Genomic DNA, 144,179 nt, shown 5'->3' on the forward strand with positions numbered 1-144,179 from the left:
AGAACCAGGAATTTCACCCAGGTATCCCAAGTAACTGCAGGAATTCAAAAACATGTCCATCACTTCTGCCTCCCAGGATCCTGGTTTATCAAGAGCTAGAGTCAGAAACCAGAGCCAGGGGTTGAACTCAAATACTATAATACAGAATGCAGGTGTCTAAACCAGCTAAAAGCCCACTTCCTTAAATTCAGTACTATCAGCTTTTTTCACTTTTTGATTTCTACATTTCTTATCATTTAGTTTCATTAAATTCAACCATCATGTCCTTTAAAGGCCATCCTACTCAGCTTATGCTGCTTTATATATCTTATACACTATGTTATGAGCTCTTCCAAATCTTAACATTTTAACTTCCTAATTTTAACTCTTTTTAAATTATTTTATTTTTTCCTTCTGTTTTCTCAATCTCATTCTTTATGATATTGCTGATATTTTAGTTTCTCCTCCAGGAGCTACTTCATTCGTTTCTTTGTCTTGTACATTGTAGACTGGCTAGGATATTCAGCCAGAATTATACACTGTGAAAAACAAGGAGAGACTGCTGCCATGGGGAGCTGGAGAGGTTTTCACAACTGGTCGTTCAAGCCTCCCAGTATGGTTCCTTCTAGGACTCTGCTGAGGTGTTCATCTTTATAACTTTGCAATACTGCTTTCTCCATACAAGAGAACATGGTGACAATACTGGAACGAGGATGCTTCTGAATATTTCACATTTCTCTTACCCAGTCCTTATATAAAAAACATTTTGTTTTAAAACTTGGGGAGCTCAGTATTGTAATCTCTTGAAAATTCAGGTCACAGCAAGTGCCATATTTTGGCAATTAATTGAATGAACTTTGAGCTGAAGAGACTGGTTCAAATCACAGCTTGACAACCTCTAGACGGTTGCATGATCTCACAGAGTAGCCTTTGGCCATCTCAGTCTCTATTTTCTCATAATTACAATGGAGCATAACATTACCTGTTAATGGTTTGAGTAGCATTTGCCTCCCCAAACTCTTGCAAAGATTATATTTATAATGAAAGGTTAATGTTGCTTATATAAGCATGGTAACTATGATCTAATTTGCGAGTTTGACCCTGTGGAAGATCTTTTTGGCATTATGGGTCCTCAGAAGTAGTTCCCACAGAATGTTGGTTATGTAAGTCTAGTGCGCTTCCTATCTGTCTGTACTTCCTGACTTGAGATGTAATTGTCTCTCTGCTACCCTCCATTCTCACCACTAATGGAGTCACTCTCTCTTAGCCTGTGATTCTGCAAAATCATAAGCTAGTAAGTAAACTATAATAAATCTTCAACCTCTCCAAAGAGTTCCTCCCAGGTGGAAAGCTAACTAATACATGATCTGTATCATAAATTTGTAGTGAGGATTTAGGAAGTTGACATACATAAGTTGCTGCCTATCTAGTCGAGGAAACTTCCTAAGAGGGATCAAGGCAAGCACTCTGGAAGCGAGATGCACTTCTGTATCTTCTCTTCGAGAGCTCAACTAAAGAAAGAATAGCTAAGTGTAATGATGATGTTTAGATACTTAGAAATGTGTAGCATGTTAAAGCTACATTCGTGATCAGTTTTTGTCACGCAGAGAAACCCTGGCTGTGCCTTTGTCGTTTTGATGACTTCAGACTCAGTTAATGGCTCTCTATCACTATCTTACCATTCATTGCTCTTCTGTCATTTTAGCAACTATGTTAACATGACACGTTGACTGCAAAAATTAAATTCAATTGTTTACCTTTCCCTGTATCCATATTCTTTATGATGCAACTCTTCAGCTTCTATGAAGCGAAGTCTGTTTCTAAATCCCTTCCAAACTGGAGCCTCCTGGGGCCTCTGCCCTTTCCAGTTATCCCAGCCATCATTTGATTAAACTGAGTTGGAAGCCAGATGACTGGGCACCACATGCAAGAGAGATAAGCAGCCCAAGCTGAGGTCAGTCAAGACCACAGCCAACAGCTAGCTCAGCAGCTGAGTGCACTCACACAAGCAAACTCAGCTCAAAACTGGCCCAGGTCAGTAAATCACCCAATCAATGCAGATATCCTTGAGCAATACTCATTGAGAAAAGGATCAAGGAAAAACATGAACAGTGCACCACAGGAGCCATCGGGAGAGAGGGTTTCGTGAAAATAAGAGTTGAAGTTTTTGCTGATTTCATACAAAAAATTATGTAGAACACATGCTAGAAAAGCCTACTCTAATTTAAAGAGACTGTTTCACTAGGTACATTTAAGATCAATAGGTTTTGGTATTGGTAAAAGCAATCAAATCAGAATGAATTTTGTAAATAATTTATATTCATTAAATTTTCAAACAAATGTTTTCATATACCACATAGAAGTATATATTATCTATGTGGGTCTTGAAAATGTTCATGAAAGTGCATATTATTTAATTCCACATTTTTTCAATAACTTTTTAAAGCAAATTCATGTATGCATGCATACTTGTATAACCTTACATAAGTTTGAAAAGAACTGTTCATTATGCTTCTCACCTACCCTTGGACAGGAACTGGCAGACTAATAGTGTAACAACCTCATTGGCACTTGATCGCCAAAAGGTAGGAATCTTTTCTTACTCTGAAACACACACTGTGTGTAAAATATTTCTGTGGTTTCAGAAGCAGAATTTTGTTAAAAGTGATAAGGAAATTGATTTATATTTTAAAATAATCAAACATGTTCAAAAATGAAATAAGCTACTTCAAGGAAATGATCCGCCCATCACTGGAAGTGTTACAGAGGAAATGTATCATGTTTTTTGGAAGAATTTCCTAAATTTGGAAAAGTAAGCATTGATTAATATCTGAAATTCCTTCTCTTTTTAGAATACTTTGATCTTTTATCTTCACTGAAAAGATACTTGATATGTGTTTTGAACTTCTCATGATAAACCTGTTTTTTCATATCCTGAGAAGCTGTTATAAAACCTTATCTGGTACAATAAGTACATGATGGAATTGGTGGAAAAGACAAAAAAATATCAAGGATTCAGGGGGTTGAACTCACAGTCATTACACTGTCACCAACTAGCACCCTTCGGTAATCACCTCAATTATTCTTTTCCCAAATAGATTAAAAAGCACTCCTTTTAACAGCAGTGGAAGTTACTGTTTACATTATCACATATTATGAAGTGATACGTGTCATTGCAAAGCTCTTCCCCAGTGTTTAAAGGAGTCTTTAAATGGTTCATGAAGAATACATATTAAGAGAAAGCTATGTACGCGATCCCAGAATTACTTTGCAGAATTATTTTAAACTGTGTTTTCCATGACCTTTTGAAGTATGCATGTACAGGCTCTGCAAAGTCTTAGTAGCTTCTGTGGCCCAAGGATATCTGGGTTAGAATAAACTAAGCAGATAGGATTTACTGGCTTCCATCTTTCAGAGACAATGACTTTCCAGGAGGAAAAATAATAAAGAAGAGGAAGGAGGAGGAGAAGGAGAAGAAGGTGGCTTCCTAACTTGATCCAAGATTCATTTTTACATGGAACTCCTTATAAAGCTCATCTTGTAGGAAGTTACATTAATGTACTTCTATGTCAGTGTCTTCTGATCAATGTACTTCAACCCCATTAACTACTTATATGGGAAAGACTACCTATACTATGATAGACATAATTGCAAAACTTCAGAATACTCTTGATTTTACTTGACCTCCAGCATAACATTTAGGTGGTCTTTTTGTGATGCAATAATTACATCTGTAGCCAATTCAAATTTCTTTATGCCCACTACCTTGTTGGTAGTAAACAACAAAGTTAACATGCATTCTTACTTTTGCTGTTCAATTTGGATGTCCTCCTCCTGAGCACTCGATGACTTGGTTACAAAATAAAGTTTGAGCCACACACATTCTATCAACTGGCAGATCATCAAAGCACAGCTTCCTGAAGTCATATGAGTGATCACAACAGTGACCCACTCCAGCCTTGATGGATTCTGCCTCATGTCACCCACACAAAGTTTCGAGAATCAGCAATAACAGCCATACTGATCAGGGTATTTCATTGTTTTCAAATAACATAATCTTATATAAGTATTCTCATGTTCCCTTTGATTCCACTTGAGTTTTACTGTTGGGAAACACAAAACTGGTAGGGGCAGTCTGGTTCCCAGCCTCATCCTGCTTCGTCCTGTCATCTTGAGGTTGACGTCAGTTGGTCTTCCTCTTTAGGTTCCTATGCAGTCCAGTTCATAGACCAGTATGAACCTAAGGCAGGAATTTCCCATGCTCCACCAAACTAAACCCTCAAATCAGCATGACTGCTAGATTGACTTAGATGTAAAACTATGATAATTGGCATTCTTTAAAAGCTCAAGTCCAATTTTGTTTCTATTTTTTACAGCTAGACAACTATTAACAATCACAGAACCAGGAGCATGATAGGTACTCTATAAATATTTATGGAATTAATTAAAAAGTTAACAATGGAAGAAATCTTTAAATCCTATTTCATTTACCTCCTTCATTTTCATTCTCCTTTAAAAACTGTCACCATGGAACTAATAATATAGCTTAAAACTTAATCCTCTGTTTGCAATGCTGGAGGTGCTTAAGCACCCAGCTGCTCTACTTCTGATCCTGCTCCCTGCTATTGTGCCTGAGAAGTCAGTGGGAGACAGCCCAGGTGCTTAGGCCCCTTCGCTCATGTGAGAAACCAGGAAGAAGCTCCTGGCTTCAGCCTGGCCTGACTCCAGTCAATGCAGCTATTTGGGGACTGAGCCAGAAGATGGAATATGTCTCTCCTTCTCAGGCTCTCCCACTCTCTCTATAACTCTTCCATTCAAATAACTAAAAACTAAATTTTAAAAGAAAAACTGTCATTTTACTTTACTCACGGTTTAATGTTGAAGGTTCTAATATTTATCCCAATGTTATCTGCTTGCGTGCCCCAGTTATGACAACCCAAATTCCCTTCCACTTATTTAGGTGAGAATGAAGTCACTGATGTCAGGAAGTAACAACATGTAATCATTGGTTTTAGAAGTAATTAAAAATATTATATCCAAAAAGAAATGTTTAAAGATATGCAATTTTTTTGGCAAAAATAATTTGCCCGAAAAGACATGCCTAGGTAACAAAAAACAGTAAAAAGAAAGCAAAATTAAATAATAAAATGTAAGTATGTGACTCAAGCAGTTTTAGTTCATCAAAAGAAAGAACATGTAGGTTATTCAGATCTTAAATATTATCTACCAAGAATAAAGAGCTGAGCAAACTGTCATCAAATAAAAATGCTGTAGCATCAAACTGATGCTGATGGACTGAAACCTAGAGTGTGGTCTCAAACACTTGAGCATCCTGGCCCCTGGAATGTTATTCTCCATGATGAGGGAAAAAATCCTTTGTTCTTTAAATGATGTCAGTATAAACTGAAAGAGCCAAGACCTCAAGACCAATCCCACTCTTCCTTTGATTCCATTTGCACTTGTATCCGTATCCTAACTAAGTCTCCCAAGTATTTTGATTCTTGGAAATATACAGTGGCCTTACTTATTACACCCAACTCTTCTTCCCATTGGAAAGACATGGGAAGAAAGAACAGATCTGTGAATTTAACATATACGAGCTTGATTAGAAAAAGTTAGTCAAAAATCAACATTACCTTTGGAGTTGCTGACAAAATCACTTTTGTTGACTTTGAAATCTAAATAGACCCTGCGATGTGATCCGGAGAATGACCTTGTGAAGCTACCACCACCGGTGTTTGCAGACAAAACCTTACCACCTGCTCATCAAAGGCATTCGGTATGAGCTGACAAGAGAGAATTTCTCCTGAGGACAGAAGTATCAGGCTCCATTGACAATTCCTAGATATGTCCACAGAATTGAATTTGCTTGCTGGGGTTAGAAAATAGAACCTTTTTTAAGATTTATTTTATTTTTATCGGAAAGGCACATATACAAGAAGAAGGAGAGACAAAGAGGAAGATCTTCCACGCAATGATTCACTTCCCAAGTGGCTGCAGCAGCCAGAGCTAAGCTGATCCAAAGCCAGGAGCCTGGAGCCTCTTCTGGGTCTCCCAAGTGGGTGCAGGGTCCCAGAGCATTGGGCCATCCTCCACTGCTTTCACAGGCCACAAGTAGGGAGCTGGATGGGAAGCGGGGCTGACAGGATTAGAACCGGGGCCCATATGGGATCTTGGCATGTGCAAGGCGAGGACTTTAGCCACTAGGCCACCACACCAGAAGAAAGTAGAACTATTTTTTTTTATTCATTAATGATGTAAATTTTTGCTGATGGTATGTTGGAGCTTTGAATTGATCGGGATGATACTCTGCTGGCTCTGTCTTCAGACCAGAGAGGGTATACCTAAGAAGCTGTTGAACTTGACTGGACAATAAGATGCTGGACTCTATGCTTGGTATATGCTTGCAATGAGGGAATCTCAACTGAACTTGAACTGTGGTTATGCAACAAGGTGGAGGAATCCACCATGGGGGGAGGGTTTGAGGAGGGGTGGGGAGAATCCCAGTACCTATGAAACTGTGTCACATAATACAATGTAATTAATGAAAGTAGAATTTTTAAGAGAAGACAAACCCAGGCTCAAACGCATGCAGCTGAACTGCTGCACATCATTCAGTGGGCAGCATCTGGTGGCAGAATCAGCTTTTGCACAGACAGGTGCATCGCTTTCTTGGTATAATGGATTGTGAGCTTAAAAATGTCAATAACTCTTACTACAGATGATGACTAATCACCCAAAAGTGAATTCTACAGGGTCTTATGTTTTGGTTTGGCTTTTTTCTTTGTTGGTCGGTTTGCAATACCTGACATTGTCTATGATTTGGGATGTGTAGAGAAGAGTTCAAAGTGAGTTAAAAGTAAATGAAAAATAAAAATACATGGCTTAACTCTTTCTTTTAGGTATAAGGACAGCCCTCAGTGTATTTTCTTTAGAAAATTTTGAATTTTAAGCAGTTTCTCTTCTCTCTAAAGTGTATGCTTTTTTGGAAATTACATATATCTTTTTTTTTTACTTTTTTTCTTTTATATATATATTCATTTATTCATTAATTACATTGTATTACATGACACAATTTCATAGGTACTGGGATTCCCCCCACCCCCTTCACCCCAAACCCTTCCCCCATCATGAATTCCTTCACCTTGATGCATAACCACAGCTCAAGTTCCGTTGAGATTCCCTAATTAAAAGTTCACACCATACAGAGTCCAGCATCCCACTTGTCCAGTTCAAGTTCGACGGCCTCTTAGGGAGGCCCTCTCTACATATATCTTTTGTCAGCTTTGTGACCCTGAAATGTATCCCCTGAGGACCTAGAAGCCATCTTTCCAGTATGCGAACAAAGGAGATTGCACTCTTTTAATTTCTGTGGTGAACTGGAGCCTGATTTTAGTGGGGTCCTTGTTCCATGCTGCAAAGCTACCTCCTGCCATGAAGATATAAGTTATCTTGTTCCCAAGAAAGAATCCGAAACTTTGGGAGTGGGAGTATCTGCCTGAGTTACTCTTCCAGGAAATGTGATGCAATATCAGTTTTGAGAACCACAGGTTTTAATCCTTATTCTAGTATCTCACAATGGAATTCAACATAAAAGTAATAAATCATCAAGTCACTCTAAGTAAGCGATAATACCTTTTCAGAATCTATTATTTTGGGCCTTTAATTGAAGCTCAGTGTTATGGAACATCATCAAAATGATATGTTTTCCTTCATATGCCACTTCTAAATAGACTGTTACAGTGAGATCTTACTAAATGCAGCTTGTTTTTGGACATCTTAATCTTTGAAATATAGTGGCATTTTCCAGACTGTACACCTAAAGAGGGTCCCCCCCTCTGACAAATAACTAAGGTGTCTACTTACCTCTACATTTGTGGTGAAAATACTCAATTTGCTAGATAGACCTGACATGATAGTGACAAAAAAGATCCTGAGTTGGATCTCTGTAGCAGGCTTGCCTCAGAATGCACACAGCCCCAAGCTCTACATGCTTATGTGACAGAGAGGCCCCCGTGAGAGTGCAGCAGGACAATGGGCTCAGGCAGGTACTGATATTCTTGGACTGGGTCACTGCCTGGCATCTGGGGAGCTGGCTTGAAAAACAGTGTTGAGACACCCAAGGTTATGCATACATTTCTCTTATCAAGACAAAGAGAGCTGGGTGATTTCTGGACAGACTCTCTCTCTTGATCACTGAGAGTTTTAAGATAGAATATGTAATCATATGGTGGCTTCCAGCATCAGGATTGAATGAAAGCTCACAGAGAGCTGCAACTTGCAGCAATATTTCACAAGCATGCCTGTCATGGAAGCTGCTCTCTCCTAATTTCTTACGTAAATCACAGTGATCTTTAACGCAGTAATGGCTTTCACACACCACTCTTTGAACTATTTCCTTTTGAAAGTAAAAACAAAGTAAAACAAAAAAATAATCAGTGTTTACCTATGGTTGCGCCAGTATGTTTTGAATTAAGACTGCAAAACCAACCATTTTCTCTAATAGCTTAACATAACTGTTTCCCTAAATCTGGGGTTTATATTTTGAATAGGTTTGAAAATCACATTTTGCTAAAACACAATTAGCCATGTATTTGGTGAAGGAAATGTGGAAAAGTAAGATTTACACCAGACCAACTAGCCACAGGTGGCAAACTGCTGCCACTCCCACCCCAGCGATGTGCCGGCCAGGGGGACCACAGGGAGCTCATGGGGGCCTGTGAATGCAGGCTTGAGGTGTGGGAGGGCTAAAGGAATAGCAGCAATGGGCATGTGGAGACTTGGCAGCTTGCATCTAGGCAGGTAGAGTGAACATGGGGATTTCCCACGTGCTTGGTCCTGGGCGAGAGGAAGTAAGGGGAGAGCCCCAGGTCAGCACACTGCCCTGGATTGCTGGTGTACCAGGCCTGGAGAACTTCAATGGACCTGGATCTTGGGTATGCGAAGGGCTAAGGCACTAGGCCAGCACATATTGCAAGAGCTTGGGACTCTGGTGTGTGGGAAGAGCTTCAGATCAGCACACCACAAGCTGGGTTTCTGAAGTCTGGGATGGAGAACCCATACACTCCTGGGCACAAGGATTGGGGATTGAATAGAGAAAGGAGCAAGGGGATATGGGGTAGGGAGGACCACCATGGGAGTATATGGTATGTGAGGAATGACTCCTGAGGGACTCCCAATGACTAGCCCACTGTACTTGTAGGTAAGTGAGGGGACTGGAATCTGAAGGTTTGGAGGAGAGAGACCAGAAGACCTTAATGGGTCAGACTGATGCACCAGCTCACATGGGAGACCTGAGCTGGATTCGTTAGCATGGAACATGACTGACGACCACATGCCAGCCCACGTGAAAGCTAGGGCTTGGGGTCTGTTTGGCAAGGCTAGATCACAACACCTGACAGTGAGTGTCAGAACAGGAAATGGGTCACATTAGGCTAAGCCATGACACTAACCAGCACACAAGATAACCAGGTTTGGGAGTAGATTCTGTGGGGGGATATGTGGGCCCAACCTTGTGAAAATACAAATCCCACTGGTCAGCTTAAGAGTTGGAGTGGTGATGGACAGAGCTAGGCATGACCATGGAACCCATCTACACTCACAGGTACTGGGGCTGGAAACTGACTGGTCAGGTCCAGGCTGCAGTACCTGCTTGGGCACCCTTAAACAGGGTGTGAGGTGGGCCGGGCCACAACATCCACCAGCTCATAAAAAGGTCAGCATGCAGGGGTAGGCTAAGCCGAGTGAGGTCCTTGCACCCACTGGCATGTGTGAAATTTGGTCTGGGAGTGGACCAAGTACGGGAACTTTAGAACCTCCCCTGGTGGGCCACAGCTCCCACTGGTGAGCATATAGTCCAGGCCTAATGTCAGGCAGCCTGGGCAAGGTAGCTCCATCAGCTGTCAAGTGGGTGTGTTGGTTTCAGAAGGGGGCAGACAGATCAGGGCTGAGCAAACTTTAGCCTACTAGAGAGTGTAGAAACCAGTCTGGAGTGCAGGTTATGCCAGACTAGGCTATCACACCTACTGGCTAACATGAGCCAGGGATGGAAGCAGACTGAGCATGTTCCAGAAGCCACCAGCCAGAGTTGGGACTGGGGGCAGGAAGGGTCAGGCCAGGTTGCAGAATCCAAAGGCAAAGACCAAGAAAGGGCTATGCCAAGCTGGGTCAGAGCAACCACTAGCATGCATGTGATCTGTGGCTGGGATTAAGCCTGGTTGAGGAACTAAGGGGATGCCTTAGTGGGGTTGAAATTCCCTCTTGTGAGAACTAGGACCATAGTGGGATCTGCTATCTGGTCTGGACATGGCTGCAGTGTTCCTCAACACAAGTGTGGAATGAATCTGGGATGCACCAGACTGGACTAGACTCCAGAACCCATTGGTGCCCATGAAAACCACGGTGGATGCAGGGCAGGCTAGGCTAGGTCTCTGTCCCTGCTGAGCCAGTGTGAGCTGTGTCTAGGTGTGGATGAGTCTTGGCTGGGCTGTGCGACCCAACAGCAAGAACCAGAAAGGGTGAGGGCCAGTCAGGAAAGGCCACTCTTTCTGCAAGGACAGGAGATGCACTAAGTAGAGTTGGCCCATGGACCCACTGGTGTGGAGAGATTCTGATAGAAGAGCTTGGGGAATTCCTCTGTCAGGACACAGTCCCTGCAGGTGAGCGCAAGTACCATGATTGGGAGCAGCCCAGACCAGGCCAGGGAAAGGTACCCACTGGCATACATTTGGCACAGGTCGGGGGCAAACCAGGATGGGTCAATTCATGTCACCTGCTGGCAAATCTGAGAATTAGAATGGGGTGTGGGCCATGCCAGGTCACACTGCAATACCAGCCAGTCCTCATTAAAGCCTGGATTGGGGGCTGCCTAAGCTGGGCTAGGCTATAGCAGGCTCAAAAATCCTGCATCAGGAAATACACAATATGAGAGTCCCACTGAGCTGGAACTGAGGGTGGGCAGGGGTGGGTCAGGCTACAGCACCCACTAACAAATGCCAATGTGAAGTGGGCCATGCCAGACTGGGTCACAGTACCCAAATAGCACACGTGAGACCCAGGGGTTGGGGGAGAGGGCAAATCCTGTGGACAGGCTGCAGTGTCAGGGGGCGACCCTCTGCTGGACCACCACTCCCACTGCTGAGTATGAGAGTTGGGATGGGGGCAGACCAGGCTGGGCAAGGCTACAACACCTGTTGGCCTCATGTGAGCTGGATCAGGGGAACGCCAGGCTGGGCAGACTGTTCCTACTGGTGCAAGCATCAGCCAGAGTAGGTGTGAGTGGGTTGGGCTTTGCCACAGCATCAGGTAGCAGATGCCAACAAGGGGGGGGGGGATTCTGTCAAGCTAAACAGGAGAATAACCTGGACAGTGCAAGATCTGGGAGTGGGAGTGGGCCCAGTAGGGAAACAGTGGGCACCTCCCTATTGGGTTGCCACTTTCACTGGTAAGCATGAGAACCAGGACTGGGGCAGGCATGACTAGAAAGAGACTGACACCTGTCAGCATGTGTATGGACTGGATAATGAGGCTGGTTGGGTTGAACTAGGTTTCAATGCCCTTTGACATGTATGAAAGCTGAATGGGATGTGGGACAAACTGGACCAGTCTGCTGTACATACTGGCAAGCACTGGAAACCAGGGCAGGGTTGGGTCTGGTGGGGGTTATTGCACATCGCTCTGACTAGGCTGAAGTGCTCACTGGTTTGTGTGATGGGCAGGATTGAGCTGTACTGCAGCACCCCTTGGTTTATGTAAAAGACAGGGCTAGAAACAACTGACCCTCAGTTGCAACCACCAGCATGTGCGTAAGTTGATTTGGGCAATGAACAGTACCAGATCCTGTATTGGCAAGCACATACAAGAATCTCGTCTGGAATTACTTCAGATGAAGTTTCTTTGGGGATTTCCCCCCAACTGAATTGCTGGACTCAGAACTCTAACCATGGAGGAAATTGCAGGTTCCATGGTCTGACCATGGAGTGCAAATATCAGAGCTGGGCCCACTCAGTGCCTCAGACAGAGCAGTGGACAGCTTATCCAGGTACACATGCAGAATATGGCAGTACATTGGAGTCTGCAGAGGACACCTGGTATCACAACAGAGGACAGAGGACAGAACAAATTGATCAACTCCCCCAGGCAAGCGTTGACAGTGAATATCTGGGCAACAGAGATTCTAAGCTAGACTATGTCAGCCAGTGGATTCGGGAGAAATTTCATCGTGATTGGAGCGGGGGGGATCAACAGCAATTCAGAACTATTGAACTATCAAAACCTCTTGAGCAGGACCCTCAGAGCATGCCCCACATCGGAGACTCTGAGATGGTTGGGATGCTGGGTGTGGCTTCACCCCTTATCTTTTTTCATCCCCCAGATACAGGAAGGAAAAAAGAGAATGAGGAAAGAAAGGTCCCACCTACTTTCCTCTAGCTCTTAATCCTTCACACCCAAATCATCTATGTAAAAATCATCAAAAATAGGATTTTTTAAAAAAATTTTAATATTTGTACTATACTTTCTGTATTGCAAATTCATTTGTGGGCTTAAATGACATGTTTTATAATCACAAGGCAAGACATGTTTTATCTAACCAGAAAGAGAACTGTACATGCAATTTGTACATAGAAGTTTGATGAGTATATATGTGTATTGGGGTTTTCCTAGCATATTGTTTTCTAATTTTAGAAGTAAAGACAAAGAGTAAAAGCAGGTACAGATAGAAACATCTCCTATCCACACGTTCTCACTCCTTCCTGCCAGTGGCCAGGACTGACCCAGGCTGAGGCTGGAGCTGGCGACCCAGGCCGGGTTTTCTACGTGAGTGACAGAAAACCATTATTGAACCACGACCCCTGCTTCCCAGCATCTTCACAGCAAGTGGCTGTGACCAGGAGCCACAGCCAGATCAAACCAAGCATTCTGATACAGGACTCGGGAGTATGACCGAAAATCTTCATTGCTAGACTCACACCTGCTTCGGGTTATTTTAATGAAACATACTCTTTACAGAAACAGAACAGGTATGAGATGTAAGTGCAGAAATATTAATACAGATTCATAAGTCATGGGCTCAATAAAAACACCACCAGCCATAAGCACAGTGAAGTACCTCCACAAAGACACACTGAAGTGAATCAAATGGAATTTTCAGAGCTGAAGGAAAATTCAGAGTTCTTGGGCCTTGAAAATAAGATTCCAGGAGCTGATGCCTTGGCAGAATAGGCTACGTCTTCCCCTGCAGTGCTGACCTTTGATATAGTCTCCGGTTAGTGTCCTGGCTGCTATAACCTTGGAAAGCAAGCCCCTGATCCCCCTGCACACATGTCTTCTGCTTCCTGACTTCAGATCAGCTAAGCTCTGGGCATTGCAGCCATTTGGGGTGTGACCCGGCAAATGGGAGATCTCTCTGTATATGTCTCTTTGTAACTCTGTCTTTCCATTAAAAAATAATTAAATATTAAAAAAATTAAAAAGAAGATTCCAATAGGAAGGCACCAGTTACGTTGCAGGCTTACACTTTGGTAGGCTCACTGGCTACCATCTTAACTCATCAGTCTTAGTCCCATTTATTCTAACAGTTGTATCAGATTTGCCAATGGTTAGCCTGAATTTTACATTTAACTCCATCCTTGCTGCCTGTGTGATAGACAAATCATTTGAACCTTCTGATATCCAACACTCGGACCTAACAAATATACTTTATAGTACAAGCATTATTGGTCTTAGTAGGCCAGTTTGAGGATCAGAGAGGGAACAGTTACAGGTCTGCTTTGTAAACTCTTAACAGCCTGAATCTGCTCAACCAAAGGAGACTCAGTTGTCCTCATTTATTATTCTCCTTGGGAACAGAAAGATATTACATGGTCCTACTGAGCCCATATAAGAAAAGAGATAATTTCTACCTCAATCTCTGCTCTCCAACTCCATCTCCAGCCCTATGAATGTATGGAAGCCATTGATCAGTTGCCCTAGTTCATGATATGATAACCCATGGATAACTGATCCTTTGGTCAGAGGTTTGATAGGCCATCAGCTAGCTCACAGTACATACATGACAGGAGCCACTGCCCGTGAAGAGCAACATGCCTGGCTGGGACTCGGGATAGTGTTTAGAACTTCTTGGTGAACCACACATTAGCAGATTGTACATGCCACATAAGCACCTCAGTTTATGTTAAGGGGCAAATTGCAGAGTTTCATGAATCACAATCTAAAGACAATGACTTACACAGAGTATGATGTGTCTTGTGATTCAGATAAAAATTATATTTGTTGTCCGCTGCTTGAAATTACCAAGAGCATGCATAAGCATTTTACAAATGTGTGTTGTCAGTAACAATGCCTTGCTTTTTCTGATATTTGTTATCACTTATTATAAGGTTTGAAGGAAGGAAAGAAAGAAAGAAAGAAAGAAAGAAAGAAAGAAAGAAAGAAAGAAAGAAAGAAAGAAAGAAAGAAAGAAAGAAAGAAAGAAAGAAAAGGGAGGGAGGGAAGAAGGAATTTATCTCATGGCTATAGAATTCCAACAGGACTTCCTAACCCACAGCAGTTTCCCAATAAATCTTTGTACACTGTATTGATTCTTAAAATCACTGGAACTGCCAACTCAGGATGTCTTCTTGAATATTCATAAAGAAACCTGTATCATTTGAAACATATTAGAAGATAAAGAGCAAAATTACGGTTTTGTTTTTTGATTTTGGATTTTTTTAATGCCAACTTTTAACCTCAAGGCATTTGGAAACTTTGAAAAGCTAACAGAGTTTTAATGCCTACATTGTGAGATAAGAAAACAAATCAATAAAATTACATAATTCATCGAAAGTCACACAGCAGTTAATGAATGACACATAGGAGGTAAACTTGAAATATTCTGGTTAGACAGTAGTTTCCAACTGAATCTGCTTCCGTAATTTTAGATGCTTGGATGCAGACACATTTTTCCCAAAGAGCTTTAAGAGCTCATTTTCCAAGCATTGTAATTCTTTTCAAAACGAGTCTTGGCTAGGTGTTAAATCCACATCTTTCCTTCTCTTGCAAAGAACCCTTTGAATGTGCGTAGTCTATGCATAATCTCTATACTCTTCTGAGTTATAAGGAATTAAAATTTGGACTGCAGAATATTTTCAAATCAATCATAGGCCCATAGAAGGTGTCTGGTCTTTCTGTTTCAGTTTAAGCTGGGAACACAAAAGCCTGGGCCACCAAGAGACTTGGCCTACATTCACAGGGGATGCACCACAAAACAGGGTCTGCAACTCAATTCTGCCCACTCCTTGATCTGTGCTTTCCATGAACAGCTGTGCCTGAGGACTTCTCAGCAGCAAAGACAATTTTAAGAATTTGTCAAAGGGACAGGGTTGTAACTCAATAGGTTAATGCCTGCCAGCACTGGTTAATGCCAGTCCATGTCCCAGCTACTCCACTAATCATCCAGCTCCCTACTTGTGCCCTGGGAAAGCAGCAGAAGACAGCTCAAGTCCTTAGGCCCCTGCACACCCATAGGAGACTCAAATGAAGTTCCTGGCTTTGAAGTAAGCTCCAGTCGTTGAGGCACTATCACATGTTATTTTAGGACTGTAACTAAAACATTCTATGAAGAACTTTGAGGAAAACTTAGGTTCATCTTTTGTTGGGATTACTTCAATCACATAATGATATTGTTTTGGTATGATATTTTGAAATTAAAATGACTTTTGCACAAGTTGATATTTGATGATTTCTTCAGAATAGTCATAGAAACATTGTTTCTTTTGCTCCAAAACAATTTCTAAATTGATGCAGTTTCGTCATATCAACTATTTTCTATTGTCTTATTACATACTGGCTATTTAAAAAGCTTTCATACACTTCTAAAGGCACACTAAAGATGGCTAATACCCCAACTTGTTTGTTTTTAAATGCCACACCATAGGCTTAATGGCAGATATTAAATGAATCATGTCAGAAGGACTGACCAGGTGTACTACTTTAAATTTCTTACTCATCGCTAAGCCCCTAAGGACAAAGCATACAAATTTTGAACATCATTGCATTGTTTAAAAACTCTTATAATAGCTGTCAATGTTTAACAATTAAGAGTTTTCTAATTCTCTTTAAATGGATGGACCTAGTCACCCAAGCCTGCATTCTCATGTGGCAACATGCTGGCACTGAACAGCAACTACCAGTGTGAGACCCCACGATGCCTCTCTTATTGGCACACTTCCCATCTAGCCACTTGTTTTCCTCATTGGCTGGTACCTATCTTTATTCAGGTGTACAACCTGTTCCAAAGAGTCATGAAAACATATCCCATTTCTAAGACTTTATACAAAATGCTATTACTCTAATAGAAAGTCCTCTTGCTTGTCAGTGAATTCCTTGAATACAAATTGATCTTCCATGAATCTGCTGAGAAGGGGCGATAGGTCAAGCTTGTCGTCATTTTCTGAGACGATGATGCATTTTCCTGGGAACAGCACTGGCTGTTCACAACACCGAGTGATCCTACTGGATGGCACAGCCTGTTTAGAGCAGATACAGTTCATAAGCTGACTCTGTTAAACAAGGAGTGGAGCAGTGATTTTTGATGAGTCATTCCTATTTTATTGTTATTAGTAGAAAACCAGAGAAAAACTTGTCATTGTATATGGCTCTATTATGAAAAGGAGAAGAACTGGAAAGGTTATTTTTAATGATTTAGGATAAGAAAACTTCTATTCTTGGTTTTTTCAAATGTACCAAGGTTTATTAAAACCTTTGAAAGAATATAAGAAGAGAGAGATCATATTATTGTTTTCATGTTCAGTCTAATAAAATGCAATTTTTTGCCTTTCTAATGTTGTTCTTATTTTAGAATCCTCATTTAGGAGGCATTTTATCTCTGAAACACACCACAATGGAATCATTTACTATTTCTGCCATAAATTACTATTTCACTTGCGTTTCTATTTATAAGCATAAATAATTAGTAATGATTGGGTGCCTGTGTGTAAGGCAGTCTCTACATTTAAGGAACTCAAAATGTAGCCACCAGATCAGATAATTAAATAAGGACCACTAGGATGCATTATAATAGAAGTTGTAAAATGCTTAGTAAGAAAGAGAGATTAGGTATGTAGATCTCAAGTGAGTTTGGACTAGATGCTCACAGTTTTTGTTACCCTAGCAGCTTGGCAGATCTTGAGCTGGCCCAGGCTTGAGGCTTGGGAATTTTCTCCATACACAGCAGCCATGCTATGGGTGGATCTTGAGCAGGTCTGGGCTTCAGTCTCAAGGTTTTGGCTCCACCCACCGCAGCCATGCTGTGGGCATATCTCAAGCAAGTCTGGGCTGAAGGCTCACAATTTTTGCTCCCCTGGTTGGATGGATGCAGCAGGGGGAATGTGGGCTGGGTGACCCAGGTGCCACTGGTGCCGGCTGGAGCCCTTGGACCACCCAGTGGTGTGTTCTGGAGACGTGAGGGTGTAGGGTTACCAGGAGTCTGGGGGATGGCACAGGTGGTGGCACGCAGAAGCTGAGAGTTCATGTCCAGGTGAGGAATGACTTCTGAGGAATTTCCATGTACAAGCCCACTGTACTCGAAGGGCTAGATCATGGAACCCACCAGCAAATATCAAAACCGGCAACAGGTACCGTGAGGCTGGGCCATGAACCCAACTAACACATAGGTGAATCAGGCCTGGGGGTAGATTCTGTGGGGGAGTATGTGGGCTCACTGATGTGGAACAGCAATCTCTGTTGGCATGCCCAAGATCTGTGACTGGGAATAGGCCTAGCTGGGGAGTTAAGTTGATGCCCTGGATGGGTTGGAATTCCCACTGGTAAGTGCAAGAGCCGAAATGGAGGCATTGGGCTGAGTTGGACATGGCTGCAATCTCCCTCTGCACAAATGTGAACTGGGTCTGAGGAACACCAGGCTGGGATAGACTCTAGCACGCACTGGTATTATGAGAGTCAGGGTGAGTGTAGAACAGGCTGGGCTAGGTCTTGGCTCCCACTGAACCACATGAGAACTGTGTCTGGGCATGGAGCAGATGTGGCTAGACGGCAACACCCAACAGAAAGAACCAGAAAGAGTATGGGCCAATTGGGTACAGACACCATTCCTGCCAGAAAAAGAGGTGGAAAAGGCCAACCTGGGCCAAGATCTGCCAAATGGAGGAGACTGGATAGAGGAGCTTGAAGAGCTCCTTTGTCAGGTTGCAGTCCCTGCAGGTAAGTGCAAGAACCAAGGCAAGGAGCAGCCCTAACTAGGCCAGGTTATAGTACCTGCTGGCATACATGCAGATCAGATCGGGGGTAGACCAGGCTGGGCTAGTTCACAACATCCCTTGGCAGATCTGATGACCAGGACAAGGTACAGGAGGGGCCTAGTTTGGTTGCAAAACCAGCCAGTTCACACTGGAGCCAGGACAGAGGGCTGACTGGGCAAAGCTAGGCTTCAGCACCAACCAGCATAAGCTGGAACTGGGGACAGGTTGGATTGAACCAGGCTGAAGCACCCAGTGGTGGATGCTGAAGTGAGATGAACCATGCCAGTCTGGGGGTGGGTTTTAGATCCATGAGCCCCAGGTCACCATGGGCCGGCCTCCGATATGTGTGCTGGATCCATCAGCCCCAGGAGTGGGGACCCAGTGGAGTCCAGGTCACCTCACCCAGGTTCTTGGGCCTGCCTGCACAGTGGGTTCCAGATCCATGGGTCATGGGGCCAGAGGGACTGGCAGGAACTGGGTCAACTGAACCCATCTGCATGATGGGGGCTGGGTCTGTGAGACCCAGGGATGGGGAATCTGGTGGAACCTGAGTTACATGGCCCAGGTCCTAGGGCCCACCTGCAAGGTCTGCGCGAAACCTGGCACTGGGAGTGTTTCTGATGGAGGAGCCTGGGCAACTCCTCTGGCAGGACACAGTCCCTGCAGGTCAGCGCAAGAGGCACAATAGGAAACAGCCCAGAACAGGCTACGGAAATTATCCCACTGGTATACACATGGCATGGATTGGGGGCAGACCAGGCTGAACCTGTTCACATCACCCGCTGGTGAGTCCGAGCACCAGAACAGAGTGTGGGTCGAGCCAGGTTCGGTTGCAACACATACTAGTACACAATAAGGAATGCCAAGGTGAGATGAGCCATACCAGATGTGGTTGCAGCGCCCAACCAGCACATGTGATAATCAGGAGAAAGAGGCAAAGCTGACGGGAATGTGGGCTCCCCTACTGGACAACTACTTCCATTGGAAAGCATGAGTCGGGATGGGGGCAGATCAGAATAGGCAGGGCTGTTACACCTGTGGGCCTCATGTGAGCTAGATAAGGGAAGGGCCACGGTGGGCTGACTGTTCCAACTGGTGCAAGCAAAAACCAGAGTGGGTGAGGGTTGGTTGGGCTAGCCGCAGTACTAGCTGGCAGAGGCTGGCATTTGGAGCTAATTCTGTCAAGTCAAATGCCAGAACTACCTGGAGAGTGCATAATCTGGGAGTGAGTGTGGCCTAGAAGGGAAATAGTGGGCACCTCCTTCGGGGCTACCACTCTCATTGAACAGCACAAACACCAGGACAGGGGCAGGGGTGGCTGTACAGAAGGGCACCTGCTAGTAGGTGTGTGGGCTGGATAGTAGGTTGGTTGGGTTGAGCTGGGCTTCAATGCCCATCAACATGTGCGAGAGCTAAACAGGATGTGGGACAGACCTGACAAGCCTGCGGTGCGTACTGGCAAGCATGGGAACCAGGGTTGCGGGCAGAACTGGTGGGGGTTATGGGGATTCGCCCCAACCAGGCTGCAGCTCCGACCGGTTTGCGTGAGGACCGAGTATGAAGTGGGCAGGATCAAACTGGACTACAACACCTGTTGGTTCACGAGGAAGACAGGGCTGGAAACAGAACGAACCCAGCAATCCCAACGACCAGCATGAGCATAAGCTGATTGGTGTGACGGATGGTGTCGGACTCTGTACTAGCAAACCCGCGCAAGAATCAGGCCTGGGATCATCTCAGATGAAGTTTCTTTGGAGATCCCTCCAACTGAACTGCTGATCTTAGAACCCCAACCATGAAGAGACTGTCAGCCAGTGGATTCTGAATAGGATTCATTGCGATTGGAACTGAGAGATTGGCAGCAATCCAGAACTGATGAACTATCAAAACTGTATGAGCAGGACCCTCAGAGCGCGCCTCCCGTTGGAGATCTGGGATGGGTGGGAGGTTGGGTGGGGTTTTCCCTTTGTTTTTTTTCCCTGACCCCAGATACAGGGTAAAATGATATTGATGTAGAAACAATGGTATTACCCACTTTCACCCAGTAGCCCTTGACACTTTGTTCCCTAATCAACTAAATAAGATTATTAAAAATTAATTTGAAAAAAAGAACTAAAAAAAAAACAGAACAAGAAAAATGCTTAAAGAAGTGCTTTTGAAAAAGAAAACATCAAAAAAAGAAAAAGCAACACTTTGAGAATATAGAAAAGAGAAGCCCCTATGCACTGTTGATGAGTAAGTAAATTAGTATGGCCATAGGAACACAGAATGGAACTTTCTTAAGAAACTAGAAATAGAACTGCCATATGATTCAGAAATCTCGTTACAGGGTATACATTCAAAAGAAAATAAGTTATTATATCAAAGAGATAACTGAACCACCATATTTATAACAGTGTGTGTATTAGCCAAGATAGAGAATCAACCATGCTGCCCATCATCAGATAAATAAACAAAATGTAGAAAATATACACAATGGAATAGTAGCCAAAGAAGAAAGAAATCTTGTCATTTGTAGCAAAAAGAACAAAATTTGAGGGTATTATACTAACTGAACTAAATCAGATTTGAAATGACAAATACACATGGTCTCCTTGTGAAATATAGAATAGTGATTACCGGAGATTAGGAAGAATACAGATGTTAGAAGGAAATTGTGCAGTGAGTACCACAGAACAGTTAAATAAAAGAAATAAGTACCTAGTATTACACAGCATAAGAGGGTAATTACAGTTCACAATAACTCATTATTATATATGTATATTTCTTGAGTAGAAGAGGAGTGCTCTAAGGATAAAGTAATAAAGGAATGACAGGGAAAAATCAATTATCCTGATTTGACAGGTGCACAATGTATATATGTATGTATTTAAATGTTTCACAGTGTACCCCATAAATATGTATAGTTATTATTAATCAAAATTTTCAATGTTTTCGGGTCCGGAATGATAGTTCAACTGGTTAAACCCCACCCAGTGCCCTGACTGCTCCACTTCCCTTCCAGCTCCCTCCTTGTGGTCTGGGAAGGCAGAAGAAGATGACCCAAAGCCTTGCGACCCTGCACCCATGTGGGAGACCTGGTAGAAGCTCCTCCTAACTCCTGGTTTAAGATCAGCTCAGCTCGAGCTGTTGAGGCCAGTTGGTGAGGGAACCAGCAGTTGGAAGATCTTTGTTTCTCCTTCTCTGTAAATCTGCCTTTCCAATAAAAATAAAGAAGTCTTTTTAAAATATGTGATTTTTTAAAAGTGTAATAAATAAAATATTTTTAATTGAGATGCTTAGAATGCATACTTTGTACACACAAGGCACTTTTAAAACTCTGGGGCTGGTGTGTTAATCCAAGTATGTGGGACCCTGCCACCCATGTGGGAAACCCAGATGACGTGCTTGGCTCCTGGCTTCAGCCTGGGCAAGCCCTGGCTAGTGTAGCCATCTGGGGAGTGGAGCAAGCAGCTGGAAGATCTCCCTCTCTCTGTAACTATGACTTTTGAACAAATAACTTTTTTTCAAAAAAGAATTAAAATCAATACTAAATATGCGAAGTTTATTATATTGTACAAAAAAGAGACAGTTCATTGAGATAATTACTGATGACAAAGTTATCAAAAATTAGTATTAATAAAGTAGCCAACCAAATTAACTGAGACAAAAGTAATTAAGAAAACTGAGAAGGGAAATTAAAAAAAAAACCAACAAGTAAGCACAAGAACTTTGTACCAAAGAAGATCATGAATTTAAATAATCATTTTTCAGAGCTGATTAAACACATGAGAGAAAGGAAACCTAATTACATAGCTGATGTTTTAATTATCAAAATATATATATAAAGAACTATATGCTTCCCGATGAGAACATGCTGATGGAGGGGATTTTTCTTAGAGAAATTTGGATACTATGAAAGCTAATTTTAAAAAATCAGTGTAGTTAATCCTCATTACTTATGGTGGATGCGGCACAGTGCCTCGGGGGCAATACAGAGTCCTCACAAGCCTCTGGTCACAGCATTTTACCAGTCCATCAGGACACACTTTGTTTTAGGTACGTCTCATTAACATCGAACTCCTGGCCAACAGCACTGCAGTTCCTGCATGAGTAAAGTGTGTCTAACACAGATATTTTCTCTGACGGCACCCCGCAGCCTTCCTGTGCTTAGGAACACTAGAGGGTGCTTCATCACTAGGCTTTGCAGACATTTAAACAGGAAAAGCACTAACAAATAAAGTAGTGTCACTAAGCAGACAGTGATAGAAGACATCTTTGCCACGCAGGAGATGAAGCAGGAGATCTTGGCCCTGCTGGCCCTCAGCTGGGACGGCTCAGAGTCAGCAGCTCAAATGTTGCACAATTCTGAGCATGCTGTCTGCAGTGGCCATGACGGAGCTCTGAGTGCTGCTTTAGAGCTACAAATATATCTGGGAAAGTACCTAAACTGATAAGTAACAGAATCTATGATCAGAGAGGATCCACAGGGGAAAGGCTGAAATTGACCCGTAGCCAAAAAACAGAGAGAGAGAGAGAGAGAGAGAATGGAAAAGCTATTACATTAGTTGGTGTAATAATCCCGGTTCAGTTTCACGGAAAAGCCCATACTTTCACACACACACAGTCTCAGTACTATTTAAGTTATTTCAAAGCATTCAAAAGAAAAAAAGTCGAGGCCCAGCGGTGTGGCCTAGTGGCTAAAGTCCTCGCCTTGAACGCCTGGGATTCCATATGGCCTCCGGTTCTAATCCCAGAAGCTCCACTTCCCATCCAGCTCCCTGCTTGTGACCTGGGAAAGCAGTCGAAGACGGTCCAAAGCTTTGGGACCCTGCACCTGAGTGGGAGACCCGGAAGAGGTTCCTGGTTCCCGGCTTCGGATCGGCGTGCATCGGTCCGTTGTGGCTCACTTGGGGAGTGAATCATCGGATGGAAGATCTTCCTCTCTGTCTCTCCTCTGTATATCTCACTTTGTAATAATAAATAAATCTTAAAAAAAAGAAAAAGAAAAAAAGTCGAACCATTTTTGAGATGTTAGTGTAAATGAACATCGAAACTTGGCAATCAAGTATATGCTAAGTACTAGAATAAGAGTAGTCCCAAAGTTACTGCTTTGACACAGGCATGATTTTTATATTAAGGAACTTCTAAAATTTTTGTTTTGGTTTAATCAGGATGGATTCCATCAAACCCCAACATTCATTTTTTTTCTCCCTCAAATTCACCTAGTGGAAAAGCAAGTAAGATTACAGCAGCCAGCATTCATTCCAAAGATGCAGGGTAGTATTCCTGCCATGGTAGTTGAATCGTCTGCTGTAAAATTAAGCAATTCAAGGACAACTTTTCACGTGTCTGTCTCCAGGATAGAATCGGAAGTGCCAGCTGCCACCTGCCCAGGATGATAGAGCTGAAGGAGGCACTGACCCCCCTCACAGGACAATTGTGATGCCTGGCAAGGAAAAGCTATGTTCTGACCCCCAACTCAGTCCCAGCCAAAGGGGGATGTGAGGACTTAGCATTCCAGGGATTCTGACCAGTATTCTAGTCTCTGATTTCTGTCTTAGTTGCTACTGTGACCTGCAGCTATTCACCTGTCGTGTAATGGAACTAAGATGATTGGAGTCAGGGGTCATGAGGCTTTCCATGAAATTGTGCTACAGTTTTCTTGGTTTCTGTTTATTCAAACATAATGAAGATCATTCAATTTCCAAATGCATATAATGAATAGCAGCTTGACTTGTGAGTCACTGAAGCTCATGAAATTTTTTAATAATTGCCTTTTCTCCCCTCCCTGGATGTTAACCAATTCACATTTGTGGTGGGGCCAGTGAGCTCTGAGCTGTCCCCACCCCTACACCCCTTGAAACTACTTCTTCATCCTTGATTTCTTTCCCTGCTCACCAGGTTGATGTGCCCTTATGGTGCAGATCACAGCTCTAGGACTTGTGCAAGGCTCAAAAATGAATGGATGTCGTCCCAATTTGGAGGCACTTCTGAGATCACCTCTAAAAGCTTAAAGAATAAAGAAATGAAGTGAAATTAAAGAGCAGGATGGAGGGAAGGAGAAAAGGAGCAAAGGAGTTCCTTTCAGTTGGGAAAAGAGAAGGAGGACACCATTGTAATAACATGAAGTAAGTAGTCATTTCTTTATCAGACTGTTATCTTTACAAGTATTTGTTATCTTTATAAACTTTTTAATGGCCAAAGTAACTGTTAAGAACAGAGAGGGTCTTACCCCGCCAAGTGTACATGCTACTATATTTCCATCTCAACAGATTTCATGCAAATTTTCAACATCCATCGTGAGTTTGGTAATTTCAGAAAAGTTAGCTTTAGGCTGTTTATTAGCCAGCAGAATCAATTCCCTAAGATGAAAAAAAATCAGTGTATTTTAAGCAGAATTTTGAATTCAATGCTTTCTAAAATTAGTTCTAGTTCACTGCACAATGAAAACTTAGGAACGCATCTGCAAATGCAGGGTGAAGAGCATGGGTTACAAATTCATCCTTTTTTTTTTTCCTCTAAAGCTGATACCCAGCGCTTTAAAAAGACCCAAGTCACAAAAGGAACAGTTCATGATCATTTGCAGTGTTTAAATTATTACTTAACAGAGTTGAACTGCTTAGATAGGCCATGAAATGGAAATTGACTAATGTTGGGAACGTATCTGGCCTGACTTTCCTCAGTAAACCTCTTCATCATAAAGACCGAATTTATCAGAGCGTGAGTCTTTCTTGTTCTGTCAACAATTGAGCTACACCCCTGAACTTTTCTGTAAATAGAGACAACAGCCCTGCCATATAAGCAGAACAGAGCTTCCATGCAACCTGATACTGTCTTAAACTGGGACAGAAGAAAATCATGTATCCAAGATCAGCTTGGAAAGAAGTACAGGTTGAGTCCGGAGAGGGGCAGGCTGGGTGACTGCAAATTCTCCTGCCTCCCTGCCTCTGGAAGCTCCACTCTTCATTTTTATATACAATGGTGGAGCCAAAGCCACTCTTTAGGAGAGAGGAGTGCATTTTGTCCTCCTGCCTTTTAGCATCTTAAAGTATGCTGAACTGGTAGATTGATTATTTCAGGTGGAAATCCCTCAAGGAACCAGAACTTCAGAATAGGTCAGAACAACCTGTAGAATCACCATGGGCCTGTCTCTTGCTACACACAGCAAATCACAAAGGCCTCACCTTCATGTAGCCTTGGTTATCAGAAATAGTCAGAGCCACAAGGACTCTAAACAAACAAGCTCTGTGAGGTAACCCTGACTTTCTGCTTCCTTCCACCTATCTTAGTGACATTCCTAGAATTTATTATCCCTGTCCACAGACCCATTTGTCCTGTCATTCCTTCACAATTTTTTGGTTCTTTGTCTAAAAAAACATAAAAGTATCATGGTTTGGTCACATTTTTTTCCTTTGTTTTCTTTTCTTTCTTTCTTTTGTTGTTGTTCATTTGTTTTGTTTTGTTTTGTTTTGTTTTGTTTTGTTTTGTTTTGTTGTTTGGACTTTCCTACCAAGATTTCAATGTATATATAAATTTAGTTAAAGTTTTATGTTTTTCACTTGTTAATCAGGCCTTGTACCACTTAGGTTACTAGACTGAGCAAAACAGCTCATAAAAGAAATAAGGGGGAATGGGCGGTGATGTGGCATAGTGGGTAAAGCAGCCACCTGCATTGCAAATATCCCATGTGGGCATTGGTTCAAGTCCAGGTTGTTCTACCTCCTATCTAGATCCTTAATGATCTGCTTGGGTAATTAGTGGAAGATGGCTCAAGTGCTTGTCCCCTGCCACCCATGTGAGAGATCTGGCAGGAACTCCTAGTTCCTGGCTTTGGATAGGCCTGACTCCAGTTGTGGTAGTCACTCGGGAAGTGATCCCCAGCAGGTGGAAGATATCTCTCTCTCTGTCCCTCTCCTTCCATAATTCTGCCTTTCAAATAAACAAATAAACCTTTTTTTAAAGAGAAGAAGGGAGTTTGAGAGGGAGGGCAGTTGAAAGAATGCAGGAAAGTTTGTAGTGACTGTAACCGAAAATCCTGAGAGTTCTGCCTGCAACAGGGCCTGGAGGATTTGAGCACGTGGCAGAAACTGAGATACAAAATAACGGAAGAGATTGAAAATTGTGCAATTCTATCTCCAGCTCTCTGTGCCCTGCTGGGCTTTTGTTTGTTGGTTTGGCTTGTCTTTTAATTTTATTTATTTATATAAAAGGAACTAATTTTATGTATTTCATGTATTCAGTTTTAGGAACATAATGATACTCCCCATCCCTCCATTCTTCTTCCCACCCTTTCTCCTCCTTGCTTACTTGTAGTTTTTGCAATAACATAACTTTTAATTTACTTTTAATCGCAAGCTTAGCCTTCCAGGAAATAAAGAAGTCTGCAAACACTCAGTAGAAAAACCACATAGGCAAAGGCTACAAACGATACACAATTACACTCATATATATGACTTTTTTTTTACTATTCTATGTATCAAATACCATAACCAGAAATTTCACTATGCATACTGGCCAACTGCTGCACTCATCTTGTTGCAAAAGATAGTATTTTACTCATTGTTATGGCTGAGCAGCATTCCATCATGTAAATACACTACATTTTCTTTATCCAGTCATCAGCTGACAGACATTTGGGTTGATGTCATACCTTTGCTATTGTGAATTGAGCTTCCATGAACCCTGTGGTGCGTCAAGGAACATCTGTGCTTCTAGCCAGGTTAGGTTGGCAAACGTGGTTAAATGAGGGGTAAGTGACTTGTAAATGTATTTAGTCAAAAGGGGTAACCCGACAGCAGCAAAATACACAAAAGCCTGAACAGCAAACTTCCATTACTTTTGTTACTGTGTGATTGAATGTAATCCCGATTTCACATAGATGATGATGTCTCACAGAAACATCTTTAACAAAATATTTTCTGACAGGTTCTAACTGAAACTCAGAACACCAATTCATCAAAGAAACATAGTAGTCACTGAAAAAGCTAATTTCATCATTAGTAAAGAAGTGGAGACAAGTGAGTTATGTCCTTCCTCAGCTTTAGGAAGTCTCCAACTGAATCACTTCAAGAGATGCCAAAATGCAAAACAGCATCTGGCCTTCCAGAAATCACTTGTCTGACATCAAGCAGTTCAAGCATAAGACCTGTAATCCCTATGCTAGTCCCGTCCCTGTATAAGCACATTAAATGAGTGTGTCTGAATTTCTTTCTAGTCTGACAGTTCAAGTCCAAAATCTGAACCCTAATCACCAGCATGTGCCTAGGTCCAGCCCGAAGTCTCTGTTCCACTCCCACTGTCTGAGCCCGCTGTGAAAACATGACCAGGATTGCATCCCTTCAGAGCTGAAACTGTGGTTCTCTTGATTCTGGTTCTAAAGCCCACCCTTTGAACAGCACCAGCTCTCTGCAGATAAGGGTTCCTATTTCAATTTCCAACTGAGAAATCAACTAGAAAACCAAAATACGCTCTTGGCTAAGCTTTTGTTACAGCGCTTTCCACTCTGGTAGGAGCTACAGAATCAGTTTTTTAATTGGAAGACTCGTTGCCCTCTAACCTACAATTATTGCTTACAGTTAGGCTTCCACTGACACAATTTATCTCCACACTTATCAGAAATACTCCCTTTATCCCTGTTAACAGTGTGCTTCCAATACTCTCAGTTTATTTTGCTTGTCCTAATCGATGCCCACTCAATATTGTTTGCTACTGGTCTGCCTAATCCAATCCTTATGAAGGAGATGCCTTCTTTTTAAGCGCTAGCTGACTTTCTTGCCTGTTGATTCAAGAAAATGTAATTGTGATTCTTAAGGAGAAAACAAAAACCACGTAGCTCAACTTTTCACTTTAATTTCTTGTGATAAAGTACCATGTTCTCAGAGGCTTCTACTGGGGAAAAAAGCTGCGACTTCAGAATTAGAACCAACACTTATTTTCTGAGAGCCTACCAAAGAGGAATGGTTCCCTGTCCTTCACCAACACTCGGTTCTCTTTCTCTGTCTTACATATTTGCTCGGCATTTGGAATTTGGACTAGATCGTCGTAACCTGCATCACCTTTTTTATAGGACAGGAAGCATATGCCTGAAAATACTTGTCTGTCAAGCATTCCTTGTTTGTTACAAATGTATTCAAAGAAAGCAATCATCTGTAGGAGGAGCTGATAGTTAAAGGGAACACATAGCTGATCCAACATTTCCTAATTTTAAAAATGAAGGAATTAGTATAAAGAAAGACAGTAATGCCATTATATTCTTAAATAGCAGAATGCTGGCCTTGTGGCTGTTGCTGAAGAACTACACTATTGTAAAAACATGGAGCAAAACCATGGTGGTGGGCGTAGAAGAGAGGAGAGGAGAGGGAAGTGGAGAAGGAATCCCTATCCCTACAAAACCCTATCACAGAAAACAACAAAATTATATTTAGAGAAATGAATGAGCTTCTAAATACTATGTTTTCTATAAAACACTGCATATGCCTATTGATACATGAGAATTCCAAAGCTATTATGGTCAAATATAGCTGAGAAAAATGAAATTCATTTCTTTTAAAATAAAATGAGAATGAATTATTTCCATTTAAAAGAACAAAGAAAACAGACAAGAGATTGCATAATGTTAAACTGTCAAGCCAGTAGTCCCTTAGTGCAGCTCATATGAGCAAGAGTCTTTCAGGGTTCTAAGTCCAGATTTCTGCATTCTAGACATTTACCTGTTCAAATTTATCATATCTCCTTTCCTAAGCAACTGCTTCATTTTTATGCAGTTAAGAGCTACTGAAATAAACTACTATAAGATAGAGTCCTGGGCAGGATTTTTTTTTCCTACTTTGTGAAGTTTTATTTATTGATTGATTGATTGATTGATTGATGTAAAGTAAAGAAATTTCACATATTTCACAACAATTTAGCAACGTGGTGATGCTTCCCATTTTTTTTAAGACTTATTTTAATTACAAAGTCAGATATACTGAGAGGAGGAGAGATAGAGAGGAAGTGGAGCTACCAGGATTAGAACCAGCGGCCATATGGGATCAAGGCGAGGACCTTAGCCACTAGGCCAGGCTGCCGAGCCCGGTACTTCCTGTTTTTTAATGAGAACTGTCCACCAAGAAATAGATGGTGATTTGTTTCCTCACTTCCTAATTGTTTTCAGTTTGGTTTCCGTGGGAACTGATTTTAAGAATTGAACTCTGAGGCAATGTGTACTCATTGTCAAGTTTCCAAGTGGAAATGTAATAATTTGGTTAGCTTTCAAATACCTCTTATGGCAGTAAATATGTGGAATGCTATAAATCTCCAGTGATGTTTGTTCTCAGATTTGGGAAGGCCAGATAAAGGTCATCTTTTGAAACGGAAATGACTGGGAGTCATTAGAACTAAGTGAGATCTGCCACCCGCTGAATTACTTTCCTTAACCTGTGTTTCTAATGAGACTGATGATTTTCCTATTCAAAGTCTAGTAAAATGTAGGCTTTTAGCCTCAAGAAAGTAAAGTTTTAAAAATTCAGAAGTTAAAAATGAGTTTTATATATTAGAAAGTATAAAGCGTAAGAATAAGGAATCCAAAATATTCACCTTGTAATATTAGGTTGATGTTGACAAGAACTTTTGTGGAACATGCTAATCATAAGACAGATATATTTTGTAAAGAAATAATAAAAGTTCCAAGACTTTAAACCGACAGAAAAGGAACCTAAGCTAATATTCACTTCCATCTCCTTTTTAAATTGTGTAAGAAATTTTTTAAATTACTGGTTCAATTTCCCAAGATTCTTTCTCTGAGGATGCCAGCAGACAAAGTATGCTAGTGACAGAGACAAAGCAATCGATGTCAGGTAACAAATCGGTATCTTGGGTTGTAATTCGCTCTCTCTAGAGTGCGTTTCTCCGCCTGGTCTCTCAGAAATGAACGGATGAGTGTAGGTTTATAAACTCGCAGAGCTGAAATCTCGGCTTGTGACTCATCGGCAATATAAACCTTTGCCTGAGTATGCCCCAGTCTCTTTCATGGCAACACCTTGTGGCTGCAGTCTTGTTTCTAAGAGAAAAGGTGGCTGCAGACGAGTCACGCACCGGCTGATGAGCACATTCTGACAGTCATCCATGGGACTTCAGGCCTCTGCAGTTCGCTGCAAGACCCAGCAACTCGCTAGCTAAGAGCCAAATTCTTCATATGTTGCTTGCTGAACAAATTGAGCAACAATAATGATGGTGCAGAAATTTTTTTTGTCTGAGTGTTAAAGACCGCTATAAACCCTTTTCCTCCATCATTCTTCGTTATATCATTGTCCTGTTTCCCCCAGAGGTAATGAACATGTTTTCATAAGTAAAAAGATTTTTGGTAAAACTATCATGTCTCTTAAGTTCTCCTGAAGATAAGTCTGGCTATTCGTATGCTACATGGCCTAAATAAAATAAGATAAAACCCTGGGATCCACATCCATTCTAAGTTTCTAGATCTATTTTTTTTTGTCATAGTAAACTGGAATACTCTGTTAGATTATATCTTCACTTACACGATCAAGCATTTTTTACAGATTTATTTATATTTATTATAAAGGCAGAACAGCTTTATGGAGAAAAGGAGAAACAGCAAGAACTTCCACCTGCTGTTTCACTCCCTAAGTAGCAAAAACATCTGAGCTAACTGATCAGAAACCAAGAGCTAGGAGTTCTTCTATGCTTCCCCTGTGAATGTAGAGTCCCATGGCTTTGGGTCACTCTTTACTGCTTCCCAGACCACAAGCAAGTTGCTGGATGGGAAGTAGAGCAGCTGGGATACGAATCGGCATCCATAGAGGATCCCAGTGCTTGCAAGATAAGGATTTAGTCATTCAGCCATCACACTGTGCCCATCAAGCATTTTCTAAACTTATTTATTTTATTACTTGAGATACAGAAAGAGACACACAGACAGATGGAAAAAGATTCGTCATCTTCCAGTTTACTCTGCAAATGCCAGGAGTAGCCTGGGCTAGCCCAGACCAAAGCCAGGAGTTGGCAACCAGGAATTCAATCCACATGTTCCACACAGGTAGCAGCGATCCAGCGACTGAGTCACCACCTGCTGCACTCCAAGATGCATATTAGCAGGAAGCTGGAGTCAAAATCAGATCCAGGACTTACACCTGGCATGCCAATAGAGGTTACAAGCCTCCCAAGTAGCATCTGAACTGTTATTTCAAAAATCCACCGTTTCCCCTGATACACAAATTGCATTTTGTGAATGACTTATTTACGTTCAAGTATGTTGTGTAGCTGAAATATGTCATTGATATACAAATAAATTGTGTGTGCTTGTGTTGGCATTTCTGAATTAAACAATATTTTGATGACTTGACTATTGGTATAAGAAGTTACCAACACATCCAAAATCAGAGCTTAGCACTGGGAACAAAAATACAAACATGAGCCTTGCAAGGTTTCATTTGAAAAGACAGAGTCTCAAGGATTGTGGATTAATTAACCACCTTAATCTTCCTATCCTGATTACCATACTACATACTTTATCTTCTTTCTTGAAAACAATGCCTTCTTTCTTATACTCTTCTAAAGAGATCAGCAACTATCCACTAATTAAAGAAAATGTACTTATTCACTTCATTAAAACAAGTAAGAGTTTGGAAACAGGTATTGCGATTTCAATTTCTACCTAAGGCATCTAATGCAACCTTGGGGAAATAACTTTTGTTTCAGGGTTCATTTTTCTTCATCTCCATAAGTTCCACTCCAATCGATTGTTGTAAGAATTAAACAAAATTGCACCTGTGAAGCCCTGAGCGTAGTGATTGGCACATAACACTTATAGGTCATGAAAAATGGAGCTCATGATATCATTTATGCTATTTTTCTTAGTTTTGCTCTAAGATGGCTCACCCAATTCCAATTCTTTTTAGAGAGAATAAAGCTAAAGTGAGATATTCCAGTATGCACCATCCCCTATATTAACTCTTGTTCTGTATCCATGCCAATTCACTTCACACAGTAATCTAGCAATTGATTGTGATGCCTGGTGAGAAAGAGAAGGTTGTCCATACACATTTCAGTATCCATCACGTCTTAGCTACATTGTCCTTAAACACAGGGTATGTAAGTAATGATTGTAGGTAGGACTTCCTACCTGCATCTAGTAAACTCTGAAGAGTCTGACATAAATGCAGCTAAAGAAAATGAGAAAATATATAGATTTTACAGTCTTTGGGAAGAACTCCATAGACTGAGAGGAATCTCAGGATTTTTTTAACATTCTCTTCAAGCAGTTACTACTAACAATTAACCTTTTCTGGTGGGTTTTTTAAATCAGGCTACTCTTTTCCTGACGAAACTGAGGAAATTGATGACGATCAAGAAATGGAATTGATGAATTATATTCATTAACAAATACTGGATTTTTAAATAAGTGATGCCAATCTACTTATTCTCTAAAGGTTACAACGTGCAGGTTCTCTAATAAGTAATGAATAAACTCCTTTAATAAATACTTATATGCAACATCTCATTTCCTGGAAATGCTTGCTGAAATGTACAAAGTTCTAAAGTATCAAGAGAGTTCAAATCAAACAAATGATCCCAGCTTAGGTTCCAATGTTGAGCACATTTCTGTGTTCCTAGGGAGAGTGAAAAACTGAGCACAAGCCTTCTAAAAAATATAAAAATGAGAATGGGAACTAATTTATTGAGCGTTTACTCTGATTCTTGTATTTTTTAAGACTTTCCTATAAGTAACAATACACATACTATCATTTATTGAGTGGGGAATTCAGATTTAGGGCCATGGAATTTGCATGTAGGCTGACAGACAAAAATTTAGGTCTATCTGTTTTCCAAGCTCACATCACCCAAGAACTAGTGGTGAGAGCTGAGGTTGAGGCTGACATTGTGCTGCCATGGGTTAAGCCAACTACTACACTGCTACAGCCCAAACGAGTGGTGGTTGAGTTCTGGGTGCTCCACTTTCAAATCAGTTCCTTGCTAATAATAATACATCAGAAAGCTGTGGAAGATGCCTCAAATACCCTTGCCAACCATGTGGAAGAGCTGGATGGATTCTGGGCTCCAGGCTTTAGCCTAGCCCATCTCTAGCAAGCTTTTTTAAACAAAAAAGCTTAAGATACATGTAGAAATCCAAAGTGCTATAAGCTAGAGCATTTTATCTATTCCTGTCCTTGGTTTCTTCATTTATAAAGCGAATGCCTGGATCAGGTCATCTTTAAGATCTATACTTGGGATATGCTACCTGCATGTCATCAACGCCAGCTTCCTATGCAAAAATTATATATATAATATAATAAGAGAGAAAGATATCGTTGCCTGAAAAACAACCAAAAAATCTGCTCATCTATTTGGGACACATCAGTTTATGACCAACAATATCAATGGTTCTGTGTGACAATAAGCCAAGATTAGCAAAGGGAAGACTACCTTCAATCGAAGTGTGTCGTCCATTTTTGAGTCCTAATACTCCGTTTCTCTGCTGTGGTGTATAATAAAGATGGTCCCTTGATTCTTTTCCCTAAGTTTCCTGGAACTACATAAAAAAGAAAGATCTATTCTATGGGTAGGTCCCGACTTCCTAAAAACGACACCAAAAGCATTAGCAATCAACAGCAGAATAAACAAATGGGACCTCATCAAACTAAGAAGCTTCTGTACAGCGAAGGAAACAATCAACAAAGTAAAAAAGCAACCCACAGAATGGGAGAAGATATTCGCGCACGACATAGGTGACAGAGGGCTAATTTCCAGAATATACAAAGAACTACAAAACAACCAAAACACCAAAACAAACAAGCCACTCAAGAAATGGGCACGGGAAATGGGCAAACACTTCACAAAGGAACAAACCCAAATGGCAAATAAACATATGAAAAAATGCTCAAGTTCCCTGGCAATAAGGGAAATCCAAATTAAAACATCAATGAGGTACCACCTAACGCCAGTAAGACTGGCCCACGTGAATAAAAGCACCAACAACACTTGTTGGCGAGGTTTTGGGGAAAAGGGAACCCTACTCCACTGCTGGTGGGGCTGCAGGTTGGTACAGCCTCTATGGAAATCAGTATGGAGAACATTCAAACAACTCAAAATCAACATACCATATGATCCAGCAATAGCACTCCTAGGAATATACCCAAAACACCTGTTTTATGAGAAGCCAACATGCACCCCTATGCTCATAGCAGCACAATCAGTAATTGCAAAAACATAGAAGCAACCAAAATGCCCATCAGCAGAAGACTGGATAAGAAAGCTATGGTTCATCTACTCCATGGAATATTACTCAGCTATTAAAAAAAACAAAATGCAGTTCTTTGTGGCCAAATGGGCCAAACTGGAAACCATAATGCTAAGGGAAATGAGCCAATCCCAAAAAGTCAGATACACATGTTTGCGTTAATTTAAGAGGATATAATGTTATGTAAAACATGTTATTTTATGTATATTATGTTATATGTTGTGTATAAACTAAAACTGAAATGTCAATGAGGTGATCACAGAAGATGGTTAACAAATTGCAATTGTTTTTAACATACTGGTTACTCAATACTATAACTATTAGTTACACAACAAAGTTAATTGTTGCTGAGGGTATGTTGGCGCCTTTAATTGATCAGATTGATAATCTGATGGTTCTGCCCTCGGACCGGACAGGGTCTCCCCAGGAAGCTGAGGAACTAGATTGGACTATAAGATGTTGGACTCTATGTTTAGTTTATGCTTGCAAAGAGGAACTCTCAACTGTACTTGATCAGCGGATATGCAACAAGGTGGAACATTCCACATGGGGGGAGGGCGGGGGGAGGAGTGGGGTGATTCCCAGTTCCAAAGAAACTGCATCACATAATACAATGTAATCAATGAATAAAAAAATAAAATATTAAAAAAAAAGAAAGATCTATTAAACTAAGTTCAGTCCAATCCTGTGGCAAATCCTTCAACGAATGCTGCCCACATACCTGGTGTCTGCTACTTCAGACGTAACTAATGGATCACTGCTTCTCCTTCAGTCCCAGCTCAGACTCATTCGGAACTTTATGCTATAGCACAGCCAATATCAATGGACAGGATAGAAATTGACACTGAAGGAAAAAATGCTAAATGACAGCTAAATTAATTCCTCCTTTCAAAACAAATACCCTGAATGAACTTTTCATTGGAACTCTGTTCTTATAGGCAACTGCAGTTAGTGATAGAATATTGAGGGGTTGGGGGTTCTGGGAAGAGGGAAGATGTTAAGGCTCTTATTTAGTGACTGATAGTGGAATTTCAGATCACAGGGATGATTTAATCACAGGAAGGAAAAATGATGCTATTCAGTGAATACTATAGAAATTGCTCTTTTGAAAAAGTTTATTGAATGAATTGGAAGTCAGAGATAGAGATAAATGTATCTTCTATATGCTAGTTTACTACCTAGTCACAAAACATGAACAAATAAAACACCCATGTGCGTGACAGATAACCAACTGCCTAAGCCTTCATTGCTGCTTTCCAGGGTATGTGTTAGCAAAAACCTTAGAACAGAGTCAGAATCTGCACCCAAAAACTCAGATGTGGGATGCAGGTGCCTCCAGAAGATTTTTAACCAATGTTCAAAATGCCTGCCCCTTCAAAATTAATTCTTTAGACTGGTATTTAATATCCAAAGCAAACATAAACAAGTACAAGAAAGGGTGATGGCATTTAATAAATAATATTTTCAAAGCAAGCTAAGTCAATTCTTGCTCAAGGGACCTTAGGAAGACCCGGGCTGAATCCCTGGACCCCACTGACAGCCTAGGCAGTTGTTGTTCATATACAATCAGACCTGGCACTTGCCAGGACTCTGAGACATACCACCTTCACAAGCAGCCGCAACGTTAGACCATACCCCCTGCTTGGAACTCAAGTGTGTGTTAATCATTGCTACACGTTCTCCTTGAGTGAAGCTTGGTGTTCTCTCGCTCCAAATCCTCTCTTCTCCACGAAAATACATCTTTGCAATAGACCATTCCTGTCTCTCGTTTCTGACATTTCACTGACTCCCTGATACACTTAGTGCATTCTCTAACAAGGCAGTACAGAGAACGGCATGTGGCAGAGGGTCTTCCATGACAACAATCTTCCTGGTTGAAGTAGATTAAAGATTTCCAGGTAAGCACAATATTCCAGGTAACAACAGTACAACCCATTTTTAGGAATGAAACTGAAAAATAGCTGATTGTGCTTTTTTTTTTTTTTTTTTTTTTTTTTTTTGCTTCTGCGTGCCAAATTTCTTCCCTATTACAAAAACTTTCTCCTTTGCAATCCTCATTGGTAAATGAGAGTGTTTAGGCCAGGAGAAGGGGTGGGGAAGGTCAGAGGACAAAATGACTTCATAAATTAAACATTACCATCTGCTAGCCAATGTATTGGGTAACCTATAGTAATTTAACTCATTTCTCTAAGTCTTTGAGTGATTATTATCCCATCCAATACACAAAAGTGGAGACAAGAGAGTATAAAGAACCAGATTGGAGATCAACAGAGATTTAGTAGTAACAGACATTTAAAATGTCCTCTCCTTTCTCAATTGCCTTATCAACTTAGAGTGAGTGCCTGTGCAAGGTGCACTCATCGTAGGAGTTCTATAACATCATATCCCAATGCTCATTTGTTGATTTCCTCCCATCTGAGGGAGACAGAAGAACCATGTTTAACTGGCTCACATCTGTGACCACAAAGACTGGCACGCAGTAGAATTTTAATAAATAGTTATGGAATAATGAATAAGAACTCCAAGTGCTGTGGTTTGGCCGTAGGGTTGGGGCAAAAAGAGCCCCCTGCAGCATGGCTGCTGTGGGGGGTGCCCAAGCCAGGCTGGACCCCAGTGCTTGGGACTGAGGCCATGGTCACTGCTGCCATGCGGTGACCGAGTTGTAGGCATTCCCAGGACCAAGAGATTTTTTTCCCTCAGGGTAAGTACACCATGAAGGAATCTCAGGAATGGGAATAGACCCCTGGTTCCACCCTGCCACAACCATCTTATGGCAGGAAGAGCCAGGGCAGTGTTCAGCCATGGGTTGAAGCAATAAAGCAAATCAAGGCTGATATATCAGAAATTAAGAACACAGTAGAGCAAATTAAAAATACAGTGGAGAGTCTCCAAAATAGAATGAAGCAAGCAGAAGAAAGAATCTCAGAATTGGAAGATATTTCCTGTCATCAGGGAGAAACAAACAAAAAGCTGGAAGCAGAGCTGGATCAGGCCAAAAAAAGTATTCAAGAATTGAAAGACACTATTAAGAGGCCAAATAGAAGAGTTATGGGAGTCCCAGAAGGTGCAGAAAGAGAAGCTGAGTTTGCAAATGTATTTAATGAAATAATAAAGGAAAATTTCCCTAATCTAGAGAAAGAATTGGGAAACAACATCCGGGAAGGGCACAGAACTCCCAACAGGCTTGATCAAAAGCAATCTTCACCACGACACATGATCATCAAGCTCTCTTCAACTGAACATAAGGAAAAGATCCTTAAATGTGCACATGAAAAAAACCGACTGACATATAAAGGAATGCCAATTAAGCTCACAGGAGATCTCTCACAGGAAACTCTACAGGCAAAAGAGAATGGAGTGACATATTTCAGACTCTAATAGAAAAAAATTGTCGGCCCAAGATAACATCCAGCAAAGCTTTCTTTTGTCTTTGAAAAGGAAATAAAATTCTTCCACAGTAAAGAAAAGTTAAAAGAATATGCCTCTTCCAAACCTGCCCTACAAATGATACCTCAAGATGTTCTCTTGACAGAGAATAGGAATAGCACCCAACAAAACCAAAGGTAAATGAGAAGAACATCCCAGTAAAACGACAACAGAAGACTAAATCAATGAACAACCCATTCCTAAAATGACAAACCAAATTACCACCCATACATGTTAACCCTGAAAATAATTGGCTTAAGCTTAATCAAACATCATAGATTGGTAGACCGAATTAAAAACCAAACCCATCTATTTGCTGTCTGGAAGAGACACATTTCACCAACAAAAATCAGCAGAAGCTATAGCTCATGGATTTTGATGTTTTTGTTTTTGTTAGTTTCATCTCCTCAAAAAACAGCTTCTTGTGATTAAATTATTCAATGACTCATAGGTCATACAGTAGCATCATTTTCTTCAAGAAGGTTCTTATTTTCTTTTTCATTTCTTTAGCGACACATTAATCTATCAGTAGCATGTTATTTAACTTCATGGTGTTGTTAATTTCTTTTTTCTTCCTGTTATTTATCTTCTGTTGTGGCTTTTCATTTAAGGGGATGTATAATAGCTATGCAACGGAGACTGTCATATCTGGAAAATGTTGTTTAACTTCATGGCATTGTAAATTTCTATTTTTCTTCCTATTGTTGATTTTGTATTGTGACTATTCATTTAAGGGGATGTACAGTAACTGTGAAATGGAGACTAACATATCCAGATGTGAGGATACAATATAGAATGCATTTCTACTTCCAGACAAAGATGGACTTACAATGAAATTGTTTACTATATCTTGATAATAGGATGCTGGACTCTGCTGTTGTCCATGCCAGCAATGATGGACATATGACTGTGTATGAAGAACTATATTTTAGTAATGACATAGAAGAACTAGGTGGGGGGAAACTGGGGAGGGGTTAAGGGAAATCCCAGGAGCCTATGGAACTGTGTCATAAAATGATAGATAATAATAATTCTAAAAATCATTCTGTTGGATAATAAAAAAGATTATTAAAAAAAAGAATTCCAAGCACTGTGCTTATTAAACACCATTCCCAAAGACCTCTGTGAATTTCCTCAGTTACTGCCTATTAAATGTTCATTATCTTCAATCTTAGACACTGAAGCACTAAAATCCCAAAGTGTGGGTAACAGTCCAGCTAATCAGGCCTCCATGATCAGACTTCATTTCCTTTTGCCGTAACCTCCAAGCCTCTATTTTCTGACCTAACAGCAGTTGTAGTAGGGGTGAGAGAGTACCACAGTTGCTGCTGTCTTGGACATGTCTCCCTTTCTCTGAATGGTAGATTCTATAAGGCAAATAACATGATCACACCTAGGAGGTAGTGTGGACAGTGCTTATGAATATTGCTCTGCAATGAAAGGATCCAAATTCAAATGGTTTCTTTGTCACTTGCTAGCCTTACAATATTAAATAGATGAATGTATGCCACTTAATCTCAGGTTCCATATCTGTAAAACAGTAATAAAAATAGTACCAACTCATAGAGTTGTTAGGATCAAATGAGATAATGCATGAAATGTAGAACAATGTCTCTTGCATTGATAACAACAAAAATAAATTAGCAGCAGTAACAGTAGTAATAGGTGTAATATAAATGGTGCCTGCCCACAACTCCTCGTTTCTTTCCAGTAATGAATTCAAGTGCAGGATCTAGAAACACACAGCTTTGAATCCAAGTTCAAATTCCTCAGAGCAGGGCTGACTTTGCCAGCAAGGAAAAAAAAAAGTTGCTGGAATGAATAAACAATGACTGCTTAATTTTGTGATTGGTTGATAAATGACATCAATATGGGAAATAACCATAATTTTGTGTTTATTGCTTGCTGCAATAACACAATTTCAGATGAAGGTTACAGATGAATCTTTGTACATTGTTCTTCAGGAAATGAAGTTTACCAGAGGACATACAGAAAGTTTGCTGGAAGGGAAAAAAAACATTATTTTATATATCCAAAGAATTAGAAATATGGGAGAGTATTAAGCCCACTGATTAAAATATCACGGCCCACATCACTGTACCGGGTGTGAGCCCTGATTCTACCCCCTACTGATGGAAACCCTGGCAGGCAGAAGCAATGGCTATATACTGAGTCTCTAGGAGATCAAGATGGATTCCCAGTCTCTACTTCTCCAACCTTAGCCTAGCTCCAGCCATTGCAGGCCTTTGGGGAGTGGCAAAGAGCTCACTCTCTCTCTCTCCCTCTTTCTGTCTCTCGGCCTCTGAAATAAATAAATAAATAAATAGGCAAATGCTACAGCAAATCCCTTGGTTTGCATGTCAATCCTATTTCGGTAATGTTACTTTTAAAAATTGGGTCTCTTGAGAAAAGCTTTTGCAACAGGGTTACTACTAGCTCATCCCTGAAGATCATACCCCACTTGTTCCTATCAACAGTTGGAGATTTGATTGCCTCTCTATTCTGGTCCAGAGTTCGCAATGAAAGAGCAAAAAGACGGAATAAGTAGCCTTAGGCTCCTTAGAATACCGAACAGGAAGAGATGTTCCGGTTAGTCTACTTGCAACCCTCTTGCCCGTAACCAGGGTGTCTGGTGGCACCAGAGAAACATTACAATGAGGGAGGAAGCAGAGACAGACAATGACACGTGAAAGAGAAAAAGCCAGGAAGGCCAAACCAGCTGAAAATGTATTTGACATTTGGATGAGAGAGAAGAGATTACCTTGAACAATTTATAACTGTTTCTCAAGCAGCCTGTCTTCAACTGCCAATTTTTGGACGCTGAGAAAGAGAGAAGGAAATAAACATTAGTAGAAACAAAAGCTTAAGACCTTGTTATTTAAATTTAGAAAAGCACATTCCCTGCAATTTTGGGGGGCGGGGGCGGGGAGGCAGACTTAAATCACTTCTATATTGTACCCGGGTAAAATGAATGTTCTTTCTTCGACTAAATCTAAAAATGAACTCCCAGGGTCTTGTAAGAACTAACAATAAATTCATCCACCCATTACTTAGCCTTAAAGTATACACTCACTTAGGTGAATGCTTGGTGTTGAACAATAATTTTTAATTAAATATTAAATGCTTTTTTACAACAAGGAAAATCAAGGGTTTTCCATCAGCAGGCAAGGTGAGGTTAGGCTACACCTCTGAGTGAGTGTGGGTTGTGAGAATGGGAATAGGAAATAGAGTGGGAAGGAAACTGGAAAACAAGGAACAGCAACTGTCACACAGGATTCCACTGGGACCACTACCAAGGATGCTCCCACCTGCTGTGGCATTTCTCACCTCCTCAACTCTACTATGCTTGTCTTCCACTCTCTGGGATACTTTCAACCCTGGGATAGGTTAGGACAGACAAGATTTAGGAGGGTGGAATATTCACCCCAGAGAGACTTGGCTTTCTGCTCCTCTTGCTTCCCCTTTTCTTTGAAGTTAGCAGTGATTTCCATTACAGGCCACATTGAATCTGTTTTGTGAAAATGATGGTGTAATTCACAAGAACTATCATCATCCTCTCAGATGCTGAGCTTCAACTCACATTACATGACCCAGACAGCTGGAATTGGAAACTAGGTTTTCTCCATAGCTTTTCATACTCCATTGCCATCATCCAGGGTGCCCAGAGACTGTGCCAGGAAGCTGTCTGCCAATGACCATGGAGCAACTATGGCCATTGCAGAGAGGAAGCAGGGTCTTACCAGCAACTCTGATTAGTTTGTTTTCCCAGGAATATCAGAAAAATTGTAGTAGGAAAATTGTACTACCTCTTGGTTAAAACAGGCTTCGGGTGCCTTAGCTTTGCAGCAACTCTCCAGTGTGTCAGTGAAATTAATGAATAAAGACTGCACCTCCTGATTGGCGAGTTCAGGCTTCAGCTTCACTAAGTTGACAAGAAACCTATGACCCAAAAGATATCACATTGAATTAATTAGTGGTTTTTGAGGCCGCCCAAGCCGCTAAAATCTTGGCCTTACCTTCAAGTGGGTGATGCAAGAATTGCCCAGCCATTTCCTAACTGGAGAGCAACTTCCTCACAGTTCCCGCCCAGACAAGGAGTGGTCAGGGAATGTTTAAAATCCCAAGGCCCTTCTAAAAACCTTTGCTATCTCTCCCTCTCTCCCTTCAAGAAGCACCCTGCTTCCCAGCTCTCTCTCTGGAGGTGCTTTGCCCTTCTCTTATTTCTATGTTCACCTGGTCACTTCACAAATGAAAGTTTTCTCTCTGCAATAAATTCCCAGCTTTTTGTTCTATACTAAGCTGGGCAAAGAGGCCACCCAGCTTCTCTGGTAACAATTTTAGTCTAAATCTCTTCTTTAAAATGCTTATTACAGAATCACATGTCTTAGGGGAGGGGATCTCAATATGGAAGAGTATAAAGAATTACAATCTCGGTTCAAGCACAATGGCCTCGTGGTTAAATCCTCACCTTGAATGCACCAGGAACTCATATGGGCACCAGTTCATGTCCCGGCTGTTCCACTTACCATCCAGCTCCCTGCCTATAGCTTGGGAAAGTGATTGAGGATGGCCCAAAGCCTTGGGATCCTGCACCCACATAGAAAACCAGAAAGAAGTTCCTGGCGCCTAGCTTCAGATCGACTCAACTCTGGCCATTGTGGCCACTTAGGGAGTGAACCAATGGAGAAAGATCTTTTTCTCTGTCTCTGTTTTTCTCTAAATCTGCCTTTCCCATAAAAATAAATAAATAAAATCTTTTTTAAAAAAGAATTAAAATCTCCCAGTTTTTGAGAGATCTGAAGTTTTCCTGTTGATACCAATAGAATTGATTGCATGGAATATTCTTTGGAAGGCTAGGTAATCACAAATACATTGATATAAATGTATGCAAGGTGGACTATGTCAACCAATGGATTCTGGAGAGGTTTCATTGTGTTTAGAGTGGCAAGATCAGCACAATACAGAACTGTTGAACTATTGAAATCTCATGAGCAGGACCCTCAGAGCATGCCCCACGTTGGGGAAACTGGGGTGGTATCCATCCCAGGGTGCAGAGGCATTTGGGAGGCTGTGTGTGGCTTCTTTCCTTGTCTCTCCTTGCCCCAGATGTAGGAAGGAAAAACAGAGAATGTGGAAGTAGTGATCTCAACCACTTTCTGTAGTACTTGACCCTATTCACTCTAATCAACTACGTAAAGACATCAAAAATAAAAATAATTATTTTTAAAGATGTAGGAAAGGAGCCCAGCACAGTAGCCTCGTGGCTACAGTCCTCGCCTTGCATATACCAGGATCCCGTATGGGCACTGGTTTGTGTCTTCTCTGCTCCACTTCCCATCCTGCTCCCTGCTTGTGGCCTGGGAAGACAGTCAAGGATGTCTTAAAGCCTTAGGACCTGCACCCAGGTAGAAGACCTAGGGAAGCTCCTGGCTCCTGGTATTGGATCAGCTCAGCTCTGGCTGTTGCAGCCACTTGAGGAGTAAAGCAGCAGATGGAGGATCTTTCTGTCTCTCCTTCTCTCTGTAAATCTTACTTTCCAATAAAAATAAATAAATCTTTTTTAAAAATGTATGCGAGGGGATTTCAAAAGACAGTGGAAATGGAGTCCAGGGTATGAGTTTATAACAAAATTTTTATCATATGTAGGAAAATGAATGTTATGAAAAAATTATGCACATTTTTTTAAATTGCACCAAAATAGACTCATACTTGGGTTCTACTTTTCCATGAACTTTCTGAAGTACCTTGGTATGAGGTCTTACTTATTATGCACATTATCACCACATAGGTATCCACATTTGCTCTTTCTAGAAAATTTATGTGCAAAGCAACCATAGTCTCTTTTTCAGTAGCTGAAAGCTATTTCCACTACTCTTGATACAGACTGCCTGAATGCAAACAACCACTCATTTCTTGGTATTTAAAGCAAAACCTGAGATAACAAAGGCAATATTTCTGTGCCTCTAGACCTATCCTTTCTTTCAAACATTTAGTAAGATTCCCAGGGTGACTATCCATGCCATTGTCCCAAGAAACTCCAACTCATCACCACTCCTCGTCTGAGGCTACACAGGCCGCCCCACTCATTTCCTAAACACAGCCTTCTATACACTCCACGTCCCCTGCAAAGGAAAATTCGGTGGGTTTTTACTTCCAGTCAGTGGTGGTGAGTAACCACTGGCGCTTCTCTGTTTAGGAGAGAGTGGACAGTTTTAGAGAAGGAGTAGGACTATGTCTCTAAAGCCACAAGCATTGCCATGAACCTTCTCACTAAGACATGACGGGGTGTGTCTCGGGCTGAAGAAAGAGGCAACTGAGAGCGTGTTCTACCTGTCCTTCTTTCTCTGGAGCTCTTCATCCTGAGTCTGACACCAGTCTGCACGAAAGGCAAACACATCTTGCACAATCGGTGGAGGCACATACGTTGGGTCAGCTTCCAGACCCTCCAAGCAGGGCCTTCGGAAGGCAAAGCTGGTCTGACAGCAGCGGCCCACAGCAGGGTTGATGGTTCGATTTTCATTTACACCACACAGGTCTCCGAGAACTAAGTCCATCTGTGCCAGTCAGAGGTGGAACTCAGATGCGATTTCAAAAATTTGAATCGAATTTTAAAAAATATTATTAAAATATTATTAAAATATTATTAAAATATTATTGAAAAATATTATTCAGAGCAATAGCTACACTTTTCTAAGACCATTGTTAATCTGACTCAGAAAAAATGCATGAAGTCCTAACGCTACACTACATAAAAGAAGAAAGAGAGACTGGAATCCTAAATGACGCTATGACAAAATGCAAACCAAAACAATTTAAATGCCTGTAGATAAATTTATTGGCAACATGCACAGAAACTTTTAGTTGTAAGCATAGAAGCAGTCAAGTGAAAAAAAAAAAATGGCCTAACACCGCAGTCCTTGGTTTGACTTCCTTTCAGGGATGTCCTGAAAACACACATGGAACATCTTTTTAGGATAGAAGCAGAAATTAAAGAAACTATCCCTCTTGATGTTAGGGGGAGAATTTGTAACATCACTGAAAATTAAGAGGCTTCTCTTCTCATTCTAAAACAGTTACCTTAACAAAGCATATCTACCATAAATAAAAAACAATAAAATCAAAGAAAGACCCTCAAGTATTGCAGACATTCACTTTTGCTCTAGGGTTGAATTTTAAATAGACTGACATTCTTGGTTAGATGATGTTGAAAATAATGAAGAGAAGAAGGCAGATAGAGACTAAACCAGTGGGTGAGGAGCCAAGCTCACCGAATTATCAACACAGGCAAACTCTTCACTTAGTGTGCAACAGGTGGTCAAAGCCGTCACCGTCTCCTTGCCCAGAGAAATCAGTTCTTCAGTGGGGAGCTGGGGCGCGCTCTTGGTGAGTTTGATAAGGTAGCTGAAAGAAAATGTGTCTGATTCTGAGTGAAAGTGGATGCCCATTGGCTCTGAAGCCCACGCCCTCCAAGACTAGGTAATCAGTTTAAGTGCAAGGTGAACCTCAGCTCTCATAAAGTACACCATTCCCCCACATCCTGTCTCCTATGTCTCTGTATGTTCCCTTCTTCTCCAAGTTCATGGTCACTACGGAAGCTCTAGGACTCGCCACCCTGCCTTATTAGGAGCCTGTTGTCAGCAAAACTTCGACTGGTATGTAAAGCTCTGCTTGAAATCCTTTGTGTCTTTGGTAAATATTTTAAAGGGAAATTGAATAGATACACAGGGACAAAGATAAAGGAAACTAAGATCTTGAATGGATTGTTTAAATTCTCAGCTGTCAGATGGCAGAAATACTGAAAAACATTTTTTTAATTGCATTTTATTCTGATTCTAGGCTGTTCGGTTTTAACGGTCATGTTAGCATAATTAAGAGAATCTGAGAAAACTGTATAATTCATGAGGCCTGCAAGGACACTAGAAAAATAACCACTAAAAGGTTAAATAAATGCAGTTGTTTCTATAAACTCAGTAAAGATTAGGCATAAATCCTGGGGTGAAAATGTTATCTTGAGGAAACTGTGATAACCTCAAGTTTGCTCCATCACTCTTCCAAATGGGGCACAGTCCAGGTTTCTGGGTTAGGGGTGAGCAAGTCAAGGTCACATGGAAACTAAAGCAGTAGATCATCTGTTTGTCCAGATTCGTGCACTTCTTCCATCACTCTCCTCATTTCTAATGGAAGATTAATGCGACCATTCAACATACATTCTTGACTTTTGTGTTTTTATTCCTTCCCAGGGTTCAGGAACTTCCGTCCCTGAATGATTGGGCTGGTGTTTCTATACTTTGAGGGGTTCTGTACTTGTCCTGATCACAAATGTTAACCCACTTGTGCCAATAACCTACTAATACGCCAAGCCATCCTTCCCCAAATTCTGGAAACGTTTACATTCTTGTTGTACCATCTTGAGGCTTTTTTCAGTTGTCTCATTAAATTTGTCTTCCTGAAATAAGAACAAAGACAGATCAAAGTGCTTATCAAAAATGTAATCATAAACTTTAAGTCACCTTGTCAAGTAGCTTTTATCTACTTATTTAGTATTTCCAAACTTTAATTACTATACATTACTTACTAAGCTAGGGGTACCTTTTATATGTGTGTGAAATAATTTGAATTTCTTCCATTATAGATAAGCAGTCTTGCTAAAATTTGAAATACAAGTTTTTCATAATCATCTTGTGCATCTTTTGGAGCTTTCCACTTACAAAGTATGATTTAAATATTTTACTGATAAAAATCCCATTTGATTATCCCTTTCAAGTGATCAAAGCATTTGTTATATCCATTTGTAAGTAAAAGAAACCGGCTTTATAAAATGTAGTGACTTGTGCAGAATGGATCATCTCGTAAGTACTGCTATAGAACTTTTAAAATCTTGTTTATTTTCATTCTATGTTTTTTTCAGTCATTTAAATCTGGAGTATAAAATCTACAGTCATTTTCTTCCAATATTTGACAAACTCTCATATGATTATAAAATTGGACTTGTGGGGGCAGATGAAATAGCCTCCTGGGACATATGCGTCCCATTCTGAAGGGTCAGTTTAACTCTATGCTGTGTTGTTTCTCATTCAACTTTCAACAAGAGCTCCTAGGAAGGCAGCCAATGATAACCTAAGTAATTGGGCTGCAGCCTCCTGAAGAGAGGCTCTCTCATGCGAGAACCAGGTGAAGTGCTGGGTTTTGGCTTCAGCCTGGCCCATCAGCCTGGCTGCTGTGCCTTTTGGGGAAGTAAAGCAACATACAGATTTCTCTATCTCTCTCTTGTCATTTCAGATAAATTAATATTTTAAAACTTTCTATGCTAGGAATCAAAAGGCTCAAGGAGCTGGTCCTCTCTCACGTCTGCAGAAGCAACACATGTCAGACTTCAGGCTTCCTGGGAAAGTAAGTACACATCCCTGTGTTTCTAGTTTTACCACACACACACACACACACACGTGTGTGTGTATGCACGAAAAAGATTAAAGAAACATTACCAATATGTTAACAGTAGGAAAATTGAGTGTGGAATATATGGGAACTCTTCCTACTACTTCATTTATTTTACAAAAGGAAATACTTATTTTAGCAATTAATTTTAGCAATTTCTTTGTAACTTTTGGTTACAGTGTTTGATTGCAACTTGTGGTTTGTAATTTTGGTGGGTTGGTGATCAATAATCATTTGTTACTTTTAAAAAATCCAGTTACGGTGCAATCAAATACAGAATACATGCAAAAAATACAAACATCAGTGGCTTACTAGGAAGTTTCTGAGCCAAAACTTATGGGTCTAAATGTTATTCAAAAGCCAGATGAATAATTTTAGTCTTCATAATAATCATCATTAAATAAATCTAAACTCAAAAGAGATCAATTGCATTTCTACCCCCTACATTGGAGTAAAACTTTGACATCAATTTTTTTTGTTACGTATTCTGTTGTCTTTTTTAATTCTGTTAACTTAACAATGAAACCTACCACATTGTGATAACAACTCGGAGGGTGTTCTGTGTTGCAACAATTTTCTATGACATCCTCGTATACTTCAGCAATTCTCAAAAGCTCCAGAATAGACAAGTGTGGATGTCTCCTTGCATATTCATAAAGAAACCTAAAATGTATATAATATTTTGTAGATTAAACATTGAAACAAATCCCATTGCCTTTTAATCTAGTCAGATCTTCTAAATTAACCTGCAAGCACATGTCAAGTTCCTCCTGTGGTTTGGTCTCAGAGCCACTTAGAAAACCTTTCAACTAAAAGATTCACAAAAATCTTCCTCCATGTGATGTGGACTAAGACATTTTTATATAATAAGACAAAATTATTAGAATTGCTTAGGTGGACTTAACACAGAGAACATCAGAAATAATTTAATGTTGCATCTATACTTTAGAAGATTCACACTGAAGGGGCAGCATTGTGGAGCAGAGGATAATGGCACCACCTGTGACACTGGCATCCCATGTGGGCGCTCTTCTGAACGCTGCACTTTCTGCCCACCTCCTTGCCCATGGCCTGGGAAGAGCAATGGAAGATGGCCCAAGCTGTTAAGCTCCTGCCAGCCATTTGGGAGACCCCAATAAAACCCCTGACTCCTGGCTCCTGGTGTTAGCCTGGCACAGATTTCTGGCCATTGCAACCAACCGAGGAGTGAATCAGCAGGTGCAAGACCTCTCTCTCTCTCTTTCTCCATGACTGTGTTTGTGTAATTTTGATTTTAAAAATAAACAAGTAAATCTTTATAGAAACTAGAGAAAGGAAACTCACAATGAGCATAATTATGTTGGAAAGTGGCTAACTTAGGCCTTTGTCCTCAGTCCCTGCAGCTCAGTGGGAGGCAAGGAGCAGTTTTGCCCATTTCTCCATTCTGTCACTTGCTGTACATTAAAGTAGTCACACCTTCAGCTCTAATTCATGGGCAATGGTTTCCACCAACTCAGCCAGAGGCTCCAAGAATATAGATGGGTATAGTTTGAGGACAAAGTGGGAAAGTAAAGGGATGAAGTTTAACTAGACCCTGGAGCAAGTTTTGGGCCCAAGATACAGAGTTATGCCTCTTGGCCTTTATAAAACACTTGCTGGTTTAACTTCACTTAATCCTCAAATAAGTAAAGTTTTATCGCTGAATAAGCTAAATTGTAGACTAGCTAGGCATCTTTCTACTAATAGAGGACATTAAATTTGACCCCATGACTCAAGGAACGCCTACTTCATTCTTTATTATACCAAATTGACCCTGAGCAGAGAACACAATCTTCTCCAAGTACCCAAGCTGTGCCAGTTATAGTCTCCTTCATAAAGGAATCTCATTTGCTCATTAAAAATAAGTTAACATCTTCCATGGTTTGTGAGAACAATACCTCACAAAATTTTCTTGATTAAGTAATACTTCATCATCGTTCATCATTCTTTTGACAGCTTTTGACCCTCTTGATTAATCTTGATTTTCTTGACATAATCTCGTCGATTTCCCAGCTGCTTTCTTTGTCAGATGTGTGGGATATGTTCTCCTATTATACTAACTTTCACAGAATCAGGGCATCTTCTAGTATCTGATGTAAGTCAGGGATGTCTTCCCAAGGAGGAAAAAACTATTTAAATAATACAACCCCATTATATTATGAACAAAAATTCCTTAGATGCCACCCTGGCTATAACATCCATTGAGGACTCCCTTCAGATGCTCATCCAGAAAGCTTGCTCCCTAACTCAGCACACTCGGTGCTTTTTCTCTCCTCACTCCAGTCACTATCTGTGTTATAATGGTGATGATCATGCAGGTGACGGCGACAATGATAAAAGTTGCATCCCTTTTTTAGGTATCAGTGCAATCCATCACTTTGATTTTTGACTTAATATCCACAACTCATGATAAACGTCAGAGCATGGTAGTTAAGAGAACATGAATGAAAGAATATATGTATAAGGATTTTATATGTGGTAAAATGAAGCACAGGAAGATGAACTTGTCCAAGTTATTCAATCAGGACTCAGATCTAGTCCCTGTGACCACAAACCTATAAGCTTTCCCCATAAGAGCTATGTACTTATTTTTTCATGATTCTTGAGGGCATCAAAATACGTCAAGTATTTCGCTCCTCACCTGGCATGCCATAAATTCAGCTCTCAAGTATTTAATCAAGATTAGTCATCACTACAACAACTTCTTTTCTCAAACTTAATTTATAATACTACTTTCTATAGAACTAATTTTTTAAAAAATTATGCAATGCTCCATGAATATTTTCTAACCTTCCAGACAAATTAACCAATACAAATAAAATCTTATTAACTTCTTTCTATTGACCTTATAAATTTCAATAGAGATTTTGCATTACTCAGCAAAAAAGGTGTTTGGGTCAGTATTTCGTTCTTCACACAAATTTTCATTGTCAGTAAATTTTGCTTCTCTCGAAGATAAATACTTTGGTTTCTCATCTTTATTTGAGTTAAGTATGCACTCGCCGCGTTCTTGTATTTTCTTTTCACAGCACTCTTTGATTTTGCTTGAGATGGAATCTTGTTTTGAACAAATGTGGCTCACAACCTTGTCCTGTACCGAGAAGAATGAGAAATGACTCTATATCCAAACTTCTTCAGCACTGGGCTTTCCTTCATAATGGAATCTCTTCATGCAGAACAACCATGAACAGGATATGTGGAGTCCCTCTCTCATTTCATAGATAAAACTCGTTTATGTTTTGTACTCCCTAAATGCACCTGACTTTCACATTAACGAAAGCTTTATTTCTCAGGATTTAAGATGATACAACTTATAGAAATTGGACTCTATTATAAATTAATATTCATTGTTCAGTATTAATCTTTCAAATACTTTATTCTTCTACATTGACATAAGGTAAACTAAATGCTCCTTCTCTCCCATTAGAGTCCACCTGAGTTCTCAGTGTGGCTACTAAAGACATAAGAAGGTTACTGTGATATGCATAAACCTGGTCTTGAGGCCTGAAACTACATTGCCAGGAACATGCTGAAAAATTCAAATAGTTGATAAGTGACAGAAACTAGCCAGCAAATGAGCCACTACAACAATGGCCTGATAGAAATTTCACAAATACAATAGACCATTCTACTCACAGTATCATTTCCCTGTGATTGTTATTAATTTGAAACTGTTCAAATTATCAAATAATGCTCAAAACAGAAACTTCGCTCTGTTCCCCATTCCCATCCTTCATCCCAATCTTGACCTGTATATAAAGTATAGAAATTAGAGAAATGGTAAGATTTTCACATCGACGTAATAGTTTTTTTAATGTTTACAGGGAGAGCTCCCATTCACTGATTCACCCTCAAATGCCTGCAATGACTACAACTGGGCCAGAGCCAAATTCAAAACTGGAAACTCAGTCTAGGTCTCCCACATAAATGGCAGAACGTCAACTACTTGAGCCATCACCTGCTGCTCTCCGTGTACAGCAGAAAGAAGTCGGAGTTGGGAGGTAGAGCCAGATGTTTGACCCAGGTACTCACATCGGGGACCCAAGGCTTAATGCTTGCCCCCTGTTGAATGATTTCGGAAAGTTTATGTTTCCCTGGTTCCTTCCCCATACACCCAGAGCAAGGCTATACATTTCCTCCTACTCTTTCATTCTCACTTGTACTTCATTGAATTCCATCAACACTCCAGGCTAGTTTAAGCATCTGTTACTTTATTCAAGCTTTCCTCACTGCCTGGAATCTCCTAGTGAATACTGAACTTGAGAAATGGGCTGCATCTCAGTTTAAAATGAGAAACAGAATGAGGTTTAGTGCCCTGCTTCCAACATGCTCCATAAAGGACCAGGGAGCAGACTTTGTAAACACACTCACATCTCATCTAAGGGTATTTTGTTCTAGGCAGACCATCTCTTTATCTCTGAAGATTTGCTTCTATTTTCAATCAACTATAATTCATTTCTTATTTTTTCCGTAAAGACACTGAAGAGAAGGGAGTTTGAAATACTGGTTTCTTTTAGCTTCTGCAGACTATCTGGGTATAATATTTCCAATTTTTTTTTCATCTTAATTAAAAGGGAAAATTATATGCATTTTTACCTTGGAACTTGATATATGTATGTATGTATTTAAATGTGTCAGAGAGACAAAAAAAATACCCAACTAGTCTGAAGAAGCTAAAAGAAACCAGTTCTTCAAAGCAGAATGACAAGAAATCAAGTCCCTGAGCCTCACTGCTAGTCCTGACATCTCTAAAAGAAAATTTGTGATGTCAAATAATACATCAGGTTTGTGTCCTGGGTGCACAAATAATAACCTGGTTAATAACCTGTTAATAACCTGGTTCAGAATGACCTGGGAACAGAGGGAGATGGCGGGGGAAAAAAGATGGCTCAGGTGTTTGGGCCCTTGCCACCTCTGTGGGAGATTTACATCATGCTCCTGGCTCCTAGCTTTGGCCTGAACCAGCTGTGGCTGTAGAGTGGCCATCTAGCAAGTTAATTAGTGGATGGAAGAGGTAGGTAGATAGATAGATAGATAGATAGATAGATAGATAGATAGATAGATAGATAGATAGATAGATTAGATAGATATAGATAAATATAGATAGATAAATGATAGATACGCATATATATATATATCAAATAGATGAACAAAATTTTTTTTGAAAAAAAATTTTTAAAAGAAAATTTGACCTAAATGGATTTTTCAAAAATCTCAAATGCCTGAGTCAATACATAAAAAATATAAATTGCTAAGAAATATTTTTAAAATCTCATGTATAAGAACAAACCCCAAGTTTTGTCTGGACTTATTTATTAAAACCATATGTTACATTAATATTTAATATTTACTAACATCCCAGATCAGGACAATGTTAGAATAAAAGTGTTTGCCAAAAATTACAATGTTTACTTAGTTTTAGAGAATAGATACCATGCCATGGATGCAATGTATAACATCCCCTTTGCAACATCCATCATACTTGGAAGAAACATCTTCTAGGAGAGAAGTAAGCTCCTTGAATCCAATCTTGGGAAATTTTTGACTAAGTATAGCAATATTTCTGGAAAGAAAATTGATAAACCACTAACGTGAGTTGAACAGCAAGTAGAATAGGAGAGGATTCTTTATTCATACCATATAAATAGCTCCACCAAACATTTTACCCTTAGTTTTGCACACACAGCTGCTAGTATGATGCACAGTGTACAGGATTACTTTGAAAACTGTGGGCTGATGTTTAACCTCTCCCCAGAGTTCTGGTTAAGATTAAAAAGAGACCTGAGAAGCAGGGTCCCTCCTATAATTATTATAGCAAGAAGCACCATGTGAGGGGCTCTGTTATGATCTAGGAGCCAAGGACAGGCATAGAGAACTCATCACATGACTCTTTCTTACTATCTACTTGACATCTCAAAATTTTTAAAGACAATGTCGTATTACTATTACAAGTTGGTTAGAGGGAACATTAAGGACAACAGTGGTCTCTGGGTTTGGATGAGTTCTGTCTAAAGCTGATATGTCAAATCTAACCAATATTTATTTCAGAAGTACCAGTGGGGCTTTTTTGTTGTTGTTGTTGTTCTGCCAACCTTGCTAGACTTACCCCATCCACTGGATCTGATTCTGAACTGTCCATGCAGTTAGACTCACCTCAAATACCCCTTGGAAATCAGGAAAACTATAGATAAGATGTTACCAGGCATTCATCAAGAAAAGGAACAGAGACCATAAAATATATGTAGAAACAAGATACATACGTACAAAACTCACATCGAGTTTAAAACTTGGGGTCCAAATTTCATGAAGGCCCCGCAGACATTTTTTTGATAAGAAGACAATGCTTTCAAGTACTGTGTGACAGGTGCTGCCTGTAGAGAAAGAAAATTCTGTTAAAACAGGAGCAAAACCTCACCAGTGTTTTCTTTCTTAATATCATGCCAATCAAATCATTACCTTTTGTTCAGAGACAGCAAATCTATGAGATACTTAATTTGGTAAATTTTCATGTGCAAATAAACATGCCCCTGCACCTATTACAAAGGCAAGGCCAGCATTCCTGATGACGGAGCCATTCGTGAAAACCACACAACACAACAAGCTGTGAGCTTGCCTGTCTGTCCTGGGATGATGCCACTTTATAAGTTGTCTCAAAAGAGGGTTGGAAATAAAGCATCATCTTTTACCCAAAGTCTCCACCCACTAGCACTTCTTCCCATGCACAGGGATGAAGGCTGAACAGAAAAGAGAGAACTGAAGAAGTGCCTTTCCTTGACCTCTGTCAGAGAGAGTATTTGAAAGCAGCAGCTGGTGTTGGCCAGCAGTCATATCGGTGAAAGTGACAAGAAAGTGTTGGGATGGTAAATGACCCTTGCTGTCCACACTTCCGTTTTAAGGGAGCACCTTGGTTCTGGGATTGTATCATCTTTATCGTTCCAGTGAAACCAACAGGGCACTCACCCTAACTCCAAAACAGGAGGCTTTGTGTTGTTCTTCACAGCACGTGCTTACCACCTCCTCAAAACGGGCAGCCACAGTTACAAGTGTAGGAGCAAAGGCAAAGGGGTTCCTTCTGGCAAATTCATATATATAGCTATAAAAAAAGAGTTTCAAATTAAGAAGAAGAAGAAAGGAAAAGGAAGTAACAAGGATGGTAGGCAAGGAGAGGGACAGGACAGAAGATGAAGAGTAGCAAGTTGTAAAGCTGAAGGTAGAAGGAAAACACGCTTCCCTTCATAGAAACTTTCAATATAAAGCAACAGTGAGTCCTTTCAAGTCCTTTGCACTAAAACTGTTAACTTCAGGGTGATGCTGCAGCTGTAAGCTTGTTAGCTGACCTGTGCTATTATCCTTCCCTCCCCACGGTGCCTAGCAGACAGCAAATCTCCCTTGTAAATTCAAAGAATAGCTATCGTTGCACACCCCATCTGTGCTCAGGGTCAAACTTACTTGTGTTCAAATATACTTGTGACTTTTGTTTCAACAAGTACCTCAACTTTCCAGCAAGTCTCTGCTGCTGCAAATACCACACAATCGAAAACAGATTTTTGGCTAAACATCCAGTAATTTAATCCCTTTCTGATGTAAAAGTTGAGAATTCCCCTTAGGGAAATATATTATTTCCCCCTTCTGTGTTTCCTAGCCATCTAACACTGTGCATACAGCTCTGGTCTACAGCATATCACATTTAAGATAACATGCTTCATGTAAGGCTCTTAAAAGCGCAGTCCCTATTTTCTTTTAAGATCTATTCAGTTGAAAGGCAAAGCTGCAGAGAGAGAAGGAGAGACACAGCCTGAGAGATCTTCCATTTTCTGATTCACTCCCCAAATGAACACAACAGCCAGGGTAGGGCCGGTTCAAAGCTAGGGGCATAGAAGTCCGAATTCTCATATGGATATCACGGGGAAAAGTACGTAGGGCCCTTTTCCACTCTTTTCCAAGGTGCATTACCAGGGAGCTGGATTGGAAGTGGAGCAACCAGAACTCAAACTGGTGCTCTTTAGGATGTCGGCATTGCAGGTGGTAGTTTAATGTGATATGTCACAGCACCAATCCCCAAAGCGTCTATCTTACTCATGTTTGTCCTCACCCTGAGTACAAAATCTGACAATAATACATGTTGAATGAATTTATGGACCAACCAATAGAATCAGCCTGTACCTTTAAATTAGTTCTTGGGGTTTAGCACAATAATAATAATTCTTCAATTAAATCATGTTTTTACTAAAATGAAACTTACTGATTCAGAAAAGAGTCTCTGTTATTTTTATAGGCCTGGCACTGCTCTTCGGGATCCAGAGTAAGGAAAAGAGGCAAAAATCCCACATCAGCTTTCTTGTTGTAGAAGAAACAGAGTCGTCTTTCAAAGTCGACTTTACTACAGCAGTGTGAAAAGTTGTATCTTTGAGGCAACCCTTCCATAGCACACATCTTTTCCTGCAAAATATTATTCTGGACAGAGGGAAGAATATTACAATTCCCATTCATACTAAAGATACGATGAACACAAAGAACAGTCAGTGAAATCCTTTGGGAAATAGATTGCCATGTTTCCTCCCATCACCCACAGTGCAGTTTCATCTGGACCCCTGACAATCATTCCAGGAACCTTTCCTTACAGGGCCACAAGACCTCTCAGCCTATCAGATATTTTGCTCTCTACATTGCTCTTCCATTGTCGCTTTTCTGCTCCTCTCCCAAGGCAACAAAGCCAGTGTATTAGTGGGTTGGTAGAGTTTGGGGTGTTGAGTAACAGTTTTCTGGAGAGGCGGAAAGTGACTCTATTTGGAGAAGCCCAGAAAGGAGGATGTGAAGTTAGAGTTCACACTGAGAGAGGCAGTTGAAGAGAATGTTTTCATGTTTCCTCGGGCATTCCAAGCTCCGGATCGTCTCCTCTATAGGGGTGCATATGGCGTATTATACACATAAGGCATATGTTTACATCCTGCAAGTTTACAGCCAAGTCCTTTGTGTATGCTGGTACAGAATTATGTCTCGACTGAGGATGGCACCTTATCCAAAACTTAGAAATTGGGCAAAATAAAGACTGACATACATAAGCATCTTTCTTTTCATGTTTTCAAGCTGGAAATCCTCCCCATGTTGGCAACCAAGCTTGGATGGTTAAGAAAGACAGTTTACTTACAGCGGTTTCTGAACATTCTGAAAGTGTCTTGTCCGCCATGCATTTCCTTCTGTGTTCTAGCATGTCATTCATGAGCCTCTCCACTTCCTCAAAGGTTGCTTCCTGAACATATTGAGCAAATTCAATGATGGTGCTGCAAGGGTCCACACAGGGTGCACAATGTCATATGCGGAAGACCCATTTAGGTCTAACAGAAACACAGAAGCACCCACTGTACTGCTTGCCACAAGAAATTATCAACGTATGAAGGCTATAAAATTTACAACTCAGTAGTGTCACTTGAATTTTATAATTAATGGTATATTCATTTTTCTATGCTTCCTACTACTTAAATCACCATTGAGAAGCACTAACAGTTCTGGAATGTATCACACCACATTATAATAAAGTAAACACCATCATCCGAAGGAGTCTAGAGAAACTCACAGGTATCCAGTGTTCTTCTCATCTATGAAGTTCTGTGTAACGCTGAAGTCATCTGCAAAGTAAGGCCATGTGAGTTACAACATACCCTGGTATCTTAACACTTCCTAAAAAAAGAAAACAACTATGTAGAACATTTAAGTGTACTAACTGTAAACCAGAATACTGATGCTAAGTATTATTTGGCAAATAAATAAACAAAAGTCACATGAGCCAAAAATGAGATTTGAGTCATAGTTGTTATGTGATCAAAAAATATTCACTAAATTGAATTGGTTCTAATTACTCTCAAACTGAATAGACTGTAGCTTTTTCATTATTGCTGCATAAACACAAAAAATAAACACAATCATCATTTACATGCTAAAAGGCTGTTGCTTATGATGAGAAAAGCAATATGGGATTAACTGAGGACTAGGTCTGACGGGCGTGACATAGCACAATGTCAGGCCAGCACAGTGCGTAATGCCAGACACAGATACACACCTAATTTGCCTGCCAAGTAGCAGCTACTAATGAGAATACAGTGATGTTTTCCCACTAAGATGTGAAGGCCTAATTTTTTTTGCAAGCTATTGTGATTGGACACTCTGAGGCAAAGATGACCAAGTCATCTTCCCTGGACCTCAAGGACCGACAGTACATGACTGTACTGTACCGAGATTACATGACTGTAATCTCATTTAAAGTGTGGTGAAGTATTTCGTAGTAATGTTTCAGAATCCCTGGGTGAGGTACCAAGCACAACTGCAGGAAGAGAGGCACAAGTGCCGGGTTCAGCAGAAAAATCAAATGCTCTGCCTTTCTGTATGGTGAGAGCGATGGAGTGAAACGTCAAAGATCAGAAAAGTCAGTCCATTGTGATGAGAAAGTGAGCTAGACAGCGGAATAACGAGGTGTAGGAGGATACAAAGGACCTGGCTCTGGATTGCAGGAGTTCTATATAAAAAGTGGAAGCCTGGTGCTTCATTAAACTACTTGTACAGCATAGAAAAAACTACGCGATAGCATAGAAAGAACTACCAGCCAAGTACTATCTAAACATACTGAGAGTGCCCCCTGCAAAATGCTAGGAAATAACCACCAGTCAGGTGGATAAAAGCGTGGATAATGGGTGGGAGAAATACAGCCATATGGCTCTTTTGAGAAATCAGTGAGATCTGAATCGTAACCAGTAATGGAAATGAAAAGATATAAGAGATAAATTAAGAAATAAAAAAACCAACAGGAGTTTGTCAAGGCTTGTTACCATAAAAAGGGAGAAAGAAAACTCAAGAAAGAACACTGTGACTAGGCCCCATGACTTCTCCAATGAACAGACACTGTGGGGCTGCCGAACAAATAGAGATGCTGTACAGACACAGAGTCTTCTTGTACCTTTACTCACAGTACAAGAAGGTCCAATTTCCAGGCTAGAGAAATGACAGAAATAAACCTCCTCTGGACAATTAAGTTCAAATCAGTCCCCCTTTGGGGTGGAAGAAATAGAAAAAGCAACATTTCCCCCAGGCTGGCACTGTGTTGCCAGGCTTATGGTCACAGGGAAATATACTAATCATAAAATCAAACAAGAAAACAGGATCCTGCATAAGCTAAACATATCTGTGGTGAGAGATGTGTTGCACAAATGGATTTTTTAATGGTTTATTTTTACTGAAAAGGTAGATTTAGAGAGAAGGAAAAACAGAAAAAAATTCCAACTGCTGGCTCACTTCCCAAGTGGTTGCAACGGCTAGAGCTGAGCCAATCTGAAGCCAGGAGCCAGGAGCCTCTTCCCTGTCTTCCACATAGGTGCAGGGTCCCAAGGACCTGGGTCATACTCTGCTATTTTCCCAGGTCATAAGCAGGGAGCTGGATGGGGAGTGGAGCAGCTGGGACATGAATCGGCACCCGTATGGGATGCTAGCGATTGCAGGTGGAGAACTAGCCAGTTGAGCCGTCTTTCTACACTCTGCCCTGTAAATGGATTTTTCTTACATCTCAATTCAGATTCATTGCTTCATTGTTACCATAAAATATATGCATTTGTAAGAAATGTTAAAATTTTAAAATCCACAAAGAACATCATAGCAATATATTCTCTCCTGCCATTGCCTGTTAACCATGTTCTAGATATGATGGCCCTCTCTGTCTATATATAGATTGGGTAATAAAATCAACAAAATACAAATTCTGGAAAGGTTAACTTAGATAATTGATTTGCAACAAGAAGGATAAAAAGAAGTAAACAACAAATTAAAATAAAATAAGTTATCCTGATCTTGTCATTTTTTGATATATAAGTAAATTTCTTACCTACATCCTGAGGCTTCGTGGTCAAAGTTAAGGATTCAGTCAAGAACAAAAAGAAAAAAACAAAATCTGTGAGGTTTAATTGTCTCATTTTCTGTTTGGGGGCAAGAGGTGGATTTCTTACAATTTGCTTTAATGACAGAAGGCAATATGACTCAGGAAAGTCAAATTCTTATATTATTCTTTGACCCTACTAGTAAAAATGTAACCTGTTTAATCTACTTCTAAAATACTACATCTTTGCTTTTTATTTGATTGCTCTACAGAATTTCTTGCCAATTATTAACTAGGAAAAAATTGCCTCTGTGTTTTACTGGAAAAATCTATTGAGTTCAGAAAAGGGTCCATAGGTTAGATATGCACAATACTTAATCAAATAGACAATCCCCCAAAAAATCCAAAAACAGAATCTTGGAATTTTGCAAATGTTAGAGAAAATTACTAGATGAAATGATTCAACAAAGAGTAAATACAAGTAGAAAGACAATTTTGCTGGAAATTAATAAAAGTTAACCTTAAAATAATATATTTTGGGCCTGGCACAATGGATCAATGGCTAAATCCTCACCTTACACCTGCCAGGATTCCATATGAGCTTTGGTTTATTTCCCAGCTGTACTACTTTCCACCCAGTTCCTTGCTTATGGACTGGGAAATTAGTAGAAGATAACCCAAAGTCGTGGGACCCTGAACCCATGTGGAAAATGGAGAAGAGACTCCTAGCTCCTGGCTTCAGATTCTCTCAGCTCCAACTATTGTGGTCAGTTGGGGAGTGAACCAGCAGACAGAATATGTTTTTGTCTTTCCTTCTGTCTGTAAATCTGCCTTGCCAATAAACATAAATAAATCTTTTTAAAAAAATAAATAATTTTATAGATCTTAAGAATTAGAATAAAAGAAGAAATAAATATATTTTAATATTACCAAGTATACAACAAAACAAGTGCTCATATAATTAAATTTTTAGAAAATAAATTTATAATAAGGATTGTTAATACTAAAAATTATTTGAACAAACATTGAAATCCTGGGAAACTGTACTAAGAAGCTGATTCTAAATATGAAATAGTTTTAATTGCATGATCAAAAAATATATGTATTAGTTTTGCTCACTAAAAGGGCTTGAAGCAAAGAGAACATTTAGTTCCCACAGCTTTGGGCTCTGAGCATAATTCTCTTGTACCAGAATCACGAGTTTCTTAGAGAAAGGAATGATTTCATGGCTGGTATATGAGAAGCATCAAGGGAGTGAGGACTGGGCCCGACACTAAGGAAATGATCAAACACTGATTGGGAACATGTCAAAAACACCCAGCTGCGTTCTTCTTGCTCAAAATCGCTTTTATTATTTCAGGATTTCTATGAGTTTCACAATTGTTTTTTCTGTTTTTGAAAAATATGAGTACTCATTTGAATGGGAATTGTAATAAATCTATAGATCACTTTGGATGGTTGGAGCATTTTAACCATATTAATTTCTCTAATGCCGGAACACAAAATATTTTCCACTTATTTTTGGGTTCTTCCATTCATTTTTGTTAATCTTTTATAGTTTTAAGGATACAGCCCCTTAAAATACTTAATTAGGGCCCGACACAATGGCTTAGTGGCTACATCCTCACCTTGCAAGTATTGGAGTCCCAAAAGGGCACCAGTTCATGTTCCAGCTACTCCACTTCCCATCCAACTCCCTGCTTGTGGCCTGGGAAAACAGTAGAAGATGTCCCAACACCTTGGGATCCTGCACCTGCGTGGGAGACCCAGAAGAAACTCCTGGCTCCCAGTTTCGGATTGTCTTAGCCCCAGCGGTTGCAACCACTTGAAGTGAACCAGATCTTTTTGTCGCTCCTTTGCTCTGTAAATCTGCCTTTACAATAATGCCACATCATTGTTAGGTGTTGCTGTGCCTTTACAATAATGGCACTTAGTGTTATGGCTGCGGAAGACAGCAGGGGAAGAGAGGAGGGCAAGGACCTATAAATTCCCAAGAGGAAAACCAGGAGCAGAGAGAGGCAGCCCCAGAGCCTGGAGCCTGGTGGGCTCTGGGAAGGCCAGAGCAGGTCCCACAGCAAATAGTCTCAGGGTGCTTACATAGCGAACCCCCTCACCACCGATTGGCATCACAGGCACCCACTGGGGAAGAAGCTACACTGCCTTAACAAATCCTGAAATGCTTCCCTATGTTTTATTCAAGTAGTTTGAAAAGTTTAAGTCTTTTCTTTTTCATTGATTTTTGTGCATGAGCAAAGCTAAGTGTTACATTTTATTCTTTTCCATGTAGATATCCAATTTTCCCAGCATCCTGTATTTCCAAGGCATTTTCTTAGAACCTGTGTCAAAGATCAGTTTCGCTGTGCATGGATGGGTTTAATTCCAGAGTCCTAGTCAGTTCCCTCGGTCTGTGGATCTGTTTTTATGCTGAACCATGCTGTTTTACTTACTATAACCTTATAATCGAAAGTCATACCCATAATGTCCCCTTGCTACAATTATTTTTTCTCAAGATCCTTTTGGCTGTTCCAGGTACTGTCTCCTGTCACACGACGGTATCTTTGTAGTATTGATGTGGATGGATTTGCATTTCTAAATCGCTTTGCTTCAACCCCATGGACACAGATGGCTTGCCCTTTCTTAGTATCCTCTCATTTTCTCACATCAATGATTTACCATTTCCCCTGTAGAACTCTTTGACCTCTTACATGAAATTTATTCCTGGAGTTTATTTTGTTCTGTTTGTTTTTGATGGCTAGAACTCAAATTGCTTTTCTGATTTCTTTGCACATCAACTTCTTATTCTGTAACTTGGTTGAATTTATTAGTTCAAAAAGTTTTTTGGAAGTCTTGAGTGGTTTTTTTTGGTAATGTCATGTCATCTGCAAGCAATTATGACTTCGTCCTTTCTGATTTGAATGTTCTTTATTCTTCCTCTTACCTAATATGCTCTGGCTAGAACTTCCAGTACTATGTTGAATAAAAGGGATGAAAATGGGTGTTCTTGTCCTGCAGATTTAGGAAAGAAAGCCTTCAGTTCTTCTCCAGACACTATAATCTTAGCTTTTCAGCTGGCCTTGCAAGGCCTACATTCTGCTGAAGTCTCCTTCATTTTCTCTCTTCTTCCTTCCTTTCTCCCTTTCTTTCTTCCTTCTTTTCTTTCTTTTTTTTTTTTTTGTAAAAATTCCATCACAAGTCTAATTTCTTTTATATAATTTTTATAAATGTGCATTTCTTTTTTAAATTATTGGATTTTCAGAATAAACTCAGCACCACATAGTATGCCTTTAAAGTACAATGAGGGTACATACTTTATTTGGATACCAAGTTCCCTTCCAGAAAGCATTAAGATAAAGACAAGATTATACAGACAAAATCCAGTATTAGTCAAATCCAACAGTGAAACATTTGAGGTACATTATTTCTATACCTAATTTGTTCAGGGTATTTTTGTCATTAATTTTATCAAATGCCTTTTCATTTGAGATTATCCTAAGATTATTGTTGTTAAGTTTTATATGCACTTAAAGTTCTTACACACAGCTAATCCCTGCAGCCAAGTCCTCTTTTCACTATTAGTTTACCACAAGCCAAAATTCCAGACGCAGCAAGGTGCTCAGGAGGTCCTTTATTCCAGCAGGATAGGAAGAGGAGGGGGAACAGAGGGGATGAGAACACACAGGGAAACATCCTTTGCCATGGTGGCAGGATGGGGGGCTGCCAGGGCCGGGGAAGGGGGCAAGATGGAGGAGGAAGGGGGAGAGCCAGGTAAAGAGGGATGGGAAGGGGGCACACATGCAGGTGAGCCTGCAAGTTGTGGGGGGACATGGGGAATTGGTTGAGAGGGGCTGTGGGTGGGCCCACAGGGACTGGTGACTGAGATGATCACAGTAGATTGTTAGGTGGGCGAGGATCAGGGGGAGGCGCCGTGAGAGAACAGTGGGTGAGGTTCTCAGGTAAGACATGAGGTTACATCTCATTGGTGGGTAACCAGATTGGCGCAAATTTTGTGAGCTGTGGGAAAGGAGAAACAGGTAGTGGCCCCAGGTCCAAGATGGGATGTCCGAATCATTCCTCACAACTGTCCTCCTTACTATGTTTGTCTGTTAAAATGATGTATCATTAATCTTGGTGGGGGCAGCCCAGGTAAGTCTGGAGGTCTGGGTGCTAAACTCTCCCAGCCATGCAGGCTACCTGGCAATGTGCTCTGGGATCTTGAGGATGTGGAGCTAACAGGCAGTATGAGAGATGGCAAAGGTGGGAATCAGAAAGGACCTTAGGGTTCAGGTCCAGGTAAGGAATGACTTCTCTGGAAGTTCCATACACAAGGTCATTTAACTTGAAGGACTACAACATGGAACCCACCAGTATCAGAAAAGCATACAGATTCTGTGAGGCTGGGCCATGAAGTCAACAAATACGTGAGTGAATCAGGTCTGGGAGTAGAATCTGCAGGGCAATATGTGGGCTCACTAATGTGGAACAGCAATCTCCATTGGCACATGCAATTACTGTGGCTGGGAATGGGCCTGGTTGGGGAACAAGGGGGATCCCCGGCTGGGCTGGAATTCCCATTGGTGAATGCTAGTGCCAGAATTGTTGCATTGTCCTGGGCTGGACATGGCTTCAATTTTCTTCGGCATGGGTGAGGCCTAGAACTGGGGAGGGCCAGACTGGGCTAGACTCCAGCACCCACTGGTACTCATGAGAGTCAGGATGGGTGTAGAACATGCTGGGCTAGGTCTCGGCTCCCACAGAACCATGTGAGAACTGTGTCTAGATATGGACCAGGTGTGGATGGGGTGAAACACCCAATAATAAGAACCTGAAAGAGTGTGGGACATTTGGGCATGGACACTGTCCCTGCCAAAACAACAGGTAGACAAAGTCAGCCTGGACCAGGGACCCACTGGTATGTGCAAGATCTGCCACTGCGAGGAGACCGGATAGAGGAGTTTGGTGAACTCCTTTGTTGGGCTGCAATGTGTGCAGGTAAGTGCAAGAACCAAGACAAGAAGCAGCCCAAACCAGAACGGGTTACAGTACCCGACATACATATGGGTCAGATCAGGAGACGAACCAGGTCAGGCCAGTTCATAACATCCACCGGCAGATCCAAAAACCAGGATGGGGTGCAGGAGGGGCTGATTTGGGCCACTTCACCAGCAACTTCACACTTGAGCCAGGACAAGGGGCTGACTCTGCAGCTGAAGGACCCACTGGTGGATGCCAAGGAAAGATGAGCCATGTCAGTCTGGAGGTGGTGGGGTGCCAGGTCTATGAGCCACAGGGGTGGGGGACCTGGAGGATCATGGGTCTCCTGGCCCAGGTTCTAGGGCCCACCTATATGGTGGGTGTTGGGTCAATAAGCCCTGGAGGTATGGGGTCTGGCTTGGCCCTGGATCTCCTGGCCCAGGTCCTTGGGTCAATCTATCTGGTGGGTGCTGAATCTGTGAACCCCAGGGGTGGGGGGACCCAGAGGGACCTGGGTCTCCTGGCCCAGATCACCAAGCCCACTTGAGTGGGGGAGCCAGGTCCATGAGCCTTGGGGGTGGGGGCCCAGCGGTTCCTGGGTTCATGACTCGGAGCCTTGGACCCACCTGCACAGTGGATGCTGAACCCATGAGCCTCAAGGGTGGGTGGTCCGGAGGGCTCTGAGTCTCCTGGCCCAGGTCTTTGGGCCCACCTACATAGTAGGTATCAGGTCCATAAGTCCCAGGGGTGGGGAGTCTAGCAGGGGCTGGGTCTCCTGGCCCAGGGCCTTGGGCCTACCTGCATGGTGGGTACCAAATCCATAAGCTCTGGGGTCAGGGGCCCGGAGGCGTCTGAGTCTCCTGACCCAGGCCAGTGAACCCACCTATGTAGTGGATTTGGGGTCTACAAGCCCTGGGGGTGGGGAGTCTGGCTGGTCCTGGGTCACATGGCCTGGGGCCTTGGGCTTACCAGTGCAGTAGGTACTGGACCCATGGACCTAGGGGTGGTGGGTCTGGCTTGGCCCTGGTTTTCCTGGCCCAGGTCCCAAGGCTCATCTAAGTAGTGGGTGTTGGGTCCGTGAACCCCATGGGTGGGGGCATCTCCTGGCCCAGGTCCTTGAGTCCATCTGCTCAGTGGGTGCCAAATCCATGAGCCCTGAGGGTGGGGGATGCGGCAGATCCTGGGTTGCATGGCCTGGGGCCTTCGGCCCCCCTCAAGGGTGGGGTATCTGGAGGATCCTGGGTCTCCTTGCTCACGCCCTAGGGCCCACCTATGTAGTGGATGTCAAATCTTTGAGCCCTGGAGATGGGAGTGTCCAGTGGAACCTGGTTCTCCTGGCCCAGGCCCTTTGGGCGGCCTGTGCAGAGGCTGCTGGGTCTGTGAGCCCCAGGGGTGGGGGGCCCGGAGGAGCCTGGGTCTCCTGGTCCAGGTCACCAAGCCCGTCTGAGTGGTGGGGGCCGTGTCCATGAGTCCCGGGAGTGGGGTGTCCGGTGGGTCCCAGGTTGCATGGCCCAGGGCCATGGTCCCACCTGGAAGGTGGTTGCTAGATCCATAAGCCCCAGAGGGCAGGGGTGGGGTCTGGCATGGCCCTGGTCACCTAGTGCAGGTCCATGAGCTCATCTATGAGAACTGGTCCTCCTTAGTGTAAAGGATGGAGTGCTGGACAGCAAACCACGGTGCACATGAAGGACATGGTAGCCCATTGGGGCCTGCAGAACAGACTATATGGACAGCTACCCCAGCCAAATGATGATTGCCAATATCTGGGCGATTGGAGACTATAAGGTCGATGGATTTTTGTTGCCTATATACACCAAAGGTATTGGCCTGTAGTTTTTCTTTTTTTCCTGCAGAGTCATCTGTTTCTGGTATCAAGGTAAGATTGACATCACAGAATAAGTTGGGAATAATTCCCTCATCATCTGGTTTTTTTTTTAATAACTTAAGAAGGATTGCTGTAATTCTTCTTTAAATATCTGATACAATTCACTGATGAAGATACCTGGGCTTTTCTTTGTGGGAAAATTTTTACTACTGATTCAATTTTGCTGATTATTATGGGTCTGTTTAGGTATTTTGTTTCTTCATGATTTCTTTTTCTTTTTTTAAGATTTACTTTATTTTCATTGGGAAGTCAAATCTTCCATTCACTCCCTAAGCAGTCACAATAGCCAGAGTTGTGCCTATCCGAAGCCAGAAGCCGCGAGTGTCTTCTGGGTCTCCCACGTGGGTGCAGGGTCCCAAAGTCTTGGGCCGTCCTCAACTGCTTTCCTAGGCCACAACAGGGTGCTGGATGGGAAGTGGAGCTGCCAGGATTAGAACTGGTGCTCAAATAGGATCCTGGCACATGCAAGGTAAGGACTTTAGCTGCTAAGCTATTGCACTGGGTCCTCTTCATGGTTTGATACTAGAAAAGTGTATATGTCCTGGAATTTGACCATTTCTTTAGGTTATCAAATTTATTGCCAGATAATTGCTAATAGTATTCTTAACAAACCTTTGAATTTGACAGTATTCTTAGTACCAGATCTGTTTTCATTTCTGATTTTATGTATTTGAATGTTATCTGTTTTTCTTAATCTATGGATTTTTCAATTTTGTTCATAGTTGTAATAAAGAGCTAGCTCTGTTATATTGATTTTTTTAATTTTTTTCATTTGATCTCATTTATGTATGCTCTGAATTTTGTTATTTTTTTCTTCCATTGACTATGCACTTAATTTGTTTTTACTTTTTTAATTCCTTAGGCTCAGTAGTAAGTAGTTTATTTGAAATCCTGCTTTTTGATGCAAACATTGATTGTTATAAACTTCCTGGTTAGTACTTCTTTTGCTCTAGGCTGCATTGGTATTGTATGATTTTCACTTTCATGTTGTGTGAGGACATTTTAAAATTTTCTCCTTAATTTTTTTCTTAACCCATTGATTATCCAGGAATAAATTATTTAATTTCCATGTGTTTATCTCATTTTTAATGTTTTTCTTATTGTTGATTCCTAGTTTCATATATTGTCAGAAAAGACTCCACATGAACTCCACATTTTTCAAATATCCCCGAGCTCTAATTTGCCCCAAATCAACAGTGGGTGTGCTATTCAGATGAATTGTAGAAGTATTTTAAAAGAGAGTACCTGTCCCTGTTGGTCTTTTCCTTGGATGAGAGTAAGCTTAGACTCCTAGTCCTGTGCCCACCAATGCCACAATACTAGATCATACTTGAAATCTATAGCCCACTAAGACAATTGTATCCTGGGCATAGGAACAAAGCCCACACTGCCATCAGCTGTCTGCTATTGAGGCCGACCGTGAGTTTGTACCTGTCAACCACTGATGATGCTAACTGGGGTATGAGAACAACAGGGCTGAACTTCACTTGGCACTAAAGCAGGTCCAGGGGCTCTGCTCAGACCCACTAGTCTTGGGACAATGACCATTTGGATTTGTTCAACATTGACTTCAACCAACTTTGCACCTAGCTCCAAAACAGTCCTGAAGTTCTTACTGTCTACTCAGGGTAGCAAGAGGAGTGATAAAGGCAGACCCTCAGCTTCTCAGGATGCCTCCAGAAGTGCTGGGAAAGCTCTCTGTCAACCTCAGCTTTTTATACCCACTGTAGTCATTGTGGATCCAGGGGGATGGTCTCTGTGCCAGTGGGGGAGGGGAAGTGCTATCAAAGTGAGATGGCGCCTGCTACTCCGGTAATGTGGGGGTTTTTTGTTGTTTTTTTTTTTCAGTTCTGTGATCGGAAACCATTTCTTTCCTACCCACACAGTATTCTCCTAAAACCATTAATCATGCCTTGACACACCTTTGGCTACATTTTCCTCTTTCATGAAATAGTGTTTTCCTTTACTGGAACTAACGAATGCCCACTCATCTTCTACTACCCTTCCTAGATGTTCGTGGCTTTCTGCAGCCAGACCTGACCTATTGCAGCCTTTGATGCTCTGAGCGGTGTGATGTTGCTTCTACGATGCTCGTAACCCTATGGCATCGCTGCTTAGTTGCTTTCTTCTCCACTGCAGCAACTAGAAAGCAGTAGTTACACTCAAAGGGAATAAAAAACTAATTGAAGCAAATGCTGATTGCATTTTATCCACTATATGTTTTCAAGTGTCTGTTAATAAAACTGAACAAGTTTGAGGGAAAGGGTTCTATTTTCCTGGATTTTACAGGAACATAATAATTTCTTCCCTTATCCCAAGACTACTTTAGGATGTTTAAATGCCATGTAGCAAACGATGTGCCTAGGCAGCATGAAATATTGAACTAGACTTCAGGCTTACAAATCTATGCTTGGGTGGCTTGAATCTCTTAAAATGACCAATACGCAACACTTTTTTTTTTTTTAGCAGAATCTGCCTCAGGGAACGGTTGACAGCACTTTCTTTAAAAACATCTACAGAATTTCATAAATAAGTAGACTAAGAAAAAGTAAACATTTGAAGACATTTTATTTCAGTGACACAGGGGGAAATCTTACAGAGTAATCATTTCTTTAATTCACAAAAGTTGTCATGAAGGCCATTCACACAGAACAATGAAGGGACATTTTTTTCTTCTCTTCTCCTGTAACATGAACAAAAATATTCTGAGTGAAAATCTAATGAATAGATGCAGAAGATCCCTGGCTGTCTTATTTGAAATAAGGGAAGTATAAGAGCCAGCAGATTCAATACCATTCTCTAAGTCCTTTAAACTACCTTTAAAGAATTTTGCATTAATTGAATCACTAATTTGAATAGGGAGCATAATATCACCTCAGTGTTTTTTAAATAAGCTTTTGATGAAATTATATTGTTGTTTAAGAAAATTAATGGTACTTAGAATCTGAGTCACTGTGAGTTAATATTTGGGAAGAACTAACATTAAATTCTGTCTTGTTGAATTTTTGTTACCTGAAGCATTTTAAACTCCTAAAGCAGCACGAGTCTTCGAAATCAGCTTTGGACCCTAAAAATTCAGAACAAATAAAAAGTAATTAGATAAAGGAATGGATAATCATGCCAGTCACACAGTGAACTCCACAAAGCAGGATGAATTCACATATTTGTAGATATACGATTTGTATTATTAAACAATGAAAAAATACACCTTGGAGGCCAATAAGCTGGGATAGTGGAAATCAGACAGGAAAAATAATCCACTCATAGCAGCAGTAGGGTTTTTTCCTGAACCAATCTCTGAATCCTTTCTTATTCTTATGTCATATTACCCTTTCTGCCATAAATCACTAGACAGCGGAAACCAAACAATGTGCCAAAAAACACTAGTATTGTTTTCTAATAGCCTCTACATCAAATGTCTTCATAAATCAAAGGAAACTAATCTTTCTGTATTACAGAAAATCCATGCAGGAGTAAGTGTGTAGCCTAGCCTTCATTCCACACTGGAGGGCTTCGGTTTGCTTCCCAGGGCTAGTAACTGATTCGAACTTCCTGTTAATGCAGACCCTGGGAGGCAGCATGCTGGCTGAAGGGACTGGTTCCCTGACACCCACAAGGGAGTCCTGCCTTGAGTTTCCAGCCCCCAGCTTCTGCCTGGCTTAGCCACAGCCATTGAATTATGTCACTTACAGAAAAATTGTACATATCTAGATAGGATCTATATTTCAGTTTGCATAAGTCAAAATTTCCAAACTTTAGCGTTATGTTATAATGATAAGATTTACAAAAAGCATATAGAACGTGTTTTTAAAATATAATGATGCTATATTTGAACACATTTAGTAATATAAAGTAAAAATTTATAACGGATAACCAATTAGTACAATTGTGTTTATCACTTCACATGTACACAAATATCAAACATCCCATTATAAAAACTGAGCATATACAGAATTCTATAATTGCCTCCCAATATCCTGTCCACACAATTTTCTATAGAATCCTTTCCAGGAGTTTAGTTGGAATGATAAATCTTAGGCCAGAAACTGTGTAAATCACCATCAGTTATCTATGTACTTACTAAACAGCTTTTTCTACTAAGAAATAAATCAAAAGGACTCATTCTCTTAATATATCTTAAAAGTATAATTTCTCCTAATATTTAAGAGAAAACTGTCATTTTTTTTTTATATCTCCCACAACCCCTCCATCTCTAGCTGAGTGCAATGCTCTGTGACTGAGCGTCCCGGGAGGAGGCGCAGGCCGCACGCACCTCCTCGGCCAAGCAGGCCTCCTGCTCCTGGCCTTGACAGCACTTCTTCAGCAGCTCCGAGAAATCCTCCGTGACGCCATCCAGCTGCTGCTGCGTGATCTGCAGCTTCTGCTTTACCAGGTTAACCAGGAACCTAGGAAAACCAAACGCAGCACTAGCTAAGGTGGTTTTGCAAAGAAGCTTCCTAGCAGGGAGTGTGCAAAGCCCTAGCAATTCCCGCTGCCTCACCCCACGCCAGGACGTATGCACACACAGTCCCCAGAAACGCAGGCAGCAGGCACAGCACTCTGCTGCTCTCCCTCTGGGCAGCTTCTAGATGGAGACTAGCATCTCGCTTCTGCCACACTTCCACATAAAGTGTGACTTCTTTTTTCCTGGTGATCTAGAATATTCTTTGTTACTCTTTCTTCTAACATGTCTTTTGCCCAGTCCCTGCAGTCCACAATGACAACAGCTGTCCTTGAGCCCCAGCAGCATGACGGCCCTGTTTCCTTAGGAGCACTTTAAACTCAGAGCTCAACTGAGTAGTGACAACAAGGCAAACTCACACCTTGAAATTTGCCTGAGACAGCAATGGAAAGGAAAGAACAGGTTTCCCATGGAAGGGAAGCCATTTACAGAGCCAGTGAGAACCAAGTGCTTTAGGAACGTTAAGTTCCACTGACTCACGCTACCGTTACCATTGCAGAACGCCCCCAAAGTGAATCAGAACATAGATGTGTCACTTTTTAACACCGTATCGTATGAATAAAATGTTATGATTATTCTCTTCAAAGCATAAATAGTACCAAAGATGACGGATGGAGTGTGCTTTGTATCTGGGGGAGGCAAGTGCACAGACTTCATGTAAATACACTCCCTAATGCCCTCTACCTTCAAATTGCCCATTTTCTCTGCACCCCCAAAAGGTGTCACTGCAAGAATTACAATGAAAATTACTTTCACAAACAGGAAATTGTCTGCCCTACTGGATTTTTTCTGACCTCTTTTCCAAGTGAGACTGGGCACTTTGGAGATCATAATGTTCTACCAAGGAGTTCACCAATACTCTGGGGCTGAGGCAGAAAACCCCACTGTGTAAGGTGAATGTCTCCCCCAACACAGCAAGTAATAATTTCTTACTCTTGCTTCATGGTTTGCAGCGCTGTTCCCTGAGCTTGGCACAGATCCTTGTGGAAGACAAACTTGTCCGCAGAGAATGGCGGAGGGACATAGGTTTCATCCAGCACCAGCTTGTGGAAGCACAGTGCCCTGTTGGCGTACGAAGACGTGCAGCAGTGGCCGATCCCAGGGTTCAAAGGTGTTGCCTCGTGTCTGATACATAACTGTCCAAGAACAAGGTCAGCCTGGGAAGAGGACAACAGGACAGCAGGGATGAATGGGCACTCATCACGAAGCCTTACAGGTTTCCAGAAAACTCCTGCAAAAATTACCAGTGTCCAGCAATTTACAACTACTGTTACAGGAAAATTAATCGTCTGTGTAGAATCATTACTGCCAAATCGCAGATTCCAGTGTTCACTCATCTGTTTAAGATCAACCTGAGCATTTTGTGACACCTTTTCCAAATGTGATGTCGAGGATGGTCCCTTCAGCTCCTTGTCTAGGTTCTCTGCAGTGTGCTTCCTGTTACAGACCTACTTCTGAAGAGGAAAATGGCTCTGACCTACAAAAACAGCATGTGTCTAACATTGTCTTACACTGTCCAAGTAATTCTAGTTGAGCTTTACTTTTGAGATGGAAAGACCTTCTGAAGGTAAGACAAGCATAACCCCGTTCTAACAGCTGATCCATGGTGCTAATTGAGGTGTGCCCGTCAGGCTCTCCTAGCATCCAATTCTCCATTGCACACTTCAGAGCTACCTCTTAAGTGCCTAATGACAGCCTGTGATGAGGACTGATGTGTTCTGTGTGCATGGTATGGGTCAGGATTTATATCTCATGAATTACGCAGACGCAGCAAAAACGGTACAACTTTTATCCTCAAATGTCAAACTAAAAGCTCAAGCTTTGCGATCTGGGTCAGTGTCCCAGTGTGACATGACTAACATATGGGGAAAGTGGGATGAGAAGGTAGACAGGAGGTCTCCAGGGCCTGCTTTGCTGGGCTGTGTCACCTTCCTGCCACCTGCAGCTCCCCCATGGGAGACTCCAGCCTATACCCGCAGAAAGGCACACCCACAGGACAGCATCATTCCACACTTCCTAGGGAACTTCTCGAAGCATCAAGACCAACTAGTAAATCGCTCCTCTCAGCAAAGCAAGCAAAAAGGCAGGGGTGGTAAGACAGGGGTTGGGGGAGAAGCAGAGAGATCATGGTGTTTGCAGTTGTGACTCTAAGGGGAAAAATCATGGAGCAACAATTCAACCTATAGTCAAATATATAACAAGAAGTATTAGGAACTGAGAGAATATTGGCGTCAGTAGCCAGAAAGTCGTTTTCCAGGCAATACACAGGAATCAGCATGTCATGAGCCTTGTAACTTGTCAACAGGGAGAAAAAACTGTCCCTATTATAAGAACCATGTTAAAATTATACTAGAAAAGGCAAAAAAAATACTAAAAATGTCAAATTTTAATCTTTCAAAAGTAAATCTATTCCTTTTTTTAACATTATGGGTGACACAAAGGCAAAGCATCATAAATAGCATGTGTTGGTCACCCTCTCCCTGCTGCACCTGGAGCCCCCTCAGGTTCTCCTGAACAAACAGCCCGGCTGTCCTTCCACCCTCCATTCTGGGACTGAGAGTCTGACCACAAGTCAATCATTCAAAATCGAGTTCTCACCTCCCTTCTAACTAGAACTAATTCCACTAACCCAGGAAAGCCATCTCCACGCTGGTTTTTACCATCCACCCTCTGTGGGAACCATGAGGCGTTATCCAATCAAACAGCACAAAAACCAGATGGACCTGGACAGCCTCTCACCATTGTCTCAGAGCAAGCCAGTCGTTTGTCCTCACTCAGGTGGCAGCACATGGCCGCTTTGGTCACCACCTTCTTGGTGAAGGCCATCAGCTCCGCGGAGGTCAGCTGAGGAGCTTTCTTTGTGTAGGCGACAAGGAATCTGAAAGAAGCATTTGCTTTTTTTTACCAAGTTCTCTTGAGATATCCATGAGTTTGGGGGAGGTTCTACACCTTTTCAAAGACCCTCTTCTGACGTCAAAAGACAAAAGTTTTTGGAACCAAGTTTTGAGATGCCTTAACAAGTGTTCCCTGTGCTGTCCCAATATTCCAATATGCCCAATTCCAGCCTTTGGGCAAAAGGCTGACTCCTAGTGGCAGTCTCAGAACTTCTGGTGTTTTCGTAATGACGGACTCAGATGGCTATGTTTAGGCAAAACTTGCTGCGGTTTTGGGGACTTCATGTCATGGTTAACAGATCAGACATCCCTGACTATTTTTGTTGCTCCACAAAAGAGGGAACTAGGATAGGCTACCTTCTCTTGGGGGAAATTGAGACATTAGATTACACTGTGTCCCAATCTGAAACAGAAATTGAAATGAGAGTAACCATGGGCCATTCTTCAAACACTTAAGATACATAGAAACATACGCATTTTGAAAGTAATAATGTCCCGACTTCTGGTAGAGATCACAGCTGCGCTTTACCACTTCCTGGCTCTCCTGAATGTATTTCTGTAATTCTTCTTCCTGAAATTACAAATATGAATGTATACATTTGCTTCTAGAACCTAGCATTGCTTATAACATTGCATGTAAAAATTGACCGCTATTTTATTCCATCAGGAAATCAATCTCCTAATATTAGAGATGATAAAACATTAATTTAGCGAATTAAATCCAATGGTGTTTGGGGAGAGGAATCTTAAAAGTTTGTAAATCACAAAGCTATCAGATGGCAGAGCTCAATGTTTGGATACAAGGTTTTAGCTGCGTATAAAACTCATGCCTTTCTGCAGCTGGTCAAAAATGAATATTCTATATATCAAAGAATTTTTTGTTTGACACACATTTCCAAAGTGTGACTACTTAATATCTAGATAACTAGGTATAACCAGCCAAACTATTACCTAACAGCTGGAAGTTTTCCAACAAATACTCCAGGTTCTTCCCAAAATTCCAATGTGACTCACCCCTTTATTCTGACATGCCAGCGGATTTTCATCTTGGGCACACTTCTCCAGCTGCTCCTGGTAACCCTTAGCAGTTCTCAGAACAATTGTGACGGGCAGCTCAGGGTGTCTTCTTGAATACTCATACACAAAACTGAAACGTGTGGGGGGAATGTCAGAAACTATTGGAACTAAGAGGCAAAATGAATCTTTGCTTCTCTAATATTCCTATAGAACATCGTATACAGGAATGGCAAGTTGACTATTACAAATTACAATTCCAAAATTCTGCCGCAAAATGCAGTTTTTTTTTCTTTTGCAGTTCACTGTGACTTTTCAGCTATGAACTCCACCTTCATTCCTTCAACAAATATATATTTTTTTCAGTGTGTGCTCTCTACCAGCCTTGCTTTAAGCAGAGAGGAGTCAACCATGTGTTAAGAAAAAAATGCCTGTCTCCTGAAACGCAAGCATCATAGGGAAGCAGACACAGCAAGCAAAAACTAGGCCATCTATTCCAGGGAGTCATAAATCAACAAAATGAAAGGAAGAAGGAAGAAAGAGAAAGGGGTGACCCGTGGAGGGAGCGTAGCCACCGGTTCAACACCTAGATAAGAAAAAAGTCTCCCTGGAAAGTTGATACCACAACAGATACCTGAATCAAGGACACTAGGCAGGTGTCTGTGTTGGAGAAAGTGGTTTTCTCCAGACACAAAGCCTACTGTGAAGATCCCAGCGTTCGCCTCTGGAAAACATTTAGCGTGAGGTGTACAGGGATATAAACCTAAAGCTACTTCTTCAATTTACTAAAGAATTCCCAGGTTGCAGAAACCACTTGTGTATGGTTCTCCCAGCAATAAATTTATAATGTGCTTCTTAAACTGGACTTTGAACTAGTTTAAATCATTTCATTGGAGCAGCACAAACAATGTGTGAATGACTAATTTTAATGCAACGATAGAGTAATATCCTCAAAGAATATTAAAGAGAAAATTGGATCATTATTTTCATCACTGAATCAAAATAGGACCGGCAAGTTTCGAAAGAACCTTGAAAATCATTACGTAAAATGTCCAAAGAACTGCACAAATCACTTCTCTAATACTGTCCATGGATACGTATGTGTAGTAGAGGAAAATACAGTTACTTGAGGCTTTCTTTAAAAGCCTATCAACTTCATTACAACAAGCTACTGCAAGTAAATGTCTATGAGTATGCTTTGATATTCTTTAAAAAAAACATAAAGTGTGTATTCAATAAATAGCTAATACGCTGTGCCAATTCAAGGAGGCTAGACCTGTTGTCTAGCACTGTATGTTGAGTTGCAATCTGAGGAGAAAAATTTGTTTTCAAACTATGGTAACAAGAGAATATTTTCTGAATTCTGAGTTCTTCTTATTACAGAAACATCCACATCTAATTTGGAAGTCTAATGATGGCTTTCATGTGAGTCATCCTTACAGAAGACAGTGTCTCTGACCCAGAGGCATTCCTATCAAATCAAATCAAAGGTCAAATACAAGCTCGTTCCTTGCAGCACTGGTGAAGGCCCTGCCTTTATAATACTCCATCTTCTAGTCCTGAGTCGTGAGCTTAAGCCTGTTTTGGCTCAAAGCACTCTAGCCGAATGTCTTTGCACACTGAGCTCAAACACCAGTTCGACCACACGCAGCTGTCAGCAACATCACAGTCTTTGCTCACGGGAGCACACCGTTACAGAACACTTACCTTGCCAAGAAGAGGTTTTTCTCCTGTGAGGAAAATTGGTTGAAATCTCTGTCTCCTAACAGTCCACTTAGATTTGGAGAGAGACCTTCAGGCTTGTCATCATTCTCCGCATGAATGACACAGTGGCCAAGTTCAAGGATGGGCAGTTTGCAGCATTCTGCTATTCTGCTTGATAAGATGTGCTGCTGAGAGCATATGTAGGACATAATTCTTTTCTGTAATGGGAAAAACAAGAGTATATAATTCTTTCACGAAGAGCTTCAGGACCAATCCTAGGAAAGAGAGCAGGAAGAAGGCAAGGATTCGGAGAGGGAGGAAAAGGGGAGGAACAGAAAAAAAAAGAATAAAAGCAGGAGAGGAAAAGGAAGAAAGTAAGACATTTTACCTTTGTCTTCCACTTCAGTGCTCCACTTTTTTTTTCAATTATCTGTTCAATCTTTTGACAATTACCAACTATGTTGTATTATTAATTAATTGTAATGGGAATCCTTAAGAATAAGAACATGAGCCCTTCAATTCCATATAACTGCTGTAGATCTTCCTATTAGTATGCAAATATGCTACCTCAGATTTGCCAAGGATATCCTGATACAAAGCAAACTGCACCGACCCATGATGGCCTCCAGAGGGCAGTGTGTAGACAATGCTGTGGCAGTGCTGGTGACAGCCAGAAAGGGGCAGGCTTGCAGATACAGATCACGGGACTGAAAACCTGTTGCTCTGAACATGCTCACCTAAACTGTTGACATATGTCCTGTTAAAGTTATAGAGTTAGACCACCCGAAAAACAACCAGGTTCAGCAAAATCATGCTTCAATGCTATAAAATGCTAAATACTAACATTAAAATAGGCATGAGACAGCTGAATAGCAATCTAAGCCATTTTAAGGTATATAGAACATGGTTGAATGTAAACCAAAATTGAAATGTCTATGAGGAAGTCACAGGTTGTGGTTGAGAACCTGCATTTCCCTAGTTACATATTGGTTAATCAATACCATGTCAATTAATGCCATAATGTTGTAAATGGTTGTAAATATTATGTTGGGGCTTTTAATTGATTGGGATGATACTCTGCTGGTTCTACCTTCAGACCAGAGATGGTCTCACCAAGAAGCCATTGAACTTACCAGGACAATAAGATGCTGGACTTTATGACTGGTCAAAACCTCCAATGAAAGAATGTCAACTGAATTTGAACTATGGAAATGCAACAAGGTGGAGCAATCTGCCGTGGGGGGGGGGGGGTTGGGGTTCATAATGCAATGAAATGCAATAAAAAAAAAAAAAGAAAGAAAGAAAGAAAACGTGTTGCTCTGAGCCAAGAGCTAGGACGCATTTCTCAGCTACGAACATCCACCCAGCATATCACAGTGAACTTAATTTTTCCACTGGGGAGTTTTTGCTCTGTTTTTCCGATGCTTCCAGAGCCCTTCACTGGAGCATCTTTTTGACATGGCTAGCTTTTTAGCTCATGGGACAGTTTCTTGTGTTATTTTGTGGTCTTTGTTTCTCCAACAAACTAAAAACATCAATGGGGTGCTAAGCATAGTCACATAGAGATAGCGGCCAACGAATGATAGACTCTAACCTCAAGGAGACCACTGGCTTATCTCTTCTTTCAGTTCATAAATTCCTTGAGGTCACCACAGCATGTGCTTCTCCCTGTGGCTAGCAGATAGGAATACTCACTATACATCCACCAATGTATAGGATAAATGGATGTAAGCCCAAATACATTAAAAAGAATCAAGAGGCAGGTGCTGCGGTTCAGAGGGTTAAGCTTCCACATGAGTCACCCGCATCCCAACTCAAAGCCTAGGCTAGAATCCACCTGCGTATCTGTTCCAGATTCCTGCTAACGTACCTAGGAGAGATCAGGTGATGGCTTAATGACTTGCATTCTCGCCACACTCATGGCAGACACAGATGGAGGGCTGTGGGGTCCTGGATGCAGCCTGGTCAGCCCTGACTGTCGCAGGTATTTGGAAAAGCATATTAGCAGGTAGACAGTCTCAGTCTCTTGTTCTCTCCGTCCCTCTTTGTTTCCCTACCTTGCAAGCAAATGAAAGTAACTCTTTAGAAAGGACAGTCTGACATCCAAGACTCTACATGGAAGCCTCCTGAGAAGTTACTGTCTTCCTTAGAAGAATTGGGGAGCCAGCCTTGTGGCACAGAGTGTGAAATCACTATTAATAAGTGAGCACTCATTTGAGTTCTGGCTGCTTGTTTCCAATGCAGCCCTTTCCTACAGTGCCTGGAAAAGCCGAAAAGGGTGGTCCAAGCGCCTGGGCCTCTGCCACCTACATAGGAAACTCAGATGAAGCTCCTGTCTTATAACCCTAATGTTTGTGGCCATCTGGGGGGAGGTGAACCAGTAGATGGAAGAGCTCTCGCTTGCTCTCTTTCTCTCTCTCTCTCTCTCCCTCTCTCTCTCTCTTTCTCTCTCTCTCTCAGTGTGTGTATAACTCTGCCTCTCAACATAAATAAATAAATGTCTTTAAGAAAAAAAGAAGAAGAACTGGGAGGCTCCAGTCTCACAAAAGGGTGGGAATGGTCACGGGGATAAGTCAGTACCGCCTCTTGGTGACCTAGTTACCATATCCCATGATGAGCTCCAATAGCCTGCTGTCTAACAGAATGGAGACAAAAAGAAAGAACAGAGAACAAAAGTAGAGGTACTCTACAAGCCCGACTTCTTACCCCATCCTCCAGGCACTCCACCACGTTTCCTTGACAACACTGCTGGTGGATGTGGGCCACATCCATGACCAATTTCTGAATCTCAGTGAAATTCGCCTTGGGAAACTTCTGACTCAGCTTAGTAACAGTCCTGGGGGGGCAGAAAGAAAATAGAAATCAATTGTATCTATCAAAACAAAGTAGCATTTATAGAGTGTGAGCATGCTTAGAGACATGACCAGATCTGAAGTGCCCTTGTTGTTTAAAAAGGCAAGCTGACGTGTCCTGAAGTCCTGCCAGTTCCCACCAAGGCTCTCTGGGCCTCACACTGTGACTCTGAAGCCCAGTTTGCCGGTGTTCTCCTAAAGCCCTCCCTGGGGTGAGATGGAGTCTCTCTTTTTGCTGCTCATCCCTATGACGTGCATCTGCACATCACTGGAGGGAGTGGATGCCAAAGGCTAAACAATTACAGAATGGAAAATTCCATTAGAATGACAGTCACTGTTCACTTGAGAGAAAAAAATACTTCTGAGACTCCAAGGAGGGGGTGCCTATGTGCACGCCCATGAGATGGGAGAAGAAGGATGAGTTAGAGGGAGCCCATCAGACATGTCACCATGCCAAAAAGGGAGGCGAGAAACACAAATTCCCATTCCTTGTATTTGTTACATTTTAAGAACTGTGTGAAGCAACCACCCACTGTAGTAATTAGCATTGGTGATTTTACTGATAAAGATGGATTTTCTTTATCAATTCCAGCTTTTTATTCACTTCTGGATACCATATGATAACCTCACTACAATAAAAAAAATTCTCCATCTCTATTTGATTACTAAGATTTAAGTAAGGAAGCTTACAAAATCCATTTTTAAATCTCCAACAGAATTGGAGACTGGTAAAAAGATGGATCTGGCTTTTCCCAAGATGAAATTTAAGTCTGTCTCAGGAACTAAGCCCATGACTAAAAACTTTAATCATGGCCTTCAACTACGAACAGCACTTTTTAACATATAACTTAACAAACAAGAAAATGTAAACAAACTCTGAAAGCACATTTTACTGCTCTTTGATTTTAGCAGCTCAGATATTTTCCTAAACCAGAAATATTTCTTTGTAGAAGGGTTGAAGAGAACGTTAAAGTAGTTATAAAGTTTCCAACTCGTTTTGCTCCTAACACCACATTCCAATAATACTAACTCAAGAGAATATTTCCGCAGGAAGCAGCAATTGACATAAGAGTCCTTCAAGCAGATTAGAAAGCAAAGTTAATACAAAGCATGTCTTATAAGCAGAGACTGACCTACTTTGTGGAGTGGCTAAAGACATATGGTCTATCGCTGAGGTATAGTTTGACTGCGAGCCAGAACTTGAAGAGTATCTGGCAGAAGAGATTAACAGTGTAAACTTCAACATACTTCTCCAAGTATTATCTCAGCCAGGCTTTAGTAAGGTTTACACAGCAGACCAATCTGTTAGCTATGAGTGTGTGATTTCAAACACACCACACTCATCAAATAACGTTACATTCTGTATGACAATGACCATGAGAAGTAAGAACCTAAATTCGAAAGGATAGTTCTACAAATCTCATTCCTTTCCCAGTCAGAGCTCCAACTTACACAGCTTGAAAGGTGAGGGGTTCAAAATTTCTCATTACTGCACAAACATGTTGATTTAACAAGCTGACTTCTCTTAATTCTTTTGTAATTGGTGCTGCCTAGATGGAGAATAGACAAGAGGTCAAGAAACCATGTATTTGTTTGCAAAATTTAATTAGACATTTTAAACTTTGATTAGAACAGCAGCTGATACAGCTAACACCTGAGATCATGAAACACCTTTTGCTAAACTTTATAAACAGCATTTTCCCAGAATATTATTCATTCTTTCATATTTTTTAGATTCATTTCTATGCATCTGTGCCAGACAAATTTATTAAAGATAACTTGGAATAGAAACATTGTAACTTTCCTACTGAAAATCACAACTAAACAAGCATACTTTCCAACAGCTTTAAGACAGGTTGAGAGTCCTGTTTATTTCTTATTTTTAAGTTTCATTTATTTGAAAGGTAAAATGATGGGAGGAGAAAGAACAAGAAAGTTTTCTCCCCAGATGCCCAGAGCAGTCAGGACTGAGCAAAGCTGAAACTCCACCCAGGTCTCCCACATCGGAGGCCAGGTGTCCTGGAATAATCCCCTCCCACGTGTGCATAAGGAGGAAGGTAGCTTAGAAATGGAGCTCAAACTCAAGTCCAGGCACACTGAGATGCAGACATCCCAAAGGGCCTCTTAACTGCTGTGCCCAATGCTTGCCCCATTCTTGGGATTTAGCCCTGCCAACAGGCCCAACATCACCGAGCGTGAGCCCACAGTGTCCCTCGGCCGAGGAACCACCGGAGACAAACCGATGAAGAAGATCCGCCTTATTAGCCACAGGTTACAGCTTTTAAAGGGCAATGAAGGGGCAGGCAAGAGGGCGTCTTCCGGCAGAGCCCCCGCCCACCAAAAGCAGTGCAATTGGCTACAAGACGCGTCTATCTCCCTTAACCTACTGGCCATGTTCCACATGTATCCGCTTAAGCTTCTAGCCTTGTCAGAGTTAACACTCCACTTGTAGGCGATTGCCCACACCCCATCCTCCTCCTCCACCTTTCTCTGCTGCTCCTTTAAGTATCTGCTAGGATACAAGAAAAGGAAGATAGCAGCACAACCTGAGACCTAGCAGTTCTTAGGAAATTGTTGTTATAAGACCTCTGGAAGCAAGCGGTTCATCGCTCCAGCATGATTCAAGCTCTCTGACACTGAAAACTCTAGCAACGTCTTTAAACCTAACTTTCCTTCTTTGTTTAATGATAACTAATATTTGCCTTCTCAAATTTGTTCTAACACTTAGTGAATATAAAGCCCTTACCGTTGTTATTCTTCTCCTCTTGCCTCTTTCTTCTCCGTTTACCCCTCACTCCTTTCTTTTATGTTGTCATTTCACCTTCTGTCTTTCCTTCCTTATCCCACCCAACTCACTTCTTAAATCGTAATGAAAAAAAATTGTTGATTGAACGAAGGAGTGAGTGAATGAAACACCAGAAAGATCCCCAGGGTAGACACAAATAATTCCAGACTGCTGCACTATACTCAATCCTGAAATTGACGCTGCCCACAAAAATACAGTTCTATGTTTGATAGTGTTTGATTTCACAAGTCATGCAGGCCACAGAAGGAATTCAGATAACCAGATGCTGTACCTTTGTTTGGAAGCATTCCAAAGCATTTTCAGTTTGACAACAAGATGGGATTATTTTGTCATAGCGAGCAGCCAGAGAAAGAATGGTAGGTGCATACAGGAAAGGATGCCTTCTGGATATCTCGTAGATGTATCTGTGGATTGAAATGAATGAGAATGTTGTACAACACACGAAAACAGTACTATCGACAGTTGGGACACCACTCTGTTATTTGTTGATCCATTGACAGCAATGAAATGCATCTGGGTTTTGTATGCTTCCAAAAGTTTTCTTCATTAAAGTCCTCCGGGGGAAACAATATGACAGACAAAAATCAATCTGTTATGAGACTAAAATAGCAGACATGCTGACTGTAATTCTTATGAAAGCCTTCAAGAAGCTAACCAGGGAAGACATCCCCCCAGAGTCTCAGGGTTCCATTTCCAGGATTCAAGCTCTCCTGCCTATACAGATGTGCTGGGAAGCAACAGCGACCGTGTGGGAGAGCTGATGGTGTCCCCTGTCCTCCCTGGCTATTGTGACCTTTTGTGGAGTGATCTAGAGGTGAGGGCACTCTGTCACTTCTTGCTCACTTACTTGCTGGAATAAGGAGTGAAACCAAATAGCCAACCACAGTCTACCCAAGTGGAAGGTAGGCATACTAACTGCGAGGTCAAAGCCCATCCCTCCAACCTTTTTCCTTTGCAATTTGGCAAACACAAGGGGGAAAAAAATTAGTTCAGAATGAGTCATTTTGTGTAATACTAGCATCTGCTTAGGGAAGATGAAATTGAGAGATTAGAGTAGGGGCGGGGGAAGGTACATCTCAAGAAACTAAGAAACAGCTGATGAGTCTGCTGTGTGGCCTGTTCAGTATCTAACATGCTGTGGAAATGAAGTTGTGCCTGCAGCTACTGCTAACTCCTGTGTTGCTGACTTCAGCAGGTGCAATGTCAACAATTGTCTCTGTTTCTTTCTACTTGGGAGTGTATCTATAAATTGCAGAACTCCTAAGTTCCGCTCAGTCCTGCTACCCCTTTGGAATGACCATGCACCTTGAAGTCAGATCCTGACCTGTTCACAGATGCTTCCCGGTTTTCCTCATATGCTTTACAACCCGTGTCAGCCTCTGGAAGCTGGAAGGGTGGGATGGATGCGGCAGTGGCCTTCTTGTGCGCTAGAAAGCAGCGATGTCTCTCTTGTCCACTCTGGCGGCAGCACTCAGCAACTCCGTACTTCTCAGAGATCTCCGTCTCGTGGCAGATCTCTTCCAGAAAGGCAGGCAGCTGGAAGACAGGTTTCATTTTGGTTGGAAGATGCTAAACTTTGCTTAGAGATTCTGAAATACACATGGAAGTGTTTCACCTATCCAGTGTGAGAATTACAGATCATGGAAACTTCCCACACAGATCCCAACATAGCCTGCTGGCTAGTGTTCACTACTGCCTTTGGAGAAACGGAATTTCAATGCCCGGCCCCAAGTACTTCACTGCTACTGCACATAACTGTTCTATTTTTAAGTGAAAAAAAAATCCATACAATGTTTTGTACCTTTTTTCCCTTACCTCATGTTGAATTATTTTATTTGTTCTCTTTTCTGTTATAAACAATTTTCCACAAGAGATAAATTTCCCTTTTGTGTATAAATTGTGTTTGGGTTATAGATGCTCCTTAGATTTGGCTTTCATTATGACAAGAGACAACCATCTAAAACTGGACATTATTTTCAGCTAAATGTAAAACTGATTTTGAAATGGAAGAAAATACGGACACAATCATTGGTCAGAATGATAGATTTGACTTAAACGTCTTTTAGTTGCACATACAGGTGCCTTGATTCCACCAGAATAAGCTGAGTAACAGTAACATTCTGAAGAAGACCACTAAGGAATGTGTGACACTTATTTGGTTTTTGTAATGGTGACTATTTAAAGAATCTTAGAAGTTTCAAGTAAATTTTAAGTAAAATTCTCAATTTGCATTTCCAAGTAGTCCTTAAGTTCACAATGATACTATAAACATAAACTGGACAAAAAGCTTGAAAGGGACTGTGTTCTGCAAAATTTCCAGATTATGAGGACAAGCCAAAAATAAGAAATTGAGCACCAGGATTTTTATGGAATCATAAAATGCCCCCTCTTATCTCAAGGGGGCATTTTCTTTACAGAGTTCTCATCACATCCCCCTTTGGCTGTTTCATCAACCCACTGTGACAGAGTATTCATTGAGAATTTTGTTCCAGAACTGGTTTATTTTCATTACTAAAAAGGCTTTTTTCAAAATTGAAATATAATTGGCTATAATATTATCTGTTGAGTTTCTACTTTGAGACATGCTTATCCTAAAATAAGAACTGCTTATCCAAAATTCCGTTGTAACTGACAATCATGTTTTATTGCTGTTGATTGCTTGTTCAGTCTAGCATGGGTACCATGCGCTGCCTACCTCACTCACTGCCTACCTCATTCACTGTAAGGTAGAGATCAGTGCAATGTAACACTAAGGGTATTAGATCTGGAGTCACATGGTTTAGTTCAAACCTTCATGCCATTGGATAGTTCCTTTAAAAAAGTTACTCAAACTCTCCGGCTTCAGCTTTCTCAACTGGAACATTGCCGTCTACCTCCTAGGATTCTTGTAAGGATTTATTAAATAAATACTTACAAGCAAAGCTAATATTCTCTAAAAAGCTGCACTCGGGGTCTTTTGCCTCACTGAATAATCATTTTGACCTGTGCCCTTCTCTGTGTTGCAAAAGATTGCCATTATCAATGTGTGCATAACATGCCCCAACATGATGTTGGTGAAGTAGATGCTTAATAAGAAGTAACTACTACTCCTATTATTATTGTGTCAATGTCAATTACAAGTCTGAGATGGAAACTGTTATTATCCTTATGCTATAAATGAGACAACTGAAGTTTAACGGGATTGACTCGCTGGTAGTCACCTAGATCATCCTGTTTCAGAGCTTGGCTCTGAGGTGCCCTACTTGGTATGTCTGATGCCCACCGTTGTTTTCTCACCCTCTGCAGCAATTCATAATTAATCTAATCTGTCTTTCATGCAGCTTTTCAAATATCTAAGTATATTTCCAAGGCCTTCCCCATAGCTTCTCTTTTGCACATTAAATTTTAGTGAAACACACAATGCTCTGTGTGTGTGTGTGTGTGTGATGTGACCAACTCACCTGATTTTCTAAACAGCCTGCAGGCAGCTCACTGTTAGAGGCTTTCTCAATGACGGCCAACACATCTCTTGTCATTTTGCTTACTTCTTCATAAGTGGCTTCTGGCACAAATTGGGCCAAAGATATGGTAGCTCTGAAAAATATATATGTGTGTGTGTATAACTTCCTAAGAACCGGATATTTGCAATCCATATTTCTCAAGTGTAGGTATTATTTGTTCTGTCTTCTATTTGTGTTGCAAGCTGCTTGGAGGGCAACCTCCACTAACATTTGTGTGAAGTTACTATTCTAGTCACCCGAGAAGAAGGTTCAGTCTTTCCTCACCTCCATCCTTTCTAAGTATACAAACAGCTATTAAAAGTCAGAAATAAATGAATTTCTCATAAGAGTAACTCCTCTTTTTTATGATTACCCATTCACTGCAATGCACCTACAACTGGGCATGCATATTCTTCACAGCTTCTTTGAAATCTAAGTGCACAATTGGTCATTAGACCTCTACCTTTGCCAATCCTGGCCTGATCAAGGTATAACCCAAAACCACCACGCTTACGCCCCGACTCAAAGCAGTGCTTATGCCAGTTTTGTGAACAAGTAGTAGTAGCAGCACCCTATTTTAAATCTCTTACTAGAGGGGCCAGCACTGTTGTTTAGCAGATTAAGTTACCATCTATGAGACCATGCACAACCCAGATGGGTGCTGGTTCAAGACCCAGTTGCTCAACTTCGGATCCAGCTCCCTGCTAATGTGCCTAGGAAAGCAGCAATAGACGGGCCAAGTGTTTGAGCCTCTGCAATCCCTGTGGGAGACCCAGGGAGTCTTGGCTCTAGGACTCCATCAGGCACAGCCCCAGTAGGTATAGTCATTTAGGGAGTGAACCTATAAATGGAAGACCTGTCTCTCCCGCTCTATCTGTGTAATGCTACCTTTGAAACAGAAATTAACATTTGTTTTTTTTTAATTCCTTACTAGCATTTTCAGAAAAGTGGAAAGGAAAGACAGCATTCATGAAAAAGACACATTCTCCACAAATAACAAAAAACAGAATATTTTTCCTCCCATGACTTATGATGACTTAAATAGTATGAGAAATTAAATAGTAGAGAGGAAAGAAAATATTATAATATCCAATTGATATTGCTGAAAAAGTTCCTGAATTCATTCATGATAGAGACTGACTAGACCCTATGTTCACATTACAAAACGAAGGAATTTTGAGGCATTTAGACATCAATATCTAAATCATTCATCTACTCTGCATCTTACACAACATGATATTCAGTATAGATAACTTTTTAAAATTTTCTGATTTACATTTGTGCTTTTAAAATGTACAAGGCTATCCAGTTTCGTTTAACTATCTGTTAACACCATCACCGTTTTGCTGAAATGCATTTGCATATGCAACACTTACAGGTCCACTAGATTCTTCTCTGCAGAACACTGTAAGGAATCCAGAATGGAAGCTAAAAGGAAATGAAAAATGGTGTTTTCAGCAGCATCCAGGAAATAAATCGTTATTGCATTGAAGCACTTGTATTTAAGTTAAAACTATAGCATTTTAGAACTAAGACAAGAAGACTAAGAAACATAAAGGAAAATAGTTGAAACAAACAGTTTATAGTGAATCCAAGACTAAACTCCAGATTCTGTCTCCAACTGAATGACTTCTCCTCTTCTATGATACTGTAATTAGCTTGAAACTCAAATGGATAAAATACATTTCAGTCATCCATTTGGACATAATTATGTCACAGTTAACCATTCATACCTAAGTCTCAATGCTTCTACAGACAAGAAAGGACCTGTTTTCCTGAATTAAGAATAAGCATTATTTATTTTGCCATTGTAGAGGGAAGCTTTACTCATAAGGAACCAGAAATTACATGACATAGTACACCCAAACACACACAAACAATATATATATATATATATATACACACACACACACATATATATATATATATATAAACAAAATATATCAATCAATTGAGCAAATAATGTATAAAAGTTAGACATGGAACATATGAACCATTTGTTGATCATGTTAAGCACTATTATGCTTCTGTAAACCTCATGCAGGCTAGTCTTCCGTTTATATATATGCACCTGTTGAATAATTTTTTTCCTGTGTAGAGCAAAAGGTCTAGTTAAAGAAACCAGTACAAATGAATAAATGCAAATCTGAAACTTGTGATATACAGAGAAGGAAAAAGATGGAAGAACTCACCTATTCCATACTCATTGGTATGCAGTGTCCTGGATTCTGCAACGCTTAGCAGGAAGAGTAAAAACATTGATATCACCGACTTCATGTTTTCCAACTATTTCGTTCTTAGCAGTGCTGGAAGTAGAATGCTGAAGACCACGACAAAAATTCTTTTATACTTTTTTCAAGCAATGCCTGTTAACTAGTAACCTTCTGTTGATATATCCATTACTTTATTTCCTTAGGTTGAAAATGGGATGATGTGTCAATAATTAACACCACAGGGGTTATCTATGTTTTACGTTCAAGGACACAGGATTCTTTGAGGTGGAAAAAAAAAGGACCTTGAAAAATCACTCCATTTTGAAATCAGCAAATAATCTTCTCGAACGACATAGTATTCAAAGAGATAATTTCCCCTAAATTGCAGAATAATTAATTTCTCTCAAATTAAAAAGTTAATGAGATGTTAAATTCTTTCAGTGAATTCTTTAAAAATGTTAATTAAGTGCCCATAATTAGGCCAGGCACTGAACATATTGTTTGATCAATTCAGATTCTTCATTAAACACACATTGCTTGATTATGATGTTATTGTTTAGTTCAGACATCCTTTTCATCTGGCTTGCAAGTTAATAAAGTACATTTTTAAGTATTTACTATATTGTGTATGGCTTAAAACAGAAATCTTACTGTACAAAGCCTGATAAAGCAAATTCTATAGTAATCTCATTGGTTGCAAATTAATTTTGCATGTGTGTCAGCATGGAAGGGACCAGCTGCGACTGAATAATCAACTCAACATGATTTTTTTTGTCATTTCATTTGCATTTCTTTTATGCTGTACGTTTTTCTTGCTCCATGCATTTTTTTGTATGCCTTTTATTTCTGTGTCACCTCCCCTGCCAGTTTAGGAATGATTTGTTAATTTTGAGTGAGGATCATCTCCATGTAGCAGGAAGAGTTCATGCATGAGTTAATCTGAGCTGCAGAGGGCCGGCGCTGCAGCCCCAGGGCTCTGTCCACCTATGTGTGTTCCATGACTCGAGACTCGACATTCAAATCCTCAGGTTCAACATCACGCTTTGCATTTTTGATCATGTGCAACACCAATTCAGCACTTTTTTCGACCAACGCTATGTCCAGCCCCATTCTTTGGTCTGGGCACACTTACTGACTCCACCCATTGCGATGATTAAGGAGCACATGTGTTTAATGTGACATCTCTCAGCTCTGTATGTCCGTATGAGCACCTTTACTGGTGTCGTCAGTTTCTCAGATGTTTCCAAAGTGAGCACAGAGATTTTAATCTCTTGATCTGCACAATTCGTGTGGTTTTCTGGGTCCAGTGATTAGCACACCACTTTCACAAAACACCTGAGGCAGTTTTCAGGGCAGTGAGGAGTTACTGATGCCAGCACTAAATATTGAGCACTTCACCAGCCTTTTACTTCATGGCTTCCCTGTCTGGGAGTGCTCACTTGGCTGTACACTGGGGAACAATCTGGACCAATTATCAAGGAATCAATATTTTCTAAAGCTTGGCAGGGGATTCATTATTCCAAAATAAGATTATAGAACCAAATTACCTACATTAGGAAACAAATAAATACAATACATTCATACAGTGAAATAATATGCACTCATCAAAACAACCTTGCAGATGAGTAGCTCTTGATATGGAAATATGCTTGTAACACATTTCTCAATTGAGAATAGGAAAAATCCCCTTTTTCAGTCTCCCCTGGTCTTCCCCTGCTCCTCAAAGAACACAATACAGGACAGGAGTAATGGAACACGAAGTTCTAACATTGGGTTTCTCTGGATGGTAAGGTGACTGGTGAGGTTTCTCTCCCTGCCCCTCCAAGCTTGTTCAATGAAAGGTGATACATAATTGCTAAAAAAAATATGTGTGTATGTATATATATATGTATATATATATATATACTTTTTTCAAAATCATGCTTCCAGTTACTACAGCACACAATTAAAGAAAAATTTATCATCAGTAACACTTCCAGCAGACCCAAACGTTCATCCTAGTACAATAAGGTCCTCAATGCTGTCAGGTAATGTATTGGCTTTTGCTGACTTTCTATAATGTGTGAGGAAACCCTGGGTTTTTCTTCTGAGGCTGGACTCACAGAGGAAGGTCCTGTCCATCAGCTTTCCACTGAGAGGCAGTAGTCAGCTTGTCTGCCTTTGCGTTCCAGGCCAGCATGTTAGAGACACAGCTCTTCCACCACCGCAGTTACAAAGAAACAAAAGCATTAAAGAATGAACTGAAAAGCATTAGTCAAGGAACATGTCTTATAAAGATCTGGGAAGCAGTCCTATGAAGCAAACTACATGAGTATGTAGCTTAGCAAAGCAAGGACAATATATCCTCAAATCTTCCACATTGTGTAGTCCATCAAGACGCAAGATTATTTGCAGAATGAATGACAAACGTAATTGTTCAAGGACAACAGCTTAAGACAGAGGAAGAGGGTACCACTGAAAAGCCTCAAATTATAACGTCTGAAATCCGTGACATATTATAAAGCATGTTTCAGGTTTTATGCTAATATAGGTATAATCTGCATAGCTGGGTAATCCAATTTCATAATCTTATTAAGAGATTAGAAAGAATGTCCATAAAATTCCTGTTTCTATGATTATTTCTATATTATAAATAGAAACAGAACCAAAAATGAACACAACAAGGTAGAGGTCTGTTGTATCAGCCAACTCATCGGGATGCTGATGAGGCTAAACCAGGAGTGACAGCCTCACTCTCAGACCAGGTCCTGCTTGAATCGCTCTTCAATATTGGATTGGCTTTGTGTCATTCGCTAATCACCTGCCTTGTTTTCCCCAGTGAGCACATCTCTGTGGCTCTTCCCACATGATCAGAGAGGCACGGGGGTGTCCTGCTTAAACAGGTAAATGTGGGAACCAGCTCTGAAATTCCACTCCCCAGCTCTTATCAACTGCATAACTTTGAACAAGTTATTTTAATTTCTCTGGGCTTTGTTTTCAACATTTAAAAAAATGATAAGAATGATCACATCTCCTTCATGATTAAAACGAGAATGATACTAATAAATGAGTATGTTTGTACAAGATAGAGCCTTCCTTAACAGGTGAGGGTTGTATCAATTCTTTCAACACCAGGTCTGCACACGGGAACAATCAGACATAGACGCGGTCTGCATTCGTGATCTCATTGAGCTTCCCTCCTAGTGCAAGAGACAATCGCACAGGCAGTCGCAGCGTGGTGTGACGATGTCTTACTGAGCAGATTAACAAAAGGGTGGCTGGCATCGTCAAAGGAGTCTGGTAAGGCTTTCTGGAGGAAGTCGTGCTTTTGGTGAAGACTAGAACAGAAACTCAAGCTGTATCAAATAAACAAAGAGGGAAGAGCATTCCAGACCAACATAGAAGGCAGTGAAAAGGACTTCTGGTACAGGGGAACAAAGCATCTTTAAGGGATGAAAAGATACGCAGCTTCAATGAAGCACAAAGCTTAAAGATAATTTTATTCACTATACAGAGCAGAAATTTCCCATAAAGTTGGCAGAGATAACATCACTTATATAAACCTCATCCTAGGCACTAAGGAGACTGCAAAAGAGACCAAATAGAAAGCCTGTTTATGTTTTTTAATTACTTCTCTAAAACAACAAGACTGTGAAAGGATACAGATAAGGAATTTTTTTATAATTCCAGTGTCCAATGATAGAAATCATACTAACGGAAAATGAGAGATGTGGGTAAAGCTAACTGGCAGGAAATGGTTAAAATCAGGACTCAGTAATGGAGTACGTGTCCAGCTCTGGAGACGTGGAGCTTAAGACGCAGCACCAATTACGCACGTAGTCTTCGTCTATGCCTATTGACTCAGTATAATTGTTAACTTTAATCCTTTCTCACTTGAGAAACACCCGAGGCACAAGACCATGGCTTAAAAGGCAAAGCATCTTTAAGCCCTCTGGGAGGAAAGGTCGGTGGGCATTTGGTTAGTGCTTCTTGTCACGAGAACAAAATTAAAACTGGAATTAGCGATTTGGGAATCCTTCTCTTACAGAGGGCTTTGTAGTCATGCGAGTGGATAGGAAAGAGATGGCAGTGAAAAGAGGAAATCTGCAATACCAAAATGTACAAGACAAGCAACAGAGGGGCTTTAAGCCACTCAGTCCACGAACTACAAACAGCCCCTAACACATCACTGCTGAAAGGCTGGGCCTGAGCATAGAGCTCCCATCAAGTGTTTCTCAATAATTAATTCCTTTTGTTTTGAAGCATTATACATTTAGCCATTAACTTCACCCATCCAGTGAATCACATTTTGCAATGTTCCACTAATGACTTTTTTTAAAAAGTTTACTTTTATCTAATCTATAACAATTGTAAACATTTACAGAGTACCATGTGATGTTCCAAGACATATATACATTGCTTAATGTTCAACACTGGGTAAGCGTAACTATTGCCTCATCTATAATCTCTTTCTGGTGAAAACATGTATAATTCTTTTTTCTGGCAAAAAAATACAGATATCGGTAAAGATGTGAATATAGCTATAGATTAACTATAGATAGAAATATGGGTGTAGGCAATTAGAAACTGTGGAATAAAACTTTCTTTGATCTTGCTATAAGCAGCCATTAATCAGCCTTTTGCTCTAACCAACTCTGTAGCTCTAATTCTGATTGTATCTACTTTTTTTTTTTTACAAATTATGATCTTTCTAAAAAACAAGATTGCACGATAAACTGGATATATTTTTGTGCCAAGCAACCTATTTTTAATCTTGATCATGTCAGTTGTTAGTTATATAAGATTAGATTAATAAAGTAATCTGATTCTTAATTTTCTCACAAATATCATGAAAATCCTATTTCCCCCTGAAAAGTACTGTATATCTATAGATGGAACAGTGTCTTTTAGATGCATGATATTTATAAACATTTTTACAAGAAAACACCAATCATGACTATTATTAGCTTTTGCATCATGTCACAGATCAGATATATTTTTCCTCAAAGCAGTTGAGCTGCACATGCTAGTGAATATAAAATATCTTCTCTTCCTTCAAACGTTCTGGCATCCCTGGAATTCTGGATGATTGGTTGAGAGTTGATGTTTTTATCTTCAATCTTTATCAATGCATGTAAAACTGTGTCCACCCTTTCTGGAAAAAAATTAATTATTCTCTGTATTGCTTACTACTCCCTAGCCAGAACCAAACTCTCTCAAATTCAACAACATAGAACGCTTTCTGTAGTTTTTCTCCTGGAACATCTTGCTTGCCTCGTGCGTGTAATGGTCTTTTTAAAGCTATGTAATTCTTTCAGGAGCATTGAGTCTGTGGAATCATCATTGAATCATCTTTGTGATTCCTGCAGCAGTTAGCACAACATCTGGTACGAAACCAAATCTTTATAAATAGAAACCAAGACGCATGGAATCAGAATTTATGCACTAATTTTCCTCAACTATTCACTGACATGAGAAAATGACATATCTCTCAAATTTGCCAGAGAATATCATTGAAATACCGTATCTATATTTTCTCTGATATGCAGAACCCAAAGACTCCAAAATAGATCTGATAAGAGGAAACTACATAAGGTCTTAAATGGAAGCCTGCTTCCCACATGCAGAATTTGCAATAGACATCACAGACCAGACATAACCCAAACAGCAGCAGGATGATATATTCCAAAGCTTTCATCCCAAAGAGTAATTTTCTCCTTTAATATTTCATTACATTCTTTCATGTGCTCAGCTCATCCATGGGGGCAAGCATAGCGGTTGTCAGCAATGACATCTCCTTCGGGTAAGATTGCAGGGGATAGAAAGATTGTCCTGCCTTTATCCTTGACATCAGTGCCTCTGCTTCGGAGTGCTGTGAAATTGCCTACCCACACTCTGTCTTTCCTATTATCTCCTAACCATTCCAAATCCCATATTGGCTACCCTTCATCACTTTTTACAAAACTCTCCAGCATCAGGGAACTAAAAATCAAACATGCAAAGTCCCAATTCCATCTATGTGAGTACCAGCAGACAGCCTTTGCATGGAGTCCTCACTGACCATCTCTTTGGTCTCTCCTTCCTTTCTCACACTCTTCTGATCTAGCTTTGCTTTGTCTACCGAGTGTCTTCCTAAGCCATGTTCTGGAAGAAGAGCCTTCAGTCATGAACTCGCTATCCCCCAAAAGTTATCACAGACAAAATTCAGGAAAAAATCCCCTTCATCAATAAGATTTTGCCTCTGATGTTTGCAAGGGGAAAAACAAAGTAAAAGAGATCAAGGTCCCATTAGGCAACTTAGCTACCTGACAAAGTGAAAAGGATGCAAGTGACTTGAGGTCAGCAAGGTGAACTAAGCCGTCAATATGGGTCAGGAAGAGATAAACCAAAGTAAACGAAGGGCCAGTTGCAAGTAAATTTCACAAAAATGTATGTTCCATTGAACAACATTTCTCCTTAACTGGGTTGACTGCTTATGATAGAGGCAGAAATGCCTTGAGGGAAATACTATACTTTGAGAGCATCTCCTGAGAGTCCTACAACAAGTTGTTTCACAGAAAGCTCTTCCCAAATACTTTTATGCAATATTTTTTTACATGCAACCTTTATCTTCCTAGCTTCTATAGCCATGAAAGAGTGTAAGAAACCACAGAAGGGGTCTCTGTGCAGTGGCCTAGTGGTTAAAGTTTTCACCTTTTATTCACTGGGATCCCATATGGATACCAATTCGTGCCCCGGCAACCCCACTTCCCATCCAGCTCCCTGCCTGTGGCCTGGGAAAGCAGTCGAGGATGGCCCAAAGCCTCGGGACCCTGCACCTGCATGGGAAACCCAGAAGAAGCTCCTGGCTTTGGATTGGTGCAGCTCTGGTCATTGCGGCCACTAAATATTTTTTTAAAAAATCAGCAGAAACCACAGAAGGAATATCTAACCATAAGACCAGAACATCATTGTAATCACTGTGTTCTCTCTTTCCTTAGTGTCTCAATGCCTGTTTTCTGCTGTAATAAAATGCTTGAGACTGGACTACCCCCCTACACACACACACACATCCAGCCAACTCATATTTCTAGAGGCTTCGAAGTCCAAGATCAAAGCACCACCATCTATTAATCTTAAATAGAACATACCACTTCCCAGAAGATAGACAATGCATTTCTAAACAATCTCTTTTGTATAAAATACATGAATAAATAAAGCATAGGGACCAGTACTTGGATCTCTGTCACCCACATGGGAGACCGTGATGGAGCCCCTGGCTCCTGTTACCAACCTGGCCAGCCCGGCCACTGCACACACATATTTGTGAAGTGAATCAGAAGATACCATTTCTCTCTGTTTCCCCCTCTGTCTTTCTGCAATTCTGCCTTTCGAATACCAAAATAGTCTTTTTTAAAATTAGAATGTATATACTTCAATATTCTGTGGGTGATAAGAAGTTTTGAGTAGATTTCACCGTGGCGTCAGAACTTCTGCCGTGAGAAAAGTTACAGAGTGGGTCTGGACACAGTTCTGTGATCCACAACACCTGTGCTCATCCTTACCTTGAATCAGTTTTATCTCCAGGAATGCGTATTTTTTTCACCTCCATCACAAAGTCAAAGAGATGAGCTCTCGCATCCATGTTTGTTCTGAATAGGCAATGGGAAGAAGCAGTGAAGCCAATATCTGAAAATGCTTTTCATATTCTATGATTTTTCACTTATTGCAGTTTTAAAAATCGAAGGATGGAGGCCAGTATTGTGGTTTTGTAAGCCAAACCTCTGCCTGTGGTACTGGCATCCCGTATGGGTGCCAGCTTGTGTCCCAGATCCTCTGCTTCTTATCCAGCTCCCTGCTGATGGCCTGGGAAGCACTGGAGGATGGCTGAAGGCCATGGACCTGTACCCATGTTACCCATGCAGGTACAGAACAAGCTCCTGGTTCCTAGTTTTGGACTGGCTCGGCTCCAGCCATGTGGGCCATTTGAGGAGTAAACCTGCATATGAAGATCTCTCTCTCTCTCTCTCTCTCTCTCTCTCTCTCTCTCTGTCTCTCCTTCTCTCTGTGTAATTCTGCCTTTCAAATAAGAACAAATGCATCTTAAAAAATAATCAAGGGATAGGGACCCAGCATGGTAGCCTAGTGACTAAAGTCCTTGCCTTGCATGTGCCAGGCTGTCATATCGGTGCCAGTGCATATCCTGGCAGCTCCATTTCCCTTCAAGCTCTCTGCTTGTGGCCTGGGAAGGCAGTCACGATGGCCCAAATCCTTTGGACCCTTCACCTGAGTGGGAGACCTGGAGGAGGAATCTCCTGTTTCTTGGCTTCAGATCAGCTAAGCTCCAGCCATGGCAGACTTTTGGGGAGTGAGTCAGCATATGGAAGATCTTTCTCCTTCTCTCTGTAAATCTGACTTTCCAATAAAAAAGAAAGCTTTTTTTAAGAAAAAACAAATCAGGGGGTTGTCTTTTCCATGATGTGCCATTAATTTTGACACATATTTATCTAAACATCAATTGGAGATTAACTTTACACTTTCTTTCCTTTGTGGCCTCTGCTCTCATCCCCAAAACCCATAGTGCCAAGTCCACAGATGTAGACTCACCTTGTTGGAAGCTTCAGTGAGCCTCTGCCTTGGTTCCATCACTGGGAGGCATTTGTGGCTCCTAATCCTCAACTGTGTGGCTCTTCCAATCTGCAGCTCAGTTACTCCACTGGAGATCAGTGATGGTCTTTGACCATTCAAACAAGAGGGACTCTCCTTCTGTCACTCACATCACCCCAAGTTATACTGCCTTTACTCCGCAGGGGTACTACTTCTTCATTCAACTTTTCCCTTGAGAATCTCAAGATGTTAAAACAACCAGTTTCTGGGATGCAGATGTCAGCAGACAAGGAAATAAACGAAGTGTGCAACAAGAGAACTGAGTAGCTGAGGATAAAGAGTAAATATGGAAAACTGATTAATCTGTTCTTTTGCACACAGTGTTTTTAGGTATTGTCTAGCAGTGCTTGATAATCTAGTATTGAAGAAATTATATAAGGTCCACATGAACTAACCAAAATGAACAAAATAATTATTATTGCATGTGTACATCAGCCATCATATGTAGCATCTTATTAAATGTGATACATCATTAATTATAAGAAAATACTCTAGAGCCCAGGTAAGTCTGAGTGGCAGAGTGGGCACCTTACTCTCCCAGCAATGTGACTGTGGCTGGAAGAACCCGTGCCATGCCAGGCTGCCTGCTCAGGATCCTAGCTCTCCATCTGCTGCTCCTGGGTGGAAGGAGGGTCCTGCGCTTGTGGGTAGCCAGCACGCCTTGTGGTCCCAGGCTCTGCCCACTGGCCACCCAGGGTTTTGGGGGGTATTAATTACTGCCTAGAGACATCCCTGGATAAGGTCACTGTCCGTGTAGGTGAGGAATGAATCATGAGAGACACTCAATGACAAAGTTACTGTATTGCAGGTTAAGTGAGGGGACTGAGAATTCGTGGTTTTGAGGTGAGAGATTGGAAATTTTGTATAGGTCAGACTGATTCACCAGCCCACATGGAGTCCTGAGGTGGCATCACTGACCACCAAACGCCACCCCACACAAAAGCAGTGGCTGGGGGCTTATTAGACCTGGGTCCCAATACCTGAGTGTCAGAACAGGGGACGGGTCACATTAAGCAGAGCCATGACACTAACCAGCACGTGAGAAAACCAGGTCCAGGGATAGAACCCACAGGGGATAAGTGGGCCCAACCCTGTGGAAATACAAGTGCCACTGGTTGGGATGGTGATGGGCTGAACTAGGTGTGAACATGGAACCTGCCAACACTCACGTATACTGGCTCTGAGAATAGGCTGGGCAGGTCCAAGCTGCAGCACCTACATATGCATCCCAAAACAGGGTGTGGGGCAGGCTGGCCCACAACATCCTCCAGTTCATACAAAGGCCAAGATGGAGGGGAAGACTATGCCAAGCAAGCTCCTAGCACCTGCTGGCACATGTAAGAACTGGGTCTAGGAGAGGGCCAAGTGGAGGAACCTGGGAAACTCCGCTGCAGGATCATAGCTCCCACTGGTGAACACATGGCCCAGCACTAGGGGTCAGGCAAGCTGGGCAAAGTAGCTCCATCCTTTGGCAAATGTGTGGGTTGGTTTTGGAAGGGGCGGAGCAGGCAGGGCCAAGCAAACCTTAGCCCACTGGCAAGTGCAGAAACCAGGCTGGAACATAGGTTATGCTGGGTCAGGGTATCACACCTACTGTTTTACATGAGCCAGGGATGGGAGCAGACTGATCAGGGTCAGGTTGCAGCATCCACCAGCGAGAGTTGGGGCTGGGGGCTGGCTGGGTCAGGCCACCTGCAGCATCTGAAGGCAAAGGCTAAGACGAATGAAGGGCTATGCCAGGCTGAGTCAGAGCAACCACTGGCATACACAAGATCTATAGATGGGAACAGGCTTGGTTGGGGAGCTAAGGAAATGCCATGGCTGGGGAATGATTCCCATTGGTGAATGTGAGGGCCAGGGTGGGGGTTTAAGTCTGGTCTGGATATAGCTGCAGGGTACCTCAGCATGGGTGTGGGCATGGTCTAGGATGCACTGGACTGGGCTAGACTCCTGCATCCATTGGTGCTTGTGAGAACCAGGGAAGATGTAGGATGGGCTAGGCTAGTTCTCTGCTCCTGCTGAGCCATGTGTGAGCTGTGTCTGGATGCAGACTAGGCTTGGCTGGTCTGTACCACCCAACAACAAGAACCAGAATGGGTGAGGGCTGGTATGGAAAGGCCACTGTTCCTATGGGACAAGAGGTGAATTAAGTAGGGCTGTCCCATGGACCCACTGGTGTGCACGAGATCTAGCACTGGGAAAGCTCCTGATGGAGGAGGTTGGGGAACTCCTCTGTCGGGACACACTCCCTGGGTTCTTGAGTGCAAGAACCCACACAAAGAGCAGCCCAGACAAGGCCAAAATACTGCATCCACCAGCAGACATTTGGCACAGGTCAGGGGCAGGTCAGGCTGGGTAGGTTCACACCACCCACTGGAGAATCCGAATACCAGAAAGGAGTGTGAGTCAAGCCAGGTGGGGATGCAATACCAGCCAGTCCACATTAGGGCCGGGACTGGGAGCTGGCAGGGCTGGGCTAAGCTGTAACCCCCACATGTGTGAGCTGGAATTGGGGATGGGCCAGGCCTGACCCAGCTATAACACCCACTGGCAAATGCCGAGGTGGGGCAGGCTGTACCAGGTTGGGCCACAGCACCCAACCAGCACATGTGAAACCCAGGGGGTGGTGGGGATGGACCTACCAGGGGAGTGCTGCAGGTCCCCCCCTGTTTGGCTGCTACTACTCCCACTAGTGAGCATAAGAGCTGGGATGGGAGCAGACCAGGTTGGGCAGGGCCACAGTTTTTGATGGCCTACATGTGAGCTGGATCAGGGGAAGGCCAGGCTGAGCTGACTGTACTTCCTGGCGCATGTGTAAGCCAGAGTGGGTGTGGGTGGATTGGGCTTTGCTGCAGCATCAGCTGCCAACTGCTGGCATGGGGGGGATTCTGTCAGGTACAGGCATGGCTAGACAGATGGTGACACCCACTGGCACCAGTGTGGATTGGTTAGTGGGACTGGTTCGGATAAACTGGACTTCAATGCCCTTTGACATGTATGAGAGCCAAATGGGAGACGGAACAGATGGGACCAGTCAGCTGTACATACTGGAAAGCACAGAAACCAGGGTAGGGGGCAGACTTGGTGGTATAGGTTGCTCCGATGAGGCTGTAGCTCTCATTGGTTTGTGTGAAGGCCGAGCATGCAGTGGGCAGGATCGGGCTGGACTCCAACACCCTTTGGTTTGCATAAAACATGCGATTGGAGATAGAACTGACCCAGCAATTGGAACAATTAGTATGTGTGTGTAGGCTGATTTGGGTGACAGACTTAACCAGACCCTGTATTGGCAAACACACACAAGAATCAAGTCTGGGATGGCCTCAGATGAGGTTTCTTTGGTGATTTCCTACCAACTGTACCGCTGGACTCAGAGCTCCAACCATGGAGAGAATTGCAGTTTCCAGGGTCTGACTGTGGAGTGCATGTGTCAGAGCCAGGCCTCCTCAGTGGCTCAGACGGAGCAGAGGACAGCATATCCAAAGGCACATGGAGGATATGGCAGCACATCAGAGCCTCCAGAGGACACCTGATACTATGGCAGAGGATGGAGGACATAAGAAATTGATCAATTACTCCAACCAAGCGTCAGCAGTGAATATCAGCACAGATGGAAACTTTAAGTTGGACCATAGCAGCCAGTGAATTCTGGAGAGATCTCATCAATATTGGAGTGGCAGGATTAATAAAAATTCAAGACTCTTGAACTATCAAAACCTCTTGAGAACTTCATGGCATTGTAAATCTCTATTTTTGTTCCTGTTGTTTATTTTGTATTGTGACCTTTCATTTAAAGGGAGGTATGGTAGCTGTGTAATGGAGACTATCATACCCAGATGTGAGGGTGCAATGCACTATGCATTCTACTTCCAGATCAAAGATGGAGTCCCAATGAAACTGTTAACTGTATCTTGACAATAGGATGCTGAACTCTCTGCCATTGTTCATGCATGCATGATGGATATGTGACTGTTTATAAAGAAGTATACTATAGTAATAACACAGGGAAACTCAGTGAGGGGGAAGGGGATTGGGGAGAGGGTAAGGGAAATCCCAGGGTCTAAGGAAATGTATCATCATAAAATGATAATATTAATAAAAGAAAAAAAAGAAAATTCTCTCCCAAAAATATTCCTTAAAACACTAAAGTACTTTCATTGGTATGATGTTTAAAAACACATGAAGTGATTAATCGGTTACTCACAAAAGAGATAATCTGGATAATTCTAGACCAATCTGAGTGAGGCAACAGTAACAACACCATCTGGAACATTCCTGAGTGGGGCTGCCAACTTAGCATGTGTATTTCTTGATGTTGTTTAATTTGGAGTAATATTATTTTACTTTTTTAAATGAGCTAAATTGCAATATTATTTTAAAGCACTAATTTTCATGCCTCAAATTTACATAAAATTCAATTTACTGTTTTTATTGAAAGACCAGAACATTGTGAGCAAAGCAAGATTCTTTGATTATAATATATATGATTGTGTTAATATGTTTACAATAGTTATGACATCCCATAATTATGACAGGTATCTTTTAGCTACGTTGCAATCTTACGGGAACAACATCCAACAGACAGTCTGTCCCAGCAGCACAGGACTGTACTGTCTTCCTTATTTTCAAATGCAGCTCATTCTTGCCTGTTTTTGTAACCTCCATCCCAAGAAAACAGTAACCATGGCACAATGGTAGTTTGAATTCTGTTTGTAATGAAATCAGTACGTTTTCTTCCCTCTAGGGTTTTCTGTTACTGTTTATTTAACCTAATTTTACATTGTTATTCATGACAGTGCATTATCCATTATGTCACCGTAAATTCTGACTAGCAATGACTCTTATTGATGTAATTACTGTGCTTTATTGATGAGGAGCAAAAATGTAAATCTCTAGTCATGATAAACATACTACTCAGGCTTCCTTAGCATAAGCGCAGAACACACTTTTCTCCTGATCTCTTAAGACATAATAAATGTCCAGAGTTGATCTGTTTTCTTGTTAACTGCACAACTGCATTACACAGCCACCAACCAAGGCGACAGTGAAGGGCCTGTGGTGAAGCTAGGTAAGTGTATTGATGCAAGGGAAATTTAGCAGAGCTTAAGACCAGTTCACACAATGTAGCCACACTCAGGGAAGCTTGAAAGGAGGTCAACTGAATGGATCACTAGCACCACAGACCCGTAATCCCAAAGCCCTCGAAGGGGTAGGAAGATCATGGCTGAGAGACTGCAGGACACTTGGTATAGAGGCAGCATAGTGATTGCAGGGAACACCTTGAGTGCCAAAGGACAAAACACACTGGGAACAGGGTAGCGTGACCACCCTTGCACCTATATGTGTGGCAGACAGAGGATTCAGCAAGAAAGAGCTGCCAAGCAGTCCCACACATGCAGCTCAAGTCCATGGGTCAATCAAAGGCCACAGCCCTAACCTCACCTTGTGTTCATTGTGTGTGTGAGTCACAGCCTCACCAAAGAGGATAGGGCAAAATGGAGCTGACATGAGTGACTTTGGAAAATGATGTTTTAACTGAAACATGTAAGGCTAATGACAAAAGGAACTAATTAGTGAATAATGTGCTCCACTTGGCAGTTTGATTCTATAAAATTATGGGGTAATAATTCTGAAACCCCTTCACATGTATCCTGAAACAGAATACATAAATAAATGGAGGGTTAACTGGGACATAACTTTCTCACCCTCAGAGAGAGAAGTCACAGATACACAAATGATAACAATAAACCTGTGGCTCCATATAATATGCGGAGACTTGAATGTGCATTCATGTTCACCCAGAGATAAACACTGTGTATCTATGTATATCAGGCACCTCCAAAGTTGGTAAAAAACAAATATTACAAAAAACGCAGGGGTTTCGAGTTCTTTGAATAAAAATAGGCACCTTTTTTTTTACCACCTTAGTAAATTTTATTTCATTTTCATTTGAACATTAGCCATCTGTTTTGAATAACATTTTAGATAGCATGTCTATCAAAATAAAGATTATATGCATATCAGACTGATAGTATCAATTATTTGACATTTGCTTGTGGATTGGTAATAATGCATTCTTTTTTTAATTATTTTTTTATTAATTATTATGCATTATGTGACAGTTTCATAGGCTCTGGGAATCCTCCCACCCCTCCCCACGCCCCTCCCCCCTGGTGGGTTCCTCCACCTTGATGCAGTATTACAGTTCAAATTCAATCAAGATTCTTTCCTTGCAAACATATACCAAGCATAGAGTCCAGCTACTTATTGTCCAGATGGGTTGAACAGTTTCTTGGGGAGACCATTTCTGGTCCAAAGTTAGAGCTGGTAGAATATCATCCCAGTCAATTAAGAGTCCCAATATAACATTAACAGCAATTTGTAACATTATGGAATTGACATGGTTTTGCGTAACCAGTATGTTAAAAAAAAAACAAAAAACAAAAAACAAAAAAACAAGTTCTTAACCACAACCTATGATTTGCTCATTGACATTTCAATTTTAGTTTGTATACAGGACCGGCTGCTATATACCTTAAAATGGCTATAAGGTACCATTCAGCTGTCTCGTGTCTATTTCATTTTAGTATTTAGCCATTTGTTGTGTTGAAGCATAATTTTGCTGATCTTGGCAGATTTTAGGATAATCTAGACTGGCTTGTAACTCTAACAAGATATTTGTCAACAATTAAGGTGCAGAACATTTTTTCTGGGGGGGGGGGTGTGCAGGAAAGTCCCCAACACCACCGTGAAGAGTGACTAATCTTCGTGTCCCACCCAGCGAGTCATGAGCCAATCCATGCCAGCTCTTTCCTGTCAGATTCCAAGCTCTACTTTTTGTTTGTCTATTTATTTTAGGTTTTTTTTAGTTTGTATGATTGTTTGCTATGAGGGGTTTTCGGAGTGATCCTGATGGTCATTGCAAGGGAGGGTGGGGGTCCAGAGGTGGAGCCAGGGTCGGTCCAGAGAAAGCTCTCCTCCCTGGTCCCGAAGGAAGTTTATTGTTCTTCTGTGTCTGCGAACTGCTCAGGGCTTCTAGTTGTCTTTCTGATGACGTTGGTTTCTGCACGGTAGTGTTTGGACTTCTTCCATCCCCAGCGGAAGCTCCGGTTGGGGGTGGGTGACCTCAGAGTACTCGGCCTCCGAGGGCATCCAATTCCCTGTGGCCTCCTTGGCAGTTGGGATATAGTCCTTGTTGCTCGTATTAATAGTTTGTGGTGAAGGTCTGGGAGTGTTCATGGTTGGGATCCAGGCTTTCTCCTTGCCACCTGCTCCACCCTGGAGTGCCCCCCTGCTCCACGCACATGACCTCCTGTTAAGAGGTTGTCAGGATCACACCCGATTCCCTCCTCATGCTTTGGTATAGTAGTTTTACTATTGTTTAGTGCCGCTTTAGTCTGTTGTCTATGATTTACCAGATTTGATCATGATAGGCTATATTGTACTTTTTCCTCACTCTTTTTATGGTCCTGAAAGGCTTCCCTGCACTCCCCCCCCATTACGGATTAGCATAGCGTATTGAGGGTATAGTAGGTTTTACAGTTTTTCGATGTAGATCTTAAGTATTCTGACATTAATTGTTGGTTTATAGACTATATCGCATTATCTTATTGTATTGGATACAGGTTGTTAGAGATTGCAATAATATTACAATATGCACGTACTATCTTTCAGGTTGTCATCTTTTCATCTCAAATTAAGGCAAACATGTGGTATTTAACCTTTTGGGATTGGTTCATTTCTCTTAGCATGATGGATTCCAGTCGGGCCCATTTGTCCACAAGAACTGCATTTCGTTTTTTTTAATAGCTGGGTAGTATTCCATAGAGTAGATGAACCATAGCTTCCTTATCCAGTCTTCTATTGATGGGCATTTTGGCTGCTTCCAGGTTTTTGCGATTGTCGACTGTGCTGCTATGAACATAGGCGTGCATGTTGGTTTCTTGTGTAAGAGATGTTTTGGATATATCCCTAGGAGTGCTATTGCTGGATCATATGGCATGTTGATTTTCAGTTGTTTGAGTATTCACCAAACTGATTCCCATAGAGGCACCTTTTAAAATGTTTATCTTCATCTGTTTGAAAGGGAAAGCTAGAAAGAGATAGACAAGACAGAGATTCCATTGGCTGGCACTCTCCCCAAATTCCTGCAAAAAACCAGGGCTGAGGTGGGTCAAAGCCAAGAACCTGGAGTCTCATCCAGCTCTCCCACATGATTGGCAGGGACCCAAGCACTTCCACCATCATCTAGTGCATTCCAGGATGCATTAGCAGAAAGCAGGATCAGAAGCAGAGTAGCCAAGACTCAAACCAACACTCCAGTAGGGGATACAAATGTCCCAACAGTGTCTTAACTCACAGCACCACAACGTCTACCCCAAATGTAAATTTTATTTATATATTCTATGAGCTTTTTTAAAAAACTTATTTGCATATTTGAAAGACAGAGCAACAGAGAGGGAAACACAGAAGCAAAACAAGCTCTTCCAACTGCTCATTTACTCCCAAAATGAATGCAACAGCTGGGACTGAGCCAGCAGCTTCATCCATGTCTGCTACATGACTGACGGAAGCTCAAGCACTTCAGCCATGATGTGCTGCCTCCCCAGGCACATTAGCAAGGAGTTGGATGGGAAGTGGAACATCTAGGACTGGAACAAGTGCTCCTATATGGGATGCCAAGGTCACAAGCTGTCCCTTAAGGAAAAATGCCAGCCCCTCTTTGACCTTTGGAAATACTTTCATATGTACATATGATACAATAAATAATTGGATAAATAAATCTTTCTTACATAAGGTTCTGAATAAGGTTTGTAGATACTCCTTCTTTCAGGCACTTCATTTCCTCCCTCTCTCACTTTGAAGCAGATTGGATTGAAGGATTCATTTCCGAAAACTAGTGTATGAAAAGGGGAAAATAGTAATTGAACAGTGGAAACATATGGCAAATACTACCCTAACCATAAGATCAGTCTTCACATCCTGGTGCTAAATCAAGTTGTTATCCTGGCATCATCTACTGATATGATAGAGGACGGTGCTTCACATTTGCAAAAATCTGTGACCTGTATCATTTTAGTGGCGCATATTGTACATCCTAATCTGTGCATCAAAATGAATACTACAGCACAAGGTAGGAACTATGCACTTGCCAGGGTGCCCTTTCTGAGCCAGAGGAAGTATATGTCTCTTAGACTCATGTATCAGGTGCTTTAGAGTCCTGTGGGGACATGACTCAGAGATTACAGAGCCATGGAGCTGCTGCTGCTGCTTCTTCTTTTGTTATATTTTTATTTTGAATTTTGAATTTTGTGACACAGTTTCATATAGACTAGATTTCCCTGAAACTCCCACCCCCCTGACAGATTTTCTCCATGTTACTACAATAGTAAAGTCCATCATAAGGAGTTATAATTCCATCAGCCTCTTATGTAACTGTGCCCTGACACTGCTGGTACAAACAATGTCAGACACTCCAGCATCCCATCGTCTACACATTTCCAACAGTTTCACTGGGAGTCCATCTTTTGTTTGAAAGCAGAGATGCATATTGCATTGTACCCCCACATCTGGATATGGTTGACCCCAGTACTCCATCACTATACATTTCCATAAGTGAAAAGCCATGAAACAAGGTCAATAACTGGTATGAATTAGAACAACAGCCACAACAAAAACAGCAAATTATAGCACCATGAAAAAGCGTGCCAGTGAGTAACCAACACATGGGTGACAAAAAGGAAACACAAAAGTCTCTTGGGAAAAATGATGCCACCGTGTAATCCATGAACCAGTGATGAATTCAACAAGGGAAAATAAAGAATTTGGAGGAGCTTCTTCTTTAAAAAAAATTCCAGGGCCTGGTGTGGTGGGACATGGAAGGATCCCTCCCATGTGGGCACTGGTTCTAATCCCCGCAGCCCCTTCCATCCAGCTCCTTGCTTGTGGCCTGGGAAAGCAGTGGAGGACGGCCCAAAGCCTTGAGACCCTGCACATGCATGGGAGTCCTGGAAGAGCTCCTGGCTCCTGGCTTCAAATTGGCATAGCTCCGGCCATTGCGATCACTTGGGGAGTAAATCATTGGACAGAAGATTTTCCTCTCTGTCTCTCCTCCTCTCTCTCTCTCTCTCTCTCTCTCTCTCTCTCCATATATATATATATATATATATATATATATATATATATATATATATATATATGACTTTACAATAAAAATAAGTAAGTCTTTTTAAAAATGCTTCAAATTCCACTTGATGCCTGAGCCTGGTTGTGGTGGCAGCGCCATTAGAGAAAGCACCGAGACCTGACTCCCTGTGTGTCCAGTTGAGTGGAACTTTTTATTCAAAATGGAATCGATTTGCCTTTGACCAGTCAGGGACCATTCTCTTCATTTCTTTCCTTCTGGACTCTCTGTGACCCTCAATGACTGCAGCAAATGTGGAAAGAGTTCAAAAACTCTGACCATGTATCATAAATGGAGTTTGAGTGGGTAGGGGGCAGGTGGATAATGGGAGTGCCCACATAACATTCCAGGACTAGAAGGGAGCTTCAAAGCTTTGGACCAGAACCTTCTGTATGCATGACACTTACAAAGAAACAGTTAAGACATTATTATTAAGGACAAGTTGTAGGGGAGCATGTAGAGTAAGAATGCGATTCTATAAAAATTAAAAATAGACAGATCAGTCTATACATGACTATGTAAGGAAATTCATTGAAGAGGGTCTGCTAGTCTGTAAATTCATAGACAAAAGCGTTAGAGAAGTGACTAACTCCAGGAATAAACAAAACAACCTCAACATTGGGTGCACATACTGATTTCTTATAATATGCTTTTCCCCTCCAACTCTGCAACGCCTCTACTCAGCATGCCTTTATCACTGCTTACTATGTACTCTACCATGTCTCTTGTCTCTTCTTTTATAATGCCCCTCTTTGGGGATTGCCATCCTAAGCCATCTTAAATTACTTGTAGATCACTGTTATTCCCAGCTCAGCTAACCATCCTGAAACTATATGTACCTCCTTCGCCTAGCAGTAAGATGTGTCACGCCTATACCACACTTTTTATCCTTTTATTTAGAATTGGTGTAATTATAAAGATTGTTCTGAAGACTTATAATCCATAACTCTTGTCATTAACTAGAAGCCCTCTACTCAAGTGTGGTAAGAGAGAACACTGGCATTTTCACAGAATCTACAGACTCTTCAAAATGACAACACATCTTTGGAAAATAATAGTCCAGAACCACCTCATTGCTTTTCCATTGTTTATTAATTGCAGCACAGAGAAAAGAGGCCAAATGATGAAGGAAATTTTATTCCTTTGACAAGGTATTTGTTTGATATCAACAGAAAAGTAAAACAGATGAATAGGCTCTGGGTCTTCATTCCTCTTCTCTGGGTCTCGGAGTAAGCTGCAAAACAAAAGCACAAATACAATTACTGTTTGTCATAGAACAGGTACTTCTGGAATCTACTAAAACAGATACTAAGTTGCTTAGATGCTCTTTCTGCAGTTTCCACCAGCAAAAACAATTTAAGCTTGACCTACAGTAGCCAAATTCTCCCAATGGACAAAGGGGGAGGCACAACAGTGTTGGGAAGCACCCTCTTCATGACTGGTGTTATTTGAGCCATCTAGCTTCAGGGTCTGAGGTTTTGTCAGAGTCTTTGTGAAAGACCTTCATTTGTGAGAGTCATTTTCTGAACGTCTGCTTCTTCCCTAACCCATTACAAACAAAAGCATCTTCCCACACTTAGAACTCTAGAAAGAAAATATTTTCACTTGGGACCAAAACAAATGCAGTTTTTAAATGACCCATTTGTGTTGATAGGAAATTACTTCCTTGCCTGAACACACAATAAGTAGCTGTTATTACATGGGTAAAGAGTGGTAACAAGGGAATAAACATCACAGACAGCCTGAAAAGTGTGATTTGATACTAAGAAAATAGTTGGCCAACTTGTTTTTAATAATATCTTGTTTCATTATTGTTCCATTTTAAAATCTCCTCCAAGCACTGCAAACAAAATTAGTAGGACCATGTTTACATGTTTCAAGCCGGGACCTTTTGTTGCAAGAAGAGAGATCCTATCAAAATTCAGCATCTTGATACATCATTACAAATTAGGAGTAGTAGTAGTCGTAGTACAGTGATTGTTCACTGTGAAGTAGAGTTTATATGAGGTGGCTCCATCCTATCATCCATTGAAATGTATTGAACTATGAGGTTAACCCATATGAAGTCGTTGACAATCAATTGCTTTTAATGCATAGAGATGTTCTTTGCTATGATTTGCTTAAAGTTTACAATATTTCTCTGCTAACTCGGATGACTTTGAGTAAGCCAGTGGTTAACTCTAAAGCTCTGATTTTAATTTTGACTTCACTGTTCCCTACTAGTTGGATGGCCCCTTGGGTTAATTATCTAAACAAGCCTTGAGTTGGGCTACAAAATGGGAATAAAAGTAATTCCCAGTGCAGTCATTTTAAGTGGTTAGTGCTGGTCTATAGGGATCTTTGCAAATGACCAATCTTTACAGTTTTAATAATACTGACTGTTTCAAGAAATCAGAAGTATATTGTTACCTGAGATTATTGCTGTTGTGATGGTTTTAGGCCAAGGCAGCTTTGCTTGACTCAACAAGTTTTGGACCCTGAAAACAAAGAAATGACAAATATTGAGAAAATTGGAGCATTATTATTAAGATAAATAGTGTCTATATAGCCATTGATGATTAGAAAGTCTTATATTCATCATATCCTTTAATTCCATTTTTCCACCAGAATCTCCAGGAAGTCACTCCGACTCAGGGCCACAAAAAGAGTAAAGAAATTACTACTATTCCATAAGAGGAAATATTGAATGGACCAGCCATGTAAAATTAATCTAATCACAAATCAACACTTTGCAAGAAAGTTTTTAAGTGAACTTTTGTTCTCGTGATCAAAAGACTTCAAGCCTTATAACTATTTTCTATGTTCATAAACATCTCAAACTTGGAAACTGAATAGTCATTATAAACATTTAACAACTTGTCACAGGGCAGTAAGAGGTAAAAACATAAAGTACCTAAGTCATTCTGTAAAACAGCATGTAAAACAGCGATGTGCAGAAGGAGAGCCCTGCCCCACATGTGCTTCAATATGTAAACCCCAAACAAGCACACAAATCAGAGCTTGGACACATGGAGGGAACACAGCTCCAGTACCTCCTCTGAAAAGCAGGCTTCCTTGTCATCAGCAGCACAGCACTTCTCCACCATGGCTGTGAAGTCTCCCACCACCTTCTTCAGTTGTTCCTTTGTGGCGCTGGGCTTGTATTTCACCAGCTCAACAAGTGCCCTGCGTGTGATTAGAAAAAGAAAACACAAAACAACAGGACAAAGGTTATCTACTTCCCTCAAAATGGATATGGTGAAACTAATAGTCTTCATTTATTATAAACACTGAAGCCAGGCAACTCTGGGGTACAGGTCTGGGCACACCTACCACAAGCCTCAATAGTCTCATCTACATAAAGTAGGTAACAAAATCCACTTTCCTGTGGTTGGCTGACTAAGCTGATGAGATCATCAGTGTAAACTGCCCAAGATCATGCTTGGGTTTCAGCAAATCTCCTGGCAGGAAATTTCTAGAATTTGTTACATATTGTATGTGTATATTACTCAGATTTTAAAAAGTTATATTTTATAGCTATTTGAAAGCTAAAAATGGTGCTTATAATTTGAATTATTTCAGACTCCATTTTAAAATTGCTTCATCTGAATATCTTTATATTTCAGTCTGTGAAACTGGCCTCATTCAAAACTAACAGTAAGGGTGCAAAAAAAAATAGGATTATTCAAATTCTCGGAAGCTGGTGGTTGTCTTCATACACATCTTCGGGGCCAATAAGGCCAGAAAGAAGAATGTGGCATGGTAGGTTTTATAATATTACTTCTAGGTTGGGGCCATGGTGACAGCCCACCAAATATGATAGCAACTTTCTGTGCTGAATTCCAGTCTAATCCTTTAAACAGCAATAGGGAGTCAAGACTCAGAATTCACATTTCCAGATCCCATTCCAAAGAAAACCCTATCTTACCATTGCCTGACTGCTGGGATTACCACAGAGCAAACTTAGCTAACAACATCTACTTGCACAAATCTATTAATTAATTGCTCAGTCCCTCCTACTTGAATGATGATAGTTGAAGATATTTTACTGCGGCCTCTATCCATCATAGTACTCTAAAGAATTTGTGTAGGAAAGGAGGGAAGAGAGGGGGAGGAAGAAATTCCTATACCTACTAAAATGTATCATGGTAAATAATAAACATAAACGAAGAAAAAAAATATTAAGAACTTGTGGGAAAGATTATAATATAATCTTTTGCTAAGAAAAAAAGGCCATTTTGTTTTGTTCTAGACATTTCTATCAAGTTAATAAGGACAAAAATCTTCTCTAGGGATTGTAACCATTACTTGAGAAAAAGTTGCTCATTTCAGTTGATATTTCCCACTATCGAAATTATAAACACAAGCAATAAGGGAGTACTCCTCACTTTTGTTTCTTATATTCCCTCTTATGTTGTGGAAGAGTGCATATGTCTGCGTGGAAGGTGAAGGTTTCAACATGAAATTCCTTGGGAACATAGGTGTTGTCAGGAGTCAGGTCAGAGAAGCACGCTCGCCTGTCCACCAAGGACTCTGTGCAGCATTTGGTGACTCCCTCACTCACGGGTGTCTTCTCATGCAGCACGCAGAACCGGTTCAGGACCACAGAAACCTAAATAATAGGCAAGAGAGCAGAATTTGAACCAAGTGGAGCTGAAAGTTTCCCATGACCACCTGTGTTCCAGGGCATCGACTTGAGCTAGCAATGACGAACACAAGGTTGGTTGAGGGACTACATGAAAGGGACTTTAGCCTTTTCTCTTTTAATAAACTGTATCTGAATTTAAGAATAATTTACTTGAGAAAATAATCCATGAAAAAAAGTTGAAGCAGTATATCCTAAGATACATGTTAGAGTCGGGGAGAAAATATTCTTAAACTAACACATTAAAAAGAAACTTTAGAAAATACCAGGATAAAACACTAAAAGCTCACAAATTATTTTTAACAACAAGTTATTGTCTTTGGGATCTCATTTAAATCCTCATTTTTATAGGCAAGATAATATAGCTGAACAAATCCTGGCAGCCACTGCCGTACATACACACAGATACATGCGTATGTACACACTAGTCTACCCCTGCTTCTGAAAGTTACCATTGTCAAAATCTAAAGGCAAAAATCATAGTTGTTGGCTAAATTATATTTTAAAAGACTCACGTAGTCTTCAACACAACGGAATCTTTCAGCTTCACCAAGCTTACAACACTTGCTGCCCACTTTTCCTAGGCCTCTTGCTATTTCCACAAGAGTTGGAGTTGACACCTGAGGTGCTTTCTTGGTGTAACGAACTATAAGCCTGTGCAAAAAAACAGATCATGTGTTTCAGCCAAACAAGAAGTTATCATTTCCCAAGGAGTAGATAAATCAGAAAACACTAGCCAAAATCAATTGAGATGTTCTTATTTTCATCATACTATCTTTATCTCCAGGGTAATGGGGTAAAAAGGAGGAAGACCTAAACAACGGGTTAAATTTGGTTTTGAATTCTATCCAAAACTGTATCTTCTGAGGAAGGTGACTTATCCTTCGAGGGAACATGACTTTGCATAAAAATATTATTGCTTTTTTTTTTAATGAACTCTTTTGAGAGGTTAACACGATCATACATCAGCACTGACCCAAACTTGAAAGATGTGAGTGCAGAATATGGTAGCAAGGGTACTGAACTAAATGGGGATGTATTTTTTTAAAGTGTGCAATTAACCTGACATGGTATCTGACAATTAATAATCATTTATTGAGATGCTAATCACCATGGAATTCAAAATCTGACTATTCTATACTTACAGCAAAAAATTATTCCTTATTCATTGTTGCTATCCTAAACATGCATGGTTAGAAGAGTGCACAGTAAACGTGACTGAACCATAGTTCCCTTTACATCTTTCCTTCCATAGCCAGGATTCTATTAAATTGGGACATTAATCTAGCAGGCCATTCTGTCTCTGCTTCTTCTAGGGAGGAAAATCTGTGTGGAAATGTGGTTTTAATCATTAAAGGCTAGATATATCTCCCCCAAATCCAGCCTTTTCCCAAACATTAACATATGTATCAAAACTCATTTTATGATATTTTTGTGTTGAGTCTGTATACTATTTCTTGAGTTACCACCATTCAAGGCTCTATAAAACACTGCTATGCTTTATTTGCTCATAAATTATTCATTAAGTTTCAAGTGGCATCCTCACTTTCAACATGCCATGATTTGCATGTATACAGTCTCAAGAAGCCAGTGTTTTTCTTCTGTTCACAAACATACGCTTATCCATTCCATCAACCATTTCATCTCACATTCCCAGTCCTTCTTGACAAACAGTGATTAAAATACAAACTGCATTTTTATTATGAAAAGTTTTATACTAGATGGCCCATATATTAAGCTTCAGATTGTTATAAATTAATTCTGATAAAAAAAAGAGTCAGCCAATAAACAGAGATACTTACGAATTCTGGAAGTTGTACTCGCCAAGTTCATCAAAAAGGTCACAATTTTGTTTGATTAAAGCCTTGGGCTCATCCACAAGAGGCTGAAATTCATCCAACTGAAACATAAAAGAATAGTGCTGATGGTGTGCCACCTGAGGAACGTATTCTGGTCACCCCCTAGTCACCTGACTATTCAGATAAGATCTGTCCTCCTTCTGCCCAAAGTCATGTGACTAGATCTTCAATAACACATCTACACATGATATTCAAACTTCCTATTTCATTTGGTAATCCATGCACGGTTGTTCATTATGTGCATTTTCCATGAACTTTCAAAAGACCTTCCTAATGCACAGACCTAAAACAAAATTTGCACCAAAATAAGTTTATCTTTAATCCTATTTCCATGAACATATTAAAGGACTCACATAAAGCATTAGTATTGGGCTATCTATTTAAGTATCTCTCTCTGAGATGAAAGATTTTACCTCAGTCTTTGGATATAATACAGTGACAGGTATAAGCAGCTTCTTCATTAAGGAAAGATTGTCTCTCCTCTGATTCTAACTGGTTTGGAAACCATTACATATGCTGGTAATAGCCCTAAATCCTCCAGAATCCTCTTGGAATCCTATTCTTAAACCTTAAAGAGATTTGAAAATATTCTAAGGAAGTTGATTTACAATACTCCTTAAGATATTAATTCTAGCTTCAGGCATTGTAGTATAGCAGGTTAAGCCACCATGTGTGACACTTGTATCCATTATGGGTGCTGGTTGAGACTTGGATGCTTCATTTCTGACTCTGCTAATGCACCTGGGAAAGCAGTAGGAGATATCCCCAGTGCATGTACCCCTACCCCTATGAGCAGGAGGCCTAGAGGCAGCTCTAGGCACCTGGCACAGGCCATAGCCATTGCTGCCATTTGGTGAGTGAACCAGTAGGTACAAGATCTCTTTTCTCTCCCACTCTCTCTCTCTGTAACTACCTTTCAAATAAACAAAAACAATATTTGAGAAAGCTATTAATTCTCACATTTTATAAATCTTGGAATCAAATTAGTTTTCTTTATATCTAAATTAAATCTTTGACATTTAAATTTACTTTATCTTATTTTGGCATTAAGAGAAAGAAAAGCCTCGGTCAAGCTTTTGTAAAATTACAGATTGTTCTCTTCAGATCTTTGTTTCTTAGACTATTCTAGAAAGTGGTTTTGTTTAACCATCCTGTTTAAGATGTATTTTTCCTATAATGTTGACGAGCACAGATCTGAACTCAGCTCAAGGAAATTTGTCAACAGTGCCCTATATCACTTCACATTCTTGCATTATTTCTCTTTGTCTTTATTGGAATCGTCAACCAAAGGTCTGCCTTGCTCTCCTGTGAGAAACCCACCACTTTGGCGTAGCATGCGTGAGGGTCATCAGTGGCACAGCACTTCTGCAGGGTGGCTTCGTAGACCTTGGCAAGTTTCAGCAGCACAGTGACAGGGTAATCAGGGTGTCTTCTTGCATTTTCATACAAAAACCTAATTAAGATGGAAACAGATTTAGCTGAACAAATGAGCAACAAAAATCTCTTAAGTGATTTCAAGGGCAACCTATATTAAGTTGTATCGTATTGTAGTCAGACTTGTACTGAAGCCTGGATTTGACGAAGCTTTTACCATGCAGGAAAGCCTAGTGAACAAAGACTCGGGACCCTGGAGTCAAAGCCATCTGTGTTCGCTTGATAACTCTGCCACCTGGCACCTGTCATCTTAGGCATCCCACTAAAGCTATGGGGTCTTTCCTCTTCTTTGAGGTTGGGATAATGCTACTATTTATATGTTAAAGTGGATTGAGAGATATATATGATTTTATTCAATATTTTTCAGTGCAGAAGTCAGCATTTCATACAAGCACTGGTTTGAGTCCTACCCACAGCTTCACTTCCAATCAAGCTGCTATTAATGTACCTAGGAAATCAGCAGAAGATGCCCCAAGTAATTGGGCCCCTGCCACTCAAGTGGAAGACCTGGATGGAGTTCCAGGCTCCCAGCTACAGCCAGGGCAAACCGTAGATATTGCAGCTACTTGGGGAGGCAATCAGCAGAAGGAGGATCTCTGTCTTTCTCCTTCATTGTAGCTCTCCCTCTCTCTGTAACTCTTTCATTCAAATACATAAAATAAGCAGTTTTAGAAAAGAAATATTCTTTGAATCAATAGCATATACCCATCATTTCTATATTTCCATAAAAATTCCTAAGGAATGAGGAACTTTGACCTTCAGTCATGGGCATGTTACTTTAAGACAATGTTTTAAGCCAACTGCCAATTGCTTCAAATTTTAAAGAGTGGGACAGAGAAGAGTTAAGCAAAGCAGCATTCTGGGCAACACAGGCATGTGTTACTGCAACTCTAAACAGAGCCTCATATGAGAAAAACTAAGAAAAAGTATGCAAGAAAAAGCTATTAAAAATAATTCCTTATCTACTTACGAGCCCAAGAAGATATCCTTTGTCTCTTGGTAATTCTTGCAAACATCCTTATCCTCAACAAACAAAGAAGCTAATGTGGGCAAGTCAGCAGGTGTGTCATCGTGATGCACATTAGCAATGCAGTGGGATTTTTGCAACAGAGGCTTGTCACAGCATTCCTTCAGTTGAGCAGAGATTTTGTCTTGATGCTCACAGATGTATTTGGTAAGTTCTGCCTGTAAGCAAGGTGACAGAAATTGTTCAACATAAGTTGCCATAGCTACACTGCTTACCCAATGTGGGCAGAACACATTTACTGTGTTTTGAGACCATACAAGTAATAACAAGCCCTCAAAGAACTTATTTCAGGTGTCTTCTAAGTCTGGGGCCTCAGAACAAATAAAACATTCCTACTTCATTAAAAAAGACTGGTAAGTTGCAATTTATCGTTTATTTGATAGTTATTTTAATTAAGTGCTGTTATGCATTAATTTTGCATTTCCACTTTAAGGAACTTAAAGTGTTTTCTTTAAAACTCAGCATTCATTTTCCCAAAGTAAATGGGAGTATTTGCAAAATAACTAAGTGTAGTCATTTTGAAATGGAATGTCTGATTATGAGAGATTGTGAAAAAGCAAATTTTAAAAAACAAATCAAGATCACGAGTCTTAGGGCTTCCTTGTGTTTTATGAAGTCACTGCCTTAAATGTTGAAGGGAGAGGTAGGCATTGTGCACAGCAGTTTGAACTGCTACTTGCAACATCTGTGCCCCAACTCAGAGTGCTGGTTCAGTGCAACTACTCTCACTTCCCATCTAACTCCCTGCTAATATACCAACTAGTCAGCAGATGATGTGCCAAGTACTTGAGTTCCTGCCAATCACGTCGGGGACCTAGACAGAATTCCTTACTCCTTGTTTCAGACAGAAACCATCCCAGCTGTTGTTACAGGCATGTGGGGAGTGAAACAGCAAATAGAAATTTTGTCCCTGTCTCTTCTTCTCACTCTTTCAAATAAATAATAAGTGGATTAAATAAATAATTAAGTAGTTTAAAAATTTTTCCAGGAGGTGTCATGATCGATCAAAATGCTACCATTCAGTTGTATTTAATTTTTAAAGAAAGGAAGAAAGTATTATGTTACAAATTTGGAAGAAAGAGAATAATAAATGTTTGTATGTTAAATACAAAAAGTTAAAAGAAGAACTGAATAAGGGGGAAATATGAAGGAATCAGGGAAAATGCGTGTCATGAACAAACTGTGTGGATTTCAAAATACGTGCATACCAAAATAAACTTTTCTTTTAATTCTATTTTTTTCCACAAACATTTTTAAGCACTCTCATGTCATTTCCAAAAGTCTTTTCAGGGACTGGCTATTCTCTGACCCCAACTACCTCCCAAACAATCCTTCCAAATTATACTTGTAACAGTCCTCCTTCATATACCCCCAAATGTAACTGAAAAGGGTTATATATCAGTAGGTGAGTTTACCAAGTCATTTATGCATGGCTAGGTTAAAGCAGGTGAAACTCAGAATTAGAACAGATGAAAGTATAGAAGACAATCCCAGCCCACATTTGGCATCCACCCATAATTCAGTATATGTATTATGAGAAGCTAGGGACGGATGTCGAAATGTCCACGAAGTTTTAAAACCCCCTCCTGTTCGTCCTGCCAACAGAAGCACGTAGGATCTAGCAGCAGCTCCTTACCCTGTCATCTGCACATTCAAGCAGGTCACCCTGGCAGCATTCCTTGTGGACCTTGGTCAGATCTGTCACTAATTTTGAAATCTCCATGAAATCAGCCTTGGGAAATTTCTGACTCAGACGACTTAGTGCCCTAAAAAGGAAATTTTCCCACAAAAATATTATACCATGTGCAAGCACAAAGGAAAATACTATATTAACAAGGGAATTCAACACAAATCAACATACAGAAATTATTTTAAAAATGTGTTAATTCTTATTGTAATACTAGTTCTAAATCATAATTAATAGCACACATAGTGAAAACAAATCTCATAATTCACAAAAGGAATTATAAAAGGGGTTGCAAGTTGACAAACATTACACTTGAACCCCAAATCTGACTTTCAGACTTGGCTTCATCAACTTTTAGCAGTGTGACTAAAACAAGTTACTTCCTCTGCTCTGAACTTCAGAACACCATGCTAACTCAGAGGATTTTTCTGAGGATCAAAGCAAGATCAAAGCATTACTCCACCTTGGAAGTAAAACCCAAACTCAAGTTATCTTCTTTTACTTAATTAAAACATATTTTCCTGACTTCCAAAGATTTCTGGGAACATTAGAGAGCTTTTATTAAGTGTGGTTTTATCAAGAAGTTCATCCAACACAGTATCTAACTTCTGTGGTAAGACGGTCAAGGGTAATGTCCTCATTCTTTCCAAAGTAAACCTAATAAAGCAGACTTGCTCCCCAGAACCAATCTGTGTATTGTTTCGTGTGGGGATCATTTTGTTTGTTGATTTTGTGTGTTTTTATTATATAACTGGTAGGAATAAAAGGCCTTGATAGTTTCATTGACAGTTTTCAAAGACAGTAACACCTGTTAGCTTCATTTTATCTCTTGTTCTGGTGGCATTGCTGCTGACTAGCGTATGATGGCACTGAGCACTTTTCTTGACTTAGATATTGAACAATACTCCCACTACCAGCTAAGTAATGCTAGGATGGAAATGTTGCCTGAAGAAATGTAGCAGTTGAGAAAATGAGAATTAATTTTGACTTCATTGATAACCGGATTCCATTAACAGGACTAAATAGGACAAATAGACACTTAGGGGTCATTAGGAGAAAGGACAAAATGAAATAAAAGATCCTGACTACAGCTCCATAAAAGTAACAGACTAGCAGAATAAGGCCCTAATTCTTTGTAAGTGAATGGGATTTACATATTTGTCTCTTCTTTTAATACAAAAAAAAATAATAATGGACAGTATCCTCTAAAGCCTCTGGCTTCATAGGAGAAGATGAAACAATTTTAAATTGTCATTGATATTCTTATTTGTACCTCTATTAAACTTCTAACTTCTACATACTAAAAAATGTATTAGATAGCACTGTATAAACTATCACATTTCTCAATTTTTTCCAAGTTCACCATCATCATTTACTTTGTTGTTTTTAACCATGTGGAAAAAAAATATTTACCATGCTTTGAAAGCTCTCTCTCCAAACTTCTGAATACTGGCACACTTGAGTCTCTCATTGAAGGCATCAGTCAATGCCTTTTCCTTCAGAGCATCAAGCTGGAGGGGGAAAAGGTATTTGGGGAAAAATATTAGAAAGAGAAATTCTACACAGAAACACCTGACAAATTAAATTTCAAAGAGATTAAATTCAATTTCAAAGAGATTAAAACACCTAAATCCCCAAGTGCTCGTTTGCTTGCTTGTTTGTTTTAGGGGGGTTTTGTTTTGTTTTTACAATCATTTAGCTATGTAGGAAGAAGCAAAACAGACCGGCCTTAGTGGGGTGCTTTGGGGAATCCAAACCCGTCTCAGGCCCTCCCACAGAGAGGTGAAAGGGAGGAAAGCGGACGCTAATAACCCAGGAAATGCAACTTCGTTGTCTGAGAATGGGAGATCTTTAGAGAAGATAGAAATGAGGCAGGCTGTTTGAGCATGCTTGTGTGTCGGGCCGGGGGGTTGGGGAGGAGTTGACACAGAAGGCCTCAGTTCCCTGACCATCCAGCCCCAGGAAGGATGAGCCGGTGAACTCCTTTCACTGGCGGCAGGAATACCTTAGGTGTCAGACAGGCGCCTTTATCAGCTGCTGAGCAGCACTCCGTGAGAATGGCTTTGTACTTCTCAGCGTAGTAAAGCAGTTCTGGGGCATAAAAGAAAGGATGTCTTCTGGCAACTTCATGTAAATAACTAATTTTAAAAAAATAAAAGAAGGTGATTAGGTCTCTATAGCAGTTTCGGAAACAACAGCCATTAACACTCTCCCTGGAGATTTCAAAACCCAAAGACTAACTTACCAAAAAAGGTCGGTTGTAATTCTTTGAGTGAAAGGGAAGGTTAAATTTCTATTTCAGAGGGGCAAATGTGAATGTGTGTCTGGTTAGATTTTGGTCACACAATGTTGCTAACTGAAATAGCATTAATTCTGATTTATATGTATATTATACTTTTACCTTCACACCGTCTCAAATCCCAAATGCTTTGTCTAGATCCTATCCTGTTTCAAGAACAAAAATTTGTGTTGGGAGGCAGAGCTCCCACCCACGGGTTCATTCCCCAAATGCAGGCAGCAAATGGAGCCAACTAGTAGGCAAAAATACACCAGCTCTCCCTTACCTTCAGGCTCTGCATTTACGGGAAGCTGTAACTGGGAGCCAGAACTAGGACTCAAATCCAAGTACTGTAATGTGGGATGCTGGGCATTTTAGCCGCTTGGCTAAATGCCCATTCTCAAGAGCAAAACAACTTTGAACATACTTTTGTTGTGTAGGATTGTGGAGTATCCAATAGTGCTTCTTTTAAATTGGTCACAGCAACAAAATTTCCAACGCAGAAAATAATTTTGGTTGAAGAAATGTAACAATGAGCATTGATCTATACCTTTATTCTATAATTTTTCAATTTTAAAATGAAAACATTGACTTACTGTCCAAAGAATGCCTTTTCATTGTCGTGGAAGGCGGTGCATAAAACTTCAGGGTCTGGTCTCACAAACGGAGGCAAATCTGGGTTGTCGTCTTTGTGTTTGAGGAAGCACTGGTTTCTCTCTGGTTCTTGTTTTGCGCAGCAATCAGCCAAATCGCCATAAGAATCACGGAGGGTTGGGATCGCACAGATTTTGTCACCAAAAATGTCGTGCTATGTGGGAAACAGCAAGTGTCAAGCTAGTAGGAAATGTTTCCTGTATAGCCAGTGACCAATGTAAGGAATGTAACACACTGATAAAGCTTGCGTAGGAAATCATAGAAAAAGACACACTCCCTTCAGCCCTTTTCCTCCATTTGACCATACTGGCGTAATTTTCATTTGAAAAAAATCAACTGTCACATGCTTACTCACAGAGGATCAGACACAAAGGCAAAATAGCCTTAACAAGTGTTTCACCCGACGTGAAAGACCAGGAAGGTGATCACTGTTAACAAAAATCAGAGCCAAGCATCCTTCTGTGTGGCCAGTGAATTCACACCAGGGAGGAACGGGTTCACAGCGGTTCTTATTGGACCTAGTCCATTTTAAGAGGCCTGGTTTCTCAGTAAGTGCCACTTAAAGATATAACATAATCTACAATGTACTAGGTTACTGCATTAAAACACAGATTTTAAAAAAAAGGTAGAAATATTTACCTCGAAGTATTTCATTCCCTAAATGAATTCTTCCCTTTCGTTTTTGCTACAAAATAATTGTCATCCAATTATTTTGCTCCTGGCAGAATCAATTTTTCAAAAAGTACCTTTTTATTAGAATCTAGCATTTTTTAAAAACCATGATATTTTTGAATGTAATGGTTCTCCCACAGGGAGAAAAAACACAAAGAAAAATCGAAGAGAATGCTCTATGGATAAATTAAAAAAAAAAATGTTCTTTCCCTTCCTGAGGTATAATAAACCAAGTGGTTAGAGAAATATATCCTTTTTCTTGTTTTGAAGAGTTATCTGGAAATGTCAGAGGCTCCAAATTCCTCAGAATGACTGGGTGCCTTGTGTTTCCATAACATGCAAAACTACAATGAAGGACGTATAGCTGTGCTATCATTTTCCTCTAGTAACAGAATTAGTTCAGAAATCAGGTGACATTTTCTGAAGATAAAAACCATGCTCTCATCGCAAAGAGCTATTCACTATTCATGAGAGTCGAGATGTGGTCACAGGTGTCCATTGGCAGGTGAGTGGATAAAGGGAGTGTCTCTCATACACATACACTGGAATACTACCCAGCCTGCTGTGTGTGGTGTCAGTGAAGAAATCTCTCTTAAACTCTAAGCACAAAAGAAACAATGACATTCTCTCCCAAAAGAAACAATGGCTCATCAGTCTATAAGCAACGGAACTGTTGAGTGTTGCGTACATACATGGTCATTTAAAAATGATTTATAAAACTAACAAGATTTTTCTTCCCTTGAAATATTCAGATTACTTGAAAGAGAAGAAAAACTCTTCAGAATCAGAATGTACTTACTAGAGATTTGCCACAGTTTTCTGCCGACTCATCAGCAACACATGTTTTTGCAAACTCAGTTACTTCATTCACTAACTTCACGTGTTCTTCAAAGGGGCACTTCTGCAGATACTGGGAAAAGGCGATCAGGACCCTGAAATAAAGTGATAGGGATTTGTAACACCATAATATTTTAATCTAAGGCAGGCTACCATGCTAGAGGACGAGCATTCTACTCACATGTTCTATATTTCATACACCTGTCTTACTGTAATGGCCCACATCAGGTATTAGCTGAGACCTGATCAAGCATGTGTGGCTTTGTAGGCCACAAGACTATATATAGTAGGGTACTTATAAAATTTTGTGTAAAATAGAATTAATTTTGGTAAAGAAAATTTTTTGAAATTTATGCATTTTTTCACAATGCATGTTTTCTGTGAACTTTGTGAGGACCCTTCATAGCATGAATTTCAAAATGTTTTTGCATCAAAATTATCTTTTAGGTCTAGTTTTCCTCAGACATTGTGAATTATTCTCATATTTACAACATGCTTAAATATATGTAAGTGTGGCTGTAGCGTCAAACTGACCCTTAATAATGAAACTATTTTCTCGTTTTTTTTTATCAAATTAAAAATAAAGTGTTCCCAAGAGACCACAGGACTTGCAATGTAAGGGGAAGTTAGTAACTGAGCTGCTAAACGAAACCCAGATTATAATCCTTTCTACAGGGCAGGATGTCTAAAAGTTTCAGAGTTTCACTAGCTGATGGACTAGCCAGATGTGACTACATAGATTTAAATGTATTGAAATGGAATACAATTTAGATCTATGCTCATCAGTTGCACTTGCTATATTTAAAGAATTCAATAGCCACTGTTGGTCAATGACTACCATATTGGTCAGCATGGTACAGAATGCTTTAATCGGTGCAGAAGGTTGTACTAGACAACACTATTCTAGCGCCTGGATATTCCACGTTATCATCAATGCACAAATCTACTTTTCCATATTTTAACTTACAGGCCTTTGAAATTTTCTTCTCCCACATCCTTAAACCGGTGAGCAATCTCACTCTTATCTGGATGGAGGGGGATAAAAATAAAAGATATATTAGAAGCCGGAGAAAACAAGTTATTATGCTAGGTTTTATGTTGCAATCCATTTAACATTGGTGAATCCTTTCCTCCAAAATTCGAACTCTGACCCCCTACAGAAAATCTCAAAATGATGATGAGCTACATATAAACAGAATTATCCAATTCTCAAATATACTGATTTAAAATCATTAAAGTTTTGTAGATAGAACTTGGATATGATTTAAAGTTCTTACAGTGCTTAATAACAACCACTGAGAATATGGTCTGAAATAATAATAGTAAAATGAACTCTATAAAATCAGCATCACAAACTTTGTTTTGTTTTGTAATGAATGACACAATGAATAGGCCTAAGAAATGGCTGCAGTTTCAAATTCTGCCTTCTCTACTATTCTGTGAAGTTTATGACACTATGTCAAGTTCATTTATGTGCCAAAAAAGAAAAAAGAGGTCATAGTCACTAACTACTTCTCACTACTTTTTTTCACCTAGGATGTTTGAAATATATTTTAAAAACAATCACATAAAGGTTCACCAAATACCATCACATTCTAACAATAAAAGCTAAGAGAAAACAATGCTTTAAAGATAGATGCAGGATTTGCTGAAACATCTTTTACAAGGAGAATTAATAAAAAAAATTAAGCAATAGAAGATCAGAATTCTTACGTGCTTCTCGGCGAATCAAACCCCTGGAATAAGCAGAGCTGACGAGGAAAAGAAGGGAGATGAAAGTTACCCACTTCATTGTGCCAAAGGCTTGTGGGTAAGAGGAAGAGAAAAGCTTGGACGAAAGAAGGGACCTCAGCTCTAATATACTTCTTTAACCAATAATTGTAGATTATTAACCAGACTCATCTTTGAATTTCATTGGCTCTCAGCTGATTACAAAATTCATAATATTCTTGCCAAAAAATTGTTTGAGTAAATCCCTTGTACATGTTTGCTATCTGGAACCCTTTCCTCTACAAGACCTTGCCAATTCTTGAAGTTATATAAAACATGTTATCAAATTTTACATAAGAGTTTAAATGATTTGAACCTATTATCCATGACCATGTTCTTTATCTGCAAACATACATTTGAACATTTTAGTTTATGGTAGTTGAAAAAATGCAACCAAACCAAGGATTTTACTTAGAAGCAAGAGCTATTAAAGAGGTGAGTCTTGGATTGCAAATATTAACAACTCCAAGTATGCTTTTACCTAAGTGTAATGAAAAATTTACACAAACATTATAGGGCTTTCATGCCTTACATTCTTTTGAAACTGTCCTGCCTGGAAAACTGCTGATGACTTAAGTGCAAAATATTTAGAAAAAATAAAAAAAAAGACTTGGCAACAATTAACAGCTAGATGTTAGTGGTCTTTAAAGAATTCCCGGCAAAAAAAAAAGAATTCCCGGCAATTCATGTTTTGAGAAAAGCATTTGGATTTCAATTTTTTTTTTTTGCACCAAAATAAACTGACCATTAACTTCTATTTTCCCATGAAGTTCTTGAAGCCATCTCATATTTGGTATTTCCTTGTTTTCATCCCTACTCCTACTCACAGGTGATTCATGTTCCAAGGTAGGATACTGAGATCCAACGTGTGTGTCTCCTTCTCAGCTAAGAAGACAAAGAGGAAAAACAGACACGAAGGACAGTTCTGGAGGTCTTTGCTGCCATTCTACACTCAAGGAGAGTCGCTGTCCTGGTTGCACCTCAGGGTTATAGGAACCCTGCCGTCTTCACAGATGTGGGATTTGCTCTATTCCTAGCGCATGTTCCCCCATTCTCATTCCTCACAACAGAAAAATTACGTGCTCTTCCATGAAGTTACTTTAATTTTTTTAAGTTAGCACTATGTCTAATAAAAAAAAAACAGATTTTTTTTTAAATCTTTCCCCACTTTACCTAACTCAGGTCCTGATCTTACCTCTTGTGAGCTAAATTTCCTCTGCTTTTTTGATCTGAAAATGAAAAAATTCTGCCCCCAACCACTATAATGATAGATAATTAAATATCTGAGTCAACCAAGTCAATCACACTGCTCCACAGTATTACAGAAAAAGTATATTACACTTTTTGTGAACAATAAATTGTACAGTCTGATGAATGCTGACAAGAAGAATTATTTTTCCTACTAATGCTTATCATGATTGAAACATACCCTCCATTAATTATTTACTTCACGTCCTCTTCAGGAATTTGTACAATTAGATGATCAAGCACAGAGGAGGCAAAAATAGATAACAGAGCGTTTGGGTGGGGTTTTTGGTTGGTTGGCTTGTGTTTAACAAGTTGACAACGTAGCACACTCGTCTTTCAGGCCTTGGGTAAACAGAAACCTATATCGAAGAAGAAAAAAAAATGACTTGAAAGTTCTAAATAAAAATAAATAGCTCTTTCTAGGATAAATTATGCAAATTTTTCTCCTACCTTCCTGGAAAGAGCGGGCCCTATTTGTTTGAGGCCAGCCAATGCCAGCCTTTCCCTGACTTGAGTCCCTATGGAAGGCCTGAGGAAACATGCAGTCCTTAAACTGAAATATAATCATACAATTGATTTACAAATTCAGCTTTTGTCTCACACACACGTACCTGTGCTTCTGTTCCTATCTTACAACCTAAAATAATGACAATTTTTTTATCTACTCTATGTTACAATAAACTATGATAAAATGGTAAATAAAGGAAAATTAACGGAAGTAATTTAAATATATCATGACTGATAAGAACTTTGAATTGATTTTCCTGTATTTAATGAACAACTCATACCTCTACAATGTGAAATTGGAAGCACGTGATTCTTTCCCTATAGTGCCTCTCTAACATGCTTCATATCTGTGTATCTTTATTAAAAACCAGTAGACAGTTGAGAACTTGAGCACTATTTACATGTTTAACATGCATTTTAATTAATAAAAAAATCACACATTTGCAAAGTAAGAACTGCAACATTTTTCTATTCAAAAAAAAAAAAAGCTCTGGCATTAATTTATATTTACAGTCTATACTGGCAGAAATAAAGCCATTCAGTTGTTACTTATTTCCAAATACACTGCTCTTCAATTTTTTTAATTCTATATTTAGTCAGACATCAAAGAATAATGAAAATATGTAAGCTAAGAGTTATAAATATAGTTCACAGAATCTAGTTTCTAAGTAATTAGAAAAATAATTTTAATGATTTTAAAATGTTTTCTCATCTATAGGAAAGTTTAAAAATAGAAAATCATCAAGAAAATTAAAACTCCATTTAGAAAGAATCATCATGTACCGAGCATTGAAAGCAAAGAAAAAAGTAACTTGACTGGATTGTGACTACAAGTGGAAGTGAAACCAGAATCCTCTTCTGTTCTGTCCTTTGTTTTGTGCGCATTTTGACGGTGGAAAAGGTACAATTGTATAGTAAATGAAATATCCTCTTGGACTACTCCCCCACTTCCTTACCACGGTAAACATAACTTTAGAGCTACACCCTCCTCCCACCCTGCGAGTTTCTGAAGCTTCTCAGTCTGCATTCAGGCCAGGCTTACCCTCCACCTGACAACCCTGCCATGGAAGACCTCTCCCTCTGTGATAGCTACTGCTCCCAGGTCTCCTTTTCTTAGAAACAAAAGTGGACACAGCCAGGATACACGGCAACAAAGTCTGCTAACATCCTCCTTACTTCAACACAACCTTCCTAGAAATCGTCACTTCATACCTAGTCATTCTAAATACAGAAAATTGGAAGCAGGTGAAGCTTTTCTTGGCATTCTTCATACCAAACAATGCACTTGGGCAGATCCTACCGTGACTACCAGAAAGGACCCAGAGCGCTTCCCAAAGCAGGAGGGTAGAAAAATGAAAGATCAGTAGATATCAAACGAACCAGCTGAAACATAATAAGCAATTTCATTTCTTGTTTGTCTATGAATGTTTCCCAATAAGAAATAAGAAAATTGCTCCAAGTGTATTAACTCACCCAAGCATTTCTAATGCAAATGAAACACAATATAATTCAAATATAATTTGTCCCCTCCTCTTCCTACACAAGCTATTTACCCGAAAAGTCAGCATGAATTAATAGGGAATATGGAATTTGCTGAAGATTTAATAGGGAACAAGGAAGAGAACACTCGTGTCATAAAAGCTACTCCAGATAACCCTCTTTGGCTTGTTAATATCTCTTAAATATCTTTCCCAAAAAGCTGCCCTGGTGAAACTGTCCCCATTTCTCTCTCCTGTCCTGTTATCACTAGATTAGGAACTTAAAGGCCTGCTTCCATTCAGATGTCCCAAATCATAGACTTCAAGTGTATCAGCTTTTGCTATACAGCTTAATTCAGCTTAGTGTCAGCTTCTAGCTGCATACTTGGCCATGCAGATCTACAGATGAACCATATTGTATTGTTATCTCTAAGGCTTCCTCTACCTTGACCATTCTGTGACGCTGTGCTCCGAATGTGACAGTCCCATAAGACGAAAGGGCCTGACTGACATGGAGGAAGGGATCCAGTTAGACTTAGGATGCAAGTTTGAGAGACTGTTCATTCTGAACAATTGCTTTTTGGTCATCACTGTCTGGTACACCTGGAAAGTCTTAGAAAATGAAAAGCTCACTTAAACTTGATTAAGCCACATTAATACAATGAGATTTTCCCCTGTCTTTGACAGGGTTTTCTACCATAAGAAAAGCAAAGCTAAAGCTATGTCCATGCTTATCCATTTTCCACAAATTAACAATAAACAGAATCTACTGACATCTAAATTGAAATGAACACTGGTAACTTCTCTTCCATAATGGCATTTATAAATTGAAACAAAACAGAAATATTACACTACTGGAAGTCTATTCCTAGTCTGCATTTATTTTCCAAATGCACTACAAGGGACTACCTTAAAAAGTTTAACGTTAACTGTGCCGGGCCCTGTGCTTGCTAGAACATACAAGAAACTAGTCTGGGAATACCTCAAAGTTTCTTTGGAGATCTCCCCAATCGAACTGCTGGACTCAGAACTCTAAGAAAAGACAGAAGACAGAACAGGTCAATCATTCATCTCAGCTATATGTTGGCAGCGAAATACTGGGCAAACGGAGACATTATGATGGACCATATCAATCAGTGGACAACCTCATCGAGCGAAACTGGCAGCGATTCATAACTGGAGAACTATCAAAACCACTTGAGCACATATCTCAGAGCATGCCCCACATCCGGGACTTGGGGTGGGTGGGAAAACGGGTGGAGCTTCTCCCTCAATATCCCCCTTTACCTAAGATACACGATGGAAACAATATGGACATAATAGTATTGCCCACTTCCCTATACCCCCTGAACCTTTTTGTTGTTGTTGTTCTTTAACCATAATTAACTATGTAAAGATTGTCAACAACCATACAATAAAATAGATTAAAAAAAATTATATAAATGAACATTAAGACTTTCCTATAAAACAATAAGGCTTTTATAAACAAAATATTCCAAAGTAGAAGTTTTACAAGTTCAAGTTTAGAATATTTTTGTTAAGGAGTAAATAGTCATTTTTTCCTTGATGTGTTTTGTTTTGCGATCTCCCAGCATCCATCTTTAGCTAGAATTGCCTCCATCCGACACTGACACAAGTTATAGGATTTAAGTCTTGAAATTCTCATGAGTTGTTCAGGCAGTTGTAGATACCTGATGCTAACTTCTAAGAAATATATTCAGTAAATAATTGACCTTATTTCTCTTCTTTTCTTAGAGCAATTCATGTCTACTCTAATTAGTACAAACCTCACATTGTGAATTTTTTAAATATGATTTCAAATTATATGTATTTTAGGGTAAATAAGAACTGAATTATTCAAAATTAGTTTGTCATCAGATGAAGAGGTATCGTATTAGAATACAATACTTCTATTGTATTGTGTTTGAAGGTTTTATCTATAAAAATAGTTTATTTAAGATGTGTGTTTGGGGCCCGGCGGTGTGGCCTAGCGGCTGGAGTCCTCGCCTTGAAAGCCCCGGGATCCCATATGGGCACCGGTTCTAATCCCGGCAGCTCCACTTCCCATCCAGCTCCCTGCTTGTGGCCTGGGAGGGCAGTTGAGGACGGCCCAATGCATTGGGACACTGCACCTGCATGGGAGACCCGGAAGAGGTTCCAGGTTCCCGGCTTCGGATAGGCGCGTACCGGCCCGTTGCGGCTCACTTGGGAAGTGAATCATCGGATGGAAGATCTTCCTCTCTGTCTCTCCTCCTCTCTGTATATCTGGCTGTAATAAAATGAATAAATCTTTATAAAAAAAAAGATGTGTGTTTGAAGGTTTTATCTATAAAATAGTTTATTTAACATTGTGCTATAATCATTCATTTGAACAGAATGAACCAATTTCAGTAGTACAGGACACTGATAATGGCATTCCATTTCAACATATATTTATTTAATAGTCACTGATTCAGCTGTGATATTTCCAAGATATTTAATACCAATAACTGAAATTGCTAACTGAAATACAATTACTAGTTTAATTTTATATTTACACTAATCATTCATTTTAGCTGTACAAATCAGCCTGTCATACTCAATATCTTGAAGGCAGATGGTGTATTGATGAGTCCAAACTTCTCTTTGCAGTCACAAGGAAATTTGGTTAAAATACACACATCAGGAGTCTGATATCTAAAAGCAAACATTACCCTGGCATCAACAAATACACTATTTATTTGAGAACACCAATCTTCCTGCTCACAGGGTACAATGTTTCACATTTATTTTAAGTACCACCACCTGATCTTTCATTTATGCTCAAAATTTATTGAGTGCAAATTATATGCCTACCATTAATTAGATCCTGACTTCATTAGACTCTGCATTCATTAGACTTCTTGCCTTTAGGAGCTCACAGTCTGGGAAATAGGTAAACACCAGCATAAAGATAACGCAATCTCACAAGCAACTTTGCATGCAGGATCCAAGTTACTTGTGATATGATAAAGAAGTAGTAAAGGAGAAGTTTTAAATGCAAGAGCAATCTTGCACATTAGTGAAACAGGAGTCAGAGAGGACCTTCCTGGAAATGCGACATTTGAGCTAATTTTTAAGTGACCATAGAAAGGAAAGAAAGCCACCTTGTAGGCAAAGGCAAGGATAAGTGCAAATTGTTGAGGCAAGAAACATCAGAAAAGAAATGTAAGCAAACTTAGACATGAAAAGTTGGAGGGAAACAGCGTTGAGATGAGATATGAGATTAAGATATGGCTTTGTATGTCATATCAAGTACAGTAAGTATTTTAATCTTTGATCCAAAAGCATTGGAGAGATGCTGAATGATTTTATTTCCTCCATGATACAATCTGTCTTAGGTTTCAAAACTATTACTCCTAATCTTCTCCATACTGCATTTCCTCCATTTACTCTTAATCTACCAAGAAAATTGAGCCATTTGGAAGGGACTGCTGTTATGTTTGTCCATTCCTATTGGGTGGAATCTCAAACAGGTGACGATGTGAGCAAGGTAGTGTTTCTACCATTCCTCAGATCTCACCACATATGTCCTGTCCCACTGGGACAAAAGGTTAACTGACCCTTGTAAATAATCACTAGAACCTGGACTTTGGTGCTTGAACTTTAAAATCTGTATTTGGCTATCAGAAACTCTCCCTCTCCCTCCCTCCCTCCCTCTCCCTCTTCCTCTCTCCCTCTCCCTCTTCCTCTCCCTTCACTCAGAAACTCTGTTTCTCTCTCTTTTCCATTTTTGACATGGTTAGATTAATGTTTCCTTCTTGAAATGCTATCATTTGCATCCAACATCCCCTTGAAATATGGAAAATGTTCCTTGAAAGCAGAAACTGTGCCTCATATTCACTATGTCTAGCACCAAATCTAGCACATGCTTTGAACAAGAGTCATTTACAATTTCGACTGATGGCCAGCTTGATTTCACTGGCCAAGAGACAACTGCATACACAGGAGAAGTGACTACAAACAACTTAATACCATGTGTCCTGCAGTGGGTTTCTTTTCACATTAAATGCAATTCAGGGACAGAATAAATGCAAATAAATTTGCAGAAACTGCCTTTCTTCCATCTTAGCCAACTGAAGAGAGACTGAAAACATTCTAAGCATTCATCATACTAAGGTTTATTCAACTGCTCCAGTGAAACATTCCACTGGCCCAGCAAGCATGTTCCTTGTCCAGAATGTTGCTCAGCTCACAGTGTGCCTATGGCTGACACCCACCTGCCTGTCACTCCTAGACCAAATCCAAGTCTCAATTCCCATTCATTCTCTTTTGAATTTGATTTAAAAATGAAATCTTTTAATATCAAAATCTTACCAAGAAATCAACTACCCTGGATTTCTCTAGCCATTTGCTATAGAGAAACTTGCCCACTTTACCAAATGAGTGCGGTGGCTTTCTAATCTGTCAAATTAAACTGACAGCCACAATAATGTAAATCAGCCCTTTCAGCCTTTGGTTCATTCTCTTTAGACCTTAAAATTGTGACTAATCTTGGGAAACATCAAATATGGAATCTGACTGCAGGAATGGGGAGAGGAAGGTAAAAGACACTCCTTCACTCAATACAAAAATCTGGCATGTCAAACATTAAAGTTATCCTTCTTTTAAACCAAAATGTACGTTTTTCAAAAAAAAAATAGTGATAGGATTTCATGTTCTTTCAAATGTTCTTTATTATTCACACCCAAGGGAATGTCAAACTAATTTGTTCATATGTTAGAGGCTTCTCTGTTTGTAGCCATAATCATGTAAAAATTTGTATGCTCATGAACTCAAACTTATTTCCTAAAGCCATGTGGTTCAACTCCAAAATTTCTACAACATTCTATTGCCAAAAATCTCGGTACCACACTGCAACAATAAGATTCTGATTTCCAACTATTTTTCAAGCAATTTTAAAACATGGGCATGAGATCAATTTTGTATATTATTACTGTGTTTTTAGTAAAATAAGACTGATCTGAATAATTGCACATAAAAATATAAGTACTATTTTGTGAAATTTTTGCTGTGCTATCATTCATCAATCATGTATACTCTTTAATACTTCTTAATCATTGTCAAAAAGAAAAAAAATACACTCTTCTAATGAACCCATTTGACATCAACTAAGTAGGCAAAAAAAGTTGGTCATTTTGCTACCAAAATCTTCCTCTGTTTTCCAAATATACCCATTTGACTGAAAATTCCTAATTCTCCACGTCACCCTATTTTAGTATCTCTAGAATAACTTTAGTACCTTCATCTCCTTAACCTCAATTAACCGATCTTCATGTTAACTTTATCCCTCAAGATACTAACCCATTTCAATGACTGATTTGGTTCTCAAAAAAAAAAAAAGCTTAATATTCATCTCAGTAGTCCATTTCTACCATAACTTTAAAACCTTTCCCTTTTTAAGACTCTTTATTGGATTTAAGTGTAAACTTAAAATAAGTGCCAAGCTCTGGCTTTGATATTCCAAATGCTTTGTCATCTGCCCCGAAAGCAGAAGCTCTGTGTTCTCCATTGCTGCAGTGTTACAGTTAGCATGTGAGCAGCACACGACATCTGTTTAAAAATGTTTGTTGAACAGGTAAGTATATTCATAAAAAAAAGAAATTTTGAAAAAAATTTCCATTGTAGCATCATATTTTATTTCCCTTTGAGGTATAAAATCCCCCATTTTTTGCAGTCCTACAAACCATGAAATACCGTATTAAATAAGAAGGCTTGCAAGGCGTCATGTGGCTATCTCTTTCTCTCCCAGCATGCTGTGTTCATTTCCAGACCAAAGTCTCTGTTGGCTTTCTCATCATGAGGACTTTCCTTAGAGCTTTATGTCTAATGAAATCCCCCGTCTTCAGAGCATATCTGAAACTCTTCTCGCCCCAGCTTTGCATTATTCTGATCCTCTTCTGCTGATCCCTATTATTTTGTTTTCAGTCTTAATCGGGTTTCTTACATGGTTTTATGAAATTGCAACATTTTCTGAGTAGTAGCAATGTGTCCATTTTATTTTTCACAAAGCTGAAATTCATTAGTAGACACTTATTAGCCACTAAACCCATGTTAAATTAAATGAGTAAAAATGTCCAAAGTGAAAGTATTGTGGAAAACATTATAGATCTTCATTTCTAGCAAATATGAAATCTTACAGACAACTGCATGGATTTCTGGCATGTGGCAAGTGCTTTATGCATGTGTGTTAAATGACTGACTGAATGAACAAATGAATGGTTTCCAGACTGTGCCTGCCAATTCTTTAATATCCATGAAATACAGCAAAAGTTATCGAGTTGTGGTTAATAACAGTTTCAAACAATTGCAGAAACTTTGCATTTATACAAGATAACGCTACAAATACTAAAATCCCCAGTGTGTTCATATGTGGTTAGAACTGAGTTAACTCTGTTGAAGGACTTGTGTGTCCAGAGTACAAGGACAGCAGGCACTGTTTGTTTAACAAACGTTTATCAAGTGAGTCATAACAATGTGTTAGCCCCTGTCTCACCACGTTTTTCCAGCTTTAGCAAGTCTGCTACTCCAAATATTGTATTAAGGCAGCATTATGACTAGCCCATTTCACAAATGAGGAAGCTAACGTAACCAAAATTAGGGCCCGGCACGGTGGTGCAGTGGTTAAGGTCCTCACCTTGCGCGCCACGGGATCCCATGTGGGCACCGGTTCTATCCTGGCTGCTCCACTTCCCATCCAGCTCCCTGCTTGTGGCCTGGGAAAGCAGTTGAGGACGGGCTAAGTCCTTGGGACCCTGCACCCACGTGGGAGACCCGGAAGAGCTCCTAGCTCCTGGCTTCGGATCAGTGCAGCACCGGCCGTTGCGGTCACTTGGGGAGTGAATCATCGGAAGCAAGACCTTCCTCTCTATTTCTCCTCCTCTATGTATATCTGCCTTTCCAATAAAAATAAATAAATCTTTAAAAAAATTAAGTAACCAAAATTAAGTAATTTGCCCAAAGTCAACATCATAATAAGCAACAGAGCAAGAACTGTGAACTCAGCACGGTCTTTTGTTAGAAGGGGAGAGATCGGAGGATTTCCAACTAGAGCAATCATCTGCTAACAGCCCCACAAAACTTTGTATTATATTGGCAAAGTTATACCCACTATCATCGATGACAATTAAGAGGGCCCGGTGGACTGACATGAAGATGTACCCTTTTTGTCTTGTGCTTTTTCTATGTTCTTCTCAAATATGGTCTCTAATTACTACAATGGTAACTCTTTGCAATCCTATTTTGCCGGCACTAAATGACAAGCAGAAAGAGTAAGTTTAAACACACACTCTAACCCCAAAGTCCTTCTAGCTCACCGCAATTCCTGTGCTGCCTAGGAAGATGATGTTTGAATTTGTTTTCCGTTTAGTTGCACTGCTGATTACCTTTCAAACTAAGTAGATTAGGGTGATATCTGTGGAATTTGTTCAATCTGTTTGCTCAGATGCAAAAGTGCTGGATTAAGCAGAAACAGAGTTTGAATGGATGACAAAAACAAATGTATGCCACGTGAAGGCAACAGTTAGAAAAAAAAGAAGCTACTCCTGGGAATGAGCATCCTTCAGGTAATAATTACCCAGGAGATTTCTGGGTGTGACATGTGGGCATTCTCTAGGATTGCCATGGCACATTGCTATTTATTTAGCCACCGAGTTCATTCAAATGGAGATCTGATGTCTGAAATATTTTCCACTGTCTGTATAGGGTTGTGGCCATGTACCCACTAAGAAAACAAATTTAGGAATAGATCTTCCAAGTTTAAATGGCAGCCTCACTGCTTACTAGCAGGGTGGAATTGGACAAATTACTTCACCACTCAGTGGCTTGCTTTTCTCTCCTAGAAAGCAGAAATAATATTAATTAATGGTATGACTGTGTGGGTTACACGGACTAACGCATGTTGACTGAAAACAATGTCTAGCACTCAGTGACCCTTAGTTAGCATTATCATTATCACAATGAGACAGAGCAGGCTTCAATCAGCCAAAGGGCTTGCCTTACAAGGACATTGCAATTACAGACACACCTGTAAAAGCACTAAAATCACAAAGCAAAACGGTGTATGTATGACTGGCCAGTCACAGACTGATCCTGTACACTAAGGCTGTGCACACATGAAAGTTTTGTGAGTCAGAGACATGATTTAATCTAGATCTTAAAGATTGGTACAGTTTGTACAATTTGACATCCTCATGGTTCAAAATAATTCAGTTTAGATTTATGAGACTGGAGTAGAATCTTAAGACTAGGGAAGTCCATGGAGATCGTGGGCTCTGTAGAGACCAGAGACAGATGCAGGGGCGCAGCACGTTAACCTTCCACTTGGGATGCCTCATACTGAGTGTTAACTCAGCCTCTGAGTCAGCTTCCTGATAATGCAGGTCATGACCAAGTACCTGGGTCCCTGTCATCCACATTGGTCGGTCTTCATGGAGTTCCTGGCTCCTGACTTTGGTATGACTCAGCCTGGGCTGTTGCAGGAACTTGGGGAAGTAAAGCAACAGAAGGGAGAGCTTTTTCTCACTGTCTGACTTGAGATTATATAAGACATACATATTCCTTGATCAAAGGACCTTCCATGCCAGTGGAGAAGCCAACAAACTGGAAAATACATGGTTCTGTCTACCTATAAGGTAAAAATAATTAAATTGGATGCTGTGAATGAGCGTGCCACTTTGGGCAGAGGCATGTCAGAGTGAAGGCCAATCTGAAGCAGTGATATCTGAGGAAGAGATGGCCATGGAGAGGTTGAGGAGGGGGAGGCAAAGTGTGAAGTCACTCAAAGGAAATACACAGAAAGCGACAATGAGCAATGCTGCATGGGAGGCCGGTGGCTATAGTAGAGGGAAGGAGAGAGATGAGATCTATAGAAAAGAAAAGGCTGTGTTCTTTAGACCTCAGGCGTGAGACTGGCCCTTATTTTTTTTAACATTTATTTATTTTTATTAGAAAGTCAGATATGCAGAGAAGAGGAGAGACAAGAGAAATATCTTCCATCCGATGATTCACTCCCCAAGTGACCACAACAGCCGGTGCTGCGCTGATCTGAAGCCAGGAGCCAGGAGCCTCCTCTGGATCTCCCATGCGGGTGCAGGGTCTCAAGGGTTTGGGCTGTCCTCAACTGCTTTCCCAGGCCACAAGCAGGGAGCTGGATGAGAAGCGGGGCCACCAGGATTAGAACCAGCGCCCATATGGGATCCTGGTGCGTTCAAGGCGAAGACTTTAGCCACAGTGCCGGGCCCAAGACTGGCACTTATTCTGGTTATGCAAAGGCTTAAGTCAGTTCTTAATAAGTAGTGTGGCATGATATGATTTAAACTTTAGCATGCCACAGATCTTTCCCAGTAATAGCGGAGCAGGGAGATCAGCAAGCTTGGCTACAGCCCAGGCAAGAGATAATGTTGGTCCAGACTAGTATCATAGCAAAGAAAATGGCAAGTCATGAGCAGATTGTTACCATAGTTTGGGAGTATGGCTGTCAGAAACTAGTAACCAATTTGATATGAGATGTGAGAAAGAGATGGGATTCAGTAATGCTAAATTTTGACATTAACAACTGAGAGACTGCTGAGACCAATTATATGGTAGAAAGACTAGGGGAGAGTTGGAGAGGAAAATTTGGAGAATGTAGTTTTAAGGATAATAATGAATACCCTATTTGTATTTGCTGTACTTGAAATATCTGCTAGCTGCAGATTAGTATTTCTATGTACTATCACTTAACCCCAGGAAGAATTATTGAAGTCATATTATACTCTAAATGAATAACATAATGCCCACCTTGGTGACCATGTCTATATGTCTTGACTCTAAGATTTAAATAATCCTGTGCACAAATGAAGTCGTGGGGACTTTCAGTGTGCACTGTGGCTTACACTATAGCTTGCATTCCACATGGGAGCAATAGTTCTGCCCCTGCCTGCCGCACTCCCAGACCAGCTTCCCACTAATGTGTCTGGGGAAGCAACAGAAGATGGCACAAGAATGTGGGCCCTGGTGATTCAAGTAAGAAACTCAGATGGCGTTCCAGGCTCCTGGCTTCAGCATGGCCCAGTCTTGGCAACCACCTAGGGAATGAAGACAAATCTCCCTCTCTGTCTCTCTCTTGCTCACCCTGTGTGTGTGTGTGTGACTCTACCATTCAGATGAACAAATACATCTTAAAAACCTTTTGAAAAAGAAGAGTGAGATGAAGTTACAATTATGCTTGACTCGGGTAATAAGCTAATTCAAAATATCTCTGGATTATAAGTAATTTTAGGTCTTTTGAGATGTACAAGGCATGAATTTACAATTACTTGCAAAAATTTTACAAATTCAACATAGTTGTGACAAAAAGCCTGTCACGTAAGACAGAAAACTATGAGTGTTATAGTTCTAAGCAATATGCACTTCCATTCATTCACACTTTCAAAATTTAATATGCAGAAATATCTTACACATTAAGCTTTAGAGCCACCACTAATCAGAGCTGATTCCTTTTACAAATAAATCGAAAAATAACCATGGAAATCCTTGACTATAAACAAGGCGGGCTTTAAGCTATAATATAAGGCCATCTGCCACTCTGAAGGTCAGTGTTTGCACTTTAATCCTTTTCCACTGATAATTTGCAAAATCCAGGCAGATAACAAATGCTCTACAACTCTGATCAACAAAGAGTGAACTATGTCCATTGAAAAGTATACTCTGAGCAAATGAATTACAGAGAGTCCACACCAAAAAAAAAAAAAAAAAATGACCTGCAAAAACTAGCCTCACTTTGGGGAAAGGAGAAATGCTGAGTCCAGCATTTGTGCAGTGACTGGGTAGAGCTCACAGGCAGGCAGTTAGCAAATGAGCCCCATGAATCTGTACTGGGAGCGAGAGTTCACAGCTCAAAACCAGCAAATACAATAAGATAATCACTCAAATATGACACCATTCCAATTTGTGGAAATACTAGAAAACATTTATTGTTATGTCTCACATATTTGCTGAGCCCATATTTTTGACTTTTTATTTGAAACGTTACTGACAGAGAGGGAGAGACAGAGAAATATCTTTCGTCCTTTGATTCATTTCCTAAATGGCCACAGGAGCTGGGCCTGGCTGAAGCCAGGGGCCAGGTGCTCCGACCTGACCGCCCACACAGGCACCAGGGGCCCCGCACTTGGACTATCGTCTGCTGTCTTGCTGGTGCAGTAGCAAGAGCCTGTATTAGACGCAGAACCTCTAGGACTGTGCTCTGATACAGTATGCAGGCACAGAGTAGGGACAACATAATGTTACTTTTCTATAAAACCTGAAAGATCACCTTACTTCTCTCCAGGTGAAAAACTTGTGAAAGAATTGCAGTGAAGGTATTTACTCACAAGAAAGCAAATCCATTCTGGAAACATCAGACTCTTTCTTTTCTAATTCCCTGTCAAAAACCCAGGAGAGCTGACAAGACTCACACTGTCACCTCTTTTTGTTGTTTTATTTAATTTGTATTTATTTATTTGAAAAGCAGAGAGACAGACAGACCAGGATTTCCTATCTACAAGCTGACTCCTAAATGCTTTTCATAACCAAGCCAGGGTCAGGTCAAAGCCAGGAGCCAGGAATTGGATCCAAGGCTTTTGCCTGGGGAGCCCTCACTGCTGCCGTACAGCGTGCTCGCTAGCAGGAAACTGTACTGGGCAACAGAGTCAGGATTCTGCCCCAGGCACGCTGAGACAGGACGCACGCATTCCAAGCAGCAGCTGATTCCCGACACCAACCGCCCACCCCTGATACTGACATTTCTATTATCAGAAAAGCAAGATTGATTGTATGTGAGTCTCACACAAACTGTTAGCCTTACTCTGCCTGTTCCTGGTTTCTACTGTTAAAGTAATTTTTTCGTGTGCTTTGGTTTTTTCAACTATAAATTGAGGATATGAATTTGTTTTGAAGATTCAGTAATTTTGATATGCATAAATTACCAGACCTATAACAAGCACCGAGTGTTGACCTCTTATTATTATAATATTCATTATTAATGTTACTTTACACAGCAAGTGAAAAAGCATATGTGTATGTGGATATTACCTTGTCTTAAAAAAAATGAGGATGGAGAGTCCAAGAAGCTTAGCAAACAGAGAGAACAGAGAAGAATTAATCTCACTGCTTCTAACCACCGGCATGTGATAGTTCAAGTAACAAGTGGAAATAATTGCAAGGCAAATCCATAACTCTTTGAAAAAGATTTTTGTATTTTCCCTATTTTTTTATGACTTTCTCAGTGTGTCACTTCTTTTTCTTTTTTTTGACTATTTCTTTGAAAGGAGTTTTTAAGTTTATTTTATTTCTTTGAAAGGAGGAGTTAATAAGACGCAGTCTTTTGTTTGAACTTGTACTAACCACTTTCTTTAACTGAAGTTTTTTATTCTAAAGGTGAGACGATTACAGACACATGTGGGCCATGAGCAGGGATGGAGTGGATCAGAATGAGAAAGAGTGGCAGAAGAAATGTCATTGCCCTTCTTCCTGTCACCACGGGGAGGTGGGAGAGGGGGAGAGGGTGTGCCACTCTGTGCGGCCAGAGTGTGTGTGCCAACAAATGGGAGCGGTCACGTGATGCAGCCTCCAGGACCTCAATGGAGGGAAGGGAGAGGGGGAGGTACATAACTGATAGACCGGTGGCATTTACACAGTGCAGGGAAGGTGTGACTTCCAACTCTAAGCTGGCCCTCCAGCCCTAAGCTGGCTGTCTACTTGTCCCATTTTGTCTCATGGGCTCTTCTCGCTAGCCAGAGACCTTCCGCTCAGCGTCCGTGGCTGTAAGCCCCGCCCTGCCTCATCGTGATTGCTATGAGTTGTTAGCCAGGTTGGACAAGAGCTGACCAATTCAATCTAACCCCGCGTAGGGGGTCAGTTCTAAGGCCTACTGGCTATCCATGCCTCCTTCAGACAGAGCATCCACAGGCTTGGGTGCTTGCTCTAGAATATGGCCTGAAGAACTGGTCAACTTGGTTCTCCTTCTGCCCCATTGCTTGCAGATTCAACATTAAAGAACAGGGAGCTATGCTGGCACAATATTAGCACAGAGTCAGCATCGACCAGACTCAGAATGCCAACTAGATATTGGCCACTTTTTTTCCCAACAGGGTAACACTTGCCTAGGCTTAAGGCAACCCAGGTAAGTGCTTACAACTGGGGAAGGAAAGCTCTTCTAGGGCCTGGCGCAGTGGCCTAGCGGCTAAAGTCCTCACCTTGAACGTGCTGGGATCCCAGGTGGGTACCGGTTCTAATCCCGGTGGCCCCGCTGCCCACCCAGCTCCTTGCTTGTGGCCTGGAAAAGCAGTCGAAGACAGTCCAAAGCCTTGGGACTCTGCACCTGTGTGGCAGACCCAGACCAGGCTCCTGGCTTCAGATCAGCTCAGCTCCGGCCACACAGCTACTTGGGGAGTGAATCAACTGATGGAAGATCTACCTCTGTCTTTCCTCCTCTCTGCATATCTGAATTTCCAATAAAGGTAAATCAATCTTTTTTTTTAAAAAAAGAAGAGATCTTCTATCCCTTCCATCTGCTGGTTCACTCACCAAAGGCAAAAGTCAGGAACCAGGAGCAAGGGGCTCAATCCAGGCTCATTTTCCACTGCTTTTCCAGGGCCGCATGAGGGAGCTGGATGGGAGGTGGAACGGTCAGAAATTGATGACAGTGCTGATGACAGCATTGCAGACAGTGGCTTGACGCACTGCACCACAACACTGGCCCCGTATATTTTCCCTATTTCAAACATGTTCGAATGATGTGATTAAGAGTAGCCAAAACTAGTAAACTAGTCTAGAATCCTTAATGGGGTAGGGATAAAACATTAAAGAAAAAAACAGAGCATTTTATTATATTTATTCTATGTCAATACATGCAGTATGTAGAATAGTGTCAGATGGCAAGCAGACTCCTGCATGGAGCACAGAAGCAGGAGCTGGAGTCAGTCCTTACATTGCCACCAGAGCACCATGACCTGAAAGTACTTATTTCTCAGCGTCTTGGTTTTATAATTCCAAATGCAAAAGATAATAGTTATCTCAAGTTTTCTCTGTGTTTAAAAAGTGTTCAAAAGCTGTTTAAAAATGAGTTAGAATCAAATGTCAAACAATCCGGTTTACAGTTTTTTAAAAAATAAAATCACAAAAGAGCTTGTTTCGCTAACCATTCTCATCTCCTAGCTTCCTGTGATGTCAAAGAATGCTCCAAAGTCCCTACATTTGACATGCTTCTCCAAATCTTTGGGGTTGAGACTTATTGTATGGCTGGCTACCAAACACTCCCAGAATGAAATGAACTGCTCCCACAAAATCCAGATCAACCCCTGCAAGGTGCAATAGGATTTCTTCATCCAGAACATTTTCTTTCATGCTTCAGAGCTGATTTTCATCAGCAGCCGGTTGGATCATTCTGTGTCACACACTTTGGTGGACAAAAGTCAAAGATGCAAAGCACGAGGGTTCTTTTTGAGCTTCTGCCCTAAGCTCCTGAAGGAGCTGGAAGCACTCCTGGAGCAGGCCATGGGCGAAATAGCTGAGGGGAGTGAACCATCTAAGAAGAGACTGGAGATAGTCTGTTAGGATACAGAGAAGCAGACATGTGAGAAAACAACCACAATATTGCACCTAGAAGCTGGAGAGAAACTCTTACCAATAGAAAAAGCAACGAAAGACAGTAGCATTTTAAGAGAGTAGAGGGCCCTGGGTTCTAGCCTGGGAAGGCCCCTAAGTGAGGGCAGGTAAGAGAGGAAATGATGGAGTGCAAGACTTAAGCAGCCTCCAACTTTTTAGGCAAATTCACGGAGACAGAAAGATACAACGAAATGATTCCAGTGTTCCTAAGCTGCTACATTGGTAGGAGGAAATGAGCCCCTGGACACTGCTCCGGGACTTGAGAGTATTGAAGGGGCACCTTGGGAGTGAACTGCATGGACACAGCGTAGAGAAGAGATGGGCCATGACCCCTATGTGAATCAACAACTGTACGGAAAAACTACAAAGAGACCCTAGGAAACCCTAACCCCAAGTCTTTTTTTTTTTTTAACATATTTTTATTGCATTTCATTTTTTAAAATTAATTACATTGCATTATGTGATACATTTTTTATGCACTGGGATTCCCCCCGTCCCTCCCCACACTCTCCCCCCACGGCAGATTGCTCCACCTTGTTGCATTTCCATAGTTCAAATTCAGTTGACATTCTTTCATTGGAGGTATTTACCAAGCATAAAGTCCAGCATCTTACTGTCCTGGTAAGTTCAATGGCTTCTTGGTGAGACCATCTCTGGTCTGAAGGTAGAGCCGGCAGAGTATCATCCCAATCAATTAAAAGCCCCAACATAATATTTACAACCATTTACAACATTGTGGCATTAATTGACATGGTATTAATTAACCAATATGTTAACAGCAAAATGCAGGTTCTCAACCATAACCTGTGACTTCTTCATAGACATTTCAATTTTGGTTTATATTCAACCGTGTTCTATACACCTTAAAATGGCTTAGATTACTATTCAGCTGTCTCATGCCTATTTTAATTTTAGTACTTAGCAGTTTATAGCATTGAAGCACGTTTTCGCTGAACCTGGCTGTTTTTCAGGTGGTCTAACGCTATAATTCTAACAGGATATATGTCAACAGTTTAGGTGAGCATGTTTAGGAGGGGTGTGCAGAGAAATCTTCCATACCCCAGTGAGGAGTAACTAATCTTTGTGTCCCACCCAGTGAGTTATAAGTGCATCCACGCTGACCGTTTCCTGTCTGTTTCTAAGCTTTCCTTGTTGTTCCCTAACCCCAAGTCTTGGCATCACCTGACTGAACTGAAGGAAAACAAGCCAAGTCCAAGCTGACGAGGATGATAGTTTCTTCAGCAGATCCAAAGTCGAAGAATTGGACTGCAAAACATTAAGGAATGTTTTCAGGAACAGAGCAGAAGACCTCATCTCAGCACTGCTTTTCATTATTACACTGGAATGCAGAAAAAGCATTAAGGTTGGAAAAGAAGAAATAGATGATCTTTGCAGATGTTCTGATCATCTAAGCAGAAAATCAGAAAGAATCTGCCCCAAACTCCTGGAACTAGTAAGCAATTATGCAAACTTAACATATGAAAGCCTATTGCAGACCTCAGGTGGCAGCAGCGATGGCCAAGCGATTGGAGCACTATCACCCATTTTGGAAAGCTAGATTGAATTCCAAGTTCCCAGCTTTGGCTATAGCCCAACCTGGGACTAATAGGGCCTTTCGGGAAGTGAGAAAGCAGATGGCAGCTCTCTCTCTTTCTATCTAATTCTCAAACATTAACTTTTTTAAAATTAAAATAGATAAAAATATAACATCACATGTATAAGATTTGAATGAGGAAAACTACAAAATTGATTAAAACAATCAAATGACTAAATAAATGTAGAAATAGGGCCCAGCATGATGGCTCAATCAGCTAATCCTCACCTTGTAAGCACCAGGATCCCATATGGGCACCGGTTCATGTCCTGGCTGCTCCATTTCCAATCCAGCTCCCTGTTTGTGGCCTGGGAAAGCAGTGAAAGATGGCCCAAGGGACTCTGCACCCAAGAACCAGGAAAAAGTTCTTGGTTACTGAATTCAAATCGCCTCAGCTCCAGCCACCTGGGGACTAAACCAGCAGACAGAAGATCTTTTTTTCTGTATCTCCTTCTCTCTGTAATCTGATTTTCCAATTTAAAAAAAAAAGAAAGAAGGGTAGCCAAGAGATTTGAATTTTTCATGAGAGCATCATTTTCAAAATATAATAGCAAATATTGTAATGGTAGCTAAAGCTTCAGGATTTAATAAAATATAACAAAAATATAATAAATCTGTGTCTAAATACTTTCTTTTTTTCTTTTTTTTTTAAAGATTTATTTATTTTATTACAAAGTCAGATATACAGAGAGGAGGAGAGACAGAGAGGAAGATCTTCCGTCCGATGATTCACTCCCCAAGTGAGCCACAACGGCCGGTGCGCACCAATCCGATGCCAGGAACCAGGAACCTCCTCCAGGGTCTCCCACGTGGGTGCAGGGTCCCAAAGTATTGGGCCATCCTCGACTGCTTTCCCAGGCCACAAGAGGGAGCTGGATGGGAAGTGGAGCTGCCAGGATTAGAACCGGCACCCATATGGGATCCCGGCGTGTTCAAGGCAAGGACTTTAGCCACTAGGCCACGCTGCCGGGCCCCTAAATACTTTCTTTTTCTTCATGTCGATATTCACTATCTTTTCTGTATTATACTGCTCTTTTTCCCTTCTCCAAGATCAACTAACTGTATGTGGGCATGTTTTTTGGACTCTCTGTCCTTCCCCTTCAATTAATTTTTCTATTCTTGTGTGAATACCATGTCATCTGTTTTACTGGACTTGTAATAAAACTGAAAGTTGGGTAGTGTCAATTCTATGTTCAATATTTTGTGGAGTGTCTTTTATCTGTCAATATAAACTTTTGGTGTGAGTTCCCTCTAGGGTGCATGGGTTGTCGCAGCTGTGTCACTTTGCTAACATCTACAAAATAATATGCCGGGATTTTGATAGAAATTGTATTGAATTAATAGATCAAGTAAGGAGAAATTGATGTTTTGGTAATATGGAAATTTCCTAGCCACATGGGATATCTTTGTATCTCTGCCTTTTTTTTCTTCAACATTTGTTTTTATTGGAAAGACAGATTTACAGAGAGAAGGAAAGACAGAGAGAAAAACATTTTTCTTTCACTGATTCACTCCCCAAATGGCTCCAATGCAGGAGCTGAGCTGATCTGGCCAGGAGCCAGGAGCTTCTTCTGGGTCTCTCACGTGGGTGCAGGGTCCCAAAGCTTTG

The 144,179-nt window shown here is 40.7% G+C and overlaps 3 protein-coding genes across 3 annotated transcripts; all 3 read right to left on the bottom strand.

Annotated features, from left to right (window-relative positions):
- Positions 1-41,609: 41,609 nt before the first annotated feature.
- On the bottom strand, positions 41,610-59,264 carry AFM (afamin). Its single transcript, XM_012930061.2, has 13 exons — positions 59,177-59,264; positions 56,885-56,936; positions 56,459-56,591; positions 55,553-55,764; positions 54,271-54,403; positions 53,584-53,681; positions 52,744-52,873; positions 50,187-50,401; positions 47,823-47,955; positions 46,206-46,303; positions 45,126-45,258; positions 44,188-44,411; positions 41,610-41,796 (listed from the first exon to the last, which is right to left on the bottom strand). The coding sequence occupies exons 1-13, from the start codon at positions 59,262-59,264 to the stop codon at positions 41,610-41,612; spliced, it is 1,836 nt and encodes a 611-aa protein (XP_012785515.2).
- A 9,769-nt stretch (positions 59,265-69,033) lies between these two features.
- AFP (alpha fetoprotein) lies at positions 69,034-87,511 on the bottom strand. The gene is made up of 14 exons (XM_004596188.2): positions 87,427-87,511; positions 86,611-86,662; positions 85,196-85,328; positions 83,080-83,291; positions 82,027-82,159; positions 80,402-80,499; positions 78,804-78,933; positions 76,101-76,315; positions 74,394-74,526; positions 73,853-73,950; positions 73,225-73,363; positions 71,419-71,642; positions 70,297-70,429; positions 69,034-69,090 (listed from the first exon to the last, which is right to left on the bottom strand). Exons 1-14 carry the CDS (start codon positions 87,509-87,511, stop codon positions 69,046-69,048), a joined length of 1,830 nt encoding a protein of 609 aa, XP_004596245.2. The 3' UTR covers positions 69,034-69,045.
- A 19,798-nt stretch (positions 87,512-107,309) lies between these two features.
- Positions 107,310-123,183, bottom strand: ALB (albumin). The gene is made up of 15 exons (XM_004596189.3): positions 123,041-123,183; positions 122,295-122,352; positions 121,290-121,422; positions 119,761-119,972; positions 118,892-119,024; positions 118,300-118,397; positions 116,836-116,965; positions 115,143-115,357; positions 114,059-114,191; positions 112,682-112,779; positions 111,395-111,533; positions 110,623-110,846; positions 109,288-109,420; positions 108,665-108,732; positions 107,310-107,489 (listed from the first exon to the last, which is right to left on the bottom strand). The coding sequence occupies exons 1-14, from the start codon at positions 123,117-123,119 to the stop codon at positions 108,691-108,693; spliced, it is 1,827 nt and encodes a 608-aa protein (XP_004596246.2). The 5' UTR covers positions 123,120-123,183; the 3' UTR covers positions 107,310-107,489; positions 108,665-108,690.
- Between the last annotated feature and the right edge of the window lie 20,996 nt (positions 123,184-144,179).

The sequence above is a fragment of the Ochotona princeps genome, chromosome 7 (assembly GCF_030435755.1).
Source record: "Ochotona princeps isolate mOchPri1 chromosome 7, mOchPri1.hap1, whole genome shotgun sequence".
NCBI lineage: Eukaryota > Metazoa > Chordata > Mammalia > Lagomorpha > Ochotonidae > Ochotona > Ochotona princeps.

What these genes read in the sequence shown, in the direction of transcription:
- AFM (XM_012930061.2), bottom strand. Translation starts at nt 59,264, where the DNA reads ATGAGACAATTAAACCTCACAGATTTTGTTTTTTTCTTTTTGTTCTTG. An exon ending in CCCCAAGTTTTAAACTCGAT is followed by an intron (nt 52,874 to 53,583) that starts GTGAGTTTTGTA and finishes TTTTCTTTCCAG; the next exon opens with AAATATTGCTATACTTAGTC. An exon ending in AAGGATGGCTTGGCGTATTA is followed by an intron (nt 45,259 to 46,205) that starts GTAGGTTATTGG and finishes ATTTTCTTTCAG; the next exon opens with CTACCTTATCAAACTCACCA.
- ALB (XM_004596189.3), bottom strand. Translation starts at nt 123,119, where the DNA reads ATGAAGTGGGTAACTTTCATCTCCCTTCTTTTCCTCGTCAGCTCTGCT. An exon ending in AAAACTGTGGCAAATCTCTA is followed by an intron (nt 119,973 to 121,289) that starts GTAAGTACATTC and finishes TTTCCCACATAG; the next exon opens with CACGACATTTTTGGTGACAA. An exon ending in TCCGTTGTGTTGAAGACTAC is followed by an intron (nt 110,847 to 111,394) that starts GTGAGTCTTTTA and finishes CCTATTATTTAG; the next exon opens with GTTTCTGTGGTCCTGAACCG.
- AFP (XM_004596188.2), bottom strand. Translation starts at nt 87,511, where the DNA reads ATGAAGTCGGTGATATCAATGTTTTTACTCTTCCTGCTAAGCGTTGCA. An exon ending in TGGAGTGCCTGGAGGATGGG is followed by an intron (nt 76,316 to 78,803) that starts GTAAGAAGTCGG and finishes TTCCCATTACAG; the next exon opens with AAAAGAATTATGTCCTACAT. An exon ending in AAAAACCTCTTCTTGGCAAG is followed by an intron (nt 74,527 to 76,100) that starts GTAAGTGTTCTG and finishes CACACGTTTCAG; the next exon opens with TTTTGTGTATGAGTATTCAA.